General features: G+C 46.6%; 2 protein-coding genes across 5 annotated transcripts in view; both read right to left on the bottom strand.

The window, feature by feature from the left end:
- The window catches only part of LOC119450267 (protein diaphanous), a 58033-nt gene extending 9153 nt beyond the window's left edge, over positions 1-48880 (bottom strand). Inside the window, exons 1-23 of one of the 3 annotated variants that reach the window (XM_037713676.2) lie at positions 48670-48880; positions 47856-47915; positions 45383-45556; positions 41098-41199; positions 39883-40016; positions 38243-38308; positions 36061-36136; positions 34154-34287; positions 32908-33016; positions 30994-31104; positions 30785-30909; positions 29801-29917; positions 25103-25221; positions 24154-24302; positions 20604-21035; positions 19119-19305; positions 15429-15625; positions 11196-11282; positions 10949-11101; positions 10387-10516; positions 7990-8111; positions 6856-7020; positions 2770-2905 (exon numbers count right to left, since the gene is read on the bottom strand). In XM_037713676.2, the coding sequence (XP_037569604.1) occupies positions 2770-2905; positions 6856-7020; positions 7990-8111; positions 10387-10516; positions 10949-11101; positions 11196-11282; positions 15429-15625; positions 19119-19305; positions 20604-21035; positions 24154-24302; positions 25103-25221; positions 29801-29917; positions 30785-30909; positions 30994-31104; positions 32908-33016; positions 34154-34287; positions 36061-36136; positions 38243-38308; positions 39883-40016; positions 41098-41199; positions 45383-45556; positions 47856-47885 (3055 nt within the window). In that variant the 5' untranslated portion in view covers positions 47886-47915; positions 48670-48880. Of the gene's footprint in view, positions 1-2769; positions 2906-6855; positions 7021-7989; positions 8112-10386; positions 10517-10948; positions 11102-11195; positions 11283-15428; positions 15626-19118; positions 19306-20603; positions 21036-24153; positions 24303-25102; positions 25222-29800; positions 29918-30784; positions 30910-30993; positions 31105-32907; positions 33017-34153; positions 34288-36060; positions 36137-38242; positions 38309-39882; positions 40017-41097; positions 41200-45382; positions 45557-46756; positions 46881-47855; positions 47916-48669 lie in introns of those variants that run through there. The other 2 variants (XM_037713677.2, XM_049665756.1) reach the window with 2 other exon arrangements.
- Positions 48881-60892: 12012 nt separating this feature from the next.
- On the bottom strand, positions 60893-136086 carry LOC119450265 (uncharacterized). Of its 2 annotated transcripts, none has more exons than XM_037713673.2 (7): positions 135269-136086; positions 79226-79280; positions 73068-73156; positions 69881-69976; positions 68844-68903; positions 67057-67143; positions 60893-66442 (listed from the first exon to the last, which is right to left on the bottom strand). In XM_037713673.2, the coding sequence occupies exons 1-7, from the start codon at positions 135338-135340 to the stop codon at positions 65606-65608; spliced, it is 1296 nt and encodes a 431-aa protein (XP_037569601.1). In that variant the 5' UTR covers positions 135341-136086; the 3' UTR covers positions 60893-65605. The 2 variants fall into 2 exon arrangements, with proteins under 2 accessions (XP_037569601.1, XP_037569602.1); XM_037713674.2 differs by having other exon boundaries at positions 67060-67143.
- Positions 136087-144179: the final 8093 nt, after the last annotated feature.

Genomic DNA, 144179 nt, shown 5'->3' with positions numbered 1-144179 from the left:
AAAAGCCTATTTTTGGCCTGCCCTAGGAATATTTTCTAACAATAATCATAGCCCACAATGTTTGATTACAATATTTACCCGATTTGAATGTGCGCTTTCTTTTTTTCCGAGATAATTGGGTCGGAAATTGCCTGTGCAGTGCAATCGGATATGAAATCAAAACCGCCATCATGATATGCATATGCTTTACCTGATAACTGCAGTGTATTTCGGCAAAGCTGACTTTAGAAAACTGGCCACCACTGTACAACAAATATTAGACCCTTGCCAATTTTATTGCTAAAAGATCAGGTGCGCATTAGATTTATACTTTGTTTATAAGCTGTAATGTCATTTATGCGTTACTACTTTGGACATATAGAAAATCGGCGCGTGTTCAGTTCAGGGGCATGTCATATTCGGGCAAACATTGTGAAATGAATCTGCAATGTGTTTTGCTGTCTTTTCTGCCTCTTGTTTGGTTCAACCAGCCATATAATTCAATCAATTTTGCCGGTCCCGCCAGGGTCAAATGAACAGAAGTCGACTGTATAACAAAATGGTCTGTGCGTGAAAAATTGTTCAATATATCAAGTAATTGCACACATAACCCGTGTATAATGAACTTTACGAATATTTATGATGAGTTCATTGCACACAGTAACACTAAGCTGCACGTGACAGTGCTGAACACCCCATGGCCACCTAATTCACGCACCAGCACATATAAGTAGGGCTCCGTGTTTTCGGAGTTTATATTTCTTGAAATTCGGAGGGTGTTTTGCAGAGTTTATTTTTTGGCGGAAATTCGGCATTTATCGGAGTTAATTTCTCGTAAATCCCCAATTCTCCGAAATTCGGAGTTTAATTTTGCATTATTCTCAATACTCCAAAATCTTACATGAAATGATATCTGAACATGACAACATCAGAACATACAAAGCGTATTTTAGTTGTCTGGAAGGTTTGAATGCACAAACATATATACACACAAGCACAAATGCTTGAATACAAAACACCTACGTTTGCGCGTATTACAACCTTAAAGCTTGTTGTAATAGACGCAAGCATACTTTACGAGGTTGCTGTCACTTATGGAAGCACTGCTCCTTTCGACTGATGATTCTCAGCTTTGAAACTGCCCTTTCAATGTTTGCACTAGAAACAGGGAGAGCCAGAAGACTCAGTGCGCAGCGAGAAAGCATTGGCCACTAGACAGTGTGAAGTCCCCAAAACGACAGCGGTTCAACAATGCTACTGATTTCATAGCTTTGATAGTTCGCAAAATCACTCGTGAGCTGGCTCATGTTGTCAGTTTCAAGAAACAAACTTAAAAATCGGCGCATAGGTTTCGAAGGCGCGGGGTAGCTCATGCTTTACATTTGGATTCACAATTTAAACACTGTACCCAAACGATTCACTGGTGTACTGGAGTGATTCGCAAAGATTTCTCTCAACTGTCTGTCTCCACTTTTCCACGACAGCAGCGTAGTATCCATGAAGGTCTGTGACAGTCCAGCAGTTGGCGTGCCCGGGGACCGTATATTCGATGTCGTCTGGTGCGCCCCAGTGCCGCGGGGGGCCGTATATCAAGATGTCGTCTCACGCTCCCGCAGGCCCTACATACGTTGACGTCTCTAGCTCCGTGCGCGACAAGCCCTTTGTTAAATGTGCAATGGGTACGGTCTACGAGATACTGTTGACGTCAGGTAAAGTTTATATCGGCCAAACCGGCCGATGTATCAATGACCACTTAGAACATGCCCTTTCGATAAATAACAGAACAGGGTTGATTGGCCGTTAAAATCGGAGTTTATCGAATAAATCCGAATTGTGAAAAATTTTACCAGAGAGTGTTTGATTATCAGATTTTTTCGGATTTATGTGGAAACACGGAGCCCTAAATATAAGTAACGTAGCTACCCGATACTATCTACAGCTCTCAATTGGGTTTCACATCGTATCGCACCCTACCTGCTTATGTGCCAAAACATGCTTGTAAAGTATATGCGAGATGTCCTTATCTGATAAACCAGATAAGGATACCTTGCATGTTCTTTTAACTTGTCTGCTTTAAGCCCAACAGAGGTGAGAACTGTGCATCAAGTTTAAAGCGATGGGAAATGATGCGCTCTCTTTAGGGACTCTTACTAGATTTTTGCCAGACATTGCAAGGAGGGCATCATGTGCTGGGCAAAATTTCTTTATTGCATGCAGCCTTGCCTCAAAGTACATGCATTTGAACTTTTGAGGATGAAGGCCCATGCATTTGTGCAGCGCTGGGTGTCGCCGGAGGCAAATAAACTGTTTCCGTTAACTTAGGGCCGTACCGTGCTTTATTGCGTGCGCAGCACTCAACGCGTTTTCTTGCGTGCGCGGCACCCCCTTTTGCAACCTGAGCGCGTGCACAGCGGTGCGTTAGATTACGCGACGCGACAGGTCAAGCAGCTCTCTGGCTCACTGAACCCGAAGCCGTGGTGATCGGTACTCGTGCGAGATACTAGGCCCCCACAAACTTGAACTTTCTTTTTCATCATCACGCTCAAGTGTGACATTGTCTTTCACACTTCTATCAGTATGTTTATTTTTTAAGTAGTAACTTACATCGATTGTAGTACCTTAGCCTACAAATAAGTGAAGTGGAGTAACAGGAACCATATGCTTTCAACCCTACCCCAAATCCCTCAGCCAAATCTAATCTAATCTACAGATGTGTGATGAATGGCCAGCGAGATAAACAAAACAGGAGTGGGATTCACAATAAAAGGAAAAGATGAGCTGTGGAATTACCAGAGCTGATGTCGACCAACTGCTTCTTCTTGGCCATCCGCTCCTGCTTTTCCTTCTCGGCCTTCTCACGTGCCTCCTTGTCGCGCTGCCGCTTCTCTTCCAGCTCTCGCACCCGGACGTTCTCCGCATGCGCCGCCTGGAACATTTGTTGTCGAATGGCAATGTCACACATTTTCGCTCAGGTCAGTGATAACAACACATAACGAACATTTCTTCAAAATGGTGGTTACATGTGTTGTCCACTAAAAATCTTTTTAGTTCCTATAAAAAAATCTAAATTATTTCAATCAACAACATTTTTTTAGCTTTTCACACTATTTCTTTCAATAGCGCTCAGTTTTCTTCTAGGAACAAACTTGTATGCATGAATAAACAGTAGAGACGCTAGAGGAAAAGAGTATTTCAAGGTATAGACTTACAGACCCTACCTATTGATTACTCTTAGACTGTGCTGATGGGTCTCCAATGCTAAAAAAATGTCTAGAGGGTAAGGTGGCGCGTTCTGCTTTCCATACAAAGCTTGGGGATACAGCCTTGGGGATACAATTCAAGTCTCTGCATGGCCAATAGCTGCCTCTTTTCATATACATAGAAGACTGCATACTCCAACGTGGCTTTTCTTGAAATCTGGTCCATGGATTCACAAGTGCCCTCAGGAGAGTACAGTCACAGCTTGAGCACTGCACGGGCCGATTTTTCCAGCCTGGGCCCGACCTGGGCCCGTTTTTACGTTGGGCCTGAGCCCGGCCCAAGCCCAGAAGTAATCTCCGTTACCCGCCCGGCCCAGCTCGAAACTAGCCCGAACCCGGCCCGAGACCGAAAAAGACCACCGAGCGGCATTAAAAAAAAAATAAATAAAATAAAGTGAATGAAAGGAATTTATTCTTAAGGCAGGAATACATGTCCATACCCGTTGGGGAAACTAAATCCGGGAGATCTTCTGACCGGGAGGGGGGGAGAGAGAGATCTCCCGGATTTCAATATGTTCAAGTACTCCCAGCCGCACTTCATTAGAAGTTTATTTACACATATACAAATGACCACATGTACATCAAGGTCTCACTTTTGCAAGCATCTTGTTGTTGCTCATTTTGCCTTCAAAAATTATTTGAAATTTAATTAAATTCTCGGGTCTTACGTCCCACAACCACCATCTGATTATGAGGCACGCCGTAGTGGGGAACACCGACTTAATTTCGACCACCTGGGGCTCTTTAACGTGCACCCAGTGAACGGCACACGGGCGTTTTTGCATTTCACCCCCAATTAAATGCAGCCGCCACAGCCGAGAATTGATCCCGCGAACTCACGCTTAGCAGCGCAATGCCAAAGCCACTAAGCAACCACGGCAGTGTTGAGAAATTCTTCAGATAATGAATGATTGTAAGAAATTCCTTTCGCATTATGCGAGGTTGACGTTTCCCAGCGTCTTGGATGAGCGGCACTGTGTCCTCATATTTTTCACGATGTTAAATTGCCGCTCGCACTCTGCATTGCTCTGTGGTATCAACAAATTACCCAGCATCACTTCGGCTGAGCACTACGTTCAAAATACTTGAAGATAAGTTTTGCGCTCGCGCTCCTTGCTCTTAAACCCATGACTGACCGTAGGGCTACGCAATGCCAGAGCGGCTGACGCCGAGGAGAACGATGAAGAGTCTAGTGTTGCTACTTGCGGAAGGCGGCTTTCGCTGGCTAGCTTAATGAGACTAGGACCACTAGGGCACCCAACAACCCCATCAGCGTAAGGAGCGGCTCTGCGGTTAACGAAATAGCTCATGTATAGGCTTCCCCTACTACTTTCTTAACAATGTTTTGCGGGATGAACTTCCAAATAGATTATTTATTTTATTTTTATTTATTTATATCATACTACAGGCCGTGTGGCCTGCAGTATGATGCAAATGATGGATGTGATGATGGATTAGATTGGGTTGGATTTTTTTTTTTGCCAATGTGGCCTGACAAAGCGCTGGACGCGGGAGCGGGACACAACAGCAATTTCCGGGAGATTTTCCTGTCAACCGTACAGCCGGAAGAAATGGTCCAAATCCGGAATTCTCCCAGGTAATCCGGAAAACTTGGCAGGTATGCATGTCATATGCCATTATGATCACCATTTGAGCGGTCTGAACGCAAATACCAGTGCACAAAGTAGTACAAATGACCCTGCCGAGCAGTATCGCCAGCAGTTTCCAACGGTGCGACCTTGAATGCGGCCCAATCCACTTCTATCGCAGTGCCGCCACAGTATTTTTCCACAGTCAGGCGCCTCACTGCAAAGCATGTGCCATCCCAGCCGCTCGTCCCACTCAACTGTATTCTAGTACATTCTAGCCGAAGCGCAGCCACGACCGGTCATGAGCGCACCTCATGGATGGAGTAAATTGAGAAAGAAAGCTTCTCGTTCCTCCATGGTGCAGTGCAATGCGCTGCTGCTAGGCGGCCGGTTGAGAATATGCATGCAATCATGGATGGATGCTGAGCCATATTTCAGCCACATGACGAATTATCTTATCTTGCCAGTCATCGTTTTACCAATTCGCCTTCGAAGAATCAGCAAGTCGCGAATGCGCTTAAACCAAGCTGAAAGCATTAATTACATTGATTTAGGTAAGGAATACAATGGCATCCTTTGGGTTGAGGCAACTTCGGTCTTTCTGGACTTTTACATTCTGTTCAAACAGCACAAAATATGACGGAAGAAGAAAAGGGAAGTACACAGGATTAGCACTGCTAGCTTCCTGCTGCGCCGGGGCAACAGGTTTTTCAGAGTCGAGAAGCGCGAGGATAACTCGCTGCACGTTACATGCACACCACCAGAAAGTCCAAGCCCGGCCCGTGCCTGCGTCAAAATACCCGAGCCTGGCACGGGCCCGGGTCAAGAAGCACATGCCATGCCCGAGCCCAGCCCCAGCCCGTGAAAAAACTGCTCTACCCGGGCTTTCGGGTAAGCCCAAACCCGTGCAGTGCTCTAGTCACAGCTCATTAGAACGAAGTTGCCTTCGACAACAAATTACCTTCGTTATGTCCCATATTTGCTATAAACATATATTCGTTACACACTGATATCGGCAAGATACATTTTAGATTTACTTTGCTATTCTGATAATTCATCTTATCCATGCGCATTATATTGAGGTTCTACTGTATAGGAAAACCTGTGGGGACTGCCCTAGAAGCAGCACTTCATGGAATGAGTCAAGCTGCTCACGGCAGCTTTAAGCCCAGAAGGATGTTTCTAATGTATACCAGAAACATACTTCTGCTTGTATACCAGAAAAATAATACTTGGATTGATTAGATGCTACTGGTGAGTATGTTCAATCAGAAGTGCGAGTTATACAGCTGATCAAGTGTTTGTGATGAGCTGTCGCCATGAAGCTGTGTTCTTCGCATTTGTACCCACTAAAGCAAAAGCCAGAAACAGGTGGCACAAAACTGGACAAGCAATTTCAATAGTCTTCCACGAAATCTGATGTCACTGCCCTCATTTCCAGCATGCAACTTCACATCTCATTTACTTGTGGACTGTGAGTTAGAATATGTAAAGCAACTAGAACGTTGTATGGGAAAGGGCAGATGTAGCATGAATTTATATAGTTTTCGCCACCACATGAACACATCTTCATGCTATGTACTTACTTTAGTCGAGGGGAAAAAAAAAAAAAAACTGCTCAAGGTAATTCTCCAATGACCTAGAAATGAGTCAGAAAGTTTAGGAACCACAGCTTTATATAACACATTTACCAAAAGCACGCAGTCTCGTGTTGCCAGAGTTGTCACATAGCCACATATAGCAGAAGTTTTGGCTACGAGAAGGACTGTTCTCCTAATTCACACGAGTTTCAGGTCAATGGGAGCATTAGAGGGGCTTTGACACAGGGCTCTGTGACAACCATTGTGAATTGTGCACCATTTTTCAAATTTACAAAAAAAAAAATAAATAATAAATACGCATGCTAATGCGAAAAGAGCATACTTGTGTTATTGTTGCAGGGAAAATACAATGAATTTGAAATGTGATGACCGGCTAACACTTCTGAGGAGTGCTGGAAAAACGTGACAGGAGAAGAGAAGGCTTACCGAAAATTGCTCTTTGAAGGACTTGACGTCAGTGAAGAATTCGTCCAGCGTGTATTTTTTGGACTCAAAGACATAGAACTCTGCTAAGTCCTCGTACAGCTTCTTCATCTTCGCAAACATGCCCGAAAGCAGCTCATGCTCTTGTGAGGCCTGGTCATAAAAGCCCTGATTTTTATTTGTAAAGGAACCAAGCTAGTCTTCATTTTTCAAGAATGTATTCACTTCTTCAGAAATTAAGCAGAAACCAAGGAGTTTATTGGGTGCATCAAAATATTCTCAATACAACAAATTAATAAGTATGGGCCATTTTGCTCGAAGCAACACCTCTAGGGCAGCATTCTTGTCAACTATTAGCATGGAAATGACTAGGCGATTCTGATCACCACAGCAGGGACGGACGTTCTCACGTAGCAGAGAATGAAAGTAAAAAGCTGTTGAACCATGTGATAAAAAATGGCGGCAAAAAAGAACAGAAATTAGCTTTCTCAGTGTTCTGCTTACGAATTGAAAATGGCACAGCGTACCTGAAGTTCTTAAATTTATTAAACACCCAGACCGCACTGACCACTTTTTGGTCTAATGATTCTTGTAGGAATTAGTATGATGTTTTGCAGGAAATATCCTATATTGAGAAAAACAACAACAAAACTATTCAGAAATGCAAGTGTCAGCAATGCTAATTACATAATTTGTCGTCTTTGTACTATCGATAAATATGACCCTCTCTGAAGTTTCACAAATTCCCAGGCATCACATCACGCTGAGCTTAGGCCTCTACACTTTATTTTTCAGCCTGCTGCCAAATGCATACAATAACCTATCTTGGGTAGCACAAGCATGTTCTTCAAATAATCCATGGCCACATTTCACACCATTAAGATTGTGAATTAAGAAGTCTGAATAACCACACATTTCTTACAACACACTGGGCTTTCGGCAGTTCCTGAGAAAGACGTTCAATTCATTGCCAAAAACTCCAGCTTAAATGTTTTCTTTATTCTTCCCTGGCTTTTGTCATCTAGAAGCACGTAATAAAAAATGTTCACTTCATAAAAAAAATATATATATCGACCGGAAAGAGTTAAAAAGAACGCCTATGTGCAAATGAAGCAGTACCACACACACAAAGGATACACTCAGGACTTCAGCAAACCGGTCATTTGGACCCTGGGACTTGAATGTCTTGAGGTCAGTGCCCAATTGGGCAACACACTTCTTCATCTGCCCAAGGTTTTTCTCCAGTTGATCTGGAGAAACTGCAAACATACAAGACATAGACAGCAGTTACAGAGTAGCTGGTAGCAAGTACTGGTTGCTACACCCCATACAACAGCTAGAAAATCAGGACATGTACAGTTGAATCTGTTCTCAATGTCAATGTCAATGTAATGAAACTGTTACATTTCTCAAAGATGCCTCTAGAGAAACTTGCGCACCATATTTCTCAATTCAGCAGATTTAACAAACTAATTTCGCATTGCAATTCTAATTTAAGGAGGTCTTCACACATCACACATGCACTTTGGCAGCCTCTGTGAGGAAGCCGCAAGAAAGCATGGAGAAAAATGGGCTGCTTTAGCATTTTCCAACCCCAAAATTTTTTTCATGTTTATATCAAGCATGCTCTATGCTCATCGGTATGTTTGGGAACATGCTAGTGGCATATACACTAGCTTCTATGTGTTGACAAAAGCAACTGAATTTTCTGGCCAATGCAGTTGAGATCATGGTCCAAGTTAAGCACAGTGATTGAAACAGGGGTGCACTTTTGCATAAGAGTCAGTTAGCTGCCAAACAGCTTTCAAAAATTCCTGTCAGTCGTTTGAAGCTACTAATCCACACATATGCCCACACTTCAACTGGTGCGTATTACGATGTGTTAAGGCGCGAACCAAAGTGAAATGCTACAACAAGGACAAAAGAAAGCATCACTCGCAATTAAGTTTATTCTAAGCAATTTCACTGTTATAGGAAAGGTGCCAGGGTTGGCAAATACATTCGTGCACTGCTTAGACCACAGAGATGAAACTGCAAAAAAGGCATGCCTATTCAAACGTTCTATCAAATAATTGCATTCAGTGCTGTGCGGAGCCACAGACATATCACTGATACAAATATCGTGTTTCCTGTTGATGTAGTATGCCTCCATTAATTCTCGTGCCAAAGTATCTTTGCTTCTGCTGAGTATGCAGATGTTGGAAAGACTTGGCTCACACATGGAGGAACCACAGTGCATAGGCAAATGTGCAGAAATCTTACTCCTGACGGAAAGCTTGTGTTCCCTTGCCCTGTCACTCATGCAGTGGCGTATGCCCTACTGGTCAATATGCACCCTACCGCAAGTAAGCAGAATTTCGTACACCATGCCGACCTCACAGGCCACATACAGCTCAGCATTCTTTTTTCCACACAGGAACAGCTTCTGCTGTACTGAAATGTGTGGGCACGAGCCAGGCAGCTTCCATGGAGCCAAAAAAAGAACAAATGAATAAAAACCAACAAGTACTCTGTATCTGTTAGCCACTTTCTTAAGGTTCGTGAGCCACTATCTGCATATAAGGGACAACCTAGAGTAAGTTTTTTTTTTTTTTTTTGGTGCTCACGAGGGTTTCGACAGGAATTTTGGGCGCAGGCTCCTTTCCCAAGCGTATCACCCCTGAAGGAAGCCGAACGCCAGGCCGGGGTACGCTTATGCCCATTTGAACCAGTGGGTGCCCGGCGGCGGTGGGAATCGAACCCACAACCTCCCACAGCGGCTTGGCTTTCTGCTTGCCCTTCAATTGTTTAAGGAGGGTTTCAGCCACTGCAACTGTGGCAGAGCAAAGATACCCGGCTGAACGTAGCCGTGCAACCTGATTATTAAATCTTTCCTGCATCTTGTGAAAACAAGACCTCGCCAATGCCACCTCAAGACACATGGAAGCTATTGCTCTCTTAACAAGTTTAGTGTGCATTGAGTCGAATGGCAAAAGCTCTTTGTGTGAGCGTGGACAGTATGCACAACAAAACCAACTAGCCCAACAACAAGTAGTGATATGTCACATATCAGCTAGTGCTGTGCTCGTGACTACACAAAATGACAATCCAAGAACCTGAACCATGAAACAGCAGTTACAAATACAAATTTCAATAGTCATCTTAAACATGCACATTCCTGGAAAAGCAAATAAAATACCTGCTTTGGAAGTGTATGATACCACTTGCCATGCCCAAACATTACAGGAACCTTTATTTAATGAAATATGATTCAAACCAGGTCCCTGAACCAGGTTCAATGTTTTTGTTAAACCAAAGTAGTTGTACACATTACTTAGGTGTGGTTGAAATGAAATAGTGAAGCTTTTTATGAGCTTCAAGGTTGTGCTACGCCTTGGCTAAAGATCTAGAATTAAAATAAAGCAAGAAAAGGTGGGGTGGCAGGGAGCATGGTTCACATGGGGCTGAGCATCTTTTTCTTTTTTTCCATGGTACCTATGAAAGTACAACTGCCTCGAAGGTCTTTGACCTGCACCAATTCAGAAATGAACTCACCCCGTGCTGCTTTCTCTGTATAGCTGAGCTCATCACCAAAGGACAAGATGTCTGGAAACTTCTTCTCTATCGTCTCCGCCAGGAAGTGGAGCAGGGTTGACTTCTGGTCGTGCGATTTTGTTCCTGAAAGCTGAACAGTGCGACGCACGATGAGTTTTGAACAGCTCTTGGAAGGTGAGATGCATAATAGAGAAGCACTTGCACGCTCACGCTTGAGAATCCACAAATGCCACCTAACTTGGCCGCTTTCTGCATTGCAAAGCCACATTTACAGTGACTGGCGATGGGACTCTAATGAACATTCAGTCAGCCAAAAAGCACAAATCTGCATGCAAAACTCTCCAGAGTTGCATGTGTGTTTGTGTGTGCATATGCGTACATGCGTGATAAGCTCTCCTGTGCATATATCTCTCTCAATCTGTTCAAAAGAAGGCACAGCCCACCATACACTCTTATAATATGTGTGCAGCTTAAGGTCCTACCATATAGGACATTGGCAGGGCGTGCAAGTGTTCGTCTAGCACATCAAGAAGGCAAGAGCGGTTGTCAATGCTTGCAATACCTTGGGCAAGAAGCTGATGTCGAAGCCGATGGCTTGTGCATTTCTGGAACCGGTGTTCATATAATTGCCAAGCAGTAGGACAAGTTGCAAAACTTTTGCGAATTTCTGGCTTGACTTGATTTCCTCACAGGCTTCAGTGGCTGCCACGATACCCTGGGCAAAACGGGAAGAGCATCATACAAACATGTACGCGCTGCAGGACACAGAATGCTGCTCAAAGTTGGCGCTGCACGCAAGATGGCCTTACGGGCTTGATGTCCTGCACCATTTCCGCGAATCGGAGCTTGAAGCTGATAGACTGGAGCCTCGAGTGAATCCTCTTGATACTCCCAATCTGGAATCATAGACACAGCATTCATTGTTATACAAACAAGTTAGAAAATAATGATACAATAAGAGGCCGGAAAGTGTCTATTAAGTGATGTAGGTAACTACCAATAAAGCAATCAAAAAGAAGTAAGAAATTGCTTTTGATTGAAGGAGGCAATAATGTGATGCTTTTGTTTGCGACGAAGGAAAACAGCAACAAATGTGGACACAGCACATTATGATCGTTGGCGAGATCTGAACTACGAATATCCAGCCACTGCATGCATTGCTTTACTGATTGAGCCTATGGTAATGGATGTCCCCGCTTTTTCTGCATTTCTGAACAATGAACAGCTCCACAGATTTTTCAGATCTGAATGAAATTTCTAGCACACATGCTACTAGGCACTTAGGTCCACTGTTTTTATCAGGTGCTCAAGAACAGACACCGCTGACTTCCATTAATTTGAATCTAACATGCACCCTATCTTCACCAAGAAAAATGGGCAAGGGTTTATTACGTGTTGCACAATGGCAGCTTATTTCAATCAGCTTTGCAGCATTCTTTTTTTTTAGAGCCAGCTTCACCACAAGACAAACTTATTAGGTGGTAAAGCGCCCTAACACCATGAGCGTGGTTTCGGTGTTGAATCCGACTGTACTGTGCAGGAAATTTTCGTCCCAATTTTCTTGGAAAAAAAAAAAAAAAAGGCCGCAGGCTAGAATCGGGTAAATATTGTAATCAGACGTTATGAGTTACGGTTATTTCGTGAAAATCTTCCTAGGGCAGGCTGAAAATATGCACTTTTGACAGGCGATGACATGTGTTCAACGCACTCACTGTCCTCTAAGCTCCGCCGAGACATGCTGCTACTAAACGGGTTGTAATTGGGGTCACCATAGAGGTCAAGCGCGTGCATGTTGACTGGTCAAATTTGAATTATCCGGTAAGCGCCAATTTTAGGATTGAAATAATGAAAGTTTGGGCCCATGGGTGCTGGCCAGGACCTTCGGTTGGGATAGAATTACCGAACAATCGAATGAACCGGAGTCGAATTAATGGAAGTTCACTGTATGATATAGTAGTCGAGTGGGACAACCTTGATAGTAAGTGGGTTGAAGTGGACGACGTGGATCAATTTCAGGCGTTCATTGAACACAGTATGTGAAGTCTGTTTCGTGTCATTTCTTGTTTTTAATACTTTGTACTGCCAGAATTATGTTTACTAATCATGTGTATTATTCTTTTCAAATTCTGATTTCTTTATTTGTTTAGTGTTTTACTATATGTGTACTGATGTCAATCCCACCCTGCCAGGCCCCTACCTGGGGCTAGCAGTATTGTAAATAAAAAAAAAAAAAACTGTTTAAAAAAACAATTAAAAGGTACTAAGAAGATCTGATGGTCTTGTTTACAGGTTTAGATATTCTTTCTGTTCACTGTTATCACACTTTGCTGAAGAGTAAGAAACAAAACCAATCACAGTGACAAGATACTGAAACAGTTAGGCAAGCATACATAGGCTATATCATGTAAAGCCTTTAAGGGGGGACGTGGCTTTGAAAATCAACTTCCTGATTTCTTTATGGATTTTGATGAAAATTGGCACAAATGTTTAGAATGTCTCCCTGATACTTCCATAAAAGTTTCAGAGTGATACCTTGAGAACATTTTATTGAGCAGAATTTTTCTCTCTTGAACTTTCTGGAGGGCCTAGGGAGCTTAAAAAACATGATGGAAGGCTCGTTGAGTATTGACTGCATAGCTCAATGCGTGCTGAAGGTCGTGACAGTCTTACTTTTTTTTTTTCGCAACACAAATTTTTTAGATAGTCATTTTTCAAGTTACCTTCGCACCAAGCACACTTTCGGGGTGAACGAATAGCCATGCCATAAATTTATAAAAAGTCAAGATAAAAATGCGAGACTGTCTCGACCTGCACTGTAGTCCAAGGAACGTGACAAAAAAAACAGAATCAAAATTGGCTAAACGGTAACGAAGAAATCAGCTCCAGAAACTGAGCAGAAAGGCGAAAAAACAGTTTTGAGAAAACGGCTCTCAAAGTTGCACCTTCTCTTCAGTTCTCTAAAACGCACCAAAGTTGTAATCTTTGATGTGTTTTGTGACGTGGGGCTTCTTGGACATGTGGCCTCTGGTTTGCTGAGCCTTCGTTCTGCCTTTTTCATGTTTGTATGGCATTCTTTACTGCTGCTCTACAAAGAGCATGGTGCCTGGGTTTCAAACCAAGTGAGGTGCAGAACTATGTGGGCATAAATATACAGTAGTTCTAGTGTTGTATCTGCAGACTGCCTCATTGATAGCAGCCTCTAGTGCAGTCAGTGAGGCATTGTTTTCTTTTGGTAGAATCGACCATGTTACTGAATGAAGGCTCTCAGCAGGCTTCTGAATCATCTTCCATTGCCAATGGCTATGGAGGTTAGGAGAGCCACTGATAGATAGGCAGCAATGCAGCTGCTAGGTGCTTTCCAGCCTGTACTTTTGTATCATGCCTCACTTCTGCAGCCAGGTGTCTGTGCCAGCCCAAGTGGCCTAGTGAATAGAGCTCATGACGAGGTTCTCTTTATGAATTAAAGGGGTGGTATGATAGGTATTGTTACGAGATATCGTGGCATCACGATAATTGAGTCGGCGCGCGATGTGCCAAGTCGCGGGTCCGAGGTGCCGATGTGCGAAATGCCTCGTCGCGGGTCCGCGGAATAGACGCTCGACGAGCTTAGTCCAAGGTGCCGATGCGCGAAATGCCTGGTCGCGGGTCCAAACGCTCGGTAAGCTGAATCGCGCAGTCCGAGGTGCCGACGCGCGAAATGCCTAGCCGCGAGTCCGAGGAATAGACGCTCGAGGTGTCGACGCGCGAATTGCCTAGCCGCGGGCTCGAGGAGTCGACGCGCGAAGTGCCTAGCCGCGGGTCCGAGGAGTCGACACTCGATGAGCGATGTGCCGACGCGCGAAATTCCTAGCCGCGGGCTCGACGAGTCGATGCTCGATTAGCTTAGTCACACAGTCCGAGGTGCCGACGCGCGAAATGCTTAGGCAAGGATCCGAGAAGTCCGCGCGCTATGTGCTTCATCGCCGAGTCGGTGACGCCTACGCGCGAAAGGCTTAGCCGCGTGCCCGAGCATTCCGTGCCCGAAGCTCGGTCGCGAAGTCCGCGTCACCGATGCTCGGAATGCTTAGCCGCGGGTCTGAGACGTCCACAAAAAGCGGAATCGGCCACGCTACTGCGATGTCCGCGTAGCGCCCGCTTTAACACTCGTCGAGATTATGGAAACTGTCCAGAGCTCGCGAGGAGACCGCAACAAGCGGAGCAGACGACGCCATCACGGAGCGAGCACCGGACCAATGGCGAACCGCGCTGGAGTCACGTGGCGGGCGCGGCCAATCGGTGGCTCCGGCACGACCTTCAATCATTTGCTTTTTGTGTGCTTGTTTCTGTATGGAGGAGATAGCTGAAGCGGCAGATTTGAAGACGGAGAAATGCGCTTTCCAACGAGACCAAGATGGCGGCGCTCGGCTGCGCCGTTCCGGAGATATCGTGACTTGAAAAACGCCTTTTTTTCGCGATTTCCGCGCAATTTTTCGGCACCTTGGCTGATATAACAATTTTTTTAGGGCACTGCTACTTGGTTTTCAGTGATGATATTTCGGAATCAGATAGAATAAGAGTTACAGAAACTGAAAATGTGATTTTCAAAAAATCGACTTTTTAGCCATTTTTCGCGATGCGAAAGCCGCGTCCCCCCTTAATTGACAACAGTCGAGACAAGAAAGTGGTGATTCCAGGAATATGATGTCAGATGAGGAGAACTACACCAAAGACCATTGCGCTTTTCCTTATGGTATTTTCTTATGCTGTTGCAATGGATAATTTTACACTCTAATGCAACAAGGGCTATCTTAACATGCCTTTACAACTGAAATGCCTACCCCCCGACATAGATTTTATTTTTTCAGAAACTGTCATCGTGCCATGTTTAAAAATGGCAACCGTTTAACCAGTGACCCTTGTTCTGCTAGCTAGATGTGCTTTATTTGCACCACGCTAGAAATGTCAGAACTTCTGGAATCCTTAGTTTCAAAGCAAGAGAAAGAGACAGTCTTACTAACGTTTAACATTTCAAAATGGCAGACCCCACAAAACAATTTTCTCACCGTGATAGCGAACTGCTCCGCTTCGGCCAAATCGTTGAGGTTGTCCTTGAGTTCACAGAGCTTCTTGAGCTGGTCCGCCTCTGGCATGTATTTGATGAGCTGCTGCAACATGGCTTCCGTCAGGTGTTCCTCGTTCACTTCCAGGATGTAGTCACGTATCGTGGCTGCTGACATCTTTAGTGAGCCTTGCAGTATCACTGAAAGCACAGTGCAAGAAGAAAGAATGAAGTTACATAGATAACTGATGTGCTTATGCCAATACTTAGACACAAAAGAACACACATTAAAGAAACAAAACAAGGAGCAAGAAATATGAGCGCAGGCTACCAGCTGAAGGCTTCCACGCCATGAATGTGGAAAGAAATGTCTTTGTCTGTGTCACACCAATGTGACAGCATAACCAATGCATAACCAGCACTTACCGACACTCTAACGCAATGTCTAAACTTGAGCTTGTCAGCATGGCTCCATGTTAGAAAAATAGTGAGAGAAATGGAGCAAGAAATAGAACAACCTGCAGAAAACTAAACAGTTTATACACGTCAGTGCTATACCTGGTCTGTCTGATTTTGTTGTGCCGTTTTGTTAAGCACGTCACCGTAAGTGGCAGAACTAAGGCACCGTCTAAAACACATTCTGCAAGAATTTTTAAAAGGACTGGAAGCAGCTCCACAATAAGAAATTCTGCAAAAGTGTACCGGTTAAAAGGGCCCTGAACCACTTTTCATCGAAGTCTAGGAAGGCATTTGAAGTTAAAATGGACTACTTCAGAAATACTCTGCCGCAAAAAGTATGTCAATGCATTCAGCAGAAGCGGAGTGATTGGCAATCAAAGGTCTCCTATGATCCCTGCACGGTGCTCTCGCCCCTTCTTCAATGCCTTGCACTGCAAAGGCTACGGAGGAGCGGGCGTGCCCACAACGCTCCTCCTACTGAGCGTCACCGTGCCACACAGTTCAAATTTGATTTTGGATGTTCACGCAGACTTCCAATTTTGGCACCTACAACGCGGCAAAGGCGGTTGCCCTCAGCAAGCAGCCCTGCGCTCAGTCAGAGGAGTCGTCGCAGCACGCCGCGGCGGCTGCAATATCTACGCTACGTAGCAGAGCACAGCTACATGCTACTGTAGTGCATATGTGCAACGTTTGCTTTCTGCGCGGCAGGGCTTGAGTATGCGCTCGCGCTCATGTGCTCTAGAGTCAGGCCGTGCAATGTGGCGCGGAATGGCTTTGTCCTGCACCAGCTTGACCGACGAATAGTAGCCACATCCAATGTGTGCATTTTGAAGTGCTATCAATAGCTCAATACGAAGCAAAGTCTGCCAAGGTGTCTAATCAGGAGCAGCCAGGAGTGAGCGTGCGCTGGGAAGCGTGCGTGTGGTATGACGTTAGGTATTGCGTGGTTTGAGACTAGTTGAGTGTTCAAAACTAGTTGAAATTAGCGATACTTAACAGCTACGACACTCATAAGCAGGGCGGCCAAAGTTTAATTCCTACGCAGGTGGCCGCGGCTAAGCATGAGCAGACGATAGTCGGCTTCTTCTGGAAGTATGTAATTATTATCAAAATTCGAAAGCAGATTTTCGCTTACTTCAGCCTGTTTATTAAACTGCGTCAATAAATACACACAGTAATAGTAGGAAGAAGTTCACTGATTCGAACATCCTTGATTGATGTCAGCTATAGGCCAACAGCAGCCGCATATGAGAATGTGCTATGTTACGAAGTAAAGCGTCCAGAAAAGAGTGAGGAGCAGGCTTCTGTTGAAAAGAGAACGTTTCAGAGAAAGGTGACTTCGCACTCCGCTTGCGAGCTCTACGCGCTTCGCACGACCGCAAAATCTGGCTGAGATGTTCACAGCAGCATATGCTATCCGCAGACTATGTTTTTTTCACCAAGCCTTAGGGGTGGTTCAGGACCCCCTTAAAGTGCAGAGAGTAGAACAAAAGTGACATCATACGGCTTTTGCTAAGATACTGTAAAACTTCAGTAAAACTCACGAAGTGATGTAGCAATTTCATGTAAAATATTACCTGAACTTGGCAATTCTAACAGACATAGCCAACAGAATCTCAAATATCAAAATTTTTTCTAGAACCTGGGAACTTCAGAAACAGCCTACAATATTTATCAGGCTGGGTCTTTATTATTGAACACAATGTAATCATTTCCAGCCACTAATTAATTAACTAATATTGAGCAGACACTGCCAAAATTTGAAAGTGGCCACTGCCATGCAGCTTTCATTTTTGCATCCTTTCTGGCTTACGAAGCCTTCGCACACTGTAGCAGCATAAGCCTCTTCACAATTTTCTAAGCATAATGTACCAATATAGTTCAACTTAAATTGTTACTTTAATGTATCTTTAATGAGAGATCCTCCAATTAAAACAAATTTTCTTATTTGCAATAATAGGTCGAAGAAACTTCGACTGTCCATACTGACGAGTTGGATTCAAATACTGTAGAACCTCCTTACAACAAAGTTGCATCCAACACAAAAATAACTTTGCTACATCCGATAATTCATTATATCCGTGCTGATTTGTGGGGATGCGCGAGTGTCACGCATCCCCTGATGTTGTTTTCCCTGCATGGCTCTCGTCTCCTGTAATCCGGCTTCGCTGCGTGGCTTTTAGGCAGTTGGTTTGGTTGCGGAGTATTACGGGAGATGGCGCTAGTGTTGCGCTGCTAACGCCACCTAACGGCGGGGATACTTGGGCGCAAAAGGAAGAAGGCACTGCCTCTTCGAAGTGGGGTCGGTGAGCGATGCGGACGTTCTACGCATGCGCCGATCCACGCTTCGTGAGACCGTCTCACGATGCTAGGAGCAGGGCACCGGTATGGACGAACACGGATAGTTAGAACGCGCCACCGTTTGCGTGACTGTACACGTGAACGATTAGGCGTTGGTGTCTAGCATGTGGGCGAACATATTCACGAACATATCCGGTCGCAGTGAGTCGGACTTCCTTGATTTGTCGTGCACCCATGTGAATGTTCTATGCGTAGTAATTCGGCTAGCGTGTATTAGTGTATAAAAGGTGCAATAAATGCCCTTTTGATTGTTTGCACTACTGTGTTGTCTTTTCCTTTGTCCCAAGAGCGCGTGCGAGACCCCACAGATTATACAGAGGTTCAATTGTATGTGCAAATTCCTGCCATACAGTATGCAGTTACTGATAAAGGCAATAAGAATTTTATATTTTAATTACCCTGAGTTCAGAGGTGGTTTAATTAGGAGAGAGCAATAAAACAACAATGAAGGTTACTGGACAATGTGGAACAAAGTTGTAGAATTACAAACACATGAGCGAAATTTCAATTCAAAATTTCACTTTACAATATCAATTGTAAAAGTTATCTCCTAGAGTAATCACAAATATCTTCGCCTCATTGCACACAAGGGCTAATATTCTTTACAGAAACAGAACAGCAGTATAAATAGTAGAACCAGAGACACCGCTCCTCCTAAATTTAACTAGTCATCAAGAATGACATCATAAGATTTTTAAAAACTGTGAAAACCACTTGGTGTACGAAAAAGATTGTTGATATCAATTCCACACAATTAATGTGCACAAACAGTGCAAGTCGCACGAGAATAACACAGCACAGTATGTGCCCAGTGCTACACTGCCGGCATAACTGCTGCAACGAGGTCAAAAGGAAAGGTGTAAAGGAGACTTACTCAGATTTTGTGCCGCCTTTCCGTCAAGAACCTTGAGTTCTTTTGTCTTTTTTACATTCACTTTCTCTTCCGTCTTGTCCTTTTTTGCAGGTGGCTCTGACGAGAACTTGGAAACCAAGCCTTCAAAGATGTCCTCGCTTTCAAGTTCATCCTCCCGCACCTTGACCCAGAACGACTTTTCTGACACCTAGAAGAGGACAAGAGCAGCTCATTAGTGCAAATACGCTGGCAAAGTTCAGGATACCTTACAGTGAGATCACTGAAGCACAGAAGACTTGCATAGGGACAGTAGATGCAACACAAATTTTACAGTAAGTGCAGCATATGTGTACAGCACACCTCTTCATGAACAGGCTCTTGAACACAACATATAAAGCCACTTCTGATGCCTCCTACGTAGTCCACCCCCTCCCCCCTCTATGCACATAGGTTTGGAAAAAAAAAAAAAAAAAATGCCCATATGCCCTTTTTCTTTTGAAATGCAGTGCATGCCCTCTAATAACACTACTGTTGCTTTTTTTTTTTTTGTAGCTTGTGGTGCATTTAGCTCCTGAGAAATATGCACTCCAAAAGTAGGCACTTGGGTGTGATAGCAGCCATACTCTGTAGTATCGGGTAAGCTATGTTGACCTGTGGTGAGAAATACATTAAACAAACCACTACGTACAGGGTCGTATACTGCTAGAGAAAACACCTCGTTAGCAATCTATGCCTGGCTAGCAGCTTCATTTTGGCACGAAGCCCTGCAGACTAATCTTAACATTTAATAGATATCTGATTTAATCATACTAGCCACTTTTCCCCAACAATGTAAAACAGATGTTAATGGCAAGGCAGTTTCAGTGTTAATGAGGTGTTTTCTTCAGCAGTGGATGACCTACACATGCCTACTTGTAGCACATACACTGCCTAATGCATGAATAATCGTCTTTCAGAAATTCTGCCTTCCAAAACCACTGCAGGTATCAAAATTGATTGCTTTCAACTTTACCTTAATGTCCTAGCACTTACAGCTCCTCCATTATTATTACTGTAGTACCACGTGAACAACATGAACACAAGAGTCAAAAACAGGCTTTACGACCTCACTGGCCATCTGGTCAGTATGACAGTCAAGTCAGCCGAAAGTCAAGTTGAGTACGCTCTTTCACACAAGTCTGATGCCAGCTCTGACTACTGACTGTTATTGTTGGTGCAGCGGCGCAGACTTTGTTTACTTTGGCTGGTTGGTACACGTGGCTTATTGTGAAAAACAGAGTGAATAATACAAGACACAGAGGGCAAGAAAGAGACAAAACGAAGCACTGGCTCACCTACTCACAATCAGCGCTGTGTTGTGTTTGTTTCTTGCCATCTGTGTGCCACCTTCACATTGTTGACAAAGAGAACTGCCCTCTGTTTACTCAGCATGACATCTCCTTTACATAATGTTTTGCATTGCACATGGTGAAACAAAGGGTATGGTGAAAAAACGTAAATGTTCACCTTCTGGGGCATAACCTTCTTCCAGTTGGCCCTTTTGAGAGTGGTTCCAACAGTGTACTTTTTCTTGGGCTTCATGCCGTGTGGCAGCGTTTCGGGCTGGATCGGCGACATGGGAAGTGCCCCGTTGGGCATCTGGCCCAACATGGCGCCCAGGCCCGGTGGTGGAGGAGGGGGTGGAGGTCCCCCCATCCCGGGCAAGGGCGGGGGTGGGGGAGGTCCCATCCCTGGCAAGGGAGGGGGTGGCGGGGGACCACCCATTCCTGGCAAGGGGGGAGGTGGGGGGATGCCAGAACCGGGAGGCAGCGGTGGTGGAGGAGGAATGCCGCCACCTCCAGGTGGTGGTGGAGGAGGAGGAGGTGGGGGAGGAGGTGCTCCACCCCCAGTGGCAGACAGCAGCCCAGGGGGCACATTTAGTTTGGCACTGTTGGGGCTCTGGGTTGGGACACGGGCGGATGGGGTGTAGAACAAGAAAATGCAACAGTCAAACAATGCAACAATGCTGTATAGCAATAAAATGCTCTAGGCAGCTGTGTTACAGAGCAAGAAACATATGAGAGAAGAAACTCTCAACTGACACATGAGTGCAAGCAGACTGGTATACCAGACAATGTCACATGGCGAAAAAATGGGGGAAAAAAAAAAAAAAAAACTAGGGTGCCCCAATATGTCTATCCACTCAAGCTTGGAAAAAATTAAGGTCAGGTGCTGGGTGCCATTATGGTAATGACATAGAAAACAATGTGATTCAAATTAAACTCTGTCATGAAACATATACGAGTAACAAAGTCTGAAAGTTCTGTGACAAAACCATATCTTGATGATGGATATGTCATCCTGCATTATTCATTCATTCTGTTATTTCTACGTGCCCATTATGTTTCATGTTGCTAGTCTCAATGGGTCTCCTAAACTGCACAGAAAGACGTATAGAGGCCCCCGAAAGAAGAACGTGGATGGGATACATCTACTGGCACATGCTAATAGAAATGTGTTTGGTTGTCACACACAAATGTGGTGATAACACAATTGCTTCAACTTGCCTAGAGCATTTATGATGTCAACTGCTCATAAGCTATGTCCACCTAAACAGAACTTGCTGCATAATAAGCAAGTGTGCAACAAACAGCTCGACAATAGTGCCGCAGGAGAAACCATTACATGCTGCGTTGTGTCCATGGCTAAATGTGCAATATGAGCACAGGCTGGCGCTATGTGCTCACCCAATATTTACACCTAGTATGAGGGGGGGACCAAAAAAAAAACCGGACTGGCTTCATGGAGCTCTTTGTACAGTCAACGACAGATTTTCCGGACACATGATTTTTCGGACATGCCCAATAATTCGGAAGCCTTCACGGCACCGCCACGTACCCCATAGAGTCAATGTATAAGAAAGTCTGAAATTTCAGACTCAAAAACTGTTCGCAGTCCGATTTTCCGGACTTTTTGTCTTGACCGCAGGTCCGTAACGGCGTTATCAAAGCCACCACCGCCGCCATTTTGATTATGTTGCTGCTTGGAACAGGCGCTCTTGTAGCCACCACCGTGGCAACGCTAGGGCCTACCTGGGCCGGTATTTTGTAGTGATGCCTTATTCTATACTAGTCTTATCATCCACCGCTCACGGACGGCTGATCCCGTTGATAACCTGAATGGACCGTCGCTCTGACCACTGACCAAGCGCGAAAAGGTATTAGCATCGGAAAGGCATCGCTACAAAATACCGGCCCTGCTTTGACGTTCGCTACCAAGCTTCTTGCTGTTCAGTGCCGCGTTTTTCATTGAAAAATTCACCGCTGTCATCAATCGTGCTGACTCCACCTATGTCAACCTCGCCAATGGCTTCGAGCTTGGAAAGCACTACGTGTTGCATAATCATCATCATCATCATAATCAGCCTATATTTTATGTCCACTGCAGGATGAAGGCCTCTCCCTGCGATCTCCAATTACCCCTGTCTTGCGCTAGCGTATTCCAACTTGCGCCTGCAAATTTCCTAACTTCATCATCCCATCTGGTTTTCTGCCGACCTCGACTGCGCTTCCCTTCTCTTGGTATCCATTCTGTAACCCTAATGGTCCACCGGTTATCCATCCTATGCATTACATGGCCTGCCCAGCTCCATAATGTGTTGCATAATGCCGGTTCCCAAAAGTCAGCTTCGCCTCAACCTAGCAGTGTTACGTGGTGAAGCATACCAAGAATGGGAAGGTGCAATTGTCACGGGAGACGGTATCTATTCCTTAATTATACACGCATGCACCCATCGTCTCCTGTCACAGTAGGAGCACCGATAGGCCTAATAAGTGTACTGGCAGGCATTCAGAGCTATTTCGGATGTGCCTGTGGCAATTTGAGCCCTTGGGGGCAGTAAAAGGCATGCATTCATTTTTCCGAACTGCCCAATTTTTCAGACATTTTCGCGGCCCCTAGTGAGTCTGAAAAATCGGACGTTGACTAATTATATTGCTGTTTTGTCCCGTTAGGTGGGTGTAGGTTCCCAAGTCAGTAGCCAAGATGACATCACTGCAAAATGTTTTACGGGCGATCAAAATGTGTGAGAGAAACGTACAAAAAGGTGGAATACAGGTGAGTGATTGGTTTCTCCATCACGACAGTGCCACAGCTTACACTGCTTTGACTATGACGTGATATTTAGTCTCTCAGGAATAGGCCAGTGTTGCCCAAGCACTTTGTTATCGGACCGAGCTCCCTGTGATTTTTTCTTTATTTTTAAAGAAGAAAATTCATTAAAGAAAAGAGATTTAACATTGTAAACGAGGTGAATACAAGTTCATAGGGGCAATTGCTTTGCAACTGCTTTGAAGATTGTGGGATTTATTGCTGTAGCCAAATCACTTCATTAGAGAGATTTAGTGTGTCCGGTATTCGGGTAAATGCAGACAAATTGAGCATTAGGGTTGAGGAGATCCATAGCTGCTTCGTACAGAGAGAGAAAAGTTTGGACAAGGGTATTGTATCCATTGGAGACTATTTTAACGAGTATTGTATCCATTGGAGACTATTTTAAAGAGAACAAAATAGTTTTTGTCCTAAATGAAAATTTAAAAAAAATTTTTTTTTGGAGACAGTTCAGTTTTTTTTTTTTTTTTGAGTCCCCCCTCGTATTTTTCAACAGATGTGCGCTATTCTAAATTACATTAATAACGTACAAAATGACGACCTTTGCGCTCAGAAATGAAATCATTATCTGGAAAATCCTAACCATGTTTTCATTAACAGAATTGTTATAAGAACCTCCAGAGCATTTTCAGACTGCAGAAACAGAAAATATTTCTTTAACAAAATTGTAAAGTTACAAAGTTGTCGGCAGGAGGTACAATTTTGTCATATCGAGGCTCAGACTATACAAGCTCAAATCCCAGAAATTTAGAGCCGCCAACAAGCAAAGGTGATAGCGTGCCAGATTCCTTCATAATTATCAGCTCTAGAATCTCTTCTAAATATTTTTGCTTTCATACAAAAATCAAATGAAGAACACAGAAGAAAGAAGTGCAGTTTTTCAAAAGATAGTCCAAACTCAATGCACCTGAAAGCCCTGTCCATCTCGAAGACGAGCTTCGTAATTGGCCAGCCTAGCCTCATACTCCTGCTTCTGGGTGAGTGTTTCTTCCAGCTTCTTCTGTAACTGCTCCACGTTTTCCTGTTCTTCACTTCTTGAACTCTGGATGATGTGCTCTAGAAGACAGAACAAGAAAAGGTAAATGTGACAAATTAAAAACGATATTTACAGTACCTAGGCATGCTTGTAATCTTGAACTCATATTCTTTTTTGCCGAGATTGTCCAGGGAACAGACCACGGCAATCAACAGCAGTGACCCCAATTTTAATGTGAGACAGAATTTTGTGCGTCATCATCAACGCTATGTGCATATTTACCAGCAACAAAACTGACCAGCGAAACAGATTAACGGATGCAATTGCTTTGAAGATTGTGAGATTTATTGCTGTAGCCAAATCACTTCATTAGAGAGATTTAGCGTGTCCGGTGTTTGGGTAAATGCAGACACATTGAGCGATTTACTGGAGGGGCGGAGGCGTAAACGTACGCTACCTGCACAGTGCAGCCACCTGGTGGTGCAGAGCTCAACCAGACGAACACGGCTAATATTTCAGCAACCAAGTGTATTCTACTTCACTGCAGGTGTAAATTAAAATACACTTGGTTACTGCAATATTAGCTGTGTATGTCTGGTCGAGCTCTGCGCCACCGTGCAGGCCGCTGAGGTTCATGCCTCCACCCCTCCAGTAAAATGCCCAGTCTGCCTGTGTTTACCCAAATACCGGACAAGGTAAAACTCTTTATTATCACATTATCGGAGGCACACACATGATACAAGATATCACTGCAACAATGACAATACGTCATTCATGCAAACGTTTTCTGGAACTAAATATGCATACAGATTTTCTCGACTGAACACAACACCAGTGAGGCTTTCTTTCAAATGCAAAGGCCTAGCAGCAGGCAACATACCCATTAGTGTGTCGATATCCACAGGGAATCGTGCAAACCGCCTGAAATCTGGGTCATAGCCATTCTTGTGCAGTACAATTTGAGATATACAGCCATCAATAAGTTTGAAGTATGCAGGCCTGTTTGGGCAAAAAAAAGAAAAATACAAGGAACACAAAACAGAAAGGTACTTGAAACTTTTGACAGTTGTTGCCATACACACATAGTCGATCCTGGATATATCGAATTCGAATGGGATCGCAGGATAATTCAATATATTGACCATTCAAAATATAAAATATGCCTATCTAAAGCTTATCCAAAACCTCTGCGCGTCTCGGACAGTTTCCCGAGATTGGGAGAAACAGGAATTTACTGATTTGCTTCTCCAAGGCCATGTCGAATGCACAAAAGTTTACTTATTTTTTGCACATGAATGCCATAAGTCGCTCGCACTGTGGAGTGGTCCTTAATATAGTGATGGCAAAGCTAATCCTAAAAGCCCACGTTGCTCGGACATGAGACCGCGGTTCACCATGCGCAGATCGAAGTGCTTGTTTAACATTTTTATAGAGGATAAATTAGAAATTAAAACAGCACAGAAGCAAACCAGCCTGTGTGAACATGCACCATGCCACCACCAGCACGCTTGTACTGCGAAGTGCGCGTGAATAATGCCTGACTGTGTGTACGTTACAATACACCGTTTAAACGACTGATTGTCATATGTTGCCAACGAGTCAACCAAGCAGTTGTGTTAAGTTTCGGTTCCAGAACCCACTTCCTGTTGCAACCAGTTGTCCACCTATCTCTTCTTGTATGCCACTTACTGCTTCAATGTCTCGCATTCCTTTCATTCTTGGCCTTCTCCTCCAGCTGCTGTGTCGGTGACGACCGACACTACACAGACCCTGTTAGATTCGAGATTGGCTTTCAGCTTGCAAAACTTGCAAAACTTTGAGTCCATTCCCACTCATGTGTAACCCTGTGAGCACAGACTAAAGGCGTTCAATGCGACCTGCGGGCCTTCGACTCATAAAGCGACGAGACTTGCGCACTGCTACAACGATGGTCTTTCTGCAAAGTGCAGATGTGGCTTGCGGTGGTGCTGTTATCTGTAACTGTAAACTAAAAATCCGTCCAAGTGGGGATTGGGGTTGAATTCACGTGGCCACTCACAGAATCCTAAAATGCCATTCACGAAAAGCCCTTGTTTACAAGAAGACAAACCCGGTGGCACAGATATCTCCAGTTCGGCTCTTGTGGAATGTGTATTGGACTGTGAGGCCTTTTGCGTTCTTGAAGCAGAGTGGCTATCTGGTCTTGCCAGTAACGAACGGCTGTAGTGTGCATAAGCCATCCATATCTGCAGTGATCAAAACTGAAACTCACCGCACCTTGCTAATTTACCTCCGTGGCATGTACTGCCTTTAGCCAAAACAGTACCGTTTTGTCGTAACAGCACCATTTTGTTAGCATCGCCTATTTCTGATTGTACAAAAAGTTGTCGAGACTCCATTCGGAGAAGCACACTTGCAGGGGCATGGCACAGCATTTGACATATTGATTGTGGCAGTGAACGGGAGCTCGATATACGCGTAGTACAGCACTATACTTTTGCATGGGGTTTCCAAGGGTATGCTACAACTGTTCGATATAGACAATAATACAGTACTATATCCGAGTTTGATATATCTGGGATCGACTGTACAACCACCTAAATTCACACCAAAAGGTTGTGAATATACATGCACGGCATTGATAACACACTTGCTATTTCACACTACATTGAGACTAGGCAATTTTCAAGGCTTGTTACGTGTTGCTATTACTACGAAGTTTCAAAAGCTTTTATCCCACTTGGTTTAATGCCGCTCATTGACCAGCTTAAGGGGGGACGTGGCTTTGAAAATCAACTTCCTGATTTCTTCATGGATTTTGATGAAAATTGGCACAAATGTTTAGAATGTCTCCCTGATACTTCCATAAAAGTTTCAGGGTGATATCTTGAGAACATTTTATTGAGCAGAATTTTTCTCTCTTGAACTTTCTGGAGGGCCTGGAGAGCTTAAAAAACATGATGGAAGGCTCGTTGAGTATTGACTGCATAGCTCAATGCGTGCTGAAGGTCGTGACAGTCTTACTTTTTTTTTTTCGCAACACAAATTTTTTAGATAGTCATTTTTCAAGTTACCTTCACACCAAGCACACTTATGGGGTAAACGAATAGCCACGCCATAAATTTATAAAATATCAAGATAAAAATGCGAGACTGTCTCGACCTGCACTGTAGTCCAAGGAACGTGACAAAAAAAACAGAATCAAAATAGGCTAAACGGTAACGAAGAAATCAGCTCCAGAAACTGAGCAGAAAGGCGAAAAAATAGTTTTGAGAAAACGGCTCTCAAAGTTGCACCTTCTCTTCAGTTCTCTAAAACGCACCAAAGTTGTAATCTTTGATGTGTTTTGTGACGTGGGGCTTCTTGGACATGTGGCCTCTGGTCTGCTGAGCCTTCGTTCTGCCTTTTTCATGTTTGTATGGCATTCTTTACTGCTGCTCTACAAAGAGCATGGTGCCTGGGTTTCAAACCAAGTGAGGTGCAGAACTATGTGGGCATAAATATACAGTAGTTCTAGCGTTGTATCTGCAGACTGACTCATTGATAGCAGCCTATAGTGCAGTCAGTGAGGCATTGTTTTCTTTTGGTAGAATCGACCATGTTACTGAATGAAGGCTCTCAGCAACCTTCTGAATCATCTTCCATTGACAATGGCTATGGAGGTTAGGAGAGCCACTGATAGATAGGCAGCAATGCAGCTGCTAGGTGCTTTCCAGCCTGTACTTTTGTATCATGCCTCACTTCTACAGCCAGGTGTCTGTGCCAGCCCAAGTGGCCTAGTGAACAGAGCTCATGATGAGGTTCTCTTTATGAAGGGGTGGTATGATAGGTATTATTACTAGATATCGTGACATTACGATAACAGAGTCAGCGCGCGATGTGCTATGTCGCGGGTCGATCTGAGGTGCCGATGTGCGAAATGCCTGGTCGCGGGTCCGCGGAATAGACGCTCGACGAGCAGTCCGAGGTGCCGATGCGCGAAATGCCTGGTCGCGGGTCCAAACGCTCGGTAAGCTCAATCGCGCAGTCCGAGGTGCCGACGCGCGAAATGCCTAGCCGCGGGTCCGAGGAATAGACGCTCGAGGTGTCGACACTCCATGAGCGATGTGCCGACACGCGAAATGCCTAGCCGCGGGCTCGAGGAGTCGACGCTCGAGGTGCCGACGCGCGAAGTGCCTAGTCGCGGGTCCGAGTCGACACTTGATGAGCGATGTGCCGACGCGCGAAATGCCTAGCCGCGGGCTCGAGGAGTCGATCCTCGATTAGCTTAGTCGCACAGTCCGAGGTGCCGACGCGCGAAATGCCTAGCCGCGGCCTCGAGGAGTCGACGCTCGCGGTGCCGACGCGCGAAGTGCGTAGCCGCAGGTCCGAGGAGTCGACACTTGTTGAGCGATGTGCCGACGCGCGAAATGCGTAGCCGCGGGCTCGAGAAGTCGACGCTCGATTTGCTTAGTCGCGCAGTCGGAGGCGCCAACGCACGAAATGCTTAGGCAAGGATCCGAGAAGTCCGCGCGCGATGTGCTTCATCGCCGAGTCGGAGACGCCTACGCGCGAGAGGCTTAGCCGCGTGTCCGAGCATTCCGTGCCCGAAGCTCGGTCGCGAAGTCCGCGTCACCGATGCTCGGAATGCTTAGCCGCGGGTCTGAGACGTCCACAAAAAGCGGGATCGGCCACACTACTGCTATGTCCACGTAGCGCCCGCTTTAACACTCGTCGAAATTACGGAAACTGTCCGGAGCTCGCGAGGACACCGCAACAAGCGGAGCAGACGACGCCATCACGGAGCGAGCACCAAACCAATGGCGAACCGCGCTTGAGTCACGTGGCGGGCGCGGCCAATCGGTGGCGCCGGCACGACCTTCAATCATTTGCTTTTTGTGTGCTTGTTTCTGTATGGAGGAAATAGCTGAAGCGGCAGATTTGAAGACGGAGAAATGCGCTTTCCAACGAGACCAAGATGGCGGCGCACGGCTGCGCCGTTCCGAAGATATCGTGGCTTGAAAAACGCCGTTTTTTCGCGATTTCCGCGGAATTTTTCGGCACCTTGGCTGATACAAAAATTTTTTTAGAGCACTTCTACTCGGTTTTCAGTGATGATATTTCGGAATCAGATAGAATAAGAGTTACAGAAACTGAAAATGTCATTTTCAAAAAATCGATTTTTTAGCCATTTTTCGCGATGCGAAAGCCGCGTCCCCCCTTAATTTGCTGCAAAGTGTGCTGCTGTTTCATTCTGGCCATGCATGCCAGCTGCGTTTTCGGATACAATCCCTGCAACATTTTTGAATGAGTTGGACTCTGTAGAAAACCGAAATGACAGGGTGATGGTTTATTATCGGATGAAGAACTATTAATGGTCAACTCTGAATCGAAGCCTATCACATCTTTGGTTTTGAAGACAGGCTATTTCTGTATAAATTTTTACATCTTTAATGACGCAATAAGCTGTTCTATATATACATTTTGACTCAATGATGAAAAAGATCCGCCCTGAGGAGACACAAGTTGAGTTTTAAAAAATTCAACCCTCTAAATATTTCAGAACACTGCACAACACTGCCGCATGGAGCAAGCTATATCAACAAGCTGCGAAACTTACTTGACGATGACATCGTCACGTATACACAGCAAGTGTTGCAGTATTGACAGGAAGGACATTTCACACGGCGTACCAGCCACTGAGCTCTTCAGCAGCTGAAAGCATTCAGTGACATCAGTGGGAAAAAGTCAAGGTGCCGTAACTTTGTCGATTGCCCTTATTTTTTCTGCAGAAGTGTAAGCAGCCAATGAAGAACCACTACAGTACTAGCTTGGAATATTCCTGCACACCACTTGCATTATGGTGACACGAAGACCTGGATGAACTGCACTCTGTAATCAAGCATGCGGAGCAAGATGGGTTGTGCAATGTTATGGTGGATAGTGTAGCAACTGCTGGTCTATTATACTATACTCTTGCTGGTACCAATTTTTCACAGAATGACAAGTAGAAATGATGCTTCAGCTCCCACAACCCTTTTGTTTGTTTGCTTGCTTTTTACAAAGCCTCAGTGCAAGCACATGCCTCGCAATAACTTCACTGAATCGTGGCCAGTGATATAAGGTCTTCAATGAAGCTGTGATCAGCAGATTTGTTAAATTCGTTCAATTCCAAATTTTGTTTTACTGAAGTCTGTTATATCAAGGCTTAGAAGTAATCAAGTTGCTGGGTAGGCTGACAGGTGCTGCGGCAAAATGGCGCCATTACCAGAATGCAATAGAATAGATTATTACATATAGAAGTATCTGTATAACTGTCCCTGTATGTGTATGCTTGTTCAAACATTATTAGTTCTGTATATTTGCTTTTGTAATAAGCCATAATTTTGTATTGGACCTTCTCTAATGCAATTCAACCTTATTCAAACTTCTAGTAAATAAAAAGATATGGTCCAAGAAAGTTCAAAGTAATACGAGTTGGCTACATTTACATCCTACGATTCTTAAGAAATCGAATGACTTACATACGGCATAAAGACTCTTTTAGGCTACGACACACACAAAAAAAATTTCAGCATCAACTGAGCAGAAAAAAAAAGGATATTTCCATTCTTGAGTGATGCTTTCACATCTCTGCGAAAGCTCCTCAAAATCAAAATCCTTTGTCTCCTTGAAAATATTGAGCTGGAGGGAAAGCTCGGGGCTTTCGATGATTTCGTTCATAAGATTCTGCAGAAACAAAGAGAAGAAGCATTTTATGTCAGCACAGTTGAATGCACATTCTCAGAACACAGCCACTTCCCTCCAACTCACCTCATAGATGTCCATCAGACCAGTGCGCATAAACTCGTTTCGAAGGTGCAACCGAAAATCGAAGTCTTCTGTCCCAGAGACCAAGGCATTAATAAGCTGGATACATGCTACCTGAAAAAGAAATAGAACATTTAGATAAGGTCACAAGAAGATTAATAAGAGTACCTAGGCCAGTGTAATGTAAAGATTTCTTTTGCTCGGTTCTGTTCCTTTTTCTTTATCATTCTTTTTTTACTCACGACTGTCCTATCCCTGGTGATAACATAAGTGGAGTGCCATTCTGTCCACTGATGATACGCAAAAGGCAATAGTGAATAGCGTTGTAATAGAATCTTTACATTATCCCGGCACTAGTTACATATGTACAGGATGCGACAATATGAAAGGAAACACTTAATCAGTGCTCAAGCAACGATTACTACTGCAGTTTGATTTTGGACCTCATTCTCTAAAACTTGCTAGCTAACTCTCCTGTCGAAGAACTCACCTCTCTGTGTTTTCTCTTCAGTGCAAAAATTTGCAATGTCTATGGTCATGGCTGCAAATGAAACCTCCCTTTCATAATAGACTTGACTGTACACTGAAGTTTAAAAGTAATGCCACCACTCCAACCCAGAATTCTGCAATTCTGTTTGAACAAGCAACATTGTTGTCACTGTTTTTTTTCTTGAAAGTTCTATTTAATTGATTGAAACAAATGTCCTGAAGTTACACATAACGTAAGAGGGATGCCATAGTTGGCAAAGTGGACTTCCAGATAGTAATCAGATCCATAACTTAACCTATTTCATCAAACGGCTTCAAATACCTGAAGGTTCTTAATACGTGCACTAAGTTCTATATACGTGGGCATTTTTGTGTTCTGTCTATCTAAACTTAGCCACAGCGGGTTGGATTAAACTCGTGTGCACAAACTCGTGTTTAGTAGCAGTATTGCACAGTTGCTGAGCCACCATGGCAGTTAAAAGGTTACGGGATTCAGAAATTTTATGAATCTGTCTACACAACCGTGAGCAAAAAAAAATATATATTATTGCACTGTCAAGCGGTGCACAGACACAGTTCCAAAGATGAGAGGGAAGACCTTTTTTGCACATATGTGGTATAGCTTGCCCATTTTATTGTAGTTATTGAGCAAGATAGTTCACATTGAACAAAACCTTTTCTTGATGCTAAGCAGGCATTCGTCACCATCATCGGCCCATTTTAACTCCACTAGATGACAAGGGAATCTAGAAATATTCTCAATCCTCAACTTTTCCTTTGTCAATCAAACTCACTTTATGGCTGCAAATTTCCTAGCTTCATAGGCCGAGATGCAGTGATATGAAGCTAGGAAATTTGCAGCCAATTAAGACAGCCTGAGATGTAGTGATGTCTTAATTGGCTGCACTTTTCTTTTCTTGGCACTTATCCTAGCTGACCATCATTCACCTCTTCTACACATTGCATGACCTGCCCAAATAATCCCCTTCTCAATATCAACTGAAATATCATCTACGTGCATTTCATTTCTAATCCATGCTGTTTTCTATCTCTTGAAGTTGCACCTATTACCTTCCTATTAGTCATAATCATTATAAAAGGCATTACACCAGCTTTATATACAGCAGATGAATAAGCCGAGTAAATTAAGAAAAAAAGAGTACACAAGGCGCAAAGAAAACAAGGATAGGACAGGGCAACGACACATGCAAACTAACTTTAAAATAATGAGTATTCATTACACCAGGTTGCTTTTATGACTTAATTGAATCAAAAGTTCACAGTTGGAACAGTTACTTTCTTTGTCGAACTTTTAAAACGGGAAGACATCCAGTGTAAACAAGGCCGAGGTTGAATACTCATAAGGAAAAAACAGATAAATCGATATGAATAAATGATCGCACAATTAAAAAAGCCATCTTAACATACTCTAAGAGAATCGTTGTCCCTGCACGCCAGACCGGCCACAATGGGGGCAAACCTTTCCCGCTCTTCCATCTCCGCACATTCAGTGATCGCTTTCAGGACTTTCTCATGCCTGCAAGAAAGACATCTCTCATGCACAGGAGTGAACCAATGCTGTCCTGCAATGTGTCCGATCATATAAAAAATGCACGCAAACAGGACAGTTTTAAGGCTTTGAAATTCAAGCATTCACAATATTTGAAACAAACAAGCAAAACGCTTAAGCATGTGTGCAAATTGTGTTTGTGAAGTTATGTTACATGACTAGTGCACATAAAGTGCTGGCACGGATAATGTCCCAATGTAGTGATGGTGAAGAACGTAGTGATGATGAAGTACATGTGTGAATATTACAAATTTAATATCAATTATAACTACTTCTCAACCTTTTTTTTATTTATTTAGTGGTTCTACAGTGTAGCACAACCTCGTTAATACGTTTTGGAAAAAAAATGCAAGGAAAAACATATGAAGTGGGAAAACCTACTTCCGAAGTCACTAAGAAATTTGGCAGACAACTGTAGTGGACATCTACATAATGAAAAGCATTGCACAAATTGCTGCAGCATGAGATGCCGACGGTGCCAAAATGGTGGGGCCCAATCAGCCCGAGACGCGCGATATAGTTTTTTTTTTTTTTTTGGCTTCAGCAAGCTCACATTAGCGCTCCTCTTTTTTCAGCATCTTTTCCTGGTAGGGCGTTTTGGCGGGAAGTTTTTTACATGTCCACTCGGCGAGAATCGTTGCAGAACAAAATGCCGACGCTCGTTGAGCTGGTGGGGATCGAGCGGCCTGAGACACACTTCGCCGTTTTCCTATTGCATAGTACTTAAAGACGGCAACGAGAAACCGAGACGAAACTGAGCTGGTCGGCGACGCCGGAATATGACACTGCCAGAGCAAAACATGACACCCACTTCATGTTGCCTGCAGCAGGAAACAGAATGCAAGTAATGTGACATGCGACGACCCGCGATATGTGCTAATATCTGAAGAGGAAACTGAGTGCATGCCAGCATTTTCAAGTGACATGGGCTGGTGAAGACTGCGGGGAAGCTGCTGCTGTTGTGCATGCCTAGTGGTCTCGATCGCGCATACCTCACACCATTTCTTGTTCACGTGGGGTCTAGCGGCCGGAAAACTTATACGATCATTTGCAATGCATATGCTCAAGACTGAAGCATCAACAGCTGACGGACTGATGACGTACCCATTCGGTGGAACTATAGAAACAGCCGCAAGCAGCTTCACCACATCGACCATAACGTTGGGCTTAGTGACATCCATGCTGGCCGACACAATGGTGAGTGCCGTTTCGTGCTCGTAGACATATTTCAGACCCGGCTGCAAAGAGTGAGAACAAAGTAGGGTCAGAGTCACGCATCAGGCACACACGTACAGTACTGTCAGTACTCACAGAATGAAACACAACAGTGGGACAGTCGCAACAGTTGGGTCTGCAGTGAACCACAGACCCTTTCGCCAGCAGCCGGAAGCAGTAATCGTGCTCCAAAAATGCTCTCACCCTCATGTTATACCACAATGCAAGACTTCGCTTCCACAGGCGGTGCTACATGTACTGGCAGCCGCACGTTTCGACTGTCGCATTTCATTCTCTGAGCACTGTACTTAACAAATAATACACACGAGTTGCTGCACTTTACAATACTACTTTCTGTGGTAATTTCAGATGTTACAAATACATATCAAAGCACCTACAACTCAACACTCAAGATTTTTATTATTGAGAACTCGGCAACCACATAACTTTAGGTCTCAGACATAACCTGCACGGTCGACAAAAAAAAAAAAAAAAAAAATTGTTCTCATACTTAATGCTGCTACCCGATTGTTGGGAACCACACTTTAATTTTTGCCATATACTATAAATTAAGAGTTGATCTTGATGTAGAAATGTTATAACTTCGTAAGTTGATTTCTTACGCATCTGGTAATTTACTCAAGTAATTTACAGAACGGATTATTCAATTTCTTGTTTAGTGAGTTCCCAGTACTTATCCTCAGTATTTATTTTGAATATTGTGCATAAATTTGAAATGGAGGTTTGGGGCCATCAAAGCAATAAATACAATTTTTTACTGTGGAGGCTTTAATTGGACATAAAAATCATCGACCCTACTGCAATAAAACTGTAGTACCAATACTCTTCGCACGTTATAGCAGGCAGTTCAACAAGATAGTTTGTTGCAGGAAGGAATGTTACCAAACACTCAGTATTTCTTTTAGTAAGGTGATCCAATTCTTCTCCCAGAGATCTTTAAGCCATATAATACTTCCTAGATGGAAAGTCCATCCAACGAAATTAAACCATTGGAACAGTGGAGACAAATTAAAAAGTAAAATTTATATTTGCAACTTTGCAGTTTTATACAGCAACTGGCACATTCCAAATAAGCATAAAAAACACAAAACCTGAATGTTTTTATTCTTTTCACCACAAAAAACTTAGTATGTAAGTGTGAACATTTATTACAGGAATACTCAGTTGTACATGTAATCACTCTGTTTTGGCACTTTGCACAAGGCACCAAAACTAAGTTTCACATATTATTGCAACTACACAGTGCTCTTGACTATATAGTGCACCCAGTGCACTATATGCCGTTATGCAAAACAATATAATAGCAACATCAGTGACAGTACCTGACTCAATGAGTTTAAAGCCTCAAGGGCTCACTATTTTAAAAAAAGAAAAACTACCACAATGGCAAATTGTTTTGTCGATTTGATACGCCACAATGATATGATGACAGCACCACTTTGAACATTGACATATGTCTGCAAAGATTGTGGGAAATCTAATTCAAGAAAAGCAATGCTGACAGAATGTCTACCATTATCTACAGTGTGAGTAGGGTTTGCCATAAGCTCAAGAGTAACAATCATTCATGACACGCTGAGGGCGTCAAGATTCCTTAAGACTATCATGAAACCTTCTACAATTTTAACAAGCAAAACGGGAATCACAAGGTGATGCATCAACTTAACTGCTCGGTAAGAGCCATTGCAACAGCCATAATCATTGTAAGCAACCCCAACGTTCATGCAGAGTATGCTGTGACAGCAAATAAAAAGAAATGCCAGTTAATAGCTCACCGTGTTGTTCATAAGTGCACGAACACAACGAATGACTTCATGCTCGATTCGTTCATACCGATTGTCTCTGGGATATCTTAAAGAAAAAAAAAAAAAGACACAGCAGACATTTGGCACCATAAACAAGAACCAGCAAAATTACTGTACAGAAAGTGTAGAACTCTTTCCCTGATGCTGCTGTAAGGTCAAAGTTGGTCGACACACCTTAAAGTGTATCGGTGCCATTACAAGTTTTCTTATCCATTTGAGAGATACTTCTTTGTATATTTGCATATCTGGCGATTCTGCGTGTAAGTATTGTTACTGTCACTGTTCTTCTTTAGAACTGCTTTGTACCTGACTCTGCATTATTTCACTTCTGAATATCACTGCAACTGAGTTCATCTATACTTCTGCAATTAACTCCCGTGAAAAAGCACTACAGTCAAACCTCAATATAACGAATTATAGAAAAATCCAAGGACACTTAAACACTTCTTATGAGTTGTGAATGCGAAAGCATTAATGTCCAATTGAACGCAGCTGAGCGGCCCCGAGTTTTGCACTGCGAGTAATGTACCACAGCAGTACATGCTGCCTGAGCCAGCAAGCAGCAGCAGCCTGCAGTGCCAACGCCGCATGCCACCAAGGCCGGCAGGTGCACGCAGAAGCTAAGTCCAGTGGGGTGAGAAAGAGAGATATGGACCGCGTACTGGCTTCTGAGAGCGGGAGCAAGGGTGAGGGTGACGTGGCATTGCGGCGATGTCCTCTCCCCTCACCTAACACCTGGCATGCTAACACAGCAGCAGAAGTTCTTATTCGCTCGCGCGATCTGCTCCGTCGAGGCACGGTTGTGACGTGGCGTCACAGCCAATGGGTATTTAAGTGCTATTTCGCTGCTCCAGATGACGGATGGCGACTTTTTTGCTCAATGGATGGGCTATTTCACGCTTTCACATCAATATAACGAAAAAAAAATTAAAATCTCACTGATATTAGCGTGCAACAAATATATGCTTATAATGAATATCGGATATAACAAACCTATTCTCGCGTCGGACACAACTTCGGTATAACGAGGTTCAACTGTCTATGCAGAAATATGTGCATTCCCAAATAAATAGATACGTATTGATAGGCTCAACGAGTTAAACTTGCCTGTCACATAAGACATTCCACCTGTATAAAGAGATTGGATTAATGCAATGTAATGAAACAGCTACGAGACATTCACCTCAGCAAAACTTTGTGGCCAAAAAGGCTCAATTTGCCATCTGCATCAGAAGGCTGGCCTGTACAATAGAAGGGGAAACAAAGCAGCTACGAGATTTTCAACCTAACACGAGCTAAAAATTCTTAATACATTATTTACTGATAAAGCTTAACTTGCCTCTTACGTGAGCACGCCTGTCTGCACAGGAAAAAGAAAAAAATTTGTAAGAAACCATTGAAGAATGCTAAATCACCACCAAGCACAAATCTTCATGGATGTCCATAAGTTTTTGAGGTGTTATTCCACATAGCTAAATATTTATTTGTATGGTACCCACTATAACACTCTTTAACTTTACATTTTGAAATAACTGCCAAGCTTAAGAGCAAATACAAATTTCAGAGCAAAGAGTAAGGCAGCAAATGCCAGAAAGAACATGAAATTAACCAGCTGAGAGCATGCATGATGTAAAGACCACAATCATTTAAAAATGCACATCCATTCAGAGCAAGCGCACACAATCTCGACCCCCATCTCTAGCTGTCGGCGAAGCCTGTGCTGGGCTGCGAGTTTGACGACAGGGCAGCTGACGACAAAGCCATGGTGAACGAACACTGGTGGCAAGTATTCAATAAGAACGGGGCTGAGCGTTATCGTGGTTGTTCTTTTGTTCCATCTGCTAGCTGCCTCAGTCGCTGGCAAAAGATGGCTACCCTCTGGAAGCACTTCAAATTCTGGTCTATGCACTTCACAAAATATTTCGGCCGAGAAATGATATAATGTTACACCATTTTCGTTGTACTCGTCAGCACAACATGTTGCAGTAAACAGCCGTTGTTCCTTTTCCAACAGTTTTCGACGTACATTACAAGGAAACACAGATTAACCATTGATTGGACATAATCCATGATTGGCCATAATCCCATCTACTTGGTCTTTCAGTATATTGCCGCGCCTTTATGAGTAGAAAAACAAACAAATGAAACTTACAGTTTACACCTCTGAAGAATCTTCAGCAGTTTGTCCATGCCTTCCTGTAGGAAATCCTTCAGCCAACTGCAGAAAATGTACATCAACATAAGCAATTCCTAAACACAGTGCCAATTTTTAAATATATTGGCCAGCCATTCGCAAAAAAAAATAAACAAATTGCCCACTTTTGCACTGTCATGCGCTTCACACCTCGGGAGGAAGACTACTTTTTAAACTCCAACGGGTCACGGGATTACTTGCACATGCAGTGTAAGGTTTGGTTCTCTGAACTATATAAATTAAGTGGCTACCAAGGACAACCAGTCTGTGGTCATCACTTTTTAAGCATGTTTTTATCTTTTCAGTTTAAATTAACAAATGACATTTTTTAAGCATACTTATCGCACCTCTAGTAAATGGCAGCAATAGTACATGTTTATTTTGTTAAGCTTTTCGTGTTAGTATCCCTTCATGTTTCTAGCTGTTGTTAGGTAGTAGGAAGTATGGTGGGGTCAAGGTAACTTTCTAATGAGCAAATAATGGACTCATATAATGCTCAATCATATAATTCACCATGAACAAGACGTAAAATGTAGTCCAATTAGGGTGACTGACTTCACTCAATCCAGGCAAAGAGAAATTGTTTTATTCTGAACACTCCTGCTCAGACCCTGGATGACGACAATGAGCGATTATGATGACAAGTGTAGATCTCTGAAAGAGCTTTCCAATTTGTGCAATCAACACAAACGAGTTGAAGGTAGTATTGCCAAACAAGATAAAATTTTGATGCTGATGGTTTTTTCATGTCAGCTTTTAATCAAGCATCTTTCTTTCTTTTCTCCCCCCCCCTCCCCCCTTTAAGATCTTGCTAAAGAACTACATCCTTTGCATCCTGTGGCAGCAAAAGGAATAGGTACGTAGTGTGGCAGTGACCACACAATACAATGCCAAACAAAGAAACTTTCCTAAGGTAGTTCAAAAAGAAAAACGAATTGTAGAGGCATTTATGTCGGAACAAATAGGACCCATGTGTGAGTAAGCAGTCCTTCAGCGGTTTTACGAGATTCCGTGGTATCATTCATGAATGACACGCTTCAAACAAGATGATGATGTGCACTGTGTTATACTTGGTTTCTATCATTTGAATTTGCTTTTGCTAACACTCAATGCCAACTGTTATGATTGTTTTCCTGTTTGGTTTTCAGTGTGAATATTCTCTCTGTTCAGTGTCTGAAAACTGCATATATGCACGTCAAGCACTCAAGAAGGAAGACACATTTGCTGGTGACAACCTCAATGTTTGGTTCTTGTATATTGTTAGTTTGGTTCTACATCTGTATAACAAGTGGCATGCCTTAAAAATCACGACAAATGGTAGGCATAGTTTCCCTCATCTAGCACTCCAGGATAAGAATACAGAATGAGTACAGTTCCACGATTCAACTGTGTTACAAGAGCTCCACATTCTTCAGATCGAATATGCCTCTTGTAGTTGTATGCGCGTGCGTGACAGCATGGTCTGTGGAGGTCCTCCAAATGGATGCAACAAGCATTAGCAAATGGGTCAAAGTTTCAATAGTAGATTGTTTACAATTGACTGCGACAGCAAAGCTTAGTTCCATAGTGACCAAGTTACATAAAAGAGCAATTATTACCTGACGGGGTTGTTTGTGAGGGCTATGCGCAGGGACTCAATACCCCGGAAGAGCTTGTCAGCTGATGTGCCTTCGCTGCTAAGGAAGTTAACGTAATCCAAAGCAGACTCATATTTACTACTCCTTTTACCACCCTGAGAAAATGAAAAAAAGAAAACAGCATAAAGAACTCAAGCTTCAATCAAAATATCACAAATTGCTATATACAAACAACTGAATCAGTTAAAACATGTTACAAGTGTTGTGAAGCAGACAGGCCATCTCTTAATAGAGTGTTTTAGTTGAGTGTCTTTACGGTCCGCTCCGCTCTGAGCTGCCCCGCTAAGCCACAGCGGAGCGGTGGGCGATTTTTACGTTTTAGTTGTGCGTTTAACGTAGCGGAGCGAACCTTTCGTAGTTGAAGCGCCCTCTGGCCAAATTCAGCGTAGTAAAACAAAATAAAAAACCGTTTTGTCACTTTTACAAGGTAAGACGAGTATACACAACTTATTTGTTTATGAAGTATCTAGACAGGTGCTTGTAATGCGTTACCGGTCCATTTTATCGAGTGTAAAATGAAGCGTCGACTTGACGAAGGCCACGTGATAGCCAGTGAGTTTCTATTTCGAATCCAACCCAATCCTTTCTGACGCCAATGCAGCAGGCGACGTTTTTGGTAGCTTTGCTGTTCACTTTATTTCCTTAAAGAAACAGTTCGGGGTGTATTACGCAAGTTATTCGCGCTCGCACGACTAGTGCAGCGATGCAGGGTGCTTCGATGCACGCACAAGAGAGGGCGTGTGCATCGACGACACACGCTAGCGGAAGACAGCAGCAACGCTCTGCGCTCCGCTTAGGCAGCTTGTAAGCGGACCGTGTTTCTCGCTCTGCTAGCCCGCTTGTGGCTAAGCGGAGGACGCAAGCGCATTCGTGCTTCCGCTCCGCTCAGAAGCTAAGCGGAGTGTAAAAACGCTAAACTAAAACTCTCTAATACTGCCTTACTCAAATACAGTCAATTTTTTCAGTATTCTAATTTAGTTTAGCAAAATATTATTCATACTGAAAATGGAAAGCAAGTATCTGCTTAGCAAAAAGTATCACTGAAAGGAAAGCAGCAAACAGCTTTACCAGAGTACCTTAGTACCCAATGCCCTCACATCTCAACCATTCTAATGTTATGCAATGCTGCTAGGGATAAATTGATGTTATCGGTACGAAACAGCTGTAAACACTCACAGCAGCTGTGCCCTTTAGATGCATTGACAACATCTCCCGCTTCTCCATAAGAGTCCGATTCAATAGTGGCTCCCGTTTCTCATCGGTCAGGTTCATGTCATCCTGTAAGCACAGCATTGAGGTAGGTATGTAGAGAACAGTCACTGCAAACACTTGATTGAAACAGCCGTGCAATGGGGTAAATAATGACACTAGACTAAAGAAAAAATATGGGCTTCAGTGTGCTTTCAGAAGCTGGGACTCTATTAATAATTGATCACTTCCAATGACACGTTCTCCTTTAAATAACACGAAAGCCTGCATTATGCCCCACTACAGTAAAAAGCATGTGACAATATAGAACCACCATGTTTTAACAGCGGTATTCAATTGTATGCTAGGCTTAGCTGAGCAGGTTCAATCCCAAATTTAACTTCAAAAGTGACACCCGAACACTTAACAAGGCATGCTAAATGGCTCACGCTACCACAGAAACCTTTTTAAGTGTTGAGAGTTCATGATAGAGAAATGGTATTGTTCATGAAAAGACAGATATTCGAAACAACTTTAACAACAATAGATTCTGTTCCAGCTTAATAATTTCTATTGCTACATTACCTTTGGCTGCTTTATCTCGTCAGCACGAAGCGAAAGTGCATTAAAAAAAAAATAGAGTGCTTCAGTAGTAAAAGTAAGGCTTCAATAGAGTGCCTCAATAGTAAGGCATTAGGTATATTAATTACATTTAAAGCCATACACAAACACACCTACAGATTTTAATTCTTACAGACAGGAAACTTACGATCACATAAGTTTGGAGCAGCTGCCTGTTATGACTAAAGAGCATGTGCACGATAAGTGTTATACCTGGTTTCTCCAAATCCACCAGAATGACACCGAATGCAGTGGTAATTACAGATTTTGCTCGATTTCCATCCAAATCTAAGCTGATGTTTTCTTACAAAAGGTATGTGCTAGCGGCATCCAGAAATTAAGCTCCGATAGTGCTGAAAATGGTGCAACATGTCCAAGCAGAATGAGGCTGTGCTCGAATGAAGCAGGTGGTACACAGCTGAAATCTGCCGTGTTGAGCAGTAATAGATTAAACACATACACAGGACAGAATTTCCATCTTTACTACCCCTGTTCCCATACAGTTGCCTGCCGACTATGGCGCTTGTGCTGTAATACTGTTTCTGTGCACTGATGTGACGAAGACCAATATCCACATTTGTTTGCAATGTACGAATTGAACAACATGAGCAATCATACAGTTGAACAATGCTTCAAGCAATTCAGAGAAATATCAACTGTTGGGCAATGCCATGGCTTCAAGTAGGAAACATGCATGCCTCATAATAACTCGTGCATCGTAAAGATGATTGCTTGGTGTGTTTCAACTTGGTGAGAACTTGTTGGAAACTTGTTGGGCGTGTTCTTGGTATGAGCGGCCACCCTATGAATTGGATAGTTTTTATGCACATCCTTCACACTGCAGAAAGCAGTAACATCCTGGTTTCGGTTATTGGCAGCAGAGATGTGTGACACTGGCCTGTAGAACACAGTGCCGCACTGTAGCAAAACCAGGTTATGTGTAAGTGTATCTGCAGTAACAAACATCATTTCTTTCTAATATTCATGGCTCATTTAACAATTAATAGGTATTTAATTTTTGAATGCACCTCCTATATACTTCGCCTAAACTTGAGGATGTGGTTTAAAGAGACAATAAAGCAAAATACTAAGTCGACGTGGACTGTTTAAATACCATTCCAGAAACCTCGCAGCGCTTGTTTCGTGCAAAGAAAAGACTTAGTTTGGGAGAAAATTGCATCTGAAGGTTCCGAATAGCTTTATAGCAATTCAAATCTCCCGCCAGGCCAACCGGGGAGTGATGACGCCGCATACGCCATCACCGCCCTTTGCTACCGTCGGTGAGTAAGACGGCGGCCGACAGACGGCAGTACGATGCGCCACTGCAGCTGCTTTTGGTCAAGTGACATGGACCGTTCGGGCATCCCGTGACATCTAATGGAAGTGGAATTCCCCGATACTTGCAGTTTGTGCGAGTTTCACGAGCCAGCAAAACCAGCGCAGTACTACGCAATAACGGAACTACTGAAACACGAAAGCGCGGGTGGCGCAGAGTCGTGCGAAAATGAAACCTTTCGACCGCCCGCGTCATTGTCAACGGTGTAATGTCAACGAGTTCTTTTTTCTAAATATGAAATAGAACTGGTCAAGTAGCATTTTCTTTCATCTTATAACACAATACAATGACGTTTTTAAAACGAGTGGTTGAATACTAGTGACAAAATTTAAATGAGGAGTGCCTTCGTCATCGGGCAAGTACTTGAATGTCCTGGGGAGTCTCTAATCGTGTCCTGCATTTACCTTAATTTCTGGATTACTAGCGCTCTGTTTGCGATAATATTGACAGCTTAGCGATACTCTAGTCTTAATCCAACACTACAGCTTGACTTAATATTTGCCTTTAGTGTCCCTTTAAGGGTTTGAGAAGTTGTTTGCAACCATATGATGTCACCACTGAAAAGTAATTTGAAGGACAGGCTATGGAGACAATACACCAACCGGCCGACAGCAGAAACGCACCAGTTAAACTTGGCTGGTCACAGCAACAGTGCATCACTAAAGGACAGAAGTAAATAATATACACAGCACCGACCAAGGTAAAATGTATTAAATTAAAAGACATTCTGGCTCCTCCATGGGAGCTTTTTCAGAATGGTCATTGTGAACAAAACTGCCGCGGAGGATCTGAAATATTGTTTGCTGGAACACTGTATGTATTATATACTATGATCTTCCCTGACCAGACGGGATTACGTCAGACCCTAGACTTCATAAAGGACAGAAGAAGGTTAGTCAAATAGTGGCCACATGGAAAGAAATCCCTGCTAGACACATTTCAGAAATATCTTTAAAGCGCTGAATGTCAAGCACACTTCACGAAACTGTGAAAAGTAGAACAAGTTACATGAAGAAAGAGACAAGGCAGCAAGTGATGCCAGCCCAGATAGCAATGAGTGAGAGCCTGACACAAAGTGGGCTCTTTTTGTCACGCATGCAAGTACTTATTTACTGCCCACATGCTATATGCGAATCCATTATTGCAAGTGAGAGATGTACTTCACTCTGAAATTGCTGATGTTTGTTTTCAAGTTGAATTCAGAGAAAAAAAAAAAAGAAAAAAAACACTTATTTCAAGTTTTGGAACTTTTCTAGGCATTAGGCTGATTAAAGGCAACAGATATTTGGGTAAATACAGTGCTGCACATTTATTTAACATGCCATTTACGAAACTCGCTTTCATGGTTCCTATTCATGGCTATCAGTAGCACGACAGTTCTGTTTGTGTGGCTGGATGTTCTGTACTCTTGCAATCAGATGCAAACCTCAGTAGAGAACGTAATAATATTTCAAGTAAATAAATGTTTAGTCCAGTAACAGGTTTGAACCCATCTTTTAATATAAACTTCAGAAAACTTTAACAAACTTTTTATGTCTTACAGATGGATGTCTGACATTTGCAGCTGAAATGAGAGCTGAACTGAGAGGTTCAGCTGCGAAAACCTGCAAAATGAAAACCTCCAGCTGTCAGTGCTCCATGCCAACTTCTTCTCACAAGAAGCAGCTCTCATACTTCTTGTGTATAAAATTATTTTGAACATTTGCAGCTAGCTTTCTTCTGGACAAGACCCACTTTCCTTCTTACCATGTGGTGCTTCTCTTCTTCAAGGGCCTGAGTACATTATACTGCTATATTGCACTAGTGTCATGCAAGAATATTACATTGGCTTCAAGAAGACAAAAACAGTTCTCTTTAAACCTTTCGAGCATAATCGGTATTACATCTCTGAAAAGAGCGATGCCACCACACAACTAGGAAGTGCCTTGTTCGTATGACAGACTATGCGAGCTTTTCAGCAGGTATTTTCTGCAGCAAATAGAACAAGAAATGCCAACAACAACAACAACAACAACAACAACAACAACAATAATAATAATAATAATAATAATAATAATAATAATAATAATAATAATAATAATAATAATAATAATAATAATAATAGCAACATCCCCAGCTATTCCATTACAAGAATGTTAAAAAGAAACAGTGGTTGCACCTGGCTACTTTGGCCCGTGATGATACACGAGGAGCCTATCTTGTCCAAGACAAATGAAGAGTTGCAAGTACATGCAAACTTCTCTTCCCAAACAGAGTAAATACTACACCATGTTTGCACCTCTGACGCTGACTGAAAGGGCCAAGAGCTCAGCTTACCAGCATTCGTTCAAACTCTCTGTTCACTTCCTCTTCATTGAGACTGTTCACGTACACCTCTACCGCAGGCTCGGCAGAGTAATTTTCAGATGTGGGCCTTGGTTGTGTTGGATAAGGCTGGCCACCGCCCGCCTTGGACGGCTTCTTTCGCCCTCGACTTCCAAACATATCCAGCTAGAATGTAGAAAAATGCATGAGTGAGCCTCACAGTAATAGTTTTGTGGCCAATTAGCAGCTAATTACTTTTTTCTGTGCTCTACTACATAGTTTGTCAAAATGGTCTCACTTGCAATGTAACCTAGTTATGTACATCTGCTAGCTTTGAATGTGTCAGAGGTATGCAAATTAGTTACAGACTGCAATTAACCCAACCTTCAGTTGCTCTAGTTGCAATTGAAGAAGCCACTTAGGCAATGACAATTTGCTCACCCCTTCAACACACCCAACAGCTCTCTTTGTTCTTTTCATTAGATGACTATTAAAATAAAAGCAATGTAATGAAATGCTGCAAAAAAGAGGAGATATATTATTTTTAGTAAATTTTTTTATGTCAGCCAATTGGTCCTCCTTGCCCCCAACTCCTGCAAACACTCATGTAAGCCTCTTGCATCGGTGTTGACTTTGCAATCATGGTTACTATATTTCCACAATATACAAAATAAACTAATAACTTTTAACTTGTTTTACTTTTGTGCAATCAAACGTCTCACTTGTAGTTAAAGGAGCACAACTATGCTGGCTACAATATCCTTTTACAACTGCAAGAGCAAAGCAATCAACTTTCAGCGCCAAACTGGTGAACCACATTGTAATGAAAAGTGTTACAGCCAGATATATTGGACACAAAGTAAATATGAAGTGACTGGTCATTTAATGTCAGAGCACTATACTCTTGAATGACTAAAACTACAAGATGCAATTCAGCACTGATGTTACTGAAACAAATTATCGTAGATGAATCCTCATGAACATCTTTTTTACTGAGCAATCTGACCATATTATGCCCTGCATTTTGCAGAACATGAAAGAGAGAGAGACATACTATAAGCTTGTAATGGGTTGAAGTTTGTCATCAACATATTTCTTAACCTCAGCATTGTTTTCATTTGGGTGCCTTTTGTAAGTGGTTCTAATTAGGATTTGTTTACAGGACTTTGCTTCTGCTTTTATTACAAACAGCTGTCATAAATGCAAATATCTTAGCTTCTAATGATACTTCAGTGCAATGAGGTTCAATTAAGCAGGTCGAAGGCAATGGTACTATTAACGTAACCAAACCACATTGACTATTTTTAACAAACACATTAATAATGTGTTTCTTTGAGAAACAATTCAAGGACAAACCTCCAAAAAGAAAGAAGGACAGAGCCTCACCATTTGTCTTTCCTTCCCTCGCTTGACAAGCATTCAATAACAGTATGACAATAAAAATTATTTACATTTTACAAGAGAACCTGGCAAGTAAATGCATGCCTGTACTTGCAGAAGTGTCACTCCACTTTAGTTAAAAAAAAAAAAAAAGTGAGGGCCTAATTCTGATCCTCTAGCTGTGAAACAGATGGTTTCTTTTTTTTTTTTAAGTAAAAATCCAAACAAATTTACGACAGCACTATCATGGTGCAAGGCACATTGCCAAATCACACACACACAGATCTGCTAATTTGAATTCAATGAAACATGCATGACTAGTTCAGTATATAATATGTCCATATTAAAAGAACTAATTCAAAAGGATGGGCCCATTGGGACTGTTCAAAACTGTCAAATTAAAGAGAGTATCGAATTACAAAATATAATATAGAAAGCCCCACTGTAACATAATATGCGTTAAATTTTACGCATTTCATACCACGAGGTTTTGTGAGCTTGCGCATAATTTACGAGTTTGATTAACATATTTTCAAACGTCACTCAACATTTGCATTCTTCACAGTGAAGGTTTCACTTTGATATTCTCGGAGGAAGCTATTTCAAAACTGCCCTTTAAGCAGCTGTGCGTGGGGTAGTTGGCAGTGCGAAAGCTGCGTGCGTCAGCGGCTGGATTAAAGCCGGCACTAGGACAACAAAATAACAATAACAGACAAAAATATGACAAAGCACATGCAAATGGCATTGCACCCCTAGTTTGGCCGCCAGCAAGCACGGAAGAGGAGGAGTGGAGGGCAGAAGTGACAAAAGCGACACGCAATGGGGCATCTATAAATAGCAAGCAGCGGGGGTACCATTTTTGCCGAAATATGCCGTTAACTGGTTAACGAAAGCGAAACCGCGCGGAACGCGCGGTACCTCAGGATTCAAATCATCCTTTAGGAGCGAAAGAGCCTGAATGCAGAAAGCTAGCAAAGTCATCCGATCGTCACAAAAAGCGGCCGCTGCAAATCATCGCCACCCCCATCCAAGACGCCGTTAAGGTTTCTGGTGTTAAAGCAGCTGGTTAAACGTGCAGCGCGCCATACGTAGGCGACTAACTTACCAGTATGACCGATGACCTTTTATTAGACATGTTAGCCAAAGCTCATGGCATCTTAGTTCACTAAAAAGAAAGACAACAACGTGGTGTATAACAGTGCGAAAGCAGTCGAGACGTGAACACGTTTACGTTATACATACAAATGCACAAGACTCGAGCAACACCAGCTGTAGGTGTGATATTTTACACGAGAATGTGTCATATTTTACACGAGAATCTCACTAAGCCCCCACACAATAGCCCAATACTCGTCCACCCGCGGATATGCCGTCCGGCTACGAAAAGAAACGACCCTTTTCAAACGTCAGCCGATGCACGAGAGCAAGCTCGCACCTGTGCGCGTCATCCACAAACGACGATCCGCGGCTGCTGGCTGCGCTGCCACACATAAAGATACCTTCCTCGAGCAAAATGTTCTTAAAAGTCTGGGTTTCCTCCTCAAAACAACCTCCTTTCGATTCTGATCGTTAAAGTGTCGCACGAGAAAGATAGCACCGTTACTTCCTGTTAGCGCTGTTGCAACCCCAATTAACGTTGACAGGAACTCCAAGTTCGTCTACCGGCGCTATGTTTATCGGAATTTCGCACATATTTCGCGATGTCTGTAGTGTCGTCTCTCGAAGCGCGAAGTTATTTGACACGCCGGCAGAGAGCCAAGATTTAATCTTGCAGCCGTGGACGTGCGCTGACGGTGTGAGACCGCGTTCGCAACGAGCGAGCCAGCCGCGCAGCTAGGAACTTGATCACAGCCATGCCAACGGTTCGGACATGCGCAGGACACATTCCCGTGGCTAGAAATATGAAGAATGACACTTACGTTTACGGTGTTCGCGTTTTTTTATCCAAGTTCACAGTTTACCACAGGTGCCACTCCGCCCAAAGCGACCACCATGACCTCCTGTCGACTAAGCGTCCCCCTAGCGGACGCCTAACGAACTTTCGACATCGGTATATGTTCCAGGAAGACGAGTGCCGCGAGACAACCAAAAAGGAGGTCACCTCGAGTACAATACAAGCAGCGGAGACTTTATTAGGCTGCCCGTTGTTGGTAACAAGACGTTGCTCTGGCATCGTGCAGCCGGTGCGGCAGTGAAACGCATTGTAGCGGTGACGTCAGCCTGGCGCAAAGGCGCGCGCGAGCACGCGCGAGACCTCCCGCAATTTCCCGCCTTTTGCGGCGCGCTGTCAGACGGAGACGGTGACTCAGGTGGTTTATTAAAACAGTTGCGAGCTGGCGTCGTCAAAGCCATTGACTTTACTCCTGCGCAACAGCTCGGCTTACACTACTGCATTACATCGCGGCAGTTTTGTTTTTGATTTCTTGCTTTATTATTTATTTTATTTTTTCATTCATCCAACTTTACCAGCTTCAACCTTGATGGAGCGTCAGCACCTACGCTACATTGTGCGCGGCAGACGTGAGAGTGAAAAATGAAGAAAATCATTAGCGCGCAATGACTCGTTTATCTGGCAAGATATCATCTTCGATCCTTTTTCTCCCTCGCGTACTAAATTGGAGGTGTAATTAGGAGCCCGGTTTGCAAACAATTTACTTATTAATTATTCAGCTTGATAATTACACCCGCAGGCTTTGCTAGTTACGAGGAGGTGAGTGTCCCGTTTGTCATCGCATTGAGTCGCGCGCTTGCGCGTATAGTACGTATACAACAGGCGACGAACGAAACCGGATAAAGTCATACGCCGTCACGTATATTCCGTGCCGCCTGATGGCGTGCGGCGAATTATGTGCTATTTTTAAAATTTATTTATTGGTGATGGTATAGCCTCACGTTTTTGGCCACCTGGAGAACGCGTGCGTTCCACAACGGCGTAGAGAGAAAGGGTAAAGGAGAGGGAGGCTGAGCAGAAAGGTGTCCGGTTTGTTACGCCGCGCATGAGAGAGAAACGTGATCTAAGAAAAGGAAGGGAGCGATATGACGAAGTCGGGGCACAAAAAATAAGAGGGCGCGTGCGTCTCTGTCATAGCTTTTCCCTCAGGCTGGTGGAGTGCAGAAAGCAAGTTAACGTATTATAGCTGCCTTGAGCGTAGACGTCCGGCATGCACAACGCCATGCGCTTGCATCGTCGCATTTCACTTGTTGGCAACTGGTAACTTACTCAACCCTGTAACGCTGCAGCATCGTCCTGTTGGTCTAGTATAGTCGTCTTGCTCACTACATTCGCTTTCGGCTGTCCAAACAAGTTACTATATACATTCAGTGAACTCAATTGGAAGTGACGGTCATACGCACGTTAATCATCACTTCCATCGCAAGTTGGTTAAAGCTAGGAAACTATGTATAACTTCCGTAACGTGACAACAAAGTCTGATGGGGAAGATTGTTCTTTCTTTTTTTTTTTTTCTTGTGTATTGCGAAATGCTCGACGAGACGAGATGCTCATTTGGTACCGCGCGTTTATTCAAAACTCGGAAACACAGCTGCATCGCGCCGTTGCACAAAACAAAGAAAATGCGTAAGGATGGCCAGGTGGATAAAGGCTATGAGTCATTTATACGTGATCGCGTGCCTCAAAAGAACAAACGCTTTGTGTAGCTACAAGCTGTTATACTTCCAGCACATTTTATTAGTCTTATATTTTTACAATAGCGCAGGTAGTTACAAGATGGAACAATAAAGGAACGGCTTTAAATTTTAAGAGACGACCAAACTAAGTTCTAACGAATTCAGTATAAAGCCGCAGTCCATGGTACTTGCTTGTTTTCCCTCAGGAACCTAATGTCTATGTTAAAAAAAAAAAGTGCGGTATAACGACCAGCTTACAGGCGTTGTCGACACAGCGCCAGCTTCTAAAGTGACGCTCTACAGCTGCGGGTCTTTACGGATGTGCAAGCTCGCGTTGGAGCACTGAAGAGACCGCGCTACATACGCCATATGTATCGCGTCATTTCTTCTCTCTCTCTCTCTTAGTGAATAAGCGAGTCGCTCATTAGATGGCAAGCGGTCCTCTAGCGTCTACCCGTGGCGTGTATAACATTTAGCTAAGGTAGCATGACTGTGCAAGCATATATACAATGTTTATTTACTTAAAAGGATACTAAATAGAAATCTTAGGTTCAGCTAGACTTGTATGTACACGCTTCTGGCGTTGCTAAGAGGTGTACGTCTTACCTTGGGTGTGCAATCGAGGACGCAAAATTAAATACGGATGGCGACACCAACTTAATATTCCCAAACCATGCTTACCATGACCTTACTGATATTGAAAGCTTCGGCACGAGGATGGTTAATTGTTCACTGCTCAAACTGCCAGCTTTTGCGGGGCTATAAAAAAAAAAAAAAAAAAACCGAAAAAAATGCACTAAACAAGCGAATATATCGAGAAGTTTCGCCACTTCGTTATAACGTCATGGGCGCGGTTGCTTTGGCGGGAAATTCAAAAAGGAAACTTGTGTCTTCATTAATCTCTAGTAACAAACAATTATTTTCCGGGGACAAAATGCAGTGAGAGCTTTGTAAATGTCATATACCAGACTAGACTTATGTAAGTTTCCCTTTAGGTGTGTGCGACCTGTAGGAATTTCTCAAGCGAAGTGCACCGCTATTCAGCTCGGAAAAGACAGGCTAGGAGCCTGCATTTCGAACGGGATTTCGGCAAGCTTCGAATAAAGCGATACTTCGAACAAAGTGAGTTGGTCGTTTTCTCAGTGCAAGTTTTTGTCCGAGCCGTCCGCGCTGATGTAAACATGTTACGTGGTGCTTTGAGTATATATATGTACACTCAATTCTGACCAACGTTGCAGTCTGTATTCAACGGCTCATGGGTCACGTTGCATCTTCGTTTCCTCAGTATGGTGCCAAAGCGGCAGGAATGGAGTTTGCGGTCTCTGTTTGGCGGCATCGCACAGTATACGCAACGTCGCGTCAGCGTTTTGCACTATCGTGAACGGATGAGCAATTCCAGAGACCTATAGCAAATGCTGCAGTTTCAGTTCAGCACTCAAACGGCTCTATCGAACTATTATAGTTATGTAGGTATGCGAACTATAGTTATAGTAGGTATTCGTACATATCATGCTCATTTCTCTTTTTTTTTTTTCTTCTTTTTTTGTCACTTCGACCATTTATACTTCAACAACTAATTCAATTACACACCCCTCCCCTCTTAACGTTAAAGATAAAAAATACTTACTCTGGAGTGCAATACAGAAACCACAGCACAGCGTGGGAAGGCTGGAGATTAGTCGATCGTTAGCCCATCGCTGGACGTAGTCCGCGTATTCTCTTACATTTGTCTGCACTCAGGTTTCGGTCATGCATGAATCACGACGTGCCAACTTTGGCGTCCGGATTTGAATATATAACCGTGTTCTATAGCTGGCATCGCACCTCGTTCCCAGCGGTCTCCTCAGCGTGGCCCCGGCGCACGCCTCCAAACACCGAGCCAAGTCGGAACAGAGGCAGACAAATATTCGCGGCGCGTAAGCGCCCGCCCGCCAAGTAGTTGACCCTTGTCAAGGACACGCTCATCGCTATACAGGCTGTAAGGAACGGCACTCTGCCAGCGTATGTAGTCTCAACTCCGTGGGCGGCAGTAAAGGGTTCCTGCTCCGGGCCAAGCCTCCTATTCGTCCTTGGCGCCTTCTCGCGTTCACGCGCCCATGGCCCCGTCCCCATTCTTTCTGCAGATTAATACGAAAATTTGGCTTTGGCATTACAGGCGCACGCATGCGCACACACGACGAGGACGGCGACACGGGGGGTGACAACTCTCGGACCATGTGATTGAACCCTGGGTCGGGACAAATAAAGAGTTTTCGTTTCTGGACATTTCTGCCAATGAAATACGATAACGATATGTACTTGCGTCGAGCGCTAGCAGGAAATCTGCATGAAGTAACTTTAACAGCTATCGCCGTAAAAAAGCTTTGTACGTTAGCATGAAAATGTGCATTGGAAGAACACCGTCTATAACCTATCCGAAACTATACTTATAAAGTTATAAAATTGCTTTCTTTGTTCTCTTACAAAAGTTTATTGCAATCATTTACCGGTTGGATACGAGCGCCGCAGTACGCATATCGAGACGAGAACTATACATGCAGATTTATTATTTTTTTTAAACATAGTGTAGACGCACTAGCTAGCATAAACGTATATACTGTAGTAAGTGAAGACGTATGCAGCCGCAACGCTCGTGGCGGTAGCAGTATGGAGGAAGGACGGAACTAGAAAGTAGCATGTTTGGTTAGCAGCGCGAATATCGACATGGCAACTAAGAGAAGTGACAGGAAGGAGCGCCAATAAAGGAAATCCCCGAAAGGGGCGAACACGTCAGAAGTCAGCTGCTTGTGGCGGATGCAGAAGGATAAAGACCGAGCACGGCCCACAGAATATGCGAGGAGGGTGGCTATCAGACTACGGTCTGATATGAAGAGAAACGGGCTCGATGTACTAGAAATGTATTTCGCAAGCGTCGCTGAACGGGGATGGTGATAATGTTGCACACTCGGTAAGCAACTTCTCTTACTTCCCATGTATATCGTCGCGCTGATAACGACAGAGGCAACATTTCCAACATGCCTGTTCAGCCACCCTTGTAGAAAGGAGCATTGCGCAACACGATTAAGATGATCGTGACGTCAGAGCGCGTGGTAGGATTTGGTACCGGGCTTGCCAAGGCCATCTGCGCGACGTAATGCTCCCTCCTCATCTATGGGCTGAAAAGAAGTTTTGGTGAACCGGTGATAACGCGCACCAGAAGCATTGTTGCTTTGTACTCTGGAAATAATGTATGCAACAATATCTTTATTGCAGATTCACTGATGCCTACGCGCTTAGGTCATACGATAACATTGTACAATTCTTTAATTGTCGTCTTTTCCCTGCCTAATTCATCCGCTGCCTAATCCCTGCCTAATCCATCTAAGTCATCCACAATTGTTCTCGCCTGCCTCATTGAGCAGGTTAGAGGAATGCCCCGCGCTAGTTGACCTCACCTCTTTCCCAACATTAAACACACAGTTTCTCATTATGAAACTGCAGCGCACACACTAGAAACGAGGACACAAGGCAAAGGTAACACACAAGCGGACGCAAGGTAACACATTTGCCTTGTGTCCTGGTTTCTTGTGTGTACGCTGCAGTTTCATAATGATCGAATAGCTACCAACTCGTCCAACTTTCAGTACTCTTACACTGCTTCTCTCGAATGGGAATACAGGCTGCCGACCAACCCCCTCCCCCCTCCCTTGCCCCTCCTCCATCAAGGATTGCCGACCATTCCTTAGGTCAGCTGAGCCCGGCTATTATGCAGAGCGCGCGTGTTTCCAAAAATACGCGGTTCTCTTCATATAGCAATACTGAAAGTTAAGCATGAACAATACAATGGTATCTTGTATGCCACCCCCCTATATCCTCATCGAAGATAGAGTCACGACCCCCTAACTGCACCCTTTCAGCAAAATTCTGTCGCTAAACACTTCAGTCGTTGCTTTAAGCATTCGTGACGTCTGTCTTGTTGTGGCTGCGATGTTAGAGAATGAAAGAGAAAGCGAAACTCATAAAGAGGACAATACAGAGGAACGTGATACGAAACTGCGACAGCGATCGGGTCGCACGACTTCGCGCGACCTTCGGCCGTTACGGTGGCAGATAAGCGCCTGACAAAAGCTTCCGCGCGTGCACGCATTGCACGGTTGTAACGCAACGCACGCGAGCGCGCCCGTCACGGGCTGAAGAACAATAGCCGACCCGTCGTTTTATATCACCGCAACACGGGCACCGTTGTGAGAGGCGATCATGAGCAGTGGAGGTGGCGGGCATGGTGGCGGCAGTTCGGTCACTCTCCCCGCGCGTGCTCGCGTTTCCGCTGAACTGCAGGCAGGCCAAAGTACTCGCGTCGAAAACGTGGCTGCAGTGGGTGAACCACTATAACTACTGTACATTGAGCGTATGTGAGCGGCGCGCGCTTCCTAGTAATGCAGTAAACTCCCGTCTGGGGGCAGCACTGCATGCTTGCGTTTTTGACAGATAACGGCTCTTACGTGGAACTGACGTGCTTCAGAGAGAGAGAGAGAGAGAGAGAGAGAGAGAGAGAGAGAAACATTTATTTACAGAAAGGCAGAGAGGTCAGCCTGAGCTGTAACTTGCTCTGGCCTGTTACTCCACACTGGGGAAAAGGGACGGGGACGAAAAGGGTTAAGAATGATGATGACGAAAAGTACAACTTTTCAATTATCGCAATGCACAAGTGAAAGTTATTTCCGGCGACTGTTATATTTGCGTATGCTTTCTCTGACGGTCTTCACCACGGTCTATATACTCACAAACTACAGTTCATACTATAAATCGGTAGACGTCGATAAACTTGCCGGTACCTAGACACCACTACTAATTATTATTGTAGACGTTATTAGGTGACGAAGCTGGCCAATGAAAAGCGGTTATTTCGAAGCAGGAAAGGTTTTGTGATTTTGTGAATTCGGTCTCCTGCTGATCGAGCTCGGCTAGCAAAACGCTCATCTTCGGCGCCATCCGTTATCGCACTTGAAATTCTGTAACTTAGGAACGTTTACCATCTGTGTTTGCGGATATCTCACAACGTGCATATCAGAATCCACAGTGAAGCATCTTCTTGCCGCCCAAGGAAATAATGTGCACGCGCGAAATGCGCCAATCGATCTTTACAACATTAGATGGAGGGACTGAGAAACTTCCCCACGTTGCCTACATCCAACAGAACCACTGTGACGTTCTGGACTACCTGGCCGAGACTGGACTCGCCTCTCGATGCCAAACGAGACACGTGACCACCGCCGGCGCGACGTCCACGTGACTTGAATGTCGTTCGTTCCTCGGTTGTCTCTTCTCTCGTTTATACATTTCTCGTCCTAAAATTACAGCGGAGGCTTCGCCCCGTATTGTACCTTATTTCTCGCCACTTTCACCAGGACGTAGCCAAATGAGGCAGCTATTGCGTCTTTCTGCATCTTTATAACCCTCCACAGTAAACACACACACACACACACACACACACACACACACACACACACACACACACACACACACACACACACACACACACACACACACACACACACAATTATATATATATATATATATATATATATATATATATATATATACAGTCGAACCTGGATATATCGAACCCACATACAACGACTTATCGGGTATAACGAATAGCATTAAAATCCCCTTGAAAATTTCTTGTGTAAAATTTTTATTTTGTATGTCGAATTACCTATATATCGAACTTTTATTGCGATAGCAATTATATGGACACTTCAACCGGATTTCTGCCGTCGGCGTTGCCGTTGCCGTCGCCGTGAGGTTCCCTATAGATAAAATCTTCGCCGCGCGCCGTATGCCCGAGCGGAAGCGTGCGGGGACGCGCGCTATCACGGAGAGCGAACGCACTCAATCTCCCACGCGCAAACAAGGAAGCGGGAAGCCAGCGCCGGAGGGAGCGGGGGAAGGGGGCGCACTTCTACTCTGCCAACAACCGCGCTCGTCGCTCGCTCGCACCGTCGCTTATCTCCACACGGCTCTGACCTTTATGCGCCGTGCATTCGCCGCTCAGTTTCCGTTGAAGCGATAGACCGCACGTACCTTCGCCCGCTGCGGCGTATGCTTGCTGCCAGCGTTTTGACAGTCGTTGTCTGCAGTCATTCAGTGTGATCTATTCGTGTTTGTTTGCGCGCGCTCACACCACGCTTGTTCATTCAGTTAGTAATAGTCGGGCCACATTTTCCAACGCACGCTACACATGCAATGCTGCCCGGGTCGGCAGTGCAGCGCTACAGGTGTGTCCCTTCGCACGCGCTGCCCACGGGAAGCGCTTCTCATCAACACCACCGGTTCACACGCGCCTTCTCGTGGTCATCGAGTCTCTCTTCATGTCGGTCTACTTACGCCGAAGCACACCTGCTTACTTAATCAGCTCATGTTTACTACAATTCATATTGCTACCAAAGCCGCTCACCTTACTTCGTATGACATTGCTGTGTTGCTATCGCATTCATTGCTTCGCCCTTAGGGCGAAACTGTGACATATTTTGGGATACCCTTCAGATTCGATATATCCGGGTTCGACAGTATATGATTCTTTTTTATTGCGATAACAATTATATGGACGCTCCAGGCGCATTTCTGCCGTCGCCGTCGTGGCTGTGATGTTCTGTCTAAGGGCGATGTTCTGTCTAAGGGCATAGGCGCCGCGCGCCTATGCTGTATGGCGAGTCAAAGCGTGTGAGGGTGTGCCGACGATGGTGACTCAATCTCGCGCGCGCAAGGGAGGAAAGCGGGGAGGGAACGCGCCGTCTTTCGTCGTGCACAAGGTACCGGGGAGAGGGGGGTTCTACTGCGGCGGCGGCTACGTTATGGCCGGCCGCGCGCACTCTATCGTGAAAGCGATTTGCAATGGGGACAGAGTGATCCGAGTGCTGATAGCTTCGTGTGCGCTGTGCTCTCGCCGCTTCGCGTTGAAGCGAGAAGCAGCAAGAAGGTCAATTCGCTCGCTGCTGCTGCCGCAATTTCTCACTCCAGCGTTTTGGCAGCGAGTGTGCGCGGTAATCAAGTGTTCATGTTTGCTTATGCGCGCGTGACAACGTACTTGTTAATTTAGTTAGTAGGCGAATGTTCCCAACTTTATACGGCCGATAAAAACTACTATCCTTACTTCGTATAGCTGTCTACTAATTTGCTATCGCAATCGATGCTTCGCCTTTCGGGCGAAACCACGACTTGTTTTACCTTAAACGACAATGAGCCAAAACTACGCTTCGGATGCGAAGCCGCAGATGAATACTGCGCACTCACCGATACATCAGACACGAGAGCTTGACAGTGTTAGCTACGAAAGTTTATTTCATGCAGTTCTGGTGTTGTCGTGGTTACTTGCCGCAAGAAGTCGCCCCTACATAAAGAAAAAAAAAGCCTTTGCCCCCATCAACGATTCTATGTACCTCACCCTTTCAAGGCAAGGCCGGAGGGCGTTATCCAGTACAACTATACGACACGGTTTCGCAGTTCAGATAGTTAAGAGACATGTTGCAGCTGCGCGAGCAGCATAGGCGTGTCGGAGCTCCAAGTCAGCGCGCTCGACGTTCACATATGGTTAGTTAGAGCGATGGCGACGCGCTAAAGCTCGTGCTGTACATGTTTCCGCTTCTTATTTTATATAACGAAACGCGCACCGCGTGCGGCAGTTCCTGGAGGGGTCCTCGCGCAGCGAGAATCACACCGCTGAGTAAGCGTCTGCGAGAATCTGCGCGCGCAAGTAGGAACGAAAGTAAACGCTGGCATGTGCGCTCACGCGGAACCTATCCGCGGAATCGATACGCTAGAGAGGTTTAGCGACGGAATATTTCTGTACGGTAATGCAGTGAAATGTGGAAGGTACAAGGCAGCCGCATTGCTGTATTACCGCACTGCCTGGTGTGTGTGTGTGTGTGTGTGTGTGTGTGTGTGTGTGTGTGTGTGTGTGTGTGTGTGTGTGTGTGTGTGTGTGTGTGTGTGTGTGTGTGTGTGTGTGTGTGTGTGTGTGTGTGTGTGTGTGTGTGTGTGCGTGCGTGCGTGCGTGTGCGTGCGTGTGCGTGTGTGTGTGTTTGTGTGTGTTTGTGTGTGTGTGTGTGTGTTTTTATATACGGTGATCATGATGCCGCGTTTCCGTACCAATTGTACGGTAATCCTCTGGCTTGAAACTGCTTCATTTTGCCGCACGGAAATGTTTATTGTAAGGTCAGCTAGGCGGTGTTCTGTGCCGTAATGCGGCGTCGCCACGGCTCTTTAACGACAGGCGTAAAATATGAGTGCAACGTCGGCACAAGTGAGAAGAGGGTGTGTGCCGAGTTCTGCCAAGTCAGAAGCAAATGAAACTAACTATAGAGCGCCAGTTGTGAAGCTCTAACTATACTCTACAGGTGAGTCACTATCATTTCTTTTCTAGAACGCCGATGCCAAGAATGTGACTAAACCACTTCCATACAGTTCCGCAGGCAACTAGATCGTATTCGGGATGAATACCTTACGTGACCGTTATTTTTAAAATGATTGAAAACAATGTGCAATTGAATGTCTTTCAGGAGGATATATATATAGTAAATTGCAGCATGGGCAATAAGTTAATGTTAAAAACATAATTGATGAATTTTTGTGGATTAGTCGATTATTCATTTCAATTTTTTGTGCAAGTAATGTCCACCTAGTCAAGAGTTCGACGAAAGCTCCTCTGTTCGAAGTTCTCGAAGTTCGACGAAAGCATGTCCACCTCTTCGAGTAGACCAGCTCATGAACTAGAATTGTGCTATCTGCCACAGGCAACCTTTAAAATTTTTTTGAAAGTGTTTGTTGAAACATCCCGTATTAATGGCCTCTGCATGCAAGAGGCGATGTTTCCATCCCTAAGGCGTAAATGTTGTAAATAATTAGACGAGCTTTTTTTGTTTCCTTTTTTTGTCACCAGTCATTAGCATTGCCTACTGGAAAGAGAATCAATATTGAGACACATATCATTCGCGTGCTTTTCACACGCCGTTGATAGAAGACTCTGCCGAAGGGGTCGCTGAAGTCGGCAAGTTTTTTTTCAGGGTCAAAAAAGCACGAAAATTTGAAGTGAGGTGAACATACATCAACATATTTTTTCTCTAGGTATAGGCTATCCATTTAGCTGGCTACCTGCTTCTCTTTAAAAAATATAATAAACTTTGTCCTGTGTGTAAATTTAAATATATTGTGTCTGTGCATCGTGTTCTCAGCGGAAATTAAAAAAAAAAACTGTTGAAATGAGGAAACACGGATGAGGTAGCCGCCGCTGGCGCTTCTAATGCGCTTGTCCTCCTATTGTCAGGATTTGCCGAACTAAAGCGAAAGTATAAATTAAAAGCCGTGCACGTCCACGCCAACAATGGTGCCGTAATCTTTTAGCCACAACAAAGGTGAAAATGTAGAGGCAACGCAAGAGAATCCTCCAATTATGTGGGTAACCGAACTCCGGTAATGACACATTAGGGTCGGGGAGGGGGGGGGGGGGGCAATTCTGCCGAATTTGTTTTCTATTTACTCTTCTTTTTCCCATTTTTCCCATCTCCACTCCAAACGGGTGGGTGTGGAGTATCTTGCTGGCCGGTTTCTCTTTCTTTCTGTGTAGGGTTTATTCTTGTTTACATGTGGTAGCACGGAGCAGAGGTAGAACACTAGGCTTCTAATCTGAAGGACGCAAGTTCGAATCCTCCTCCAGTCCACTACATTTTCAGGCTTGGAGCGGCGCCTCGCACCGGCAAAAAAAGAAAAAAAATAATAATAACTTGCCAAAAGCCAGTTGAGCTATACTAGTCCAGGTGCAACCAAATTGGGAAGGTCCACTAATCTTCAACAAAGGCACTCCCTCACCAGAAGAGGAATTGGCCTCGCTGGTGCAGTATTGGGCCACTACCTCCCTCATTACTCCTGCAATTAACCCATGGCCCTGGCAGTCCCCAGCAGCTGCGGAGCACCTGACCAAGGCGGCGGTCAGACCTGCAACGCGGCAGAGGGTGCGAAGAATCTCTAGGTCCGAACAGGCCGCCACTGGAAACTGAACCTGGCAACGTTCAACAGGCGCACCCTATCGAGTGAGGCTAGCTTAGCACGGCTATTTGAGGAATGAGGGCGACGATATCAAGTCGCGGTCAGAACTTGGGGTATAAGTTTCGAAAACACAGGGCTCGTTTTGGCAACAAGTTCTTACGCTAAAACTGTTAGTGAGAGCATGATGCCAGCAAATCGCGATGTTGAACATATTATTAACGAACGCGGCCCGCCAATGGAAAAAGCTCTCCCCCCCCCCCCCCCCCCCAAAAAAAAAAAATAAAAAAAAAGAAAAGAAATCAGTGAATTTACCACAAGGCCATGATGGCGCCCGAACCTACCGGATCCTTCGGGAACTTCGAGAGCCTGCCAGCAGAATGGACAGATCAGAACCAACTATGCATATAGAGTATACATTTCCACCTCGCTATCAAAGCGTATAGTGCATACATACACTCGCTATCAAAGACACCGCAATGGCAAGCACGAGAGACACGTCTTTTCTTCTTTTATTTTGCAGCCGAAAGTGTACAAAAAATAATAAATGCATTCTCAATTGCGTCAAAATCGAGAATACATAAAAAAAAAAAACATGAAGCACAATTCACTTTTGCAACGAGGCAAGAGCAGAGCGTGAGTTGTCGACAACGGTGGTCCGCTTAATTGCGATAAACGCTTCCGATAGATCGAAAGTCGCACTCGGTTAATTAAACTTGAGGAAGAGGCGCTAGGCAAGTCGAATGCTGAGAGGAAAGACAGAAGAAACAGCAGCAGGTCATCGCGCTTCTCTGGGGCCACGTACGCATATTCTGCAACGACCACTATAGTCTCCATTTTCGCTGGTATATATATATATATATATATATATATATATATATATATATATTATTAACACGCACTCCTATATTCAACATAGGTGATATGATGTGGCCAGAAGCAAGCTGTGCTTCCAAGTTCTCCAGTTAAACCTCAGGTAAACCAATGTACCTGCGTATACGCTTCAAATTTTCGACGTGAGATATGCGTTTAAATCTGTGACATTCTTTGTCGCGTAACAGATGGAAATAACCAGAAAAACGAAGAAGAAATACAACTTAGTCGAAAATAGGTATGAGGACAAGAATAAACGTCAAGATTAGGCGGATATACCAATAAAGTCGCCAAAAGCAACGAGACAATCCTACAATTTCTGACTCGAGCAAATCAAGCCCAGTATCTCCTATAGTATAGGCGGACACGGTACACCTTGCTCGGTATAACGAAGCGATGAGAAAATAAAGTCATTTCTTCCTTCATGATTAAACTGATTGCTAACCGGCCCGCCAACAAAATTCTGTTGTCGCATCCGTTTGCTCTGTTTCCATCAGTCGGCATTCGCTCAGCGTGATCGTTGCAGAATATGCGACGTGTATTACACGCGTGCGTAGAATTCTACGTCACGAAGTCGGCATGCACCCGCCAATTTTGACAACGAATTAGCAAGGTCAGCCGGTCAGTGATATATATCATCCGACCGAAAAGCTTTATAACATCGGCCCCCGGGGCTCAAATTTTTTTCTAGTATACAATGTGGAATCTCGTAATGATTGCACAGTTAAACCTCGATTTAACGAAGTCGGTGCGACCCGAAAATTGCTTCGTTAATTCGAAGACACTTAAACCTCGCAGGCGAATATATATATATATATATATATTACAATAATGCATTAAAAATATATTCTTTACATGCGCCCGCACTTATCGTATAGACAGCGAGCCCGCGTCTCGTGTTCTTCATGGGAGCGGCGAGCCCCGTCCGTCACGTACCTGAACCGAAACCCAGCATACCCATATTTTCCCCATACTTCCCCCCAACACTTCGTTAAATCGGGCGAGGCGTTGAGTTCACTTCCTTCTTCCGAGTTTCGCAACGCATTATATAGGCTCTATGAGTGTTCGCCGGCAAATCGAACGCAGCCCTTCGTTAAATCGCAAATTCCGTAACATTGCGTTTCGCTAAATCGAGGTTTGACTGTATTTCGTAAATGTAGGCTTTCACTGCATACATGCACTGACACATGACTTCTGATCGAAGTGATGACGAAAGAAACAAAGAAGAAAATAAAGAGAAAGAGAAAAAAAAGAAAAGAGGCAAGAAGTGCAGCCGTAAAACGAAATTCGGCCGGCTCTATATATACACCGCACCAGACACACGTCAAACGGTGAGGGAGAATTATACGATGGCAAGTGTAGTATAAGGTGACAAGTAGACAAGAAAGGCTTCTTTGCTGCCTCGAATGTGTGAGCGCACGCGCGTCATTAAACTATACAATACGCGTCATTGGCACACACGCACGCACGCACATGGTTAAACTTAAAATGCTCACAACGTCGCCTGTGTCGTCGTGCTGCGAACAGATCTAGCCCGCGACAAACGACAGTGTTATATATGTACATAATCGCGAAGTATTTATACACAAGATAGCGTTTCTTGGCGATCTTTAAAAGGGACATTAAAGAGAGACACTGAGTAAGTTTGTAGACTGATAAAACTCCTTCGACACTCCACTTTCCTTAATTTCGCGGCGACACGATTGATTACTAGAAGGTAAAACAAAGACCAAACTCGGATTATTAATATTGTAATAATATTTTTTTTTTTTTTTGCGCCGGAACCACAGCGCCGGTACGTCCAGTGCGGCGTCACGGACAAAGCATAGCGGCGTTTATACGTGAATGCGCCAGAGTGGCGCGTACTTATAACATCGAATTTCTAGCGCGTCGCTACCTGAAACTGGTGCGAGGCTTGTTTCGGACGAAGGGGAATGCGCCACATGTAAGCGCTGTCGCATATAGTATATGCGCTAAAACCGCTATGCGTCACAAAAAGATGCGACGCGCGCCGTACTGTCGCATTCATGTAAACATGGCTTATATACTTTCGTATATGGGCCGCTATGCGGTAGTACAGTTTCCGTAAACTTGCTAAGTTGACTCTTGGCTTCTTCAGAATACAACGCAGTCCGTCTTCATCGAATAATAATAATAATAATAAAAAAGAACTAGGCCTAAGCCGACGCCGCCCAAATCCATGCATGACGACCCGGCGAGCTTCTGCGGGGGCTTCCGAGGTGGGGTTGCCACCCATCTTTGGTGTTTGCCTTTTTTTTTTTCTGGCTTGGCAAGCCTGCTATCATGGCAAGAGTGGCGTTTTTAAAATTTTTACTTTTGTAGAAGGGTAATTTACTATTACAGCTCAACTTACTTTTCTCTTTAGTGTCCCCTTTAAGGTGTTTTCCTGGCAATACGCACATAGAAACTTCGACGACGTGGCACGCGAATTTATGTGAAATTCTTGGAGAAGTGCTTTCCCGACACGTGCGCTGTTTTCGTGGATCTGTGTGCCATTATGGGCCTGCATTAACGGGACACCGAAACACGCTTATACGACGAATCTATACGGCTTCCTTTGTCTCCAAGGCTAGCATTGTCGGCGTTTCGAGCACGCGATGCCGTTGCCGAGCCAGGCCGCCGTCTCTATCCCTATATCTAGCCAAGTATCTACAGCCAGTTGGCAACAGTGTAAGCACAACAATGGCGGATTAAAAAAAAAAGCAGCGTGTCCGTCTAGTCGAGTGAATCCTTACTTTTCAAGACACGCCATGCCGCGTGCTTGCCAGTCCTTTCTTGTTAAGCAGCGTTAAAAGATTTAAGGTAGCCGGCTCGTACGCTCACGTTCGTAAGTTCACTCAGGCCAATCGGTTTCGAGACGTGTCACTCGGGTCACCTGCTGAAAAATACATTAAGCCCGTCATAATGTTTCTCTTCTCAGACGGGTATGTGCTGAGTCAGCGCTATCTATAGAGTCGAGGTAAAATGCAACACGGGGTATGCAGGTACTTGAGAAAATGCGCATGGACGACATTGAATTACAGCGGGCGTAACGTTGAGGCTAACGGCGCGCAAATTAGAGAACTTTAGAAATAAGGGACCCAAAGTTGGGTGACGCTATCGGCCAGGACATCCAAAAGAACGCAGAGAGAGTACGAATTAACCTAAAAGGTGCACAAAAGTGTTAGTGTTTTCGGGCACGCAAAGCTGCTTGAGGACGCTACTTCTAAAATTCCCTGTTGTTTGCCTGGCAAGCAGCTACTGTACACCAAGTGATGAATGCGTAAGGCTGGCAGCGATTTTGGAGCTGCTGAGGAAATCAGTATATATTTGAGCGGCACCAACACTTCATTGAAAGGTCACTGGTCCCGTCAATAGTTAACAAACTTTGAAAATCGCACTTAATGACTGATAGTATGAAAGCGACGTAATAAGCGCAAACGTAAAAATAGAGTTTATTCAATTACCTATTTTTTATTATAAAGTATTAAATTATAGCTGCGCAAGCGATTCCACCTCGACGAATACCACTGATCTCGCAACCATGCCTGGGCCATATTTCTTCTAAGGACGTAATTGTGTAAGTTTGGCATAAAGTGAGCTGCATGTGGGCATCTGAAAAAAAAAAAGTTTCCTCCTTTCCTATTTGCTCGCAAGCGTCGCTCTGTAGATAAAGTTTCTACACCGACGTCAGACCATATGGAAGAAGGCACTTGAAATGCGGACATCACCATCGCCCAGTGCATGACGGCATCAAGCTCACTGCAATGAACGCGACTGCCAAACGGCCGGACAGGCTGACCGTAATTTCGGGAAAGAGCACTTTGAGATTTGTAGGGTGGACCCGGGTGAGAATATATTTCGTAAGTTGCGATGTTTCATAAGACGTCACTTGAAGTTGCGTGAACAACCCGTGGAAAAGCGGAAGAGCATACGTGTTACTTTCTTCCTTTCATATCCTCCATAATGACTCGAATAAGCTCGCATTTACATTCCGAAAATATACCTCGCGAAAGTGTCGGCATGCATGCTTAACGCTCGCCGAATGCACGCGCATGCTTCGCTAATGCGGCTACATCTTGACAGTCAGATGCGACACGCGAAACAGCTGCCACACGTGTACAACACTGTGCACACCCCATTTGCTGATGAGACAGAACACGCCGAGGTCCTGCGCAGCCGCAGCTCATTGAGCAGCGCCCGATGGTCAACACGCGCAACAATAAGGCGCACTGATGTAGCAGCCGGCGCCGCCAAAACACACACATCCATGCGCTTCTCCGCGGGCGCGCCTAATGCTTGGTTATCGGAGAGTAGTCGTCACCACCGTCCTCGTCACAGCGCAATGTCCCTGATGCTGTGACTGGAGCTGGTGTCCGACTCGTTGCCACGCACCACGGAGCCCGGCCTGTTGAGGTACTGGAAGGGCCTCTCGGGGAGCCGCTCCAGAGTGACGTCTCCGAAGCCCCGCACGTCCAGCACTTCCCAGCGGTTGTTGCGACCGCCGTGGCGCCGGAACTTGGGTCGGTCGAGGCTCTGCGTCGCATAGTCCACGGGGCCCCCCGGGCTCGCCACCGGCGAAGGCGAAACAGCGGCCGCACCGGCCGAACCGTTCGTCGTCCAGGGCTCTCCCCGGTTCAGCTCCGACGTGGAGCGGGACATGCTGCGGTAGCCGTTGAGCAGTCCTCCTCCTCCGCCGCCGTTGGCGTGCAAGCCACCGCGGGCCACGAGGTCGGCGAACGAGGAGGCGTCGAACTCCGACCTGGGACTCGGGCCGGCCCACAGGGCCGGGTTGGGCGCATAGAAGTCTACGCCCGACGGTCCCAACACGCAGCCGTTGAGGCTCCCGTTGAAGGCGGCGTTGTAGACGCCCTGCTGCTGGTGGTGGTGGTGGTGCTGCCCGCCGCCGCCCACGGCGCGCACCATGATCCCGGACACGGACGAGGTGCTCCGCTTGAGCGCCGAGTTGTGCGCCACGATGTACGTCGGCTCGCTGTCGGCGGCCGTCGCGTACCGGGACCTCGAGGACAGGGAGCCTCCGCCGCCGGCGTTGCCGTTGGCGCGATGGATGCCCGGGCTGGCGCTGCCGCTGGCCACGCCGTTGCTCGCGGAACCACTGGGACCCGCCGAGCCGTTGCTCTTGCTGGGCACCAGGTCCCGGTACGAGGTGACCTGCGGAAGACATTGAGGAAATCCATGAGCGACAAGTAACCCTCTCTAAGGTGGGGTGGAAATCATGCTTTGTCGATAGCCATAGACACAATTGTATTCTTTCTTTCTTTCTTTCTTTCTTTCTTTCTTTCTTTCTTTCTTTCTTTCTTTCTTTCTTTCTTTCTTTCTTTCTTTCTTTCTTTCTTTCTTTCTTTCTTTCTTTCTTTACAAAGCGCGATACCACTGTTCTGGAACCACATGCCAAATCAGTGAGCACGAACGCAGATATAACCGCGAACGTCACTTCGAAATGAGTTTAATACCGCATAATATCATTTCGTGGCGTAGGTTCAGTGATAATATTAAAATTTCCGCAACGTATCATCAGGGTTCAGCCAGTAGATCGCATAAAAATAAAGAAACACAGGTTAGTCCATGTAGAAAGGTCGGTAGAGCGTATAGCCATATAGAGGTAGTAGAGCTTTTCTGGCATACACAGCAGTATATCAGAGATAGAGGGAGAAGTACGCTTGCGTGACACTTGTGGCTGTGTTCTGCTACGAGGACAACTTATAACAAGTACAGGCATGCAGGAAAGGGAGGACTGTAACGAGAGTGCAAGGAGGTGTTCCGACCACGTTCAGGTTCTGCAGGCGGCGCATCACGGCTTTCTCTTGCTTCCACTGCGTGTACAGCGACTGCACACACACGATGCACACCACCTGCGTGCGAACAACGTCAAAGGGGAAGATGAGCAAAAACACCATTGCCGAGCGATTATTTCACGAATGCAAGTCACACCAAAGAAGATATATTCCCGCACAGTATTACGGCGCGAAGGACTTCGAATACTCCCTCCTGTCCCTTCCAAGTTTCTATACCTTTCTTAAATTCATGCTTTGACCACAAACTTCGGTAAAACCATCACCGAACAGCTACCACGTAATCACGCTTGACAGCGGTGTGACGTGGAACGTATGTATACAGTACGGGAATCTTCGCTGTGACTTAGCTCATTTAGCATTCATCTCGGCGCGTGCTGAATCATGGCTCACATCAACGTTAGCTTTTGGGGAACCGTCGAATTCTTAGCAAAGAGAGTACAGCTTTCAGCGCCGAAGCCAGCCGAGCCAGCCAGCAGCCATAAGTTTCCATGCTTAGCAAAGTGTGACAAGTATAACGTATATACAAGTCGGTACGCGTATACAACGCCGAATACAGAGGGACGCGAAAAGGCACGAGCGTACAATGCTATCTTCTAAGACCCCAGTCTCCCTTCCTGTCTTTGCCGTTCACCGTTAAGCTTGACCGAAACGTCCACCGTTTCTTTTGCGGCTCATAAAGGCTGACAGCTAGAGTTGGTAGGGAGGTCACGCACGTTCATAATAAACTCGCGTCGACAGCTGTTTCGTAAAAATGTATACTATACCACCGCTTTAAAACAAACGGCGTCTGCGACGTATCGCGCGCAACTGCGCTATTTCGAGACAGTGCCGAACGAAAAACCGACGTCGAAGTACGAGGGGGCCGAAAAAAAAAAAAAAAAAGCCCGCCATACAGACATCGTTCGGTGGCATTCGCCGCTCGCCCCGCGTCTCTTCGCGACCAAGCCGTTTCCTCGTCGGCCCGGGAAGACGCGAATTTCACGCTTTGTCGGACCAATGAGGCCACGGCGGGACGCAGCGGAGTGTGAAACGGCCAGCCAGGGAGGCAATACCTGCAGCGCGCTACCTGAGACTGACGGTGAACCCGTTCGCGCTTCTGTGCGGCGCCGCAAATTACGCGCTCAACCTGCACGTCCCGAGCGAACCACGAGGCTGTTCCCGGCCGTGCTCGCGTCTCGAAGACACCGGTCACACACACGCGCAGTTAGGTGTTATTTTAGAAGCCACTTGAAAGCGCCGGACGTCGCCCCCCTCCCTCTTGAGACGACGACGACGGGTCGACCGTAAACTGTTCAGGCGTGCTGCTGATCCTGGCTGCACAGTTGCGTGCTGTAAGCATGCGTTCTAGAGAGAGACGAATGCAGTCCAAAGCTCACCCGGAACATGTCCTTGCATGGTATTTAGCGTAGCAAGTGTGGGCCTTGTCCTTGATCGCTTAATACTGCACCGCCTATCATGCTGTATACCTCTGAGCTATTCGGACTGAGTGGGACGTCGATGTGTGAACTGGACACGTAAGCCGTCGAAGAAGGCTCCGTGTGGTGCATTTATGTTTCGTTTTGCCGCTGCAGCTTGGCTCCGAGACTATTGTACGGAAGTTGCACGGAACTACGGCGAAAGCACCGCGTGCTCGGCGCGGATGGAGTGGCTAACTGATGGCTTCAACTGAATAGCTTCTCGGGCATTTCTTGCGAAGCGCGCAGTAAAGGACACCGAGGCAGAAGGAGAATATAAGTGACGCGTTTTTTTTTACTTACGTTCATCACTGCACGGGCGATGTAGAAGGTCAGCTCCGCGATGCCCTTGCTGTCCAGTTTCTGCGCAAGCGTCATGCAAGAGTGGACGCGGTGATTAGGGGGCACTGGACGGCAAACACACGCGGCGACACACGATGGTTTCGTGTTTGCGCGATGCCAGCTTCGCATACAGGCTCTGGTGAAGCAAAAAGAAGGTGAAAACTGCTGCCCTTTTCTATCCATAAGGGCGGGGAGCAAGCCGAAATTGCACAAACGCGAAGATCATATAGAGTCAACATCCGCCATTTTTACAGGCGAGCTAGGATGGGAAAAAGCGATTAACAGAGAAAGTGTGCAGCGCGCTACATGTATATTATTAAAGTGCGATGATTACGGTCATTTCTGCAGAACGAACAACTCAAATCAGCCCGCCCTTCCTCGCCTCCTCTTCCCAAATGGCAGCTCCACAGCAACGAACAAGTAAACCCTTCGTTCGCGTCCCACTAATTGAAACTCGGAAGCAGTTTCTGCAGCATGCTATAGCTCCTCCTTTCAGCCGCGAGCCCGTTCCTATTGATCGATTTTAACTCACGCTTATACCTAACTTTATTCACGTTATTTCTTGTTTAGAACGACAAAAGATTGAGATGGTGGGTAGAGATTCTCGTTAGAAAAAGTTAGGCGTGCAGACACGGACACGAGAAGAGGAGACAGACAACACAAACGCCGACTATCAATTGAAAGATCCCACAGTGGCGGAAAAGAAGGTAGACACAAAACTTATCTGCGTTTCCTCTTCGTGTGTCCGTGTCTGCATGCCTAACTTTTTCTAACACAATTTCGGATATCGATTGCAATCGCATGATACGACAGCGATGACAAAGGGGGCACCCGATTCACTTTGCCCGTCGTCCATGCAGGTCTGGGTGGCATATATACCAACACGATTTACAAGCACACGTGCCAACACGCTGGCGTCATAAACGACCGGCAACACACGTATAACATAAAAGGAGCATTTCCGAACGAGACCGCATTGGAGTGTTACGCATACTCACCCAGTACTGTAGACTCATGAAGAGCGCCAGTCCACACTCGGGAAAGAAGAACAGCACGGACACGAACAGCCAACCAAGCAGGTAGTTGGATTTCCTCTGCAAATTAACCCAACAGGAGGAAAGTCAAGGAAGGTGGCGCAGCAGTAGCAGCGACATAACAGCGTGCTATTGTACTAACTCAGTGCATAGATATTTCAGTAGCTCAGAATAGACCCCTATAGACCCGTAAAATTTCTAGATATTAAGCGGTTGTCGAGGCTTTTCTTATGTTATTGACACGTGAAGGTGAATGCGTGAGCAAACCATCCTTAAGTGTAGCACCTGGCGAAATAGAACTATAATAAGGGGCACCGGGAAAGAAAAGGAAGGCGATGCACTCGCAGTCCACGAGAAGCGGCTCTTTACAGTACGGTCCAGAAGGGCTCGCTCTAGTATATGCTTCGTCCAGCCACGAATATGAACTTCCGTATAATCGCCAAATGAATACGATGCCATAAAACAAATTGGCAGCAACAACAGTGTCATTATTCATTGGTGTGCGGCCGCTAAAGTGGCATCTAGCTACCTATAGTCCCATCCCCTTACGGCGCTGCGCAACGGGTCGCTCCGCTCCCCTAGGCAGGAACCCTCCGCGACAAGCCTTGCGGTGAAGCATAAGAAAAAGAGAACATGCACTTCAGAGGCCCAAGGGGAACAATGGTACGTCTTCTTTGCTAGGCGGGCTGGGAGAAGCATACACCGAGCGGGCCAATCTGGGACGTACTGTATCGAACTTTTCCTGAAGTGAAATGTGGCATGGAGCAGTAACGTCTCCACCTGATCTGCTAAATCTATGTAAGGGGAGAGAGAGAGAGAGAATGTGAAGAGGAAGAGGCGCTATTTTCTGCAGCACTTTAGGCACCATCCTACCTACATCTATCTAATGTCGCGCAAGGAAAAAGGGGCGGAAGAAGCTAGCACTTCTAACACCTGAGGCGTTCCCGCTGCTTCCCTTTTAGGTAACGGTTGAAGTCGGGTTCGTTGGATCGGAGGGCGGGGGGAAGGGGTGCATCAAGATAGTCGGCGCCGCCCCGTATAGAAAGCCCTGCGCACGCGGGGAAATGGGGAAACGCGGACGGCGTCGGCAGCACCGCTGCGCGTTGCCTCGTTGGTGCTGCTACAATTTCTTTCTCTCTCTCTCTCTCTCCTCTCATTTTCTCTTTCTCTCTCCCGAGCATGGCGCGCGCCGCACGCATGCTCTCCTTAACGTTCAATGTCAAGGCAACATGTGACCGGCACGGAGAGGAGGCAAATCACACGCCGCTCCGCGAGGTGGTTGCTAGGCAACGCGCGGTAACGTCATAGCCAGGAGCAGTTTTTGCTCGCACAACGCGGCGCAACCAAGAGCTTAAAAAGCTCCTCTGTTAAAAAAGAACATCAAATAAACGCATGCAGCCCTGTAATGCGGGTGCTGCATACCGAAATATAACGTCTCTCTTACCATATACCTCCTTGCAGCTGTCGCCCAGTTTTGCCAGTTTTGTTCTGCGCGCACTGATTCCGTCATTAACTTTGCTGCACAGAGTCTTTTGCGCTAGGGCTAACTACTTCCCTTTCTCATAAGAAGCGTCATGATAGCACAATCCAGAAGAATGCTGGCCCAGTACGTGCCTGCCAACAAGCGTCAGTTCTGTAGGGCGCCCCGCCAGAAGCTCCCCTACAGCAGTGATCATTTTCGATGAGGACGCGCGGAAACTGCAAATGAAGCGCTAAAAAGCGTCTGGCATTCACGCCGAACCCGCTCCCAGCGTTCTTCCTCTCTGGACACGCAACGCCACAAGACCGCGAAGGCGCCGACAGAACCTCAACAAACACAAGCACAAGAGGGGGGGGGGACCGTGAGAAAAGGCGCCGACAGTTTACTGAACGCTCCCGCAGTTTGCATACAAATACAAGCCCCCCGCCTCCCACGTCCACAACATGCACGCAACACGTGTTCTCCGCCTCGCACGGGAGGTCCTGCGGAAAAACAGATCGGCGCGCCAGACGCTCCAGACGTCCGCATCTGCCATGGAGAAGAGGCAGTCAGTCATCCAATGCGCGCAGCAGCGTCAAGCGCGGCGCTGCCGTAGCGCGCGCTTTCCTCTCGTCGCGTTCCGCAGACAAACCCGCACCACTTTTCCTTTCGACACTTTGTTTCGCTTTGTCCCGTTTTATTTCTTCATTACCGAGGCAGCGAAACTGGCTCTGAGGTTCGGGAAACGCTCGCCGATAGGATTACACGCGCCTCGGAAAACTCGTGGTCTTGCTCAAACTACCCCCCCCCCCCCCCCTCTTTTTTTTTTTTTTCGTGGAATGCGTTCCGCGAACGCGTGTACGTTTGCGAATGCCTGCGCGGTGGCAGCGCTTATGCATGCATGCCTGTCGTCTGGCTTTCTCGTTTCTCCTGTTTGCTATATCTTCTTTTTTTGCTGTTGCAGTCTGCCTTTCCTTCACCGAGGCTTCTCTTCCTCTACACTGCGTCATCACAAAGATATACGCCTGTCTACCGCGCTGCCCACGACTGCGGACGTGTCACAAGCCGGTTCCGGCGGGTAGTCGTATACTTCGCTACGCTCACCTTCTTATAGCACCGCTGTTGTAAACAGGATAAGCCTATTCCGGGATGCCATAAGCCTTCTGATAACGCAATAAACATGATTTATTTTGTTTTATAATTTGCTTAAGTGTAATCATTTTTAAAAACCCATTGCTCCTTTTTTTTTGCTTTGTGAATTCGGCCCCAGGCGCCGAATTCACACAGCTTTTTGCTCGTAAGAATTATTTGCCATTGTCCGACCGTCTTCACTAATGACATGTCAAACCCCCTGATTGGCTGAAATTTTCTCTTACGAACAATTTCGCCGGAAAAGGGTTTTGTCAATTCGGGCCCCGGTGTATACGGAAGGATACACCGTAGCCCACAATGAAGTTTCACAACTCTTCCTTGTGTTCCTCAATGACACTGGTTTGTTGGACGTCTAGTGACGTGCTTTATTTGCTGTCGTTTGCGTGTCGCGCTATATTTTGTGCTTTATTTTTTTTCTTCGTTACAGCGAACAATGCGCCTGCAGCAAGTGAGCGAAAGGGTAAAAAAAAAATACCGGTAGTTCCGGCAGAGCAATGCGGTGGCAGCCAAGCATCCACTGCCGGCAACGTATAGACTCACCAGGAAGAGACCTGCCAGCAGGAACAGGGAGACCAGGAAGATGGAGAAGTAGCCGGCAGCCAGCACGTAAGCCGGGACAGGCAGCTGGACTAAAGTGAACAATGAGACGAACCAGTGGTTACTGCAACGTCAGGGCGCGTTGGCTTTCAAAAATGACGCACGAAAAACACTGACGAAAAACACATACGTATGCAATCTCAATATATGTTGTGTGTTACTGCATGTTGCTGTTGAGTGCTGCTGCTTCATAACTTTGTAACGTGATACTCTTCAGCTGAAATTGCGAGGAAGAAATGGAATTGGTCAGGCCATGTAGTGGCGTAGAACAGATAAGCGTTGGTCTATTATAGTCACAGGATGGGTGCCTATACGGAAACGATACGCAGTAGAGGACGCCAGAGAACTTTAAGGTCGTGTGATACAAAATTGCAAACTTGGAGGAATAGGGTGGTTTCAGCTGGCGGAAGACAGGGGTAATTTTTTATCGATGCGAGCTAGAGAGCCTTCGTCATGCAATGGACGTGAGGTGGGCTCATGATAATGATGACGATGATGATGAACGCGACAACTGCTAACCTGGCTGAATTTCTAGCGCTTAAGGTACAGTCTTGAGGACGAAATTAACTCACACCCGAGTTGACATAATTCCGTTTCCACTCACGTTTGTGACATAAGGCTTGGGGAAAGCGGTGGGTTATCACGAAGAACCATATATAGTTGCCTATAACCGGGTGTTTCGCGTGCTCCTTTCAGTTATATTGGTGCACATTATTTCGTGCGGATCGACTTGGGCTCACAGATCAATGTTTCTGCCAACTCTGCGTCCCCTGCTGGAATGCCAGTGGTATAATCACCAAGCTTTCCGTTCGCAAGAACTGCTTGTCACTGGCCGGCCACTTTCGTTAATGTAACGATCAGCCGAGCCACTCCAGCGTAAACGAACTGCTTTGTGTACCAATTGTCAGCACAAATCCAAACGCGAATAAATTGAAAGCGACCGATGTTCAGGCGTCAGCCGCGAGCTAGACAGTTACGCGGTGCGGTCAGCAGGCTTCACTCTTCTCTCTCTCTCTCTCTCTCTAGCGCGCGTTACTGCGTTTTCCTGCTCGTCTCAGACGTACACTTCGGACTACACGGGACTTAGAAACCTGCTAAGGAGGGGTTTTTCCCTCGTACTCTAATCTAATTACGTCAATGTGTTTTAATTAAGCTTTCGTTAACGGCTCGTGTTTTAGTTTAGGCTGTACAGGAGCCCAGTACATATTGCCTCGATATTTGTGCGCACGGTATACACCACTACGCAAAGAGAAGCATGCCTCTACTTCGCGGAGACGGTTCTTGCCATCGCACGCTCTGTTCTGCACGCGGCGCCTTTCAGCGTATAGCGCACGTGCTCCCATCGATGGTGACTGTGATGGCGACCGTGCACGATCGCCACCAGCTCAGAGAGCGCGCGCTCACGCCGAGAGCGGCCCCGCGCTGACCCCTCTTCGCGTCGCCCGCCAGCTCATTTCTTTCTGCCTCCAGCGAATGCGTGCGTCGTTCTATAGAAGCGGCTCCTATGTAGGTCTGCTAACCATTCAACGGGCTTCGGGGGCTGCTCCACTCAGCGACCGATTAGCCCGACGAGTACACCAAGCGCGAACGCTATACATATCTGGTTGAAATGATTACAACGTCTGCCACGAACAGAAACACTGAATCAAGCTGGGCGAGTAGCGGCGGCCACCGGAGTCCCGGAATGGGGAAACCACCCTTGACATTTTCCCCTCCTAATATTTATCGAATTCAATAAACGTTCATCCATATCCATACACTGAATGCGTATCTGCATCAGCATTTCTGCGTTCATCCTTTCGGGTCGGGTGTTATACAACTATTCTGGATCACGGAGTACCAGTGTAAGACACCCGAATATACCCGTAGAGTCTTTGTTAAAATTTCAAACATTTTATAGGGCGCGCTTAGGCGTTCTTCGTGACGTCACGGGCCGGCATTGCCATGTTCAATGTTAAATTATATAGAAAGATGGAGATACATAGTGCAGCGCACTTATCAAACTTCTGTGTGCCAGTGGTTCTCAATCTTCGAGCCGTCACGGACTATTTGATTTGCTCACAGATTCGCTCGACTTCAGCTGTACGATTATTGAAAAAGTCAATGTTGCACGCAGGGTGGCGTCGATGTCTCCGTGTTCCCGTCAGTTGAACCAACGCCTCATATATCTTTATAGGAGGCGTTGGTTGAACTAAACATATGTCATTGATCAACGTCAAAAATACGCGCTGGTTTTTTTCTGATTCGGTATGCAGGTATACCTCGTTCACAGTGAACCGATAAGAACAAGGTTTGTACGTATATCTATTTATTCCTCTCTGCTTATATTTATTTGCTTTCAGAATAACATTTACGCTTCTTTGTATAGGCTTGGTTTGTTTGCGTCTGTTGTATTTGTGTGCGTTTGCATGGAGAAATGGGTAGCGTCAACTTTTAGATTGTGTACGTCTTGGGATGCTCTGCCTTAATGTAGCCCACCTTCACATCTTTCTACACTTGCAATACAAACAATAAAGTGCGTCTAGAGTGTTCGTCCCAGGATTCGAGAGTATATACACTGACGAGATTGGCTTGCGCCGTGTTAAGCATGCATTTTTACTGCATTTTGGATAACCAGCGTTTCCAAACACGTGTTACTGAAACCGTCGAGAAAACTCAAGCGTGGATAACCGATTGAACCTTGGGATGACCGGTTCATACAGTTAAGAAGGAATCGGGCATAGATCCCGAAACAACAGTTTTTTTTGTTTTTTGTTTCTGACAGTGGCTAGTGACCTCCTCTGCTAAAGACGCATTTTACCTGCAAGTGTACTGTTTGCGTTCGACTTGGTTTGGAGTGACGCGGCGAAAAGAGCTTTCCAAAGTTTGTCGGGGAATACTAGCTCGCCAGAGATCTCGCGCCTTGACAAAGGATGCCCGACGAAGGCACGATGAAGATGTTGATCTTTTTATTACACTTACTGACACTCATGTAGACATGTGATCGATGTTTCCTACAATTGTCGTTAAATATACAGAACCAAATGGTATCAGATATGTGTTATTGTATGTCCATGGCATTGTTCATTAGAAGTTGTTATAATGTGGTGCATGGTGTCTCTATGTTTTGTTCATCTTGTACGTTCCTTTTTTTTTTAACTGCACGGATTGCATTTCGCACGGAGCCCGCTTCAATGGCAGAACTGCGCATTCAAATGTCGTTTTCAGCTATGTTTCCCAATTTACCGTGAGAATTCTACGTCACACCAAGTTTACATTTTGTCGAAATGAGGGGCACGTTATGGGTGGTGTGTAGACAAATTTCAATGTTTGTGGGTTAATTGGGGCCTTTGCATTTAACTATGTATGTAAGCACTCCGGAACGTCATGAGTGTGTTTTACGAGCGACGCAAAATTTATCCCGCTGTCGTGGCACAACTACAAACGCCACCGAGATCAAATTTGGCTAAAATAGGGGGGAACTCATGGCAAAATTGTGTACGAAGTTAATTAAATGTGCGTGGATCAAGGATAGCTATCGTAAAACTTTTTTGTTTCTTCGCAAGTTCTCGAAAGCGTTATACGGCTATTTTATGCTATGCTTCGGTACCCGGGAAAAAAACTCTACGTTACACCATAAAAAGTATTGAGGGACTATGGTTACACCAAGCTTACATTTGCTGGAAATGGTCTTACGCGTAAATTTGTGACGAAACATGACGATTTCTTACTTAATTAGAAGCGTCGAAAATAATTACTGAAGCCTTGTAACTTTTACCTGTTTTCATACGTTCGCAGTAGGTTCTCCGTATGTCCTTGGTGAGCTAATCAGGACACGTTGTTTATATTTCGTGAAAATAAGGGTACACTATGGGTGATATATGTAGGCAGTTATTATAGTTCGAAGTGCGTGGTTCAATCGCGAGATTTGCAATAAATTACGTACGCAAGCACTCGAATTAGAATGATGTGTGCGTTTTACGATCGAACGGCGCATATTTTAACCACTGCCCCTGGGGGAACTATAAGTGCCACCAGGACCACTTCGTGAAAATATAATAGATGAACATTAGGGCCAATGTTCTCGCCAAAGAAAATGAGTATGGATACATTACTGCCTTTAGAAAAATTCCCCCGATAAGTGCTCAAAAGCGTACGTAACATGCGGACAAGGTTTCAAACGGGCAATGGAAATTCTCGTTTTAACTGCTCGAAAGGAAAAAGCTTCGCTGGAAATTTCGTCGTGATTCTGTAAGGTCGCACAACTCTGCTGTCATTTTAATCAGCAGCAACATTAGCATATTTAGTATTTTCCATTACGGAGCCCTTGTTTATTCTAGTTAATAGTGCCTACTTTGTGCCTTTAAAAACTATCGGCTTTACCAACCGCACGCGCCTCAAAAAAAAAAAAAAAAAAAAAAAAAAAGAAGCCAATCCCCCGCGGCACATCTATGTGGCGCGCGTACGCACAATAGAGGTCGGTTAAGAAATCTGTTGCTAGCTGCAACCTAACCTGCTGCGCCTCATTTTGTACAGGAATGATGTCCGTTGAAGTCCACTCCCAGGCGCCCGGCGCGCATTGCGCGCTCACCTTTCTCGCTGCGGTGCACGCAACTACCGCTCCGAAGCGCGAGCCGCTCTGCCGAGCGCGTGCGCGGCGTCCTTTTGACGCTCTCCAAGAAGCTACACAAGAGCCACGTCGCGCAACAGGTTCGTAGCTAACGCGAAGGCCCACATCGTGATGGTGGGGGGGAGCAGAGAAAGGCGCTCATTATTAAACGCGGCATACCGTGGCACGACCCTTGCAACCCCCCCCCCCCCCCCCCCCCCTTCTCTTGCCCCGCGCACGCCACCTTCATCTTTCTTTCTTTCTTTCTTTCTTTCTTTCTTTCTTTCTTTCTTTCTTTCTTTCTTTCTTTCTTTCTTTCTTTCTTTCTTTCTTTCTTTTTTCAAGCACTGCACCATATGCGAGCGCTAGTCACCGCAACGTTATTACCGTAACTCCTCGCAACCACCTGTGCACTAGCCGGTCTGGGCTAGCTACAGTTCTCGCGGCCGCTTGTATATAGCCGCTTGTGCACTTGTTGCTGTTGGCGCGAAGAAAATTGCGAGCGTATGCGGGCGCGAACGCTGCGATGTAGTCCTTTAATTAACCTAAGACGTGGTAGTGGCGGAGTAAAAGAAAAAAGCGTAAGCTTATTGTTTTGAACAAAGAGCCACGTTTTGTCCAAATGCATCGGTTAAAATGCTCTTAAGTAGCTTCATGGAGTGGCTAATTAGCCCACCGCCAATCTCAAAGAGGTGCCACTATTCGTGTAAGAGAATGATGGTAGTATATGCTATAACTACGGGCGGATACAGAGGCAATCACTCCGCCAAAGCGTTTCCTTTTAAAGTGCGGGGATAAACAAGCATATGGATAAACACTTGATCGCAGCATAAATCAGATGCATATAATGTTAGCACTCGACCAAGTTCACTCCTTATCTAGTGCAGGTTATCTATACTACATCAAACGATTCGTGACGTAACACTCATGCCGCTGATGCAGCAATTGCAGCAAGCGGCATCCTTAGGATTCGCACCGACTCATCCCAAGGATTCGCTCGGCTCCCGTGGATTGCGTACCCCTCCCGCATAATACGACAGCGGGGAATGCATATACTGTACATCCAGGCTCTGGATGGGCGTTTAAAGCGCCGAGCCTCGCCCTGCAAGCTACCATAGATGTATAGGGAGCAACAGGCGCGCGCCTGTAGGACAAGGCAACGACAACAATTAGCTTGCGTCGGAGGCTTCCGTTGATGCATATTGTAACGGGGGAAACAAGTTTATGGATGACGTACGCATTCTTTTGCTCTGCCATGCCAAGCGCACACACCGGATTTGGCGCTACATAAATACGCACAAGCCCTACCAATCCGCGCGCGATTCAACGCTGATTCGGTGTGCCTGTGCGCCGCATAACGAACACGCACGCAGCACGCAAGCGCCAGATGGGTGTCATTCGTATGTACGTAATATGCATTTGCAAGCCCTGTAGAGCATATGCATATATATATATATATATATATATATATATATATATATATATATATATATATGACAAAATTCCCACTCACCATTGTTCTCTATGATCCACCACAGTTCCATTATGAAGGCGCCCAGGTAGACAATCTGAAAAAGGAAATGCAAGATGGATTGGTATATATGTACGCACTGCTACAGCTGCGCTGAATTTCTCAACGCGTAGGAACATTGTGAAGGCAAAACCCACAAGGCCTAAGCGTCCTCAACATCAGGGCAAGGGCGAATCTCCCAGAGATCTCCACTTATATACCTACGTCCTGCGTCAATCGAGCCCATTTTATATATGTCAGTTTCTTGATTTTATCATTTATCTATGCTTCAGCCGCCATCCAGTGCATTTACCTTCCTTGGCAGCCATTGCGTTACTTTCCCAGATCACTGGTCATCTGTGCTGCATTTTATACATACATGTCCACCTCAACCGTTTCCTCTTGGTATTAACTTAACCTAAATCGTATTAGCATTCTAGCATAGGTGTGAGTTACTAAACATTCAAACAGTAAGAACATCGATGCTGTTCTCCGCCATGCGCGTCTGTTCCTTTAGCTGTCCAGTAAATATCTGCGCAGCGGCAGCTATTTCTGCGTGAAATGCTCAGCCCATACGCTGTCTTAAAGTCTGAAGCAGGTGCTTTACCGCACATGCTATATATATAGTGCCGCCTGTTCCCCTAGTGGAGCAACCCTGTAATTGAATGCGCCTTGATGTGCGAGATATAACGTGCGTAGTCTGTCAATAGTTATACGTTAGAGAGTAAAATTTGTTGAGTTGGTTGCCGGATACAGCTCTCGGCGCAAGCAAAGCTTCACTGCGTCCTCTTACTTGCAGATCGGCCACGTCCCCTGAAGCAGTGCTCCTATCTCACGAAAATATCTCCAGGGGATAGGCTTCCTATGGCCACGTGCCCTGGCGCCTGATCGAAGACATTCAGGCGGTGATAAAAGTTCGGTTCCCGTGACATGGCGCATCTCACTTGAATAACCTTCACACATATAGAAGGAGCCAGATTTGCAAAGTGACTAAACACGCCGCGCAGCTAACATTTCGTTTCCATTTAATGAAAGAAAAAGAACGCACAAACGAAACATCATGGGCAGGCTGACGTAACCTCCAGCTGAAAAGTTACAGGCAATTGCCATATGTACGTGCTTTCACAAGTTTTCTTTTCCAACGCTGCCATTGGTCAGATAATCCCGATACTCGGCGCTGCCGTCGTCATATGAGTGTTCAGTTTACGGCGCACGCAGCGCACTCCTACGCTGGCACGAATATGATCCTGTTAGGGCGCGCATATACACTCGACGACCTGATCCGAGAAGTGCTGGCGCCGTAAACAAGACCGAATCCCGGTTCGACAACGGCTTATGTGCCTTTGCTTGTTCGGTTATTTTATTTGCTGGCAACGGCCGCTGGCCATGGCAACCTTCACGTCTTCACCCACACTCCCTTACAAATACTCCCAGTGTACGCACAGACTACCACTTATAAAACCAGGCGAATACCTAAAGTGGGCTTCTCCTTGCAAGTACTCTTACTGCGGAGAAGCGTCCTTCAACGAACGAGTGAACACGAGATGACAGCTTCGCGGAAAACGACACGCGCGCGAAGTGAAGCAGTGCAAGACTTACAGTGCGTAGTACTGCACCAACTATCACGCCACTGCTTCGCATTATGCGCGAAACTGAATTTTTTCCAACGCGTTTTCAGCCGAATATCACCAATAAATGTGGCGGATAGCGAGGAAGAACAGCTTTTGCGAATCAACTTGAAGCTTTATGGATTCACGTACGTATAAAATATTTCACCTGTGCTTTAAACTAGATGTGATGTCTTAGTTCCGTCGTTCATTTATAATCGTGCAGGTGAACCACGAATCTCCAGTGATTCCGTCTGATGCAGTGCACCATGATATATCTCAATCGTTATCACGTTGCCTGCTTCTCACGATTCTCACGATCTGTGTTCCTTCGATGCCTAGTATGCTTTCGCGTATTCACGTTATGCTGTACTCGGCAACGACACACTGGAATTAAGTTCTAAGTATTCATTTTTGCCACTCAAACTAATATTGTTGGAACAATCTTTCTATATAATAAAGTTATAATACGAGTCACCCTTGTTTGAAAAAGGCGCCTAACTTGATGCCGGTAAATTTATCGAAATCAAACCTGTTTTGACGCCGGCATTTTTTGACGAAAAACTACATTCGCTATCGACCCCACTAGGACATCGCATAACATTACAGTATTCATAAATAAATAAGAATGAAGAGATATTAACGACGGGGAAAATGCCGTACGAGAATTCTGGCGTTTTCAGTTGGAGGAACAAGTCGAACTTCCACTTAAGGTCGAGGTATTGGCCTTGAAAATTTCCTGAGCCAGTTTTTCTGCCCGCTTAACAGCTCCACCGTCTTTCTATTCTTTAGCGAGTTCGGAATTCATTGCCCATTCTACTCGAGTCGCGAAGCAACAGCGCTCACAAATGTACGACCGTCTCCTCCAGGCGAAGCGCAACGGGGCAAACTGCTCAAACGGGAGCAGCCGGTCGACCTCGCGCGCGCCAGCGGCAAATATTTGCCCACGGGCGTTATCGGCACAATAGGGCACCGATCACTTCCGGCCCGCAAGCCTCGCATATAGCCGCGTTCTGGAGAACACAGCCCGCCGGTTAACGACACTACTGCGGATATCCTGCACCAAGTTCGGCTTGTAATTACTCGCCATTTCGCTGAAGCACTGACACGGGGCCCATTTCTAAGCATTCCCGGTCAGTATACAGCCGACCGCGAATAAACACGCGTGCGGTGGAATTGTGAACGTCGCACACTCAAGCCCGCTTTGATCCAGTTGTCGTAATGCAGCTACTTACACGGAGATTTCAATTTCCTGGTTTCGTGCTATTGCTACTCATTTCGAATTGTCCAGGCAAGACAGTTCTCTGCGTATAAACGAGACGGACACACGAAACAACTAAAGTGAAAGCAGAGGGCAACTGTTTTTCCTTTATTTTTCCAGCTATCCCCAATATATGTGCAGTTTCGCTCTTTTCGAATACCTAGTAGGTGGCTCTCACAGAAACTTGGCACGCCAGGAGAACATTTTAAAACGTGGAAGTCAAGAGGTGCAGCTCGTGACCTCATAGACCATAACGTCTAGGAAAGGCTAGACAATAGCTCATCACTCTCAAATGTTATGGTCAATACCTTATAATAAAATGAAGTGCATTCAAAAATAAACGTGTAGTCAGCTTGGGAACTTTTGAGGAGTGTTGCTGCATGAATAGGACCCAAATCCATGAATGCATCTACCTCCAACACTGTGCCTCTTCGATTATCCATCTCTGACAGTCCCGGACTACCAGAGGCGGTGCTTTTATTCAGTGAGCGTTGCGTATGCAGCGTCTCGGACACCCCTGCACAGTTCAGGACGACAAATCGAAGCGGCCCACTACTAGGGCGATCGAGGCACAACTACGTCATCAGCGGCCACGATTTGGCGCGGGATTCAAGAAGAGAAACTCGGCCTTCTTCTCTTTTCTTCTGTTTTCTTTTTTTTTTCTTTTATGTATCGCCGTAGTTAATTTCTGCCGAACAAACGGAGAGAGGTTCAGCGTTTTCCCCGTTTTGCTTTGCGATGGATAAACGAAAGGACGGACGGTAATACACGTAGAAAAGGTGCGGTGGCACCTGCACTGCAGTCTTTCTCTTTTTTTTTTTAATTGACATGATATAATAGGATTAGAAGAGGTTGATGCGTTTAGCTGGCACCGGCTAATCCTCGTCGCTTGGCAAAGAAACATTGTCACGAACTGCAGTGTCGTTATCTTTGTCTTTCAACTTCGCTTTATCTCTGTGCTGGAAGGTAATAAACCGTCTGGGTGTGTTCGTATTTCTTCATGCACTAAGGCAAGTTAAACCTAAAACCCAATGTTTCCTTCAAAACGCTTTCCGCAACTACACCACAAGCCACCCATCCTCACGCCACCTGCCACTGTTGCTCCGTAGCCAGAACACACACGTTCTAACGGCGCATATTGTTCACTGTCGCAGGACACGACACGCCATCTGGTTTGGCGAACGGTAAACAAGACCGATCGCTCTAGCGAGAACAAACGCAACCTCAGAGCAGCGGCAACAGGCGGAAGAGCGGCCGGGCGGAGCGAAATAGGAGAGGAGGGACTACTACTACTACTACTGCTGCAGATAAACCAGGCGCCCGCCAAAGCCGAGATGGCACAATCCGTGCATTCCAAATTCAAAGAGAGAGCGACTGAGGGAAGAGAGAGAGAGAGAGTAAAAAAAAGAAAAATGGCGGTGCAACTGTTTTCCTGTTCCGCCGACAGATGGGAGCTGCGGTCGGCCTCGTTTTAGAAGGCTGCCGTTGCTGAGCGTTGTCGCTGAGGCAAAACGCACAGATGCTCGTCTAGGGTTTTGTGGGCTCTTCCACCTGCAGCCAACGGGCAAGGCACCCCCGCCCGGCTGCAGCGAAGGCGGCGCGCGTTGCAGTGGTACCGTTACATCGGGCGACCTCGACTAATCGCCTCGAAGATCGCAGACCTCAAACCGTTTCCGTTCACGGTCGGCGGGCCACCAGAACAGAAACGAAAAAAAAAAAAAAAAAAGAGAGAGAGAGAGAGAGAGAGAGAGAGAGAGAACACTCGTAGAAGGAAATCTTTCTTTCGCGACAGAAGCGGTCGACCGCAAGGACTCGGCGGCCCGCGAAAACGCACTGCACTACTCCCACCACCGCGTGTGTTTGCACATATTTAAGTGAGGTCGGGGAGTGGGCCGTATACGCTTACGTCTCGATTCACATTGTCGAATGCTTTGCGTCGCGGATTGTCTGTTGCGTGTGGAACTAAAGTGTCCGGCCGCGCGTGAGAGTTTCTCTGACGAATTGTCGATTTAGGAGGGGTGAGGGGGGGGGGGGGGGGGGTCAATCAACCGAGCCCTCCCGTGCGTGCGCCACGCAATTTGCGGTTAACTGCGCGCATGATCGATGTAGGCCAAGGGTGAGCGCGGGTGTTGCGAGACACTTTGAAAACGGTGTGTGAGCGCGAAAATGCAAACACGCACGCAGATTGGTGTCCATTTTGACGCTGGAACTCTAAAGAATTGCGTGCTCGCGTGACGCGCATGCCTTTAAAGCCTGCGCCCCACGGGAGCGAGGAAACATTATAAGGTGTGATAGTATTCGCAGCATGCGCGACATTCCGCTGCTCAGCTGTCAACAGCCACTCGTGAGAGAACTTGAAAAATATTTGTTGCCGGAAAGAGCCAACACGATGCTCTAAAAAGAAAAAAAAAATCGTATGCATAGCTCTCTTTCGGAGCACTAAGCAGTATTGACGTCATGGAGGAAGGAAATAAACTATCGGAGGGAGCATTTTACGTCTCACGCGGCCAGCCTTGGCAAGCGAGCTGTCCCCCGTGAACTTAACCCTAGGCTTTTTTTCCCACACAGCATCGGCCCATCACGTGACCTATGAGACTCGGCGTATTGGCCGGCAACGTTTGGCTTCCGGTATATAGCTTTTAATAGACGTGCACTGGTTCGGCTGCCCTGGCCGGGCTCTGCCTGCCGAGAGGGAGCACTAAAACCTATCGCGCGCTCTGACGTGACGATACGTTTGGTTTCAATGAGGTTGCGAGAAAAAAAAAATTTCTCTCCCAATTTTTCCCTTCCTGCATGACTGACGTTCAAACTTCGGCTTAACTGGTTCGAAGAGGACCGAGCAGAGAACATATCCACACTTTCTACAAAGCACGGCCGCAAGAATAGGCCGGTTAAAGATCAGCCTACCTTTAAGCTGGATTAATCGAAGAGGCGGACATTACTGGAACGAGAAATCGAAATACGCAATCTCCTATTAAAAAAAAAAAAATACGGTTCCAAATATTACTTAACGGCACAGGTTGCAATTTATGCATTGTAGCCGGCGAAATAACAGGCTTATATACTCGAACTAAACTCTACGTATGACACCAGACGGCGTTTAGTTTAAAGGGTAAGTGGAACAACAGCGCATTTTTCACCTCAAGGTTGAGGGCGCATATATCTCTAAATCGGTGCCATCTTCAAAATTCGTTCCAAGTGATACAGATTTGGCTTGCAAACTCGCCGGCTACAATTCGTAAATTGCAATACACGCGGTAAAGTAGCTTTAAATTATTGAAATGTCGGTAATTAGTCAACTATGCATTCTGATTTATTGATAGCAGTGTCCGCCTCTTCGAGGAATCCGGTATAAGGATTAGACTTGTGCTATCTGCCACAGACGATTTTAGAACCGTCTGCATAATCATTACCAACACACCAACCCACCCACCCACACACACACACACACACACACACACACACACACACACACACACACACACACACACACACACACACACACACACACACACACACACACACACACACACACACACACACACACACACACACACACACACACACACACACACACACACACACACACACACACACGCGCGCGCGCGCCTGATATACACGTAAAGTAGTTGTTCGCTGAGCAAGTTAAATTAATGCGCGGAATATGACGCCGTATATACGCAAGGAACAAACTCAGATTCACTTCGTCCACTTTCTTGCTCATTACGTATGCGCCGTCTTCAATGCTGGACTTCTTACGAGTATGAACACCACGTACATTGCGCGGCTGCGTCCTGAAACATCGGCAATTGAAGGACGAGGTGGTTAAAGCGGTATTATGCCTACTGAAAGCTCCACTTTTACAAGGATGATAATTTTTTTTAAGACAGCAGTCAAGCAAGGCATGCTTATCGTTCATCGTAGCGTAATGTTCCAAGCAAGTGAGCAAGAAACGCTGCCGCAGCAACATGCTAGCGCACAAGTAGAACACCAGCCATTAATATCAAACACACTCTCCTCCCTTTTAACAACCTTTCCTACATGACCACTGTATAATCCTCCACCAACGGTGAGGTCTGCCTTGATATCTCTAATATAGACCCACTCCCACTGGCGAATCCAGTGTGCATTGATCCCACCTTCTTCATTTGTGATGACACAGCTGTCAACTTCAAATGTATTAGTGTTACTCTTTATAAGGGTTAGCGCGATAAAAATGTATCATTAAATTTTGAATTATATTATACCTCTGGCGATGCCGTTAGAAAGTAAGCGTTTACACTCTGAGAGAGCAGTTCGGCTCCATTCAACAAAACCAGGAAAATCAAAGGGTTAACAGCTGCGCAGTATAAAGATTCGCACCGCAGACAAAAAGTATAGAAAATTACCGTAATTTAGTTTTAAGCAAACGGCGAAAAACAATGCTTGCGAACAGGCAGCGGCAGGCACGGAGTATATACATATACACACTGGACATCCCACAATGTCACGGCGCATTCGGCCTATTAATGTTCCACTTTTGCCGCACAGATGTGGCGTTTTGCCAGCACTTACACGACTCGACAGGCGAAAAACGCTGCACGGCTGCGAACTACTATAGTACACAAAGGTCGGTCCGTTAGGTCTTCCTTCACTTGTGACACAACGACTGCGCGCGCGCGCGCTCCTTCATCCATCCAGCAGTTGTGGGAAGAACAAAGGGATCCACCGCTTCTTCGTTCCTCCATGCGAGTTCGTACACTGTATAGAGAGGTCAGTGACCACGCCAGGCCTGGCGCGCGTCGTCGTCACCGTCGCCAGCGCTACAGCCGGCCACGCGATGATTCCTGCAGTCGCTCGTCAAACGCAGGCCTCCGCACGTCGTAAACGGGCCACTTATCGCCCTCTCCGTGGTCGACAGCGCCTACCGCTGAGCGTACGGTGTCCTATTTGTCATCGCGTATACAGTAGGGACAGTTATAAGCGGGACGTTGCGCCAATTAGTATCCTCGAGTCGCTCGTGCGCGCCCGTTTTGGGGCCGCACGAGCTGTCAATCACGCCTGCTCACGAGAGAATAGCGTCGTCCCTCGTGGGCAGCTCACAAGTGCGAAATGTGAGCATCTTGTGATGACGCCTGCCTTCTCTGCGTCCGCGGAAGCTGCTTGTTGCACGTATATGAATGAAGACAACGATTGCGCGTCGCGCACTGTGAACTTGCCCCGTTCGCGCAGTTGGAAAGCTCGAATTATGGCTATTTTTTTATCTCTGTCTCTCTTTGCAGCTTAAATTTATTTGCCATGACAGTGCCGTGCTAGGTCGGTGTGCGTCGGACGCCATTTATTTTTAGCTGCTGCCGCCATCATCTCGTCCAGGATGATGGCCGCTGCATCGCGGCGCACTGCAGAGCGGCAACAAGCGCGAGGCCTATAGAACGCGCTTCGCTGTAAGTTCGCTCTGACGTCAGGGATTAGATGAAATCGTTTCGGTCAACCATGCGGTTGACTGAAACCAGTCGAAATTATGGCCAATGTCGGCTGACCTTGTGGGCAAAAAGAAGTGTTCACGCCGACACACCTATTAAATAAACGGTGCACGGGTCGCAATCGTGCAAAGTGCATCTTCTAACGCTTTGAAATTTGAAATTTATTCGCATCAAGTAGGCACTTTACGTGAGGTCACGAACGGCGTGCGCGTTACCAGCGTGACATAGCATTCTCGGCATGGAAAGTATAGCGAGCGCGGAGTTTTCAAGAAAGGAAACGCGAGCAAGGCAGATGATTATTGTTTGGGGACAGTCATCCTTTTTTAGAGTACTACTACTACTACTACTACTACTACTACTACTACTACTACTACTACTACTACTACTACTACTACTAACCACCACCACTGCAGTCTCATCCTTCATTTCTCCATGTGATTATACCGTTTCTCTTTCATTCTCCGCACCACAAAACACTCAGTTTTCTCACGGGAAAACCAAAACGAACGACACGGAGCCATCACGTATATAAAGGAAACTGCGGCGGAATTAGCATGCAACGTATACGAAACAGAAGCGAAGCGAGTTAACGCGATGTCAGGGTGAGAGGAGGAGAAGAAAAATAAGTCGAGCTGAGCACGGAAAGAGGCCGCCCATTCACGAAGGCCCAACTGGCTCAACGAAGCGGCACATCCACAGCTTACGGTAATGTGGTCACGCCTCCCCAGCGGTTGCTTTTCTTTCCTCCCGGCCACGAGAAGCGCCCGAGGCCGTCGTGCATGCGTAACGTTGCCAAAGGAGGACGGCCGCACGCGAAGACCACAGGGGGGCGGCACGGTTCGAATGAATCGCCGGCTCGTCTTCCGCTCGCCAGCCTCCGCGTTAAGGAAACACTTGTTGCAACAAAGCCCGACAGAAAACCAGAAGTTTGAGAGAAGCGTTTAGTGTTCGGTAGACAAGAACAGATGAGGACATGAGTGCTGCGTATGGTGAGCGCTGTGCGCGTCCTTTCGTAAAAGCTCAATGGGTGGCCTGGCGCTGCTTGCTTCTAGCTTGCTTTAGCATTAAGTGAAGCAATGAAAAGGGCTAGGTGGTGCACGTTCATGATTACGTTGCCCCGAGTTTTACACTGGTACAAAATACAAAAAGAAAACAAGAACGCAGACGGACGTCTGCCGTCCGTGTTCCTTTCCTTGTAATTTGTTGCCAGCGTAAAACTCAGCGAAACGTAATCATGGATTGCTTTAGCATGCTTCGGGGTGTCTCGATGTGCTCCCTCTACCTCGAGCGAGGGAGGAGAGCGCATTCAGGCACCCCAGCTAGCTTGCAGCCTTTGTACGCACGCCTAATGAGAGGGTGCGTGTATGAAGGCTCCCTATATATAGCTTGCTTGCTTGGTTTATTTGTGGAGTGTAACAGGTCCCAGAGCAACACAATGGCTATTAGAGACACCGTAGTGGAGGGCTTTGGTCACGTAGAGGTTCATTTAAGGTGTACTCAAAGTCGGTAGATGAGCGTTTTTGCATTTCCACAACAATAGAATATGGTGGCTGCGGCCGGAAATCGAAGTGAAGCCGCGACCTTGTGCACAGCAGAAGAACGCAGACAGCCGCTGACTCGCCATGATAGGTCGCCGTGCACGCTCGAGACTGAACTGTGACATTTGAACTGTGAGGCATTTGCTAGCAGTACTAAAACAGGCTGAACGGATTGGTGACGTGATGGGGTGAAGGATCAAGGCACCTCGTCCCGCGCTACAAAAATATAACGCGAAAGGCGGAGGCTGTAGGTACGCGAGATCTATCCCCGGGTTTGCCGTAGTCCGAAATGTAGGTGTCTCCGGCGGAGTGAGGATGGTCGTATAGTAGAACATACGCCGCCAACCGCAATAACGTATCGCTGCCGTCCTTTATAGTCACTATGGCGACAAGGAAGTTGACGTGGCGCGTTCGTCAAGAATGCGAGAATATAGCTGCATAACACACGACAGAGACTCGACAACGTGTACAACATCAAGAGCAGGTCGTAAATGTAGGCTCATTCTAGCCCCCTAGCTTGCTACTCGACTGCCTTTCTCATCTGGTCATGCTGACCCTACTAGCCGAGAACAACCAATTAGCCTTTGTTTCGGACGTGGGCCATTGAAAAGCTTTATGCAAAAGCATAAAGGGACTATAACTGATATGGTTTAACACTCGAACTTACAGGTGGGCTACACCGGGTGTTTTTCCGAAGACTGTAAGTAACATGGAAACATCCTCTGAGGCCGATAGCACAATTATAATACTTGAGCTGGATTGCCGAAACAGGCGGAGATTATTTGGACGAGAAATCGAAATGCATAATCGACTAATTAAAAAAAATTACTAATTAGTTTCTGGCAAATTACATTACAGCGCATATTGCAATTTACAAATGGTAGCCTGAGAGTTCACAAGGTAGATCTAATTGCAACGAATTCTCAGGATGACATTAGTTTCGAGATATTAATTCCCGAACTGTTTGTGCTTCAATGCATAAAACGGCGTTTTGTTAAAAAATGTAAGTGGTAGGAGAGTGCATTTTCACAGCAAGTTTCACGGTGCATATCTCGAAAATGATGTCATCCACAGAATTATATTCAACTGGATATGCCTTGCACTCTTACGAGCTACAATTTGTAAACTGCAATATGTGAGGTAAGGTAACTTGTTAAAATCTTCATTAGTGAATTTTTGTTAATTACTAGATTATGCATTTCCATTTCTCGTGCAAGTAATGTCCGTCTCTTCGAGTAGACCAGCTCAAGGACTAGAATTGTGCTATCTGCCACAGTCAATCTTTAGAAGTTTCTTAACAGTCTTCGCAGAAGCACCTGGTATAAAATAATCCTTAAACAGAGCGCTGTTGGTCAATTTTGAACAGTTCGGGTTAGGTGCACCTAAATATATATACAAGGGCGCTTTTGCATTGCTCTCCTAATAAAATGCAGCCGCGCCCGCCACCTGCGGGAATCGAACTCGCGCCCTAGCTCACGCCAACAGAACGGCATAGCCGAGGAGGCGTAAAAGCCCGCGAAAAAAAAGGTATAGCAAAAGAAGAAATCGGCACAGTGCACGTGTGTTGAACTATGCGGCAGGATATTAGTTTGGTTATGCGCGCTTTACAGGTAGTACATGAAAACCACGACACTGTTTAGAATGTGTCTGCACGCCCGTCGCAGTTTCCCCTAAAGCACGCTTCTCCGCAATAAGAGGCCTTATGCGGCGAAACCCGCTTCTGGTGACACCGTTCTTTCTGCGGGTCACCATAGACGCCCTGTCTATACCGAACCTCCATTCATGTTCGCTACAAGAAAAGTTCATTATAATAGATTATTGCCCTGACAACAACGTATAAAGGTGTTCGCAAGGTCCAGGCGTAACGCACGGCATTAGCTGCCAGAAATGGGTAATTAACATTCTAGTTCAGCAGTTCAGGCTCAGTGATTCGTCAGACTCTCCACATGTCTGCCTCATGTACCGTGAGACGCATTTTTTTCTAGAATTTTCGGCGGCGCGTCTTATACAACGGTGCGTCTTACATATGGAATTTACCCTAATGACGACGGGAGACAACGTTCGCTTGACAACGGTCACTTGACGTGTATAAAATAATTTCATATTGTGCATATAGAAAATGGTGTGCGCTCTTTTTCTTGGATTGCCTAAATATATGGTAAACAGCGGTGCGTAGGAGTTGAGCGCTTCAGAATAGGATAAGTACGGCATTTTGAGACGAAGATACGTGCATGCATGTAAACCCGCTAGTCACCAGCAGCCTATTTTTATGTCCACTGCAGGACGAAAGCCTCTCCCTGCGATCTCCAATTAATCCTGTTTTGCGCTAGCTGATTCCAACTTACGCCTGCAAATTTCCTAACTTCATCATCCCATCTGGTTTTCTGCCGTCCTCGACTGCGCTTCCCTTCTCATGGTACTCATTCTGTAACTCTAATAGTCCACCGGTTATCCATCCTACGCATTACATGGTCTACCCCGCACCATTTTTTTTCTTAATGTCCATTAGAATATCGGCTATCCCAGTTTGTTCTCTGATCCACACCGCTCTCTTCCTGTCCCTTAACGTTAGGCCTAACATTTGCTGTTCCATCGCTGTTTGTGCGGTCCCCGCTAGTATCTCGTGGCAAAGTGTGTGCATTTGTATAAGATGAGCGTCTAACACACGAGCGTCTTGTCTTATAGAAAGCTGCGTCTTTTTTATCAACTTTTTCGTAAGTATGGTCGTTTTTGGAAGGGGGGGGGGGGGGTTACGTCTTATACAAGGGTGCGACTTACGTATACACCGGAAAATACGGCAATCCGGATTAATATTCGACGGTGAGATGCGCTAATGTTTCTAATCCACTGCTACTAATACTTCTAATATTACGAATAGCTACTAATGTTGCTATCCTCCAAAAGCGATTATGTCCCGAGCTGTTTTTGGGTCTGAGGAGATTAATTTCATGCAATTGCGATAACTACTAAATTAAACTAGATTGGTAGGTCACAACAGAACTATATGAAACAGATGGGTCTCAGTGTGATCTAAAGCGCGGTAAGCCAGAAAGTTCGAAAGAACGAGTGAGGGTTGCGACGGGGAAAACTTGAGATTCCAGAAAGTCTTCCCGTGACGTCATGGACCTTGACAGAGTATACAGAGCTGCTTATCTGTTCATCAACAAATAAAAATGTGATTGCGCTCGACAGAAATCAAATACTAGACATATGACAGCTTTTGGGAACATTTCCGATATCGAAATCAGCTCAAGTTATATGCGAAAGTACACTGAAATATGTGACGTCACACCAACATAATCAGCGCCGCCGTAAGGGCACGAAATTCAATAGAAGGAAGTTTTGCCTTCGTTTTTTACGACTAATAATATAACTGTTTCCAATACAGAAAAAAAGAAGCCGAACTTCAAAAGAGAGACCTTCCCTTCTAAACAAATTCACACTTCAGTGTGTTTTCATTGCCGAAACGATGCTTTTAATCGCGTAATACTGTGCGAAAGTCCTGCGCGCCGCCAATAGCTGCGGTCGCAGTGAGCCGACACTGGCACTAGACACGTACTTGACGTCACGCCCTACTGTGAAGTCAATGCTCCAAGCTTATGCACAGGAGGCATTGATGTTGCGCCTGGGGAACCGACGCTCATGCGGGCATCGATCAACATACAGCTGTTTGCCAGGAGTAAATAGCGTAAATACTCCTACACACCGCGCCTCGCTTCCCTAAGTAGTTTCAGTATACAGCAGAAAACACAATCCTGTCTCGGACGGCGAATCACCAGGAGTCTCACGCCGCCCCACGTGCCTCCTCCGCGCAAAATCTCCCCGCGTCCTCGTGTGACACATCCGCACCGAGCGCGACGGTCCGATTGCCTTCTTCCGATGACGTCGCTGCGGTGTAACCGACTCCCTCCGGTCGCGTACACAGGTATGTACGCAGAGATCCACCCGGTGTACAGGCACCCTCGCGCGCACGTACATGCGTTCGGCGATGCGATGCGATATCGCAGCGGAGGCGCACGGAGACGGCGCTGACCTTGCCAACATCCGCCCCTGAACGCGCCGAATGCATGCAGGGTCCCGTGGGTGTCTCGATGCAAATGCGTCGCCCCGAGAAGAGACGATGGGTCGGTCGGCGTGTATACGCTATAGAGAGCGAAGGTCCTGGGAACCTGGGGACAGGGGCGGCAGAAGAAGACGCCTCCTCCATACGTGACCTCATGATATATGCGGTCTCGGCTATGTCCAAGGCCGCGCGCCGGAGGCTTACGCTCCAGAATCGTCAATATATGGGCACGTTCGCTCTCTCTCTCTCTCTCTCTCTTGGGAAAGTCGACGGACTGCGCGTGGTACATAGACACTTGAGTCACGGTAACGTCCCTCTGGCGGCGAATTTCGAGGCTCGATTGGAATTCGCGGTTACAGAAGAAAACAGCGCAACTTGACGGGGCGATATGAGAATAAGGGGCCCTCAGACAGAGCGCTGTGCTCTTTCTGTTGCATCGCCCCGCCTGATAACGCTGTTTATTATGTAATCGTGAACCAACCAGAGCGTCCAGTCAATCCTTTTTGGAATTCGCTGCCGTGTCGTTCTGCCACATCGAATCTTGCGCTTTCATTAGACGCACCGATTTCGCATCTATATGTTCGAACGTACTCTTCATTTCCACGTCTCGAAATGGCACCGATATCAGGGGTTTGCAAGACCAATATAGTTACGTAACATTGTCTGAAATGGCCGCCTGCAGTGCAGTCGTTTCCAAATCAAAATGCCGCTTCTCAGCAGTTAGAATGCGGCGACACGTTGCTCAGGCTTTGTTCAAGCCTCTTGTCTATACAGGATTTCGGATGGGTGTTAGTTTTCCAGCGAGCATACCTAGCACAGGGATACACCATCCGCGTTCGTAATGATGATGAATGCACCCGATCGCGCTTGCTGTACGTATAGTATCCGAAGTGTCTAAGGCTCGAAGTACCGTTTCCTAAAAGACACACAGACATAGGCCAACGCATCTTGCGGCGGTTGCCTTGATATGCAAATCGTCCAGCAGTTTCCTCGCTAATGAGTCTTGCAGTAATATGTACTCAGCAGACCGCCATTCGTACAGAAATAACTCTTGATGACACTGGTTCGTAAGATAATATCGTCCAAATCTATTTCCAAGCTTTGCTTTCTTTTCTCTTTCCCTTGAATCCTTAAATTCCGCAGATTTCTGCAGCTGGGTGCCCATTTTACGACTTCAGCCACTCACATCGCTACCACGCAGTGCGTGCTGCTGTTGCGCGTTACAAAGAGACCCGCACGCGCGAACGATGGAACAAACGCGTCGGCAGAGAGCGTCGCAAATCTCGCGAGTCTGCCAGGGAAGGCGTACGCGTGGAGCCCACGTCATGCGTTGCGCGGATTCGTGGGCTAGCTTCGCGACGTGGCGACTGCTTCTTCATTTGTTTGTTCTCTTGATGAAACTCGAAAGGCCCCATGGCCTTGAGAAAACTTCACGCAAACAAAAGATAAACACGAGAAGTCTTAGTAGCGGTGGTTTGAGAGAGTGGGTTCTTGGGCAGAGTCACGTTTCGCACTAAAAACTGCTATTGCGCCACGCTCCCCGTCACAACCACGCCCGGGCGGACGCCTGAATTTGATGAGCGCATTCAACCCGGCCTGAATTGAACGTTATCGTGTTCTCAAAAAAAAAAAATTCTTAGTTTTTTTTTTTTGCTTCGGCGCGAGTTCACTTTTTTTCGGCACAATCTCGCACAATTCACACGCGTGTTCGTGCGCGTCACTTGTGCGGCATAGACGAAAGCCCCCAGAATCTACACACATTTTCCCTCTACTGTTCAACATTAAAGCAGTTTTAAACCGAAGACATCAGTTTGTAAACAGCTACAACTGTATATCGAAAGCCCATCCCAGACGCAGTGCACGACACAGGGCTTCAGATGCATGACACTTGATCTATATACGGCTGTCGCAATAGGAAAACCTCAGCTACCGCGACAATACAACAGAAAACACGCTAACCTTCAAGTCTCCGCAGCAAATGGGCAAGCCAACATACTCTCTCGTGTCGAGACTGAAGCCCTTCTCATACACTTTTCCGCCAACGGTGGCATCGCGTGGATGGAGGGGCTTCACCGCAGTGCAATGGACAGCTCTCTCTCTCTCTCTCTCGGCTTAACTAAAGGCACGAGTTCGCGGGGGCGGCGCTGCAGCCGTCGAGATGGGACGGCAGGCAGGTGCGTTGGCTGCAAAACCCACACGGTGGGCCGACGTCGCAGCCACCAGCGACTTCGCCATATAGACTGTCGCGCGCCAAGCTTATACGCCACGCACATCACGCGCGGAGCGAAGAAAATGGATAAGAGAGAGAACGCTCCCCCGGAGGTCTCAAACAGAGAGAAAGGGGTCTATTTTTCTTCGCCAGCGTTGCCGAAAGGGTTGAAAAGATAAGAACGAAAACGAAGAAAGGAGAAGGGAAAATAGGGGTGCGGCAGACAGAAGAGCGAACCGGTGGTCGCCTCTGCGCGTCGAAAACGACAGGGCTCGGGAGTGTGTGTGTATAGGGGGGGGGGGGGGGGGGGGGGGGGGACAAAAGGCGTCACCTCCGCATTCCGCGCGACCGGCTCTGGCTCCTTCTTCACGCTAGAACCACGCACGCTTGCAGCAGCACACAAGGGGGGCTCCCCTTGTGTGTGCGTACGCGCTGCGCTGCGCTCTGGAAGCCGACCAGAAGCGCTCCTTTTCTTTCGCGCTAGCAAAGGACGCAGCGGTTGCAGGTGGCACATAAGAGTAGGAGTGTAGCCACGGAATATGCCGTAGGCCTAGAGCGTTGTGTATTGTGTGGCGCTACGCGGCTGCGGTCGTTAGGGCCGCCAATGTGCCGCGTTGGGACATAGAAATGCTACCGCGAGCGAATTGACCGCGAATAGAGCGGTTCCGAAACTCTCGCATTCTTCCAACGCAAGTGATTGCGCGTGTGCGCGTGGGTGCGTGTGTTGCGAGGCACGTTGCTCACTAGAGCTGCTGATGATTCGAGAGGCAAAGAATAGCGACTACAATGGCATGTATTCCAAGAACGAACGCCTTTTCTTCGTACGGCAGCCGCCAGCGGCCACCGGCTTCAATGAGAGTGAATCTCTTTCGCCACAAGGCGAAAAGTTTTCTTGTTTGGTTTTTCTTCCTTTCGATTTTTTTATCCACATTTGCCAATGCGGGGCATCCTTATATGGATTGCATAGGTCGGACCGAAAATGCAACAGCTCGCTTCCACTAGTTTAACGGCAGTTGTAGCCGTGAACGTGACTCGAATAGCCCGTGAACCGGAACGAGTAAACGGGCCTGGCGGCCAGAAATCGCATTCGTGAATCGGATGCTACCGCATAATGGTCACTTCGTAGAGGTGACGGTGTTGTATATATAAGCGTGACACAAACGGACATGTAATACACGTACGCGTGCTTTCACGGACGGAGCCGCATTTCGTATCGCGCTTGATGCTGACAGCGATATCTTGATTTCACACAAAGCACGTAAGAGGTTCGGTGTGGTGCCAGCTTTTCCACTCGCCTCATTCATGCCCTCTACTGACTTTGAACGCGCTTCTCCCACGGGACAGCTGTAGACTCGTAAAGTATAGGGTACTCTCCCACTTTGCGCATTAGGTGCCTGAATCGAGTTATTCGGGCACACAGGAAGGTTCAGAAGCCGGATATCAACGAATGAAAGTCGAGCTACCCGCTTAAAGAAGGAATCTTCTGTAATGATGACCAATGAGGCAGAAATCGAGGCAGAAAAGCCGCGTGACAGGTGACAATGCACGTCACGTTTGCACACTATTGTGAAGATCCCCTCGAGGTACAACACGACAGTGTTATATCTTCATCTAGACGATCACTAAAACTCACAAATTTCGAAACGCTCAAGCCAAATCACGGAGCTCCTAATCTATCTCCTCACGGACTCGGCATCTCCCAGTCCAGCAGCGCTTAATCGCAGAGCGCTTTACAGAATCGCTTAATCGCAAAACGCTTCACGAACACGACCTCGTTCATCGTAAACTCCGGCCTTTTGTCACTGCTCTCCAACGAGTGCGCTCAGGAAGAATAAACACTGATGGCAAATGAAGATAAACTGTCCACATATACCACCGCAAATGTGAAACGAGATATCAGAGAACTAGACGTTAAATGCCCGAACAAGGTTTTATAATTTTTTTTCTCTCCCATAACGCACACACGGTGGAGTTTAAAAAAAAGGCCGGTAGGTTCAGTCGGCTCGGAACAAAGGGTCAAATTGAAAAGCGACCCTTCCCTTTCGCGCGCACCGTTTGTCCATCGCTCTCTCGCGTTCGGCCGCCGGCGCGCTTAGCGCAACTCCAATCCTACGAACCCGTGGACGCTTTTCTCGCTCTCAAAAGAGGGACCGGCGCGGCTTTCGCTGTCGGTTCCCTTTGTGGAACCGCGGCCCGGCGGCCGCGCTAACAGAGAACGAAGCGGCCGCTGCCACCGCAGCAAGAGAGATACGAGGAGCACGCGCTTAATTGGCGAGACCGCGACGCCAAGTGCACAGCGAGAGAGAGAGAAAGTTAGGGTTGAGAGGATGAGGGAAGGTTGAGGTGCAGCGGGGGGAAGGCTTGTGCACAATGGTCGCGCTTCGTTTCCGTGCCAGGAAGCCGGCGCAGGCAGGTGGAGGCATCCCTCCTCGCATTTTTTTTGCGGTCATCGCCAACCACGACGGCTGGTGACCCAGTTCCGTGGACGTCCTTCCTCCTCCATCCTCCTCCTCTTCTCTCTCTGACTGCGAGAGTCACCGCTGTCGCTGCAGCAGCCGCACGACGAGACGCGATATCGTCTGTCCACTCTGGATGCCGCGTGTGCTGCCCGCCGGGGAGCGAGTTAACCCAGTTAACCGCTTGCGAGTTAAAGTTTGTTGTATGCAAGCTTACACAATACGTATAGATACACTTAAATACACTTTTCAGGCACAAACAAGAGATTGTTCAGGAGAGCCTCGGAAGAATTCTCGCAGCACGCAAAAAAATTCCAGTGACCAGTATACGTGAAACATGGATGTTTGTATTGAGTTCCGACAAATATAGATCCAACCGGTTATAGCCGTTCCGCAGGTGGGCGCTTGCAGCCGCCTCACTATAGTTTCGGTTTAATGGATGCTGCCGTCTCGGACGCTGGGTTGCTCGCGCAAAGGAGGGAAACGTGGTTCCCAGTCAGAGCAGCGGTGTTACAACACAAGACAGTTCAAGAAAGGGATAATCCATTTTGCTGCTTGCGAACTGGCAGAATAACACTGCGTGTTCAGTGATCTCTAATGAGAAAGATGTCATATATTCAGACAAAACAGACTCGTTGAAAGACAGTCGCGTTGTACAAAAAAAATGTCACAGTTTCGCCCTAAGGGCGAAGCAATGAATGCGATAGCAACACAGCAATGTCATACGAAGTAAGGTGAGCGGCTTTGGTAGCAATATGAATTGTAGTAAACATTAGTTGATTAAGTAAGGAGGTGTGCTGCGGCGTAAGTAGACCGACATGACGAGAGACTCGATGACCACGAGAAGGCGCGTGTGAAACGGTGGTGTTGATGAGAAGCGCTTCCCGTGGGCAGCGCGTGCGAAGGGACACATCTGTAGCGCTGCACTGCCGATCCGGGCAGCATTGCATGTGTAGCATGCGTTGGAAAATGTGGCCCGACTATTACTAACTGAATGAACAAGCGTGGTGTGAGCGCGCACAAACAAACATGAATAGCTCACACGGAATGACTGCAGACAACGACCGTCAAAACTCTGGCAGCAAGCGGATACGCCGCAGCGGCGAACGTACGTGCGGTCTATCGCTTCAACGGAAACTGAGCGCGTAAAGGTCAGAGCCATGTGGAGATAAGAGACGGTGCGAGCGAGCGACGATCGCGGTTGTTGGCAGCGTAGAAGTGCGCCCCCCCCCCCCCCCCCCGCTCCCTCCGGCGCTGGCTTACCGCTTCCTTGCTTGCGCGTGGGAGAGATAAGAGACTGTGCGGACGAGCGACGAGCGCGGTTGTTGGCAGAGAAGTGCCCCCCCCCCCCCCCCCCCTGCTCCCTCCGGCGCTGGCTTTCCGCTTCCTTGCTTGCGCGTGGGAGATTGAGTGCGTTCGCTCTCCGTGATAGCGCGCGTCCCCGCACGCTTCCGCTGGGGCATACGGCGCGCGGCGAAGATTTTATCTATACGGAACCTCACGGCGACGCCGACGGCGACGGCGACGCCGACGGCAGAAATCCGGTTGAAGTGTCCATATAATTGCTATCGCAATAATAATGTCTAATTACAATTCATACTACCTTCGCGGGAGCAGGACACATACATTCATTGATTCTTAATTTTATTTCTTTTTTTTTTCCCTTTCCGAACGCCTGCCAAAGCATAATGGTTTATATGTATGCCGCAAGGTCTGTGTTGTGCGCGAATTCAAGGGGTGTTCTGCGATAACTGTATAGTCGTGCACCCAGAAGCGAAGGCCTTTGTTCAAGTTGCACCACGCTATACCGTTACCGCTAACTCTTACCACCAAGGCTTCATATCACGCATTCTTACCATCACGCATTCATATCGATGTGTGCGAAAGGTGTCACGCCAATACCCAATAACGCCAGGTAAAAATCCAGGCACATGGCTAAACAGGCATCGTGCTGATGCTGAAATCGCAGTGCGTCCTTGTTTTATCGGAGCGCACATTTCGCAGTTCTGCTGACAACCGAGGCCTGGTGGGTAACTGAGACTGTTAAAAAATATTTTTAAACAAACCCGAAATTTTTAACAGCAGCTGTCTACATGCAACATTCATAAAGTTGGTACCTGCAATGCAATCCAAGAAATTCCAGCACATATTCTGTCTTTCTGCACTCAGCAGGTAAGATCACATGAATGAATGCAAACTTTCACGCGTCGCATTTAATTCTGTGTTGACCTACTGCGCGGTGCCTGTATAACCACCCTTTCGGCTTTATGGTACACACAAAGGGTATACGTGCACAGTATACCTTCGGTCAAATACGCATTGACGTATATTATACAACAGTAGGCTCATTTACATGAAAGCCATCTATAACAATCTATATACCATACGTACTCGGGCACACGAAACCGTGCGATATCACGATATACCGTGTCAGCTTGAATTTAAGCATCAACTGCGTGAGCAAGTTGGAGGGCCAGTTAATCGCGAAAAAACAGCCGGTTCCGGACCTCGACGAGAGAATTAGCCTCACTCTTGTGGCAGGTCCGCACCTTATTGTGTCGTCAATCTCTTTCCAATCGCGACTCTCCAACAATGGATCACTGATCGATACCGAGTCACGATCGCTCGAAGCAAAGTATCGAGTTAATGGCAGAGCCACGACCGCCTTCAAATCTCTGGCATACATCCAGAGGGAGCCTCCCATCGCAAGAGACGATCGTTCATTTGCTAGCTATGCACTCGAAGCCGCGTATACTTTCTGGCATTTTTGCGATATACAGCAGAAAGCTTGGTTTGTTCTGACGTTACCACGGCCGCCATATTAGAACCTATAGGCGCCGCGAGGAGCTGTGCCTATATCCCATTCACTAATCTAAGTGCAGACAAATGGCAGCAGAGCAACACACACGTCAGTAGCCGGCGAGGTTAATACAAGCAACAGCATTGCATACGACGACAAGCGTTAGTACATCCGGACAGGAGGCGGCGCGCGCATTTGATCCACGTATCGCAATAACGTATGCGCTCTGCCGTGGTGGAGCAAGTAGACGTATATCAGTAAGTAGATGCCTGCCCCCCCCCCCCCTCCCCCCCTTGTCTACTATAAAGCGTGCCTCATAACCAGACCGTGGTTATTGCACGTAAAACCCCACAATTTAATTGTAATTTACTTTCCATAACTTGTGCGGAAGCAATCGATATTTCTGACAGGTCATCCTGTCGTCTTCCTAGTCTTCGTACTTTTTTCGTGCATGGTTTCTGCCAATTCGTGAACATGCAACTCGTCCAATAAGGCTTACTTTGCTAAGTTAACGAAACGCGATTTAAGAAGAATGCCGGCTGGGACATGAACGGCGTCATGTAACGCCTTGAAAGGCCCTGAGGGCATTATAAATAAATAAATAAATAAATAAATAAATAAATAAATAAATAAATAAATAAATAAATAAATAAATAAATAATAGACGCTGACAGAAAATTGTTGGGAGCCTAAGTAACAAAACTATTCTGCACTGAATGAAGTACGCGCATATAAAGCAGTACGAATGCAGACATTATTATTATTATTATTATTATTATTATTATTATTATTATTATTATTATTATTATTATTATTATTATTATTATTATTATTATTATTGGATTTGAAAACATATATACATTTGACAGGAAAGGGAAAGCGAGGAGCAGGCTGGAACTGCCACCGAAAGGGGCACAACGCCTGGCTACTCTTTAGAAAGGAGGAGATAGAAACATAGAAATGGAAGATAGGAAGAAGGGGAGGAAAGAAAGAGCAAGATGACAAATCTCAAAGAATAAAGTAGAACACACAGTACAGGTCACACACAGCAGGGCCGATCACTACAGGTCACGCTACTAAAGAATGTTAAATAGAAGAAATAGCCTCTGAGTTACAAACGTGAACCTAAGTTAATTCTAGAAAAGTATAAGGAGAGCGCGATGAGCCTGATCGAGTCGAGACGCACGACCACTGGGGTACAAACATTCGTCGAGTGTCGTACACCGCAGGCCAAGGAGATTATAGGAGTCCCTCACTAGCGACATGCGTTGCACACTGAAAGCGGGACACTCCAACATCAGGTGCTGAAGTGTATCGCAGCAATCGCAAGACGTACGCAAACATGTGCAGAGAGATTAACGCAGAAATTTGCAGGTGCTTGCTGGAACGTTCTTCATCGTCAAAATGAATGGCGAGCTGATACACTTGGTGGTGTCGGACAAGTAAGAAGACGATGGCAGTGACGTCGGCGAGATCCTGCTATAAACTTTTAGGATGTACGCTTTAGGGCATACTGCATTCAAGCATTTCGAGCGACCACCTACTGCTGTATAAGAGGACTGACATTTGACAACAGCTTCTTATTTTTCTTCCTCGTCTTAATTTCGATCTTAGCGAAAAACATATCAAGCCTCCTTGTTTCACTTTACGCGCAACTCCCAAGAAGTTAATCGGCTATAGCAATAATTAAGATATCACGCTCGCGCTTATATACTCCCAGTCCCATTTTTTTTTCTCTCGCAGTCGCATTCGTGCGCTTAACCGCGCAGGCACTCGAACTACCCGCAATTCCGGAGCGAGACACAATCGCTGGGATCTCCTAATCAGCTTCTGTGCGCCTACACACTACACCTGCTGGGCGCACGCTCTCTATAGGGGAGGAGACTCGGTATCTCTCCTCGGCGCGTCCATCGTGCCTGCTGCGCACGCACGCGCCTTGTCTTTCCAACACAGCCGTATATGATCCGCGTGTACGGCCGGCAATATAGCGAGCATACCAGGCGGAAAGATAAGCCCCGCGATGTGCCGCGCCCGTGCCTATAGCACAACGCGATTTTCGCGTACGGCCTCAACGTGCAGGCTGCCGCGACAAGCCTAGCCCGCGCGTTTCCAACGAACGGTCGGCCGCTGGCGCGCGCCGTCCCAGTTTTATTCGCGCAGCCAGAGAAAAAAAAAAAAAAAAAAAGAAAACCTGTCCGAACTGCTGCCTCCCTCGCGAGTGCCAGGTGTCCGAGCGGCGGAGTGTAACGTAATTTCGATTGTAACACGCGCGCATGAACACACACACACACACACACACACACACACACACACACACACACACACACACACACACACACACACACACACACACACACACACACACACACACACACACACACACACACACACACACACACACACACGCACTCACGCACGCTTCGGGTGGTGCTCGGTGTCCTCTATAAGTATGGTTAGGTCTCCGGTTTTCCTTCGACACAGAAGCGCAAACAAAATACGCTGAAAAGAACAAGTTGCTTCTCTCCATTTCTGTTTATCCGTTGTCCTGTGTCTTTCCCGCGCGCCTCGCTTAGTTTCCGTCGAGGATTAAAAGAGCCGGCTTAGAGGAAGAGCACGCAGTGTATGCAGCCTCGTAACCGTCGAGTATGTCCGTATATACGCTCTGTGAGTGCTCGCCGGAACTTGTGTGTGTATACGAGTGCGGTATGCGGAAAGGAACAAAGGCAGGAGAGGCAGCGCCGACCAGAGCTGTCGGCTCTTCTCTTTTTTGCACGTTTCCTAGCTTCCGCTCTAAAACACTAAACAGCTGCCGGCTATAGCGCGAAAGCCTATAAAGCGGGGACGGAGATGTATGTGCGGGAACAACGCGAAACTGTAATGCATGCGCGCACAATGCGATGGCGTGCCAAGAGCGCTATACGCTTATCAGACGCAAAACATTACACTTAAGTTATGCGATCGTATCCGCCTTTCTCTTCTTGTTTGTTTCATTTTCAAGCGAAGATACGCAAAAAAACTATCATCATCAGCACTGCCTCGAACTTTGTTCTCTTCTTCCACAGCTGACAGCGTTGCCGCTCATCATTCCAGCGTAGAATTTCACTTCTCTTCTGTCGTGGTCGTAATGGGGAGGCCGCGTTTATGGGGGATTCAGCCATTGCTTAAGGGGGTATGATCCATTCAGTGTCTTGCTTAACGAACAAATTTAATTTTGAAGCACTTTAATTTCGAAGAATCGCAAGCGGCAATGGGGCGGGCGAATGCTGCTAACCACGCCGCCGAGCAAACTCGAGACATCGAACGCAAGCGACAACGGCGGACTGCGGGCATACCGTCAGTGACGTCGTTCTCTCCGTCGCAGCCGTCGCATCATGGTTAGTTTAGGTGCACCCAGGACAAGCTTCGCTTACCCCCACTTTCTGGTAAGGGAAGGGTTGGTTAATTTTTTTCATCGACGCGAAAAAAGGCCGCCCCTGGACGGGTAAGTAAGTATATATAGACGCATACACAGCACAGACATTAAATCGATTTTGTCGTTGGTCGCGAAGTCGTGTACCTAAAGCAAAATATCGCGCTGGGCTCCGCAATCATCGAACAACCTTGCTTAATAACGACGCTGCAGTGTAACTTCATATGACGAAAGGAAATAACGGCGGGCTAAGCAACGAAGCAAGTTCTTCTAGCGGCGAGTCGCCTCACATCGCTAAACGAGCTTGCCTGCTGCACGTCACCATGCAAAAGAGGGGAGTTGCACGTCTTGTCGGATGCTGCATGCATGGCTGTCCCACCGCTTCCATCAGTTGTAAGAAGTGGCCCGTCCCACTGACACCCAACTATAGCTGACAGCGCTGTATATAGGATATGCCATCTCTTGCAGAAGCTCAGAGCCTGGGAGAAGCTGCTCTCTCCTACTCCTACTCCTCACTCTCTAAACGTGGACGTAATATAAGCGTATCGAAGACCGGCAGCACAATCCGTGACTCCGAGAAGTGATCTCGTTGTGTGCATGCAGTGGCCGACGTACTTTTCACAAAGGCTGCATCATGGCTGCATCCTGAAATAGGAGGAATGCAAGATCTCCAATGTTGCCGGTTCTCGGTCTCGCGATCTACTGCCAGATTCATGGTTTCGATTTCGATTTCCTTTTTTCTTTCTTGTCGAGTCGAATGACTAACTTGAGGTATAGCGCAAAGGGTATGCCTGCCGACAGCCGTGACCTCAGGCGATCAATAAGGTACCTTGTTTGTTCTTTCGAATGACTATAATTTCTTCGATCCTCTTGGTCCTCAGTGACTCCACCGGGCTTCGGTGACCTAACTCTATACATCTTCATCATAATCCTCATCATCAGCCTATTGTATGTCCGCTGCAGGACGAACGTCTGTCTCCCAGCGATCTCCATTTGCCCTTGTCATGCGCCAGCTGACAGCATGCAGATTTCCAAATTTCATCACACTGCCTATAGTTTTCCATACGATCCTTGGCTGCGTCTATTTTGCCTTGACGCTCACACTGTAACACTCAAAGACTACCGATTGACTGCTCTACGCGTTACATGACCAGCCCAACGAAAATTTTCCCTCGTTATATATAAACTGGAATGTCCGCTATCCTCGTATGCTAATGCACGCCTCACGTCTTCCTGTCTTTTACCTCCCTGAACGGCGCTAATGCAATATCTCCCCCATAGAGTTTCTCACTATAATAACTAGAGGCAAATCTGGCGCTGCTGAGCTGTTGTATGCTTGAGAATGCTGGTATATATGCGGCCTTCGGATTGGCATCGTTCTCGTATAGCCAGGACACCTTGAAGACGCGCCTGCCTAGCACCATTCCTTCTGTCACAATGATTCATTTACTATTAAATCAGCACGTTTTATTAGGAAAGAGCTGTTTTAGCTTTATTATTACACAAAAACACGTTTTGTTCAATTATGAGGACTTGTGATTGGATGTACAATTATACAAAACGCAAAAAGTATCGGCGGGCCGCTAAGTTGGAGGACAGACGACAAGATTCGCGCTCGCTTTGGAACAGTTTCTCGTCTGTTCTTGTTTTTCACGACTTGATTATTCAATGTAGGTGAGTATGAACTTCATTGAATGGGTGAATGAAAACCTTTCATGAGGATTTAATTTTAAGAACGCGTTATCTGTGTAGCCATATCCACGTCTTAGGCGAAGCCTCGTACAACACCAGCCAACACAAGCCTCGCACACCCATGTATACCGTCATTCCCACGACGGCACAGCGCTCGTTAGAAAACTGCGATAGACGGTGGCGCCAGATTTTTCCCTCTATAGGTAATATATAGTGCGAAACTCTATGATCTCCTCAGATCAGCGTGAACCAAGCAAACCGATCCCTCGCGACTCGTGTAACATTGTACACACGATGTACAGTTAGACACCTACACGGGGGACAGTCGGGCATCCGGAGTCCCTTGTCCTGGGAGTACAATGCCGACAGCCGTGACCTCAGGCGATCAATAAGGTATTTTGTTTGGGGTCGGCTAACGGGTGGAATGCGAGCCCTATACAGCTCGTGTTTCCGCCCTCTCGCCGTGTAGGCAGATGAGCACTTGTCACCGTTCGACAGAACCCACCGGCATCGCTGTTCATGAGGTTGACCTTCACTGCGGAGCGCTGACAGGTGGCCTCGCGAAGGCAGAAAGTGGCGGTCGCACTGATGGCGACAGCGGGAAGTTGTTTACCGCCTAACTGCGTCGGCCCCGGAAATAGATGCAGCTCGTCACCACGTACTAGTTCGCTGTTCTTCTGCTGCCGGTGCGCTAGCTTGCCTCACCTTGTCGGATTTCCCTACACGGACCGTAATATCAACGCGACGCCCGGCTGCAAAAACAAGAAGCCGCCCAAAAGCGCACGAGCCGTGTACGTGTGTCCTTCAGCCAATATCGGCGCGTCTTGCGAACTTCGCACCAACTATGCTCATGTTAGTCCACTCGACTGCGGCAGTTAATGCATGTCGGTGCGTATTCTTATACTTTTTTTCTTTCATACTCTAATTTTTCGCTTTGTCTTCGATAAGGAGTGGCTGGCGCGCCACCTAAAGGAGTCAAAGTGTATTTTAAGTTGGTTTAATCGCTCAGAAATAATTAATTCCGTAACTTCGCTTTTCATTCGGCGACTCAAACCCACCTTGGCAAAAGAAAAAAAAAAAAAGGGGGGGGGGGGGAAAGGCGGGAATGTAGTCCGCAAAGTGGCCGAAAGCCATCAGCGCCGCATTTCAATAAAGACTATTCTAACGAGGCACGCTCAAAATAAGTATGCACTTCCATTAGAGGGTTCTTTAATTAACGCAGTAAGAAAGAAGCATGCGTGAAATTACTCTGTGAATGTGATGCAACATAACATTTTTCCGCGATCGAACTGGTAAGATCAGCATGTATTGACATGCATCACGATCTACAGAAGCAACAGCTACAAGATGTAATGCATGAGGAAAACTTGAAACATGAAAGCACCATCAAGAACTGAAAATTAAAAAATCACCAGCCCTTTCCCCAGTCGAGAAAATGGGGGTAAGCGAGGCTTGTCGTGTGTGTATCTGACCTTCGTCAGGGTAACGTAAAGTTCACGACATGTCACGGTAATGAAACATAAACGTTTATTAAATATATGCATCGAGGGAAGGAAACGTACAACGCAACGGAAGGAAAAGTTGCACAAAAGCGAAACAAAAGTAGAAGGAAAGGGAACGAAAACTACCACGAAAGGGAACCAAAAGTAGTAGGAAAGGGAAGGGAAAGTAGTAGGTCAAGTACATACACGACAACCATCGCTTAATTACCCCCATTTTCTCGTCAGGGGAAGGGCTAGTGATTTTCATGTTTTCCCTTTCTCTCTCTCTCTTTCATTCTCTCCCTCTCACTCTCTCTCTCTCTCTCTCTTTCTCTCTGGTATGTGCCATTAGGCATGGACCCTTTCTGCACAATCGCCAGGATCGGCCCACTTTTCAGCGTGACACCACCACCACCGCCGCCGAAACCTGTGAGCCTATAAAGCTTCGCTTAACAATAAGCGTAGCTCGAGAACCGTCGATAAGGAATTTCAGGTGAACGTCCGGATAATTTCACGCGTGCTTAGGCGTCACGACAAGAAAAAGATTCGGTATGAAATGTCGCCGACACCCACGCTTCGATCAACGTCGAAGTACAAAGCAAGCACGTTTACCTATACAGCCTTCTCGTAAGAGCGATGCCTCTCGCATTCCATTCTTTCTTAGCGCACTGGCTCGCGCTTCGATGCCGCGTGCCTCGGCTAACAAACGACCGCTCTCGTTGCTCTCAAAGGCACCGACGGCTGTCAGAACAATACCGCCGCGCACAGGCGCGCAGCGCAGACGCGAGAGCTGTCCGGATAACTACGTGTTTATTCTCGGCGTCGAAGTCACGCCTAGGCTCGCCCATACCGCACACAACCGTGTGGGCCGATGCGAGCGCGAACGATGCGCGCTGGCATATCGGCCGCTCGTCATCGCTCGTCGACTGAGACGCCGTCTGTAATTAAGACAAGCATTCCATGCAGCGACGCGGTCTAGGCGCGCGGCGGACTCCGCGCGTTTACACGTAGTTCGGCGCAGTGGCTGTGGACCCTGGGACTCGGTTGAGGGAGAGAGAGCGAAAAGCGGCCTGCGTTGGAGCATTGCTTCGTGCGCATTTCTTGCCCGAAGGTTTTCCCATGACGTCTGTGAAGGTTACATTTTCCAGCTTTCATGGCGACTGTCGCAAGTTTCATGACCATGCTTATGATCATCATCATCATATCATCATCATATTATCAAAATCGTGTTTCCTTTGCGGAAGCAGTTGCCAGACGCAACACCACTCATCTCCACTCGCCATTCCGACATCGTGCCAATGTCATTGTCGTTGTTGCTGTCATCGTCAGGCCATCTATACCACTGCCCTGGTGACACTAACGGCTCCCACTTTGCGCGACTTCCTAATCTATCTCTTCTTCTTCCTCCTCTCTTTCTTTTTTACATTTTGCCAGCGAAATACAATCTATATTTTTACGATTGATCCGTCCTGCACAGCGTCGCACGTATACATGCAGAACAGTCGCAGACCAGCGATATTCCTCCTTCTCTCAACTCATTTACGTACGACGAAATTTAATTCTCCGCAACCACTTCCTCGTCACGGGGAACTGGCGCGGGAAGTTCAAGGTGGTGCCCCCGGCCATCGTCACCAGTCATTCCTTTTGATTTCGTACGAACTTCCTTTCACGGTAAGAGAGGCCTTAATTCCGGCGCAGGTCCCCTATATATTACAGGGTGGAGCGAAGGCGTATATGGTTTAGTATATGTTCCCCCAAGTGGGCGCGGAGCCGCATAGGACCCGTAAATCAGAGGGAGCACGTTTTGAGCAAGGAAGGAGGACCCTGCAACGGTGCGGAGAGGACAGCGAAGCAATAATAATAACGGAGGCGTGGACGAAGTCGTAGCATATGGGCAACTATATAAGGCTCCCGTGCATGGCACATATAATAAGCACGGCGCTGCAGATATATAACATGCGGGACACGAACACGCACCACACGCGGATCGCGCTTGACGGCGCGCGTGCACTTGGGTCGCCTAATCGCAGTCTAATCATTGTACGGCATGCCGCGCAGGCGTGTTTCGAGGTGGAGGTATATATATATATAAATTGAAGAGCTCCCCCCTGGGGCAATTGCGCGGTCTCCAAGTTAACACGGTGGCAGTTCAGACGTTACATTCTATACTGTGTATACAGTGTGTATATTAAACAATATATACGCGCGCAGATAAACACAAACCTGCACATCGCGTGTGTACCAAAAGGGGCACGCAGCAGGTGTTCCATATACGTGAGAGAAAACGGGTGCCGTCTTTAAAAGGGGCCAAAACCGAGTGTGAGCGGAGACTTAATATATACGCGGAATCGGGCACGCATGCGATGATGAAGTCCTTCGGTGCATGCCGACTGCAACCGCATCGAGCAAAGTTCAGCGCTCATGCGAAGCAGTACTCTTCCTTTGTATATCCACTATACACGACGTTCTCTTCCTCACGAAGAGAACAAGGTCGAGTGTGTGTAGAAAGAAAGAAAATATTAAGGAACGAGCTGGCCGCGTGATGAGCAATACAGAGGCACGTTAGGCTAAGTCGGCCTCGTATAAACGCGGCCTCGTCGGGAGCGATCTGCTGCGTTTCTCAAATTATTTCGAGTCTACTGCGCACGCGAGATTAGAGTAAAGAAAGGAAGGGATGTTGAGACACTGTTTGTAAAGGCATAGAGGAAAAGAAAGCCACAACGTTGAAGGGGCTGGCCACGCGACGCTGCTGAAAATAGTGAGCGCGCGCGCGCGCGCACTGCCTGCAGCATAATATATAAGAACACGAAACGAAAAGTCGTGCCCGAAGAAGACAATGGCGTATGCTTAATGAAGTAATTAAGCGATAAAACAAACAACAGGGCGATTACTTTGCGCGCTGAGGCCACTCCAACGTATTGGTTAGTCGTCCCAGAAACCAGAACTTCCCGTTACCCGCACCCGCGTTTAATGATTCACCTCTTGTTCTTAAGGTACACGTATATACCACACACTCCAGCCACAAATGACCAGGGGCAGGACAGTTGAAGTCCGAGCGAAGCGATATTCGAAGGATATGGATTGAAGAAATAGTGAGTTGTTTCGTATCTAGTGGCGATATCGTCCAGTACAAAAACAGGATGTAAACATTTTCTAGCTTCAGCGCCCATTACTATACGCGCATTCATTTTGTTGCTATAGACGAAGCTATGCATAGAGACTGATTTACCTTATTAGACCTATTACAGAAGATAAGACGAAGGAGTGTCGGCTTTCAGACGGAAACAGCGCTTGTCAATATTCTATCGGCGAACGTGGCGCTGGCCATTGACCTTTTTTTTTTTGTTTATTAATAAAGATGTCTGCATGGTCGGCACTAGCAAATATTTGTATATAGAGGGTCTATGAAAGAACTGAACCGATGTGAGCCAGTGCCAAGAAAAAAGAAGAGACCGTCAGCAGTGACCCGCTTTCAGCGGTACAGAAACAGCGTCCGCATTCTGAGGAAACAGAAAAGTCACCATTCGCGGCCAGTGGCACAAAAAATACAGAGAGAGAAAAAGGAGCGAGGGGTGCCAGTAAGTCGCATGTGCCTGTCAGTATATCACTGGCCGCTTCGTCGACTGATCGTTTGTTTGCAAAAGCGAATAATGCATAAGATTGAGTAGGGTCGCGGCCTTGCAGCATTGCGGACTTCTGAACTATACGTGTTCCACTAGGATAGAAAATCGAAGATATTTTGCAGAACGGGATGGATGCGAACGCAGCATGGGAAATATTGGAAGAAAGGAATAGAAAGGTGGCAAAGACACCTTCATGGGTGTCACATGATTCCTGCTTCTAGAAATGGCCGCCCTATGCCGTCATCTCAGGGCACGCGAGTCGTGGGGCTCAGAATCTGTGTTACTCTCGCAAACCCGTTTAGAGCAAGCGCACTCAATCTCGACCCCGGTCGCCAGCTGTCGGCGCAGCAAGCGCTGGGGTGCCAATCTGATGACGGGGCAGCAGACGACAAAGCCACGACGAGCGGACACTGGCGTCAAGCATGCGATATAAGAACAACCTGAGCGTCAGTCGCGGGCTTGTTCTTTCGTACATTCTGCGAGTTCCCGCAATCCCCGGCAAAAGGTGGCTGCCTCGCAGAAGCGCTGCAAATTCTAGTCCATATACAATTCTGCAGTACACAGCAGCGATATACTCGGCGGTTCGCTTCGCGGGATTATAGCATTCCCTCTCCGCGGGAGGGTCAATCGCGGCCGTTTCCTTTTTCGAAAGCGCTTCTCGCGCCGTCTATTTCCGACAGCGCCAGGAGGCACAACGAGAGGGGGAAGAAGATGACGGGGGTGCGGTCCACGTGGGCCCCCAGCAACGACGGTCGAAGGCACCCAACGGTGCACCAAGCGTATACACGCCTCGATCGCCAGAGCCCGAGCGAGCCCAGCTCGATCCTATGCCGACAGGCAGGCAGCTAGGCCCGTGACCAATGCTCGCGGCGACCGCCATCCGAGGCAGCCAATTAACCTGCTTCCTTCTTCCGGCCTCAGTCCGCCGGCGAAGTCGTCGTGTCCTGCAGGGGTGGCTTCGTCTCCGCCGCCCCAACCGCGCCGAGCCAAGAGTATCCAACACCGTCCGTTGCATCTGCGCGAGCGACGACGATGGGAAAAACATCGGAGCGGAGCCTCGAAGACTCATTGTGTCCTTTCCTGCTGATATTGCCTCGTACTTTGTTTTCTCTATACGGGTTGATATCGCCGGCCGCTCGGTGCCTAAGGGCTTCCTCCCATGAACGCCTTGTTTTCTTCCTTTCTTTCTTTCTTTCCGGTGTCTGGCTAATTAAGCCGCGCAAAGGGAGATCACCGACCGATCGCGTGGAATCATGCATGCGGCAGGAAGCGCGTGTCTGAGCAGTGTGCATGTGCGTGTGCGGCTGCAGGACTCACAGAAAACACGTGCGAGCAACGGAGAACACAGAGTCGGCTGCGCTTCACACGTAAGCCCGAGATGTCTAGTTCTATTATTTATTCAAGACGCGCGTTAAAGTCTTTGGAAATAAGCAATGGTGGTTGGAGCCACGCATGTAAGTAGCTGCTTGGACGGGGTTCAATACAGAATACGTATACAACACGCGACAGACCACATTAAAGCTTCTAAAAAATCTGACCAAGAAAACGAAACGCTAAATCACAAGGTGAGTACGCATTTCTTTTTTTTTTTTACATATAAAGATGACCAACGAAACGTATACACGGAAACCTCCAATTATATGAATATATAGAAGCGCACATAAATATCTGAAGAGACGCTGCCCGCTGTTTTCGCCAAAATTATCGACGTTTGACGACGATGCAAATGTAATAGGCGACGACAGCATATTGGTCCACTTATTTTTTATTGCGATAGCAATTATATGGACACTTCAACCGGATTTCTGCCGTCGGCGTCGCCGTCGCCGTGAGGTTCCGTATAGATTCCAAGGGCGATAAAAGCGTCGCCGCGCGCCGTATGCGCGAGTTAAAGCGCGCGGGGGACGCGCGCTATCACGGAGAGCGAACGCACGGTGGAAAGCAAACGCGACCGTCGCTCGAAAGGCCGTGGGGGTATGGGAGGGAGGGAGGGAGGCGGGCGACGCTGTGCTGCTTCACCAAATGCTTATCTTGCAAGCGGGCGCAAGGGGAACTGGCCACTCAGTCTCCCACGCGAAAGAAAGCGGGAAGGCAGCGCGGGAGGGAGGGGGGGGGAGCTTCTCCTCAGCCAACTTCTCCTCTGCACAACTCCTCTGCACTTTGCCCGGCGCTGGCAGTCGCCCGCACCGTCTCTTATCTCCACACGGCTCTGATCTTTGTATGCGCTGTGCATTCGCCGCTCAGTTTCCGTTGAAGCGATTGACCGCGCGAACAATTCGCCCGCTGCGGCGGCTGCGCTTGCTGCCAGCGTTTTGACAGTCGTTAGTCTAGCTGCGGTCATTCGGGGTGATCTATTCTTGTTTGCTTGTGCGCGCTGACACCAGGCTTGTTAATTCAGTTAGTCCAAATGTGTCCAAGTTTATGCAGCCGATAAAACTACTATCCCTACTCCGAATAGCTCTCTACTAGTTTGCTATCGCAATTGATGCTTCGCCTTTCGAGCGAAACTGCGACATTTTTAACAAACCACTCTTTTATGCATTCAAGCACAAAGGTAACTGGAACGACAATGTATTTCATCCCGCACTTTGGGAAATAATATCTCGAAACTGGTGTCATCCTGAAAATTAATTTCAAGTCGATGCGTTTTGCAAGCTCACCGGCTACAATTCGTAAATTGCAATATGTGCCGTAAGGTAATGAACAAAGAAGTTAATTAGTCAATGTTGGTTGATTAGTTAATACTTGTTTCGATTTCTCGTGCAATTAATGTCCGCGCCTCTTCGAATAATCAAGCTCAAGGAGAAGAATTTTGCTATCTGCCACAAGCGATTTTTAAAAATTCCGTAAAACTTAAAAACGATCAGCATGCATAGCTTACAGTTTGCAGACTCAGTGCTGCCCGTTAACGACGGATATACCAAGATATAAACGCCCCCCCTGAAAGAGTCTAAGTCTATTAAAAAAAAAAAAAAAACACTGCTGCGCTTTTATTTAATGTCCAAAAGAACGTACAAGTCTCTCTCTCTTCTCTCATTTTGACCAGCTTTTCGTGCAGACCAAGATGGCTATCCTATAACTCCCGGTTGGGGTAGTAACCCGGCGGCAACACGTTACAACGCCCTAATTACGCAGCGAGTTATGTGCACCCACGCCATTCCGTCGGCGTGGACATTTAGCGACCCTGTTTTCTCGCCTGAAAGCCGGCTAGCTTTATATTGATTATGCGTCCTCGAGTCACACTATATCTCAAAAATGCGGCGCGTGAAAACGAGTAGAACCAGCAAACCAGTTCCCATTCCGACTACACAGGGTCAAAGTTGCCATGGCAACCTCACGCTGCGGCAGCCTGTCCTATCTTGTCAGAAATCAAACGGTTTAATCGGGCGCGCGCTGCCGGACTGGTCGAGCGCGCCGGGCTCTCATTTGCACGCGTCCTTGAGACTGACCGCCAGTCGGTAAAAGGCGAAAGCACCAAAGGCGACAATATTGCGTTCGCAAAGCTTTCGGTTCGCTGGTACATGTGTTTTGCCATTGGCCAGCCGTTTTGACTCGTTCTTATTTCCAACGCCACGGTTGTTTATTGTTTCAGCGAACACTTTCAAAACTTTTTAAAGGTTGCCTAGGGCAGATAGCACAATTCTAGTTCATGAGCTGGTCTACTCGAAGAGGCGGACATTACTAGCGCAAGAAATTGAAATGCACAATCGACTAATTAACAAAAATTGGCTAATTCAGTTTTTACCTAATTACCCTATAGTTATGGCCATTATTGAAATTTACAAATTCTAGCTATGGAGTTCGCAAGGCGGATCCACTTGTAGCGAATTCTTTGGATGACACCAGTTTCGAGATATTAATTCCCGAACTTTACGGAGAAATGCATCGGCGTTCCAGTTACTTTTGTGCTTCAATGCATAAAACGACGTTTTGTTAAGAAAGTAACTGGAACGCCAATGAATTTCTCCGCAAAGTTCGAGAATTAATATCTCGAAACTGGTGTCACCCTGAAAATTCGCTACAAATGGCATCGCCTTTCGAACTCCACAGCTAGAATTTGTAAATTGCAATATGCGACATAATCGCTCTTCAAGGTGGTTTTTATTGTCTACTGTTATGTTATCAACATGAAAAACAAATTTTAAAAGTTAAATACCACGGTTGGATGCCAATAACTCTGTCTTCACGTACGTGGACATCTCATCATGTTTGCTATGGCAAAAACTGCATTTTATTGCTTAAACGCAAAGATGACGATGGAACTATTACGTGTAGTACATTGCCATGTTACTGGCGCGTTCGGTATTTTCACGCAATCTAAGTGATTTCGAAACACAACTCAAGTTTGCTTTCGGCCGTCTGGGACGACACAGAGGCCTAGATCAACTGAGTGTCAAATCCATCGAAAGCGGATGACAAGAATATGAGTAAATAACTTCTTTACAGTTACACAAGCACCGTACTTTACCCCTAGAATGAATATTTTACATAATCACTTGCGATTGAAATTATAAAAAATGTAGAAGGCAATATATATATATATATATATATATATATATATATATATATATATATATATATATATATATATATGCGCGCGCGCGCGCGCGTGTGTGTGTGTGTGTGTGTGTGTGTGTGTGTGTGTGTGTGTGTGTGTGTGTGTGTGTGTGTGTGTGTGTGTGTGTGTGTGTGTGTGTGCGTGCGTGCGTGCGTGCGTGCGTGCGTGCGTGCGTGCGCGCGCGCCTCACAGCGACAGACGCAGAAACGTCCGACGTAAATAATCCGCCAAGCATCACGACGTCATGGAAGACAAGCTGCGCTGCGTAGCTTTAGCGAAACGCCGAGCTATGAAAGACGGTCACACATGCCGGATGGTCTTTGTCACGTGACAAATACCCAGCGCAATTTGCCTTCAATTATCAAAAACCAACTATACGCTTTGCACAGCCTTCCATCACATCGCGAAGAAGGTCACCGTTAGCTGAATGACACGAGGAGCCAAATTCACTAAGCCTTTCGTTCGTAACTGCTGTTTGTCATTGGCAGGGCACCTCGGTGTCTAATACTAACATACCCAACATTACGATCGGCTGGCGTGCGCTCTTGCGAGCAGATATATAGCGTAAGGACTGTTCTTGCGAACACGGACCCAGATCACTCGCGCCCGGCCACCGGAGTCATAACCCTGTAGTTGCGCTCGATTCCCACCGACGACTGCAGGCCGCACGGCCCTAGCGCGCGTGACACGCGCGCGCCCTCGAGCGCCAGGTATACTACACAATTTCGCGAGTGCCTCTGGCCCGGAGACCCCGTCCGCGACAATGCGGATCTCAACTCTTTCCTTCCCTCCCGTGTTCCTTTTGTCGCTCGGCGACCCAGTGCGCCGCGGCGCGCTGGCACAGCGACCGCAGAAGACCTTCGCCGCAAGCGACCGGGCAAGCCCCCCACCCCCCAGCGCACCCTCGAGCGGGTGCAATGGGCCGCCGCCGCAGGCCCTGCCTCAGGTCAAGGAACTGCGCGCACTTTCGCCCGACTTCCTGCAGCAGCAGCAGCAGCAGCAAGCAGAGAAGCAACCCGCAGTTCTCCCACCACCGCGCACCGACTACCGCGCACCGGCCCCTCTCTTTGGGCGGCCGGTGAATCTCTCCTCTCTCACGCTGCCCGGAAGAAGCGGCAGCGCACGTGCAGCCACCGAACGGGCCACGCGCGCTGGCGGTCGAAGTTGAACGACTGTTTTTCTCCACTCCGGTTCCACTGGTGGTGTCCGAGAGCCGACCGCGCGACGGCAGCCGTTGGTGGTCAGGGGAGGGCGTCGATGGGGAGAGACGGGCCGGATCGACCGAATCAGTGGCAGGAGCCTAGATGTCATCATCTAGCCTGAGCCCGTTGTCCGTAATTTTTTATTCTTTTTAATTGAGATGAAAGTTAAAGAAACGGATGTAGTGACCCTGTGATGGCGACGGCTACTCCTATTCGCATCGCACGAACAATATGTAAATATATATACAGAGTGTCCCAACTATCGCGCAACAAGATTTAAAAATGTGCAAATGCCACGTAGCTGGACAGAACCAAGGCAATGTTGTTTGTTGTCGCTTGGAGATACTCAGATAATTTTTTTTGCATTCCGCCTAATTACGTAATTTGTCTTAGTTAATTATCTTCTCAAATATTATGATTATATGAAAAGTGTCAATGAGAAGATTGTAGAGCGACGTGAAGAACTCCCGATACAGCTTTCTGTTGCTCAATACGTGCTACATAAAAGTGTTTTTCCGAGCGCGAAAGAAGCCCGCGAATACACGCAAGATTGCCGCGCGACTGGCCGCTCGACAGAAGGAATTGACGGTCCGGAGTTTTACACATCAACCCGAATCCTCAGCCTTTTTTATTAACCCATTCAAGGTAAAGCTCTCTCTTCTGTATACAATAGCGTAAACACGTAACGCTGTTTTGTGCAGTTATACGCTAGGTACAGTTAGGAAATAATAAAAGCTGCGAAAGCATTTCTTTCTTTCTTCGTTTTTTTTTCGTACTCTATGAAACAACCAAAAAAAAAAAAAAAAACCCAGAATCGTGAGTCGCATCAGGATTTTAAAAATCCAGCCATGTTTACCGCGTGCATCGGACGATACATGCACATTGGATCGTCATGCACTTTGATTGCCTCCCTTCCGGTGACCTTTACCGCAAGACTTGCTGAGCAGTTCACGGCGTCCATGGGCGGTGCAATGACAGCGCGACTGCGCACTTTGGCATCCGGAAGTGAAAAGAAAGCAAGAAAAATAAAAGGCAACGAGTGAGGAAAAAAAGCAATGATATCCCGACAAGAACCTGCAGTTTACAACGCTAATCTCTTTTACTGCCTGCCATGGTCCATAGATATGAAGGCTGACGCAGAACTGTTGTCGACGCCATCGGCGTTTTGCCCGCGTTAGCTCAAAATGCGTGCGGCGTTGGTGACTGTTGCTGGAGCCTCTGATATAAATAGGCACTTGGTGCCGCAGCTAAACGTCGCCTCCCTTCCCTCCCCCTCCCCCACGGCCTCTCGCGCGTCCGAAGAAGGCGCGTTTGCTCTACATATATGGTGATTGTAAAGGAGAAAAGAGACGCCTACTTCTGCAGCCCTTAAGCGAGCACGGCGCAGAACGCGCGTTTGTTCTCCGCCGTGCGTTCACTCCCCGTGAAAGACGCGCCCCTCGCGCCCTTTCACTCGCACATACAGCGTTCGGCGCATTCTGGCGCTGAGCCGTGCTCCCTCAAGGGCTGCAGAAGATAGCGCCAACCTTTCCCTTTCCCTCACGAACCACTTATCATCATCGGCGACGATTTCATCTCCAAATGACGTCATACGGAACCTCACGGCGACGGCGACGGCGCCGGCGACGCCGACGGCGACGGCGACGCCGACGGCAGAAATCTGCTTTTGAGTGTCCATATAATTGCTATCGCAATAAAAAAAAGAAAAGAAGTCAGGAAGCAGAAAGAGGGGGGGGGGGGGCGAGGATACATATACAGGTAGAAATATTACGGTCGGGTGGGTAACAGCACGCCAGACGCAACGCGACCGCGCGTACGTGCTCAGACAAGGGTGGGAAGCGTGGTGTGCCAGCCGAGTGCCAGGCCGATAAGTGGGAGAAAACTTTTCACGGAGACGACGTTAGGTTACTTCGTACCTCCGCTGCGTGGAGGCCGTGGTATACGGATCCGGAACAGCGCGCCTCCTGCACGAGTTCAGAGATGCCGGCGCAGGTACTCGTTGAAATCTGATTCAAACGAGGAGCACCTGTGGCCTGCCGCCATGTTCCGCAAAGACACGAATTGTGTGCAAGGCTAAATCCGGAACCAGCATATATATATATATATATATATATATATATATATATATATATATATAGTCGTCAGCGTCTGTCGTAAGACATTCAATCCACACGAGAACCACCACTGTTTGCCTGCTTTTATTCACATGGGTTGGCACGCGGCATTATATGACGTATTGGAGAGGCGAAAAGGAAAGGAGAAGGCAATGATGCTAGCCAGAAAAGCGCCTGGTTGGCTGTTGTACGTTGGGTGAGAGGAACAGAGGAGGAAAGAGAAAAGCAGAAGGCAGGGAGGTTAACCAGAATAACGTCCGGTTGGCTACCCTACACCGGGGGAATGGGAAAGGGGGACACAAAGATGACAGGGAGAGAGAGAGAGGAGGGAAGAAGAGAGAGAAGGAGGAAGGAAAGACGCGGCGAATGTGTGCATGCGAGCGGACTCCAGCGGTCAGCGCAAAAGTGCGTTTAGTGCCTCGTAGGCTGGCAAGCGATACGGAGACAATGCTCGAATAGCATCTACACGGACAGCGGCCGATCGTCCATGTCACTGCATGTGCATTGGAGAGCGACTGTCTTTGTGATTCAAATCGAGGACAGTGGTATAACGAATGTGGTACTGAAATTATGAATAAGCATGTAGAACCGTTTCATGAACATACTGCAACAGCGACTTGGGGAATGCATTGTCCGTGAGCGATTGTTCATATATAGTCGTTAGGTAGGTCAGTTCCTAACAGTGGTGGTTAAGAACCACTATACTGTTGCTGAGCGGCGTATCTTTCACATACGCCTTACGCATCAAAGACGATCAGTCGGCATAGTATATTCATTAAAAGCCTATACACGTAGGGGTCGTGTGCTGCAAGTGTCCTTTAGTAAGCGTGCGTGACTATATACGTCGCAGGAGCAGGGTAACCATTATGCTGCAGTAAAGTAAGGAGGCCCTACCACGTGCGCTAGCACTCCGCGTCGAAAAACCTGCGTACCCATCACTGCCGTTTGATTTGATGCTTAATGTTGCGTGCTACGCAGTATTTCCGTTACGACCCCGCTAATCCAAACAATGCTGAGGAAATGAAATGATTCCAAAGAAAAGAGACGGGAAGTTTTAAAGTGACACGGATCTCCGGAGCTGTGCAAGCTATAGATGTCACCGTTTGTAATTTTTTCATTCGACATGCTATTTCTCTTTTAGAAAGGCGACGTTCTTATTTGCGTACACAACACCCTGAGCCTTTCTCGTATTAAAAAAGAAAAAATAAGAAAAAGTAAGACCGAGTTTAGAGCACTCAGGTGGCCAAGTTTTGGCAAGGCTTTGTCCTCAGGTGACCGTTTTGGTGATCTTAAAGCTAGCTTTCCCGCAAGACATTTCGCCAACCTAAAGGCGCGGTTGTCAGTTCTGCTCTCAGTGAGTGTGTGCAAGCTTGTGCGTTTTGTGAGATGGAGAATGTAGACGCGGCGCTCGTGACCAAACCCTGTGCCACTGACAAGACGAAATGAAAACTGCTGTCTTTATTTGAATGATGATTGGTGGCACCAATCAGTTTGGGGAATGTGCAATGCGGAGAAACGCACCCAGCGAATTCGGAACATAACTTTCTATTTCGTACGCCTCAATAGAAATTACGAACTCGCGCGCTAGATAGAACAAGATCAAACAGATCGTCCAAACTCGTCACACGTAGGTGAGAGAGAGAGAGAGAGATTCTATGATTAGAACTGGAGAAATTGTAGTCCTAGGCGAAGGGCATTTTGCCAAGCATATTGAAAAAGTAATCGTTCGTATATCACAGTCTGTCACAGAGCCTTGCCAGTCCTGTTCATAAATAGTTACGAAGAAAAAAAAATCAATAGTCAGAAACCAAAAGGTCACTGCACATATGTCGCCTTTAACTGGTGTGACAGGCACGGCAAAACGCACTCCCATATATATATAAGGCCTCATCGGGGTCGACGATACGAAAATAAAGTTGAGCGCTCCGTAGGATTGACAAACTTGGGTCGCGCAGTTGGGTCAACTGTATATACACATAAGCGAGCTGGTAGTAGGTTAAGCTTTGTCGCACGAGTTCAGCTGTCACAAATGGAACCGGCGGGACAATAGTGAAAGGCGCGTGGCATATTTGTAAAATGACTGCAAGCACAGACACATATATACGGCTAATTACAAACTTCGAACAGAAAGAACGAAACATAAACCGTAAATGCCTTAGGCTTGATGCGGTATATGCTGTTTGAGGAAATCGAGTCTGTTGCTGGTATTCGGGCATTTCGTGTGAGCTGTTACCCATGCGATCCCGACAGGATATCTATACATGATTGCGATTAGCGTCACTCACGAATCCCGCGGTATCGCGCTTTCTGCCTAGGCAAAATGAGCCACTGAGTGAGGTGTACAGGTGACACGAGCGACGGGCGGTATAGGGTAACTAGGTAATGTAGCCTACAAATGTACCTCATACCATTCATAGCATCGCCGTCACTCTTTCATCGGTTGATCCCTCCGGTGCCCGGTGTTCGTCTAGAAGCTGCGATTTCGACAGTTCAAGATAACTGATTAGCGGCCGGCAGTTTTTGAGTCGAAAATCATCCCGCGTACATCGCTTTCAAAATGGATGCTCGACGCGCTAACCACCCGAATGCGCGCTGCTAAGCTGCATATTAAAGTCGTCCCTATTTCCTTTTCTTGACCGCAAATTGGTAACTCATAAAAACACCTTAATAATTTTCTTAATGACGTAGAAATGAAGGAAGGAAGCAAGAGAAAAGACCAGCATAACGTCCGGTTGGCTACCCTACACCGGGGGAATGGGAAAAGGGAACACAAAGATGACAGGGAGAGAGAGGAGGGAAGGAAAGACGGGCAATGAGCGGTTAGTTCGCTGACGCGTGTGTTAGTGCACTAATAGTCACAGACGTTGACACAAGCCCGTCGTCCTCAAGAAGCACAAAAGTGCCTTCACCGCTTTATGGGCCGACGAGCGATGGGGGCGGTGTTCCAGCAGCACCTGCACGGAAAGCGTCCGATTGTCCAGTTTTTTAGGCACGTTAGCAAGTTGTTGTCTTTCTTGGGCATATCGTGGACAGTGGCACAGCAGGTGGTCAATAGTTTCGTTGGTGCCGCAGACCTCGCACGCTGCATTAATGACGTAGGTGTCAATAAAAAAGTCATAGGGTGCGTTGAGTAACACTCAAATCGAATGTTTCCGATCAGTCAGTCTGCGCAGTTTTGGTATTTACTGCTTTTTTTTTATTGAAGGACAAGCAAGCAAGGCTCGGTGAACTTATTGTCTGCACCTTTGTCCTTTGAAAACAGCGGGGCCTTGCACTGGCTCGCGGACGACAATAGAGGACTTTTTAAAGCAAAGCTTTATAGGCTCACAAGTGTCGGCGGTGGTGGTGGTGGTGGCGGCGGCGGTGTCACGCTTGAAAAGTGGGCCGATCCTGGCGATAGTGCAGAAAAGGTCCAAGCTCAATGGCAGATACCAGGGACAAAAAAGAAAGAGGGAGAAAGGAAGAAAGAGAAAAAGAAAGAGAGAAAGTAAGAAATAGGGAGAGCGAGAAAGAAAGAAAGAGAGAAAGATAGATAGATAGAAGGTCAGATAAAGAAAGAGGATGGATGGATGGATAAAACTTTATTTTATCTATTTAAATGTGGTTGGGCCCCTAATATGTCCGGGAGCCCCCTGGCCGACATCTCTAGGCAGGCCCGGTCCGCCAGCCAGAGCTGGTCATCCGAGCAAGTGGCCCGAAGAGCGGCCTCCCACGTGGAAAAGGAAGGGTTGGGAATAGGTTGTACCAAAAGGGAGAGGGAGAGATAGAAAGAAATACAGAGAGAGAAGGAAAGATAGATAGATAGATAGATAGATAGATAGATAGATAGATAGATAGATAGATAGATAGATAGATAGATAGATAGATAGAGAAAGAAGGAGATGGAAAGAAAGAAATAAAGTCACCACGAAGGTCAGGGAAAGAGAGAGAGAGAATGGAAGAAAGAGAGAAGTAACGAGAGAAAGAGAAATAGAGAAAGAGAGAGGAAGAGAAAGACAGAGAGAGACAAAGAAATAAAGAGAGAAAGAAAAACAAAGAGAGAGAAAGAGAGAGGGAGTGAAAAAAAGAGATAGAGAGAGAAAGGAAGAGAGATAGAAAGAAAGAAAATCCCCACGAAGGTCAGATACACACACGACAAGCTTCACTTACCCCCATTTTCTCGACAGGGGAAGGGCTGGTGATTTTTTTTTTTTTTTGTATTCACATTCTGTGTGGGTCTGTGTGACAGTGTGTGTGTGTGACAGTGCGTGTGTGACACTGCTCTGGAAGCAGTTCAAAACCGCGCTGCTAGATTCATCCATTCCGCTTATCAATACCACGTTAGTGTATCATCTTTAAAAGCAGAATCCGGCTTATCAAACCTCTATCTTCGCCGTCGCATTGCCACGCTGTCTTTTTCCCACAAATTCTTTTACAGTTCTCTAGGCCATCCACCTTAAATCGCACCCCCTGCCCGCATATCTCTTCGTGTCGGCCATGAACTTCAAGTGTCACGCCCACGTGCCCGCACCGTTGCATTTTCAACTTCATTTTTTCCGCGCGCAGCGTCAGAATGGAACGGCCTTTCCCACCAAATAGCAGCAATCGCTTGTCCATCAACTTTTTTGAGTGATGTAACCGACTTTATTTGTAAGTGACGTCATGTGGCTATATTGTAAATAAAGTGAAGTGTGTGTGTGTGTGTGTGTGTGTGTGTGTGTGTGTGTGTGTGTGTGTGTGTGTGTGTGTGTGTGTGTGTGTGTGTGTGTGTGTGTGTGTGTGTGTGTGTGTGTGTGTGTGTGTGTGTGTGTACACCACGCGCACCTCTTCAAGGTCCCTCAATTGTTCATAACTGCCCAAGAATGGCACAAGATCGGGGCGCATCCGAAAACGACTATTTACGTGTACTATTCTGCATTAAGTAACTCACGCACAGATTTAGAGGCCTCTTTTTTTTTCTTCCTTTTCTTTCTTTTGCCTCTGGGCGTCGAAATGTATCTTTCGCCGACAAGTGTACTGGGCGGTGCCTCCCGCGGTCTAAGGTTCGCCATGTTTCCCGCCAAGTGATTCAGTGAACCACTGTCGGCGGCGGCCAGCGTGCTGATGCGTCTGTTACACGGCGTCGACGCGGTGAGTAAGTGCCACGGACCGTGCTCTGCATGGAAAAGGGGCCACACACGCAAGCACGCGCATCTCGTATAACGGCGACCACTATACGACAACGCGCCGACCGCGGTGCCGCCTCCCTCCTCGTTCCGCCGCCGTTGCGCTCGTCCTTTCTTTCTTTCTTTCTTTCTTTCTTGCACATGCAGCTGATTCTTGAGGGAGGCCCACGCAAACGCTGCCCGCCACCCGCAATGCGGAAGGTCACGCCCCGGCCAAAGAGGTCTCGCTCCACTCTCTAATTCTGCGCTGCCAGTCCAGTGTCGCTCAAAACAATTGACGAGTCATCGTCTATAAACCGAGCGTATTCGAAAGATTTAAAACAGCTTCTTGCAGTTAGTGCCGCAGTTAGAGCATATATACACACTCCGAGTATAGCCACTCTTTTCAAACGACCGTGATTGTGTATCTGTGCTCCCTTTCTCTCTCTCTCTCTCTCTCAGTACTTTCCCGTCACTTAACCTCCCCCACCCTCCTCTCCCCAGCGTAGGGTAGCAAACCGGAACTTCCCCTCTGGTTAACCTCCCCGCCTTTCCCCTTTCTTCTGTCTTTCTCTCTCTCTTTCAGACTTTGAGAGAAATACTTCTGATGATGGACAGCATAGAATGTACAGATGGGCAGACAGAAACCATGCAAGTCTTCGTTTTCCCTGTCGTCCACTAATGATAGCCGGTGATATGCGCACACAGAAGGCCAGACGCCGCTTCTCAAGGATTGTACAGACGGCGGTTGTATATACGGAGCCTCATGCGGTACAGCGCGAAGCCCAACCGACTCGCGTGGTAAAACTACTGCTTCCGATGCGCCCGTGCCGTGAATGGTTTGAATGAAGCCGGCGAGCGGCGAAAAATGAGTTTTGACGAAGATGGCAAATGCGAGGTTCGGAGGAGACGGTGGGGAAGCAGTACGTTATAGGCAGCGAAATGCGAACATGCCGCGAAGTATCGTGAGACGTGAAAGCGTAATAAGAGGAACAGATCGAGGCCCGTTAGTTACTGCTATGATCGAACGACGATGATATAGCACCAAAACGGCAAGCGCCATGGGTATAGAATTATAGGGGGGACGATCGTTCGCGCATCTCTAGATAAGCCATTACAGACAAAGAACTTTCTTACAATAGAATAACGAAAGCAATCAGCGAGAGCTTAAAAAGGATCCCGCCGAGCTGCCATTGAAATCTGGCAATTCCTTGTACGGGAAAGCACACACAGAACGGAACGCGAGCGCCTCCCCACCATGATACTGTAACGCAGCTGGGTTCAAACAGAGGAGATCGCGCCTAATTACACTGTAAAATATTTTATACCCTGAAAAATTAATAAAGGGTGTAAATCTTTCTGTAACCTATACATGTACTTACACTCTTCTTGAGTGTAATAAGGGTGATGGTTATAGACCGATTTACACCGTTTATTAACTTTCAAGGGTGTCAATGATTTTTCGCTGATAGGCGAATTACAAAAGCTGTAAGCACGTGCGTTGCTCTCCGCTTTCGTGCTCGTGTCCCCTTAGGCGACGATAATTGCGTCACATCGCTCAGCACGTTTCTCTAACGCACCCTCCAACTGAATCTTCAAATAGAATGCTTCCCTCGCGGCGCGTAACTCGGGCAAACTGTCATCTCGACCACACCAGGAATAACCTGGACTATAATGCCCCGCAAGCAGCTACATCGCCGCGGCTGCGTATATGCATCCCGAATAGCATATACACGCGACCACGAAGTCTTCCTCCTCCTCGGACGATCGGTCCCGCAAGCGGAGGAAAGGCGCCATTGAAGGCAGGCGGCCTTTCCGTCACCGCGTTCGTTGACCGCGCACGAGCAGCGGAAGCGAAGCCGCCGCGCCACTCTCGCTTTCTTCTCGCGGGAATTTCCTTTCGCACACTGGCGCATGCGGCCGGCCATCAACGGTTTTCCCACTGTTACGTTCGTATATATACGGGCCCTCCCTCTCACAAACCTGTACGCACACGCGTGTGCGCACGCTTCAATGATATATCCGCGTCTTTCCCTCTGTACGCATACGCGCTGACCGCCTGTCGATAAGCATCTTTCAGTCGCAGGGAACGTATTCTTTCACCGCGGTCTCAAGAAAGCTCGCAGCTCTCCAACCCGCCTCTTCGAGTTTCACGACGCCTCCTGTGTGTGTGTGTGTGCGTGTGCGTGTGCGTGTGTGTGTGTGTGTGTGTGTGTGTGTGTGTGCGTGCGTGCGTGCGTGCGTGCGTGCGTGTGTGTGTGTGTGTGTGTGTGTGTGTGGTGTGTGTGTGTGTGTGTGTGTGTGTGTGTGTGTGTGTGTGTGTGTGTGTGTGTGTGTGTGTGTGTGTGTTTGTGTGTGCGTGTGTGTGTGTGTGTGTGTGTGTGTCACTTTGCGGAATTCTTCAATCAGCGCCAGAGTCATTCGCTGCTGTCCCGCGTCCATTTCTTTCCCGGTGCTGCGCAAAGCAGGCCGCAAAAGCACACGGCCTAAGCGCAGCGTTAAACGCTCCTTCCTCGAGGCGCTCGCTAGCGCCGGGTTCGAGTGGCTTTGTCTAATTTCCTTCGCGCGAGCTGACGTTAGCCGACGACGGCGGCGGCTTTTGGAAGCCTGCAGATGAGGCCGATAAGAAGGCGCAACCCGCGGTATAGAGGCCCGGTCGCCGGTGGTGTGGTCCCCGGGACTCGACGCCTCTCCGACGGGCAAAAAAGCTCCATTCTGTCGTGACACACAGCCATTCAAACGGGAGTGGGCAAGACGAAGTCGTACGGAGCGGATCGGAACTGGAACGTTACGTAAACGGGAGCAAAGCGAGGGAAATTGCGTTATGGTGGGCGCCGCAGCCACAGGACCGACGCTGAAACAGCGACGAAGAACAATGATAGAATGAGTTAGGAACGCGGAATACGCTGCCGTAAAATCACGCAAGAATCGAGTGAACGGTATTCGAGGACTTTACAGAGCAAATGAAAGGGTGGCCACTTGCTACCCTCATCTGGGTTTTCCCAACTGTCCGCTGCAGAAAGTCGGGACGAGAGGAGGGAAAATTGACTGCTGAAAATTGACCCTGACTGCTGCATCGCGCGATGCCATCTTACTGGCCGTAGAATTTCTCACAATCCAGGCAAGAGTTCCCCTTGACCCTCCACCATAACGTGTTCCACACTTATTCGACGATTCCGTCTCTCGATGAGCTCTTCGCGAATACTCTCTTCACCTTCGTTGAAACTTTTCCTACACTAAACAGGGAGAAAAGTCACTGTAATGGATGGGTATAATTCCGAGCTGCACGTCTTCCATTACGCTAATGGCACATTAGCACCCGTGGAGATCCGCTTCTCGGTTTCACCACGCCTGAATGCGGGAATAATATTCGTCCCGACAAGGTCGAGTCGAATCCTGGGATTTTTCCACTGGCTGACTCGATTTTTTTTCATATTTAACATGTCCCCTAATGTCAATAACTTAAACGACTATTAGTGTCATTTTGTTAATTAATATTTATACTGCCAATTATCGCGGAAAGTATGATGTCCACCCTTACTATGAGACTTGGTCGGTAAAATCTTTCTGTCTCCAATCCCCTATTTTGAGTATAATCTGAGACAATAATACAGCAAAAATACACGGTATATAAGTTCGAGTTCACGCGCGAAGTTGTACGAGTTCTTTTTGAAACAGCCGGGACGTACGTAGTTTAAATTTAATTACACAGTTTCATAGTGTATCTCTGTACTCACTAGTCATTTACGGTCGCCTATGGGACCCGAACCCCACTTATGTTCCCCATTACGCTACAGCGGCAGCTGACCCTCCATCCACATGCGTATTAGATTTAGCCCTGGGAGTGTTCGCCAGCGCCACTCCATGGCTACGGCGGCATATGTGGAACATTCAACTGCAGGCTTCATGTAGCACGTGAACGTAGGAGCAGGCGACTGGCAGTATAAATCCTCGTACGCTAACATGAAGGCATCGAGCCTGCCATAGAGTCAAGGCCCTCGCTATGCAATGAGCTGGAAAAATAAGCTTTTTCGCGTAATTGTTTCGGTTTTTTCCCTCGACATCGCGTGTTCTTCGGCAACGCTTGAGTCAAAGTGAGAGACGAAAGCAGAGAAAAGAGAAAATAAACGAAGAAAGACACAAGCAGGTGCGGCGCAAGAAAGATAGAAAAGGAACCCAATATGTAAAAAAAAAAAGAAAAAAGAAAAAGGAATAAAGATAAGAACTCAGCCACACGGTTCTCCAGAAGAAGTCATCCAGAGAGTTTCGACATATCGTGTGCGTCGCCTCTCGAAGAACGCTGGAGTTGTGACATCATCACCGCGAGGTTGTATGCCTACGCATCCGCTTTAGAAAAAAATGCGGGGACAGACAGATTGTGCTCCGCGGCCGAGAAAGAAACAACCACGCACGCGAGTCTCAGCAAAAGAACCTGTATTCGCGTAATGCCCCTCCGGCGGTTCTTCGTTTCCTCTCATTCGAACATCTTTGGACGCGTGTTTCTACGGTCCTGGGGAAAAAAAATAGAGGTAAAGGAAAACCCGTGCCTGTTCTCCCACGTGAAGGGGGCGTGCGAAGGGAAAAGACAACGCTGAGCCATGGGACGCGCCCATTCTTCAAGTACGCGTAGCACAAACTGCGTGCACACGAGCGCAGCACCCTACGAACTTACTGAAACGTACAAACTGCCGGGGAGGCCCCATGAGACGCACCGCTCAACGGGGGAGGGCGGGTAACCCACAAACATTTAACCCAGATAAAGGCGCTGCTGCGTCGTCATCCATTCCTTAACACAACGCAGAGGCATTATACAGACACCAGGGTCGTATTGAGAAAGGTGTACGCGTACATTCGGGCTGCTCTCTTCGCCACCGTGAAAGTCACCGTCGTATCCCATCCCTCCAATGTGTTTGTTCGCGCAGTTGTCGACACACTGTAGTGTTTGTGAAGACGCGCCACACAAATGGACTACTGATTTCAATATACACGTTGGCGTACGGATTTATCGAGCGTTTAGTTTGTAATTTTTTTTCTCGCGCGTACGAGGTCGTGCATCTATTTCTACGACTGCTGTTGTAATGAGAGCCGTTATGAAACGCTCTCGTGTTGCGATCGCGTGCGCGGACACGCGTCGTGGTCACTTGAGAGTGCTCTCGGTTAGCTGGCGTGGAACGTTGCTTGTACAGCGTGGAGGAAGCAGAGTACAACAAGCGAGTGAACAGGAGATCCAAACAGCTCTGGAAGCACACTGTTGCGCACGCTGGATACCACCCATCAATTCGATTGCTCCTCAAGGGCTACTCCACTCCTAGGCAGCATATGTATAAACCGAGGAATGCATGCTTAGTCCCCGAGGGGAGCCGTCTTTACCCCAATACCAATGACACAATGCAACGGACCCATCATTCAATCCCAGAACACGTCTTGGCTTACGACTTACTCTATGTAATATCGCGGGATGAAAATGTGTGGCAAATATACCTGCAAACGCGTATAATGCCGCGACCAAGATTTTATTTGGCTTCATCGATTTGATTTTCCTGTCGGAACGGCGCATAATCACTGCGAGGGATTGGCCAAGTATCGGAAGGTATTGAAAATTACACTATGGGCGTGCTGTCTACGAATTTTACGGCAAACTTCTCGAATTCAGAAACAGAAAGAGACTCCGTTCTCGCAAGTAACAGTTCGCAAGTATTCGCTCGTTTACTTGTGCCCATTGATTTATTTTGTTTGACTAGCACGTCGTATCAGGAGCAAGGAGAATCAGAGGAACTGAGAGCTTTGACTTATTGTAACAATTTCCAACATTTTATTAAACATCTCAGATAACTTTCCCCGCGCCTTTTCATTGCTTCACTTGGGGACGTATTCTGCGACGATAACTTTCGGCGATACTATCGCCTTCGCGTGACGTAGTGCTCAACTAGCCAATCAGCGCGCGCCTAACGGCCGAGGCGATTGTATCTCCGAAAGTGATCGTCGCAGAATACGTCCCTAATTGATTGTGACTGATATGTCATACGAGGTGGCGGCCTCATCGAGCCAAATTATGGAAGGCTGTGCCCTAAACATTTGTAATTGATGTCGAAGCAAGTTAGTTTAGTTTTATCCGTATACAAGGGCATACTCGAGTGTGCACTGCTCTTTCGGGCTTCAAGCACTTTTGTGCTTCAATGACTAAAACGACATTTTGTTAAGAAAGTAACTGGAACGCCAATGCATTTCTCCGCCAATTTCTGGAATTGATCTCTCGAAACTGGTGTCATACTGATTATTGGTTCCAAGTGGATCACTACTGTCTGGCCCAACTGCAGGGCGTCCCCAACTGAAGAGGCAAGACCTCGACGTCCCCACGTGGGAGGCCTAGGCCCAGCCAACTAAATTGCTGGTTTCAATAAAAGTTTCTTCCTCCCCTCCTCATTCTACAGAGTTATCAACTTTTTCGTTGCATAGTAATTTCCGTTTTCTACGATGGAACGCTCACGGCAGGTTTACATGAACCCGATAAAGTCACGTCGAGTCGGCTTGTCGCGCCCAAAACTGGTCGTCAAGTTCATGTAAATCTTGCGGGACGAACGAGCGTCGAGGCGAGTTCGGTCAACCGCTTGCTAGGGGTGGGTTGACTCACCTATAGGGTGTCTCGAGGCGCGGGCGTCGAGGCGCCCTAGACTTATATCGCTCAAACCGCTTGTTAAGTTGCCTCGACTTCTGGGTCAGCTCGACCTCTGACTCGACGTCAAGGTTTAGGAAATGAAGGTTTAGTGAAAAATGAATGAATGAATGAATGAATGAATGAATGAATGAATGAATGAATGAATGAATGAATGAATGAATGAATGAATGAGAATCAACGTCTATGTGGCTATTTGTAACAACAAACACTCCTCCAGAAGCACGATGTGGTCGACGGTATTCTGATGTAAGCTCGACTCGACTCGGAAAGTAAAGGGTCGACCTTGGGACATTCTTGTCCCGTGGAGAAACACTGCTTACGCCATTGCGCGCAGCGAAATTTCTTCTAATATTTCTGCCAACTGCAGGCCTTAATGATACTATATGAACAGTTTGAGCGTCTGTGCATGCCTGTCGGTATATGTGGCGTTTGCATGCTTGTCAGATCACATGTGTACATCGTATATTTCACCCAACACCTGGACTAGCGCGCCAGGCCGTCAGCCAAACAAACATCTCCGGCTTTTCATTAAAGAGAACATACCTATCTCTCTCGAAAAGTGAAGTAATGCTAGTTACGATGGCGATAGAATATTTCGTTAGGCTACACTTTAAGCGCAAGAGACTGTCAAAATGGCGCTATCGCAAAGTGTAGAAGTTATTTCAAGCACTAGAAGCGTAGTTTATTAATATGTGACAGTTTAATGTGGCGCCGTTGCGTATAGAAACGTAGATGATGTATTATATTGCTTACTTTTTTTGTTGTTGTTGTTCCACGAGTGGAAGGACATTAGCTTCACGCTAAGGGCTGATAAGGTCACTTTGGAAGTGCCACATGGTCCGCAGCTCCTGAGTTATATCATCTATACAAAAATTAAATAAAGTATAAGAATAATAATAATAATAATAATAATAATAATAATAATAATAATAATAATAATAATAATAATAATAATAATAATAATAATAATAATAAAACAAGACTCTAGATTTGAAATTCTCGGTCGTTTTTTTCCGTTGCGACAGCGACCTGCCGATATTTATTTCTCGCGCGGACACTCCAAGGCACCGTGCGCGTCAAATTCTCGGGATAAAGCTCTTTCAAAAAACGTTAAAAGCCGAAGTTTGGCAGCAAGACGTGTTCTTTTATTAAATGAATCGAAACATTGCGAGACACTCGAAACATGGATGCTTTCAGGCGCATATAGCTGGTGCCAACAAACCTCCGTGGAGTGTATACTTGAACTATCGTATAGCCTTTCAACAGAGTTGTTTAAGATTCCCGGCATGTGGCAGTGCCGCAGCCTCGGCCTTCACGCGCCGTGCACGGACGGTCAAAGCCGGCACGGGCCGCTGGCTTTTATCCGAAACCGGCTGCGGGAGTCCCATATCGAGGAATGTTTCCTTCCGAAGGCCTGTTTTGAGCGTATATATACCGGTGCCCGATTCTGTCGGCGAAAAACAAGTTGCGGACATTCCCTGCCAGGTGAGAGAGGACAGTCGCCTCAACAGGCACCTACTCACGTTCCACTATGCTTGTAGTTTATGTTTGTAATTTGCTACAAACATATATGTTACAGAAGGAACTCTGCCGCTGCGATTGGTCAGCTACTATGGAAGCCATGGGCATGGCGAGTCTGCGCGCGCTTTTACGTGGCAGGTCCACAGAGTTGCACCGGGTACTTTGACCTTGGAGCTTCGCTGGTAGTGCTTCGCGAGCAACGAAGGCACTTAGAGATGATTTAGTTGATTGTTATTATTACTGTGTGCGCTTGTGCACGCAGCGATTTGGGCTGTACGTTTGAATGCGTCATTTCATACGGCACCCTCGTCATCTGGAGTGTCATACCATAGGCGCATGGCCAAGCAGACGCATCCAGCACCATTAAATAATCTATCTATCTATCTATCTATCTATCTATCTATCTATCTATCTATCTATCTATCTATCTATCTATCTATCTATCTATCTATCTATCTATCTATCTATCTATCTATCTATCTATCTATCTATCTATCTATCTATCTATCTATCTATCTATCTATCTATCTATCTATCTATCTATCTATCAGTAATGCCAAGAATGGCGCTGCGGGAAATGCTCGAAATTAAAATAATAAATAAATGAAAAGTATGCTACATGATAAACGGGGACGGAGAGGTGCACGTGGATAACGGTGTTACGTCAGGCCTCTAAGGAGAGAGGACCACTACTATTCAATTACATCAGAGACATAGCTCAGACGGCGCACAATGCAGGCGTTTTTCTCTTGCGTAACTTTGAAATGACCACTTTCGTCATGACACCTGCCGAGCGTTTTCCTGAAATATTTCTGACTAACCAGGAACACTAAATTAAACGTTACGTATGGTGGCTCGAAACAAGACTACACAGGGAGCATCGCGGCTTGTCCTCGAGAGACACACGTTGTGCGTGAGTACTCGTGCGTTGTACATAAGTGTACAACGCACAAGTTCCACTTTTTTTTTTTTTTTTTTGAATCTCCTGTGAATAATAGATGCCCAAAGCGACATTTTTAGGACGTTGAATATCGATAGTCTTGCATGCTAGGTAGCAATAATAGAAAAGGCAGGAAGTCACTTTGATCAAGAGCGCGCACAGGTCTGTTGTGTGAGAAAACGACGTAAAGGCAAAGGACAATTGGCGACGCAACTTTCACCTCGCAGAACGAAACCACCTGTGACGTCACGACGTGTCAATGACCAGCCAATGTCAACCTATTGTTTACCATCAAAAAGAATTGAACAGCGTTCGAAAATAAACGATAATTCTTCAGAGTCGGCACATACACAGGGGCGCCTCTGCTTCACTACAACAGTAACAAAAGTTCCAAATGACTGATATATACGTAAAAGTAGTGTACACAATGATGTTGCTGCTGGTCGCTGTACTCCATATTAAAAAGAAAAAAAAAAGAAACTGAAAAAAGAAAGGAAAACAGTGCATAAAAACAAATAGTAGTTTCGAAAGCCGAACGAAACCATATATGGTTGTCTCAATACTTTAATGCTCTCATTGTACTATAAAGTATGGGATTTCCAAAGGACACCTATGCTATAATCACACCTGGGCAGGCATTTAAGACTTGCATGAACTGTTCACAGTTTTGTATTTGTGCTGAACTGGTACTATATCACCGATGGAGCTGAGTAAAAATCATCGTGTGCTGTGAATCACCTTCCCAGCAAACGATCGATCCCAGCTGGGGGGCTTCTACGTCAACAATGACGTCAGCAGGTGAAATGCCCCGTCGTGGCTTAATGCAAACAAATTAGTTTTGCTGCCCCACGCCCGCCTGTCAGACGGGGTTGGCAGACTCATTAATGTCAACATTTCTAAAACACCGGCGTAATGAGCCGGCTCAATTTTCATGAAGGCATACAATGAAAGACCTTTTTTTTAATTATTATTATCATAAAGGTTGCGCGGCCAGCTCGGCCTATAGCCCTGCCTAGTGGGGTTTTGTTTCTTTTTTTTTTTTTTTTGCGCTGGAGCCAATAACTAGTAATCAGAATCGTCAGTGCCCTTCGAGACGGCGCTCTTAAAACTCAATGACCTGAACTAAAAAAACAATAAACCAATCAGTCATTTGGCAAGGTTGGCTAAGCACAGCTCTTAATGTTGTGAGAGACTACATTCTGGCAGTGCAGTATGCGGAGTACTCATGGACAGGCCATCCTGTTTCGCGAGCACTCAAAAATACCCACAAGAGTAACTTCCTTTCTTCATTTCTTTCCTATTTTATTTCTTTCTTTAACTTCAAGTCATCTTTCTTTCCTGCATTCTTACACACTTCCTTCTAAAGCCCGTTCAAGCGTGGGAATATATGCACATAAAGATGCGCGGATGTAAATATCATTCAAAACCGGCCCGCATGCGTTCGTGCCTACACGCGGAGTCTCTGGCGCCGCAAATGCGGCATCTATTTTCTTCTTCACTCTCGTTTCACGCCTATGCGCGTTACGACTGGGGCGGTGAAGATTCGTGACTACGCCAAGCTGCTGCTCTCGGCAGCAAACGGGGCGCGGGGGAGGGGGGGGGGGGGTGAAAAGCGCTCGCGCGTATGCGCGTGTGTCGAGCGGCACCGTGTGTATGCATTATACGACGCGGGCTGCGCGCTTCGCGAAACGGTCGCTTTTCTTACGCGCGACAAGTGTGCACCGGAGCGAAAGGGTGCCAAGAGCGGGCACAGCGACAGGTGAAAGTAAACCGAGCTCCCACGTGCCCGCCTAACTGGCTTCCTGTTAGGCCTCGATTCCACAGGAACCAACCGCACCTGCATCATCGATCATTTGCTGCAGGTCTACGAACCCCCGCTCTGAAGTACGCGCTCCAATGAAGGGGGCAGAGACGATCGTTCCTATAATGGAAGCAGCTGCGCAAAACAAGACGAAACGCTCAAGTGACGAGGAAAAAAAGACGCCACAGTTTAGTCTGTTATCCGGCTCGGTGCTTCTCGTACTAAAATTTGCGATCAACAGTTACCCCATGCAGCTGTCGATCTTGTTTTCGTCCAGCAGTCACACGCCGGAACATTGCACGGGACGTTTGGCTGCCGTATGACAGCGACGACTGTCGGAGACCACCTATCTATATCAAATATATATTTCAAATATATATCATATATATACAACGCTATATCAAATATATACAACGCTATATGAGCTGTACGCTCGAAGTGCATGCATGCATGCATCGTCCTCACCCCGAGCAATGTGAGCAGAAGTGCACCGCAATGATGCACGCTTACCATCGTGTAAACACCGATGCAGACGCCGGCAGCGAAGAGCTCGCAGCATCCGACGGAATTCACAATGGCCATGCTTTCCGGCGCAGATCCGGTGACGGAACCATCAATGCACGGGACTCAGAAAATCATACGACAACGCGAGGTTGGGTCGTAGTTGGAGCACCGCGAGCGTCGGAGGCGGCGGCCTACATTTCCCGAGCCCCGCGTAGTGGTAGTCGGCGCGTTTTGCACATCACGCACAACCGCACGATATCGTCGCCGTCGCTGTTTCAGGGCTACGCACATCCTTTGGCTGCTGCCAGGACGGTTCACGGCCTTCGCGATGGCCCCACCGCTGCTGCATCTCGCCTTTCCCACCGCTGCGCGCCGCGGGGGCTGGCTGGCTGGCTGGCTGCCGCACTCTTCAGGAAGAGGAACAGCACTCGCCGGTGGCGGCTACCGAGCACCCGGCGTTGACCGTAGGACGACGACGACGGCACCACCGCGGCACCGCTGCCGACGGCCGTGTCATCTGGACGCCGCACGAAATGAAGCGCGCACAGTGCGCCGTGATCGAGCTGTGTCTGATGAGCGTTGTCGGGTCGGCGAAAGAAAACGAAGCCACAGGTTGCTGCGGCTGGCTCGCGTTACGAAGAGGAAGTCCACAGGTGTGTGGCACCTTTCCAGTTTGCAACGAACGCCGCCGCCGCGCCGGAGGGGAGCAGGCAGGAACACGGCGGCGAGAGTGGCGGGAAAGCGAAGCACCCCCACGCCCTCCGTTTGCTCGTCAAAGAGAGAGGGGTACGGCCTCCTGTGGGAAGGGCCATCGCGAGGGTAGGGGAGCGGTGGGGGGTAAAGGGGCTTTAGTGGGGGGCACGGTGGTGTGGGGGGACGCGAAGCGCGCCGCCGACCTGAGCCACGTCGCCAGCGCTTTTGATAGGCGAATGCGAATGCAGATGGCGCTCGCTATTACATCGCTTCTAGGCCGGTGTCTGCGTGAGCCGCAGCAACTCTATTACTGCCCTGCGCCCGGCCGCACACATTGTCCAAGCTCGACCTATTCACTGCGGAGGTAGCACTCTTTTAGCATTAACTGCGTACCTCTGGAGGTAACAGAAGTTTAATAACGGTAGGACATTTTCATTCCCTATTTTACTCCTATGCGGCTCCATGGTCAAGGAACGGCGCGAACGTCAAATGAAGATATGCCGAATGGAGTAACTGTACAATGCCGCGCATCGACAAGTTAAGCAGATATATTGAAATGTGAAGTTTATAAGAGGTATAGTACATGAGAAATCCCTGTTTCAATTGTCAGAGGGTCATCCTCTGATGAACAAGAATAGTAATATATGCCCACGTATGTGCACCCAATTGCAAAAGAGGTTTCAGTAATAATTTGCAACGCTCCTAAACGTTTCGTCACACATTACAAATAATATTCCCCCTATTTTTACGAAATTTAAGCTCGATGTAACGTAGAGCTTTTCCGAGACCCTGGGAAACATGGCTTAAAATGGCGGTAAAGTACTTTCGAGCACTTGCTAAAGGAATGTTTTTGCAAAGGCTGCATTTGATCAGCAAACATTTAACTTCGCATGCAAATTTGCCGCCGTGTTCCTCCACATTGTCGGTCAATTATACATCGGTGGTATTTGCTGTTCCGCAAGGGCAAGGGGTATATTCTGCGTCGCTCGTAAAGCACGCATAGCGTTCCGGAACGCTTACATACATAATTTATTGCAAAGGCCGCAATTAACCCACCCCCTTTGAACTCTGCCTCACATCACGCATACGTGCTCCTTATATTCACCAAATATAAACAAGGTATACCTCGTTTAGTGCCCCGAGGAAATCAACTACAAAACTAGTATAACGCATGAAAATAGTGGTGAAACGAGAGTTCAGTAATCACTTGCAAAGCTTCTAATTAAGCTAGGAGTGTTAAAGTTTCTCCACACATTACACTTAACATGCCCCCCATTTGTACCGAATTTGAATTTGGTGTCATGTACAGTTCTTTTAGGAATCTGGGAAACTTTGCGGATATTGGTTATGTGGCAATCTTAAACACGTCAACTGATAATTTTCTGCAAAAGCTGTAATTAACTAACACATATTAAACATTTATCGTACGTCACCAGCAAAATGCGTACGTCAACGAAATATAAACAACGTGACTCCCATAGTTCACCAATGAGACCGGGATAATCAATGATACGCGTCGTATATAACCCGTGAAAAAGATTGATCAGTATAAAGTATATATACAGGGTGTTTCCTTTTAGCTGCACCAAATTTTAAAAAAATTGCCTGTGGCAGATAGCACAATTATCATCCTTGATCTAAACTACTCGATGAGGCGGCCATAACTTCCTCGAGAAATCAAAACACCTAATTGAATAGTTACCATAATTACGCTAACTAACTTTTTCATTATTTTACGGCACATTTTTCAATCTACAAATTATAGCCGCTGAGTTCGCAAGGGGTATTCACTCGGAATGAATTCTCAGGACTGAGCCAGTTTCTAGATATTAATTTTCAAAGTGTCCGATGAAATGCATGGGCGTTCACGTCATAAAGTGTACACGTCACAAAACAACAAAATGTTTATCATACGATGATAGAAAAATACCAACAAATACAGAATATTAGACCTACTCATGATAAAACTCAAAAGTCACATAATGAATCATTACAGTCAGTATTAGCTATAAAGATTCAAAAGAAAAAAAAAAACATTGCAAAATCTATTCGGAGGCAAAGTTCAATGTGTGTGGACAATAATCGGAAGAATAATATTTTGGAATAAATTAGGTTATTACAGAAGAGATGACATGCGCTACAACTTAATGCACGCAAATTTACTGTCATTAGCGCGCCTCTTTAAGGGTGCATAAATTTACCCATGCGTAAAATTCTTCGTGTAAGCCGCCCCATGTTTCTGAAGTAAACATACTTGTACAGGTTAAAGGGAAAAAAAGTAACCGTGATTGCAATGACATTTACTTCATTCAAAGGTGAAACTGATCACAGTGACCGATTATACTGTCCCACGAAAGTAGTTGAGCAATTACTAAACTGTAATCGATTACTTTTACGGTAATGTCCCCCCGATGGTTATTAACATTGCACAAATGCTGTAAATAGCACTAACTCACGTGGATCTTTCAATGCGTCCTTGCAGCCTTTAACGTAAATTATTTTCACTAACAGTTCTTTTTTCAAAATACTCCTTCGATCATCTCTCCTCGTTTTCTTGTGAATTCACAAGAAAACGAGACAATAAGACAATCGCAATTACTGAGTACTCGTCTTTTTTCAATTTTCATGCGTTACACGAGGTATATATCGTTGCTTCGTCCGGTCTCCGCGGCGAACTATAGGAGGGAAGTTGTTTATGTTTCGTTCAAGCTGGAAGGGCATGTTGTTGATGGCATACGATGAATGTTTAATCTACATGTAGGTTAATTACAGCATTTGTATAAAATTACTTGCTGAAGCGTTCCAGAGTGTCACACGGCCGTTATCCGCAATGTCTTCACAGTGTCCTAAATCAACTGTATATTACGGCGAATTCACATTCGGTGGAAGTTGAGCGCCTGTAAAGTGTGATGTGTGGCAATACTCTGACGTTCCTGCATCCTAATTGGGGGTTTTGCCAATAATTACTGAACCCTCGTTTTTCTCTATTTTCACGCGTTATACGAGGTTCGCATTACGCTTGCCCGGTGTCTTCGGGGAACCAAACAAGAAACGTATTTATTCGGCCAAAATCATGGGGAACGTTATAGGTAATATGTAGACAAAGTTCAAGGGGCGTGAGATAATCGCGGCCTTTTCATTAAATTAATTATGCAAGCGTGTGCCAGAGCGTTATAGCTGTAGCACGTCTGTCCAAATTTGCTGCTGCATAAGCCGTGCGATTATAAAATATTGTTGATGCAATGTTAAGATGTTAAGCCAGTTAGCCGTCCTGCAGTCGAGAAAAAAAGTCTGGGACCGCTAAAATATTTTTTTTTCTTCGCAGGATAAAGGCTGAAATCAAGTGGTACTGCACACATGCGCCTGTACCAATGCAATGCATTAAGACACTCACGTTGCAATGCAGTGCTTTTTATTGCGATAGCAATTATATGGACACTCCAAAGCAGATTTCTGCCGTCGGCGTCGCCGTCGCCGTGAGGTTCCGTATGACGTCAATGGAGATGAAATCGTCGCCGCGCGCCGCCGAACGCTGTATGTGCGAGTGAAAGGGCGCGAGGGACGCGCGCTTTCACGGGGAGTGAACGCACGGCGGAGAACAAACGCGCGTTCTGCGCCGTGCTCGCTTAAGGGCTGCAGAAGTAGGCGTCTCTTTCCTCCTTTACAATCACCATATATGTAGAGCAAACGCGCCTTCTTCTGACGCACGAAAGGCCGTGGGGGGGGGGGGGGGGGGGGGGGCAGGGAAGGGAGGCGACGTTTAGCTGCGGCACCAAGTGCCTATTTATATCAGAGGTTCCGCCAACAGTCACCAACGCCGCACGCATTTTGTGCGAACGCGGGCAAAACGCCGACGGCGTCGACAACAGTGCTGTGTGTTGCCGGTGCTGCTGCATGTCCAAGTTTGTACAGCGGATAAAACTACTATCCTTACTCCGTATAGCTCTCTACTATGTTGCTATCGCAATTGATGCTTCGCCTTTCGGGTGAAACTGCGACAACTTTTTTTTTTCTTGCTGATGCCGTGGGCTTTAGACTTTTGCTCTAGACTGTATAAATGTGTTTTACGAACGGTGCCGAATTCAGCTCACTTCCCTGGGAGAAATATAACTGAGATAACTCTACGTCACACCGCATCTAAATTTCACCACAATGGGGCGTATATGTAATGTAATGCATTGTTAAATTTTAACGTTTCTGGCTTAATTAAAATTGCTGCAAATTATTACTGCACCATCGTAATTATTTCCCCTATTTTCATGCATGTGTTATATACGACGTTTGGTAGTTGGTTAAACCAGAGTCATCGGAGAACTGAATTAGGCACTTTTAGTACGTTTGATGAAACGAAGGGCTAGTTTATGCGTAATGTGTAGGAAAGGTTTAAGTCTGTGGGTCTGCGGGCCTTTCAAATAAATTACATAAGTAAACACACCGGAGCTATAGTGCTCGAAATTTAAGCGTTGTATGGCTATTTTTAATTTATTTTCGCGTGTGTCCCGAGGGAACTTTCTGCGTTACATAATTAGTTTTTTTTTATTTGGTCAAAATAAGGGGCACGTCATTATAGTGATGTGTACACAAAGTTCGCAGCTTGTGGATTAATCGAAGCCTGTGTAATAAATTACGTTGCAAGCTCTTCAGAACTCTATGAGTCTGTTCAAGTTACGAGCGCGCAAAATGTATACCCTCCTGCCCTGGCATAACCCCACAAATTACACCGAGATACTACTTGACAAAAATAGGGCGACTGACATGGCAAATCAGTATGAATGCGACGTGAAATGCGTGTGGATGAAATACAGTCTTCGTGAAAAAAAATTCCCTTGGCAAGTGTTTGAAAGCATTATACTATATATACAGGGTGTCTCAGCTAACGTTAGCCAAGCTCTTAAAAATGAAATATAGAATATATAAGGATACAACCAATGGTATTATGTCAGCAGTGATGTACCGCGCCAGGAAGACTTTTAGATGCGAAGCAACTTATGGCGGGGGCTTTGTCCGTCCTGCGTCCCGCGGCGTCCCACACCCCCACAGCGTTTGCGCGTCCCCTCCCTCTCTATCTCCTCTCCTACGCTCCCCCCTTTCTCTCCTCTAGGAATCCGGAGCGGCGCGCACGACAGGTGGTGCGACAGCTCCATACGCCGCTGAGGGCGCCACGGTAGTTCCGCGGTATGAAAATGACGCGCTCGGGCCGCTGCCGCGAAACCATCGCCCGCTCAAGCTAAGCATCTCCCCGCTGCTTCGCATCCACACATGGTTCCCTTTAGCGGGAGATGGAGTAATTTGTTTCATAATTGAACTATTGATAATTAGATGATATGTATTAACTCTTTACTTACTGAATTGAGGGCGCAAATTTTGATAGAAAAGTACTGATTGCGTTTTAAAACACCCGATTAAGTTGGTTTGAGTGTGCTATGTCTCGCCTAATTTTTTTCCGCGTTATAACGAAAACGCGCGAAATATGAAATCTATAGCCGCACGATTAGGCGTCCGCGTGGCGCGACACCAGGCGTTACTCGGCAGAATTAACACCGATCTTTCATTTGTTTGAAATGGGGGAATCTTATTTGTAATGCGTGAGGAAACTATAACGTTCCTGGCGTAATTAGGAGCTTTGCGAATAATTCTTGACGCCTCGTTTCTTTTTTTTTCTCTATTTTTATGAATTATACGCAGTTCGTATACTAGGTTTAATTTCCCCGGTGTACTCGTTAAACTAAGCAAGGTAACCACTCTATATTTAAATTCCATTAATGTATAGGGGCAGCTTATAGTTAATGAGTAAACGAAGTTTAAAGCGCGTGGCCCAATTAGGCCCTAGACGTAAATTACGCATGTGAGCGATCCGGAGGGTTATACGTGTTTTGCGAACGGCGCACAATCTAGCCCGTTACATTGGCCTAACTATAAAGGCCGAACGTATATCAAATATAGTGAAAATGGAGAGACAATATATAGCAAGTCTGTTTACAAAGTCAAATGCATGTAGGTTAAGTACAAGCTGTGTAAAAAAAGAAAATCCTTAAGAAGGTGTTGGAGAGAGTTATATGCGAGCAATGTTTCAAGCGCTCGAGTCGTATTTGGGCAATGTTTTCAAGTATGTGGTTTAATTGCACGTCACTTAAATTCTTAATGCAACTAATCGAAAGAAACAGATTTACTGGAAATTCGGTTGCGATTCTCTAAGGTCAAATAAGTCAGCTGTCATTTTTTTATCGATTTAATTGTGTTGGCGCCCTGTAGCTGCCAGCAGCTATTTACTCACCATTGCATGGCAAACAAAAAGTGAAAGCACATAAATAACCGAAAAACACTATAAGGTCTAACAGTACGAACGCATGCACGCAGAGTTCCGCACAAGAGTTCAGGAAGGTACAGAGGCGAGTATAGAAGATCACGCACAAACATTGCATATTCTCGGCTTCGCTTGCAACTTTCTTATTAAGAACGTGTCTGTATGCCTTGGCTTTTGCCTGAGCTATACTCTTCCGCAGTGGTATAGGTCGACCTCAGGAACATGCGGGCTGTCCGAGTTCTTCACTTCCTTCTGTTCCACTGCTGTTTGAACCTTTTTATAAGCTATCACGATTATTTGGCCTCCGAGGCCGGGTACCGGCTATTTCCCCCGACACTTTTATTTCCGCACATGCGGTAACCTTTGCATTTTCTGTCGCATGGACTTCTAGCTATAAGCTACGCTGTGTAAACGAATAAGTCGCGGAAACGAATTACTCGTCTGATATCTGGAAGCTTGAAGGACATGGCAACCTTTGTCTGTGGCTTTTCCTTATATATATACCGCTTAATTGTCACATTTTCCCTTGTTGGCGGCTAGCGGCTTCCAGGTGCTTAATTACATAATGTGCGGTCCGGGTGTTGTATTGCCACGCGTTCGCCTGCGATCTGCTGCAAGTTCTTGAGTAACCTCATTTAAGGAACTTCTTCCGGTAAAGAAACTGCACTTCCTCTTCCTCCGTTGTAAGTGGTGAGCGGCTCCGCTCGCTTTATAAAGGACGACTCAGCCCATGCCAAGCCGAAGGCAATTCTCACGTCCATTATCTTGGTTCTCTCCCCATTAATATTTTTAATAGTCCTCTCCAGTTCACTGCATGCTGGCTCCAACGTGTTCGTTGTGATGTCGATTTTCATACTAGCCACATAGACCCACAACAAGGCCCGAGAAGCGTGCCCGTGTGTTCATGATGATGATGGTAATTTCCATACAATGGGCCCAACCCAAGGAGCGGGTGGTACAATGACGCATGCCCACAATGGAGGACTGGTCAAGAAGCGGGTGGTACATATCGTGCCAAAGCCAACTATCACTTTGTGATAATCATCGTGTGTTGATTATCATGGTTTCCATACTACATATGACACATGGCCACAATGAATTATCGGCCAAGGAGCGTGTCCGCGTGTTGATTATGATGATGATATCCGTACAATGGCAGATATTTCCACAACGGGGGGTTGGCCAAGCAGAGGGGGGTACATATCGTGCCAAAGTCCACTAGCTGTTTGAGTTGACTGCCGCGTGTTAAGGATGATTAAGATTAGCATAGTCTGGCACATATGCAGCGTGTCCCAGCTATCATGTGTCACGTCTTTAAAGAAGACGGGCCATTCTACGCTAAGACATTGCTACGATACGGGGGGACGCTTGGAAGTGAAGAAAGACGACGTGAGTTCGGACTGTGATCTCATCGGTCCCTAGGCCTCTCGCATTCATCATTTTCATTAATAAACGCATCTCACCGTAACAGTATTGGTGGAGGAGCGGGATAGCGAAGAGGAGCCCAGGACGAACGATCACGGAAGTGCAACATCACAAACTACGCTGAAGCCACCGCCTGGCCGGACTACCACCGCTTCCAATGGAGAAGATTCCTGACGGTGACAACGTGCAGTCTTCGTCTGGCGCTACGTGGCAACATCACATGGCACCACGTACCTTCGCTGGAAAGGTCGGAGAAGACGTTGAAGAGTGGCTGAACCACTACAGTCGGGTGAGTCGATTCAACCGTTGGAATTCGGACACCCGGCTGACCAACGTGCCATTGTTTCTAGAAGGTACGGCCCTCGTGTGGTTTGAAAACCACGAAGAAACTCTAGCCACATGGGAAGACTTCGTGGATGAACTAAAGAGCTGCTTTGGGGACCCATCTCTGAAGAAGAAGCGCGCTGAGCAGACTTTGATGCAGCGTGCTCAAGT

Source organism: Dermacentor silvarum, chromosome 4 (assembly GCF_013339745.2).
Source record: "Dermacentor silvarum isolate Dsil-2018 chromosome 4, BIME_Dsil_1.4, whole genome shotgun sequence".
Taxonomy (NCBI): Eukaryota; Metazoa; Arthropoda; class Arachnida; order Ixodida; family Ixodidae; genus Dermacentor; species Dermacentor silvarum.
The sequence above is the reverse complement of the archived record's forward strand: the minus strand, read 5'-3'. Positions and strand labels throughout refer to the sequence as shown.

Bases quoted from the DNA above. Each gene is read 5' to 3' on its own strand.
- LOC119450265 (XM_037713673.2), bottom strand. From the start codon at position 135,340: ATGGCCATTGTGAATTCCGTCGGATGCTGCGAGCTCTTCGCTGCCGGC. The intron at 69,977-73,067 runs GTGAGTCTATAC...GTTAATTTGCAG, and splicing joins TGCTGGCAGGTCTCTTCCTG to AGGAAATCCAACTACCTGCT. The intron at 68,904-69,880 runs GTGAGTATGCGT...ACGCTTGCGCAG, and splicing joins TCATGAGTCTACAGTACTGG to AAACTGGACAGCAAGGGCAT.